At 44.9% G+C, this 144179-nt stretch overlaps 1 protein-coding gene across 4 annotated transcripts; it reads right to left on the bottom strand.

The window, feature by feature from the left end:
* Positions 1-85031: 85031 nt before the first annotated feature.
* On the bottom strand, positions 85032-133207 carry WT1 (WT1 transcription factor; the record flags this gene model as incomplete). 4 transcript variants are annotated; one of them, XM_084255589.1, is made up of 10 exons in its annotated part: positions 85032-85153; positions 87527-87610; positions 88212-88301; positions 90723-90873; positions 94049-94145; positions 114936-114986; positions 115927-116004; positions 126417-126519; positions 127247-127369; positions 132664-133207. In XM_084255589.1, 10 exons carry the CDS (start codon positions 133205-133207, stop codon positions 85032-85034), a joined length of 1443 nt encoding a protein of 480 aa, XP_084111715.1. The 4 variants fall into 4 exon arrangements, with proteins under 4 accessions (XP_084111715.1, XP_084111716.1, XP_084111717.1 ...); XM_084255590.1 differs by having other exon boundaries at positions 87518-87610; positions 132772-133207; XM_084255591.1 differs by having other exon boundaries at positions 132772-133207.
* Positions 133208-144179: the final 10972 nt, after the last annotated feature.

Below are 144179 nucleotides of genomic sequence, written 5' to 3'. Positions count from 1 at the left end.
CCTCCCCACTCCCTAGCCCTGCTGCGGAGCAACCCACATGGCCCGGCAGACCTCTCCTGTTGCACCCACTGCTCCCCTCAGCAGTGTATTTCAGTCAGTCTGCCTGTTCTGTTCCCCACTCTGTCTCTGGTGAATCCTCTCACCCTCCCGCGCATCTGGCCTGTACCCTGGTTTTTGTATAAATAAATCTTAAAAAAAAATTTAAAAAAATAAAATACTTCAGTCAGGTCTCCCCAGTGGCTCAGTGGGTTGAGCGCAGCGCTGTGTGCAAGTTCGATTCCCAGCCAGCCAGGGAGATACACACATGGTGCGGCAGACCTCTCCTGTCTCACCCTCTGCTCCCCTCAGCAGTGTGTTTCAGTCTGTCTGCCTGATCTGTTCCCACTCTGTCTCTGGTGAATCCTCCACCCTCCTGCCCCTCTGACCTGTACCCCAGTTCTTGTATAAACATAAATCTTTAAAAAATAATAATAAAATAAAATACCTCAGTCAGATATAAATGACTGATAAATTTAATTCATTCATTCATTATGTTCTAAAAAAAGTACTTCAGCCACAATAACTGTAACAGCAACAACACACAAGCACACAAGTACAAGTTTCTGCAGCACTGTACCGGAGTAGTCTCGGTTCTGATCCAACACACACTAGCTATATTACTGACAGCAGGTTACTCCATTTAGCCAGAGAACACAGGATCCTCCTCTGTTTACAAGCAGCAACAATCACATCTTCTTGGGTTATTGTGAGGATCAAAAAAGGTGAGCTCTGTAAAGTGCTCGGCACATGTTATTATAATTAGTTCATTATTATTCATCAGCATTATTAATAATCGCTAGTTATTTTTATTGGCCAGTATGTTCTCCACTCACCGAGGACCCCAAATCTCACCCACCAAGACACGTGACCCCCCCAGTCTCTCTTTCATCTTTCCAGGTCTTGATTTTTCCCAATTCCTCCCATGCTAACCCCGGTTTCCTTCTTTAGGATCTAGAATCCACAGTTTTAATGATGAATAAACTAATTTTCTTTCATTTTTAAGTGATTTTCTTTTTTAAAAACTTAATTAGGAAAACTCCAGGGTTTGTAACTTGAAACTAAAGAGAATATAGAATTAATTTTAGAAATAATTACACCCAGATAGGAACATAGAAATGAATCAAAGAAAAAGTAAAAGATATAAATGGAGGCATTCAGAATGATTTTCCTTCTACTTCGTGGTTTCTACTATTAGGCTCAAGCAAGCAATTTTTGAAAACTGAAAATTCCACAGAAATAAGGGGCCCTCGGCATGACTGACTAAATAGTGTGTGTGTGTTTTGATGGAGGAGGGTATGTTTGGCTCATATTGGCAAACCTAGAGTACAGAAATGAAATGGAAGGCAAGATGAGAAGAGTAATAGTAATAACTGACCCACTGACTCCACACAGGTCTGGCTCATGGAGATCATGGATGTGCGACGCTACAGTCATCACACAGCACCCTGTGCCTAGAAAGCCCCACCCTTGGGTTAATACTTTATCACCATCTTGAAATTCTTAATAATGTCAGAACAAGGGACTCCATAGTTTCATTTTGCACTGGGCCCCACAGTCCTGATTCCACTGCAGTGTCAGCAGGGAGGGATGCTGTCATTTTTCCGATATTAAAGATGAAGAGGCTGAGACTTTAAGAAGAGAAGGAACTTGCCTGAGGTCATGCAGTCAGCAATGGAGAGGATCTGAACATAAACTCTCTCCACATGAGAATATAGAAAGACTCGGAAAAGTCTTGGAAAAGGGAGACAGAGAAGCAGGAAAGGGAAAGCCAAAGGAAACCAAGGGAAGCAGAGAACTAGGAGATTATCCACCTGAAGGATAGTTCCTGGGCGATAATGCAAGAAAGGTCAGTAGCGACGGTTTAGTGTGAGCCTTAATGAATGCCATTCTAAGAGGAAGTCTATGTTATGGCCCCTGCCAGGTCCTATCCTCTCAATAGTGTCTGAGTAGAACATGGAAGGGGTGCAGGCAACCATCAGTCCTCTGGAAACATGATCTACAAGAAGGAAAGGGCAGAACTGTTCCCCCTTGTCAACCCTTTGTAGGCTACTGTGTTCCTAGGAGAACTAAAACTGTCAAGGATTAGGATAATCCTGTTACTAAAATAAAATGAAACTTTAAAAACTATGTTTCAACATCATGCTCCTTTAGTTTAGGCAGCACAGAAAATTGTGGGTCTTTCCATGTCCTAACAACCACTCCAGGAAGTCACATGGCTTCACAGGCATCGAAGGTCCAACAGGAAGAAATGCTGGACTTGATAATGACCCACTTTCTCCTTTAGATGCACCCTTGGGCTTCCTTTTGCCTGCCCTGGAACAACCCAGTCCAGGGAGGATTATCTTGACAGCATTAAGAAAAACACAGGGTCACTCCATGTCTGAAAGATTCTTTTCCAAAAGGCTTAGCAGCTATTCCTTTAAATGGATTGTTTGACTCAGAACACATTTCAAAAAAACAACTTAGAAATCACAAAACTAGGTCCCAGGTTAGCAATAAGAAAACAATCCTCTCAGCTTCCATCTGTAGTTTCACTTTGGGGAAAACTAAATGCATTATATTCTGTTGTGCTTATTTCATTAAGGCAAGAGCCCTACTTGAGAGGGGTATAGGGGTTCCTAATGACAATTAAGGGGTATGAGACAGCTTTTCAGATAAGAAGCCAGTCTTCAGGGCACAAATGGTAGGCAGAGAAGAAACTCCTATTCCTTTTTGGCATCGTCCCTGAGTGTGGATCTGCCTTCCCACCTGTGTTAGGGAAATACACTCTCCCCGCTAGAGGTAGCCACAAGCTGATGGCAGAGTGGTGCCCAGAAAGTCAGATGGCCTAATTCAGAGATTTCCAAATATGGCCTTGGATCATAATCCTCCAGCCCAGCCTTTTTTTTTTTTTTTTTTTTTTTTGTGGGACCCTTGCCGGTGGCCAGGGAACGAACCGGCGCTGCAGAGGCTGCGGGCAGACTTACAGCCCAGCGCTCAACCGCTGCGCCACCAGGGGAGGCCCAGCCCAGCTTTTTAATACGCAGATTCCATGGATCCTGCAGGAAAACATTTCATGAACTGAATTCAAATGGACAAAAATGCATCTCTTTCCCAACCAGCAACATCCCACTAGTTGAACAAGATCTGTGATGGCCTCTCCCAACATCCCACACCTGGAACCCCATCCCCAAGACTGCAGTAGCTACTAGCTTGCAATAAGGGAAATTGTCCCTGCAGTGGTCACAAAGGCTAGAGATTGTCCAGTGCATGGGACAGCAAAGGCATACAAATAACTTTGATTCTTATTTCAGGAAATTCCTTCCACCAGCCTCCTGGCGAAGTCAGTAAGTGCCCCAAAATAAAATGTCACAGGTTAAAAAGGACGTTACTGACCCACTGCCACTGAATTGTACCAGAGTATGTGCTTTGAATTTCTTTGAGGAGTTAGATAAAACAGAGATCTTTGAGAAATGGCCCCTTGTTCTCAGACTTATTACAATATTTCAAACAGACACAACCAAAAAAACCACTGTGGTAAAACTGCTAGATTCTTCACTTACCAGGCTTGTATTTCTCTGTTCCTTAAGCTCTACCTAAGGAGACCACACGTAACTGCTGAGTCTGTACAAGGAGTCTCAATTAAGACACTACTTATTAGCCTTAAAGGGAACACAGACTTCCCTTTACTAAAAAGATGGTGCTGACTAATGAGTGGAGTCAATGAAAAAAAAATGTTTTAATTCGGTCTGTCTTGTCTGAAAACAAATCAATCTTAAACATAACACAGCACATAGGTCTCAGAGGAAATAAGTTCATTTACCTCAGTCTCCACCACCAGCTGCATCAACAGCTCCAGTCTTGGGTAATGACCTGCAGCACTTTGAATGCTTGCCTCAGAGACTTGAAGAGCCTCAGCTGCAAAAGACTGAACTGGATTTGCTAAGACATATACAGAGGACTCACACTTTCTCATGTATTCAGGGTCAGAGTTGGAAGTCAAAGAGGTTTGAAGAGCCCTCCTAATTGTAGAGGACAATGCCTTGAGCATGCCAGTTAATTAAGAGCTTACCTCATGATTGGATTTGTAACACTTCATTCATTCTTCTATCCAACAAATAACAATGATAGCTAAGTACCACGCAGGTCCAAGGTCTCATTTGTAATCACCCCACACCTAAATTCCACCTTCCAAATATACAGAGCTGCTCACACTGCCCAGACTATGCTTGTTCCTTCAGACTTCTGTACATGCTGTTCCCTCTCCCTGGAATGTCCTTTCCTTTCTCCATAGAGAGTAAGTACATACACACACATCATTCCCTTTGTCTCACTTCTAATACAAACATCTCATGCAACCACAAATGCTAGAAAGGTCCTTTCTTTCAGAAAGTCCTCTCAACCCTCTTTGGTAATATTCACTGCTCTAGGCTTGTCTTACTGCCTAATGGGGCCTGTCTACATGTGCCTCTCTTCCAGTAGCTTTGGAAAGCAGGAACTGTGACACTGAGCAACTGCAGGGTAAGGTAAAAGTATCAGGCTTTTCTGCCCTCCCCCCCATTAGGACAGATGAGTGAGCCCTGCGGTCCTGAATGCATGCCTGATGGCGGGCACCTGGATTAGGGTGCGGGCATAGGTAGATGAGATTAACCTGAGCTAAGACTGAGCTTTTTAAGGATGGTGTGACGGGGACGCCAGCAGAAGCCAAGAACGAACAGAAGCCGAGAGAAGAGACCCCCAGAGAACGCCAGAGAGCCCAGATAGTGTGAGGACTGGCTGGGAGGACTGCCAGCCTCCTGGCCCCCCAGCACCCCTGCCTGCCATAAACCTCGTAAATCTAAATAAAAGACCTGCAAAAGCCACTGAGGACTCTGACCCCTCCTTTACCGGGTCTGCTGGATCAGAAAACCTGCTCAGTGGCCTGTCCTGCCCTTTACAGCCACAGTTACACAAGCCCTGAAACTAACATTCTGGACTCTAGTCCCAGATCCATCTCATAATCACTGAATAATTAGAAGCAATAAATTAATCTCTCTGGGCCTCAGTTTGCCTATCCTTAAAATGGGTACAACTCCTGTGTTTATCTCCTTATGATATTACATGTAAAGTGCTTCAAACATTACACTCAAGAAAAGCACTCACTAAACGTTTTTTTAAAAATTTCTCCTGTACAAAATAAGGAAACATTTCTATGTTTACTTCATCAAATTGTGAAAGGGCATTATATTGGAATGAATTATCTCTTTAAAAATATTCCAGGATAAAAGGTAAGGTGACAAAGATACAGAGAAATACTCAGAACCAAGTTAAAAGAAAAGTAAATACCAAGAGAGGACACATGCAAGGTAATTAACTGAGATAGGATCTGCTTCCAGAAAAGATTTATTAAGAAAACAAGAACAGAAAAATCTCCTATAAATGCATAAGAAAGGCAGAGACTAGTTTAAAAAAAAAGAGGCAAAGAATATTAATTATGAATAAGCACTTAACAGAAAAGGAAACCTGAATGACCTATATAACTACACAATGATGCTAAAGGATATGGAAATCCAAAATGAGACACCATTTAATACCAACTAGACAATGCCAGGTGTAGCCTCAGCTGTGGCAAAACAGACACTCTCAAGAGGGGCAGGTGGAGCTAAGCCAGTACTAGCATTTTGGAGAGTCTTTGACCCAGAACACTGAAGATGTGGAATTCTTCTTTCAGATGTCTGCCCCACAGAAGCTTGTGGGCATATGAACAAGGAGACATGTTTCTAGATGGTCCCTGTGGCATTATTCATAACAGCAAAAAAAAAAAACAAACCATCTCAACTGCCCATGAGTTAGATATACACATGTCAAAAATGAATAAATCTCCAAGAATAGAGTGAAGGACAAAAGCAAGTTGCAATAGCATACTTCAAGCCATAAAATCAAAATAATCCCAAATATTATTTTTAATACATGCAGAAATAGCATAAATGTGTAAAACTATGCAGAGGAAAGGAACATGGCCATGACATGTCATCTTTAAGCTACAGAAAGAAGTAAAAGAGAAGTAGGCCTTTGATGCTCATTGTTCTATTTTTTTCTTAAAAAAAAAAGAGAGAGAAACATGGAAAATTTGAAGCCAATAAGGCTCCATATGAAATCTGGAGTTGGTACCTGGATTGCTAGAAACTGTTTTGTTTTTTTTCCTAATTGTTTCACATATCCAGTAATTACTTTAAGTGTATTTAAAAATTAAATAGATATTAAAGAATTAATGTTTCCAGGTATATTTCAAGAAACTGGATATTCAGACCTTTCACAGATGCTCAATACTTTTTCTTACTCCACTAATGTTTGACTGGGTGAGTGGCAGAGGGAGGGAGAGAGAACTGGATAAACTGACATACAAAGAGATAAACAGAGAGAAATAAAGTAGCTGAAAAAAGTCAAAAGTTTTAATCAAGTTGTATAAAATGAAATGCTCAGGCTTTGGATTGAAACCTTAGCCCTGCCATCCTGATCCCTCCCCCATGCCCATCTTGGGCCTGCCACCATGTGAATGGCACACCAGAAGATGCCATTCACACAGACAACTATGTGTAAAAGCTCCCTCCCCCACCGAGTTGACAATATCCCAGCCCTGATGGATAAGTGTCTTAATCTCTCTGAGCCCTCATTTATTTATCTGTATAATGAGCCCAATCATACACACCCCTAGTCGTCAGGAAGACTAACTGAGATAATGCAAGTGAAGACCTCAGCCCAGAACCCAATATATAGTGAGTGGAAATTACCTTAATTATTATGCAGGTTGTATAAGGAAAATAGACACTAAGTCTAAGTTAATATGCAGCAGTAGCCCTAGGAGTTGTGTCCTTAGACCTTAAAAAGTCACTCACTTGCAATAGAAAAGTAACACATGCACTGTTCCATATACCTAGTAGGTTTGATTTGGCTGATATTGAGAACTGTAAATTTTCCAGCTGGCGTGGAGTGTGTTAAAGCACAGCTTTCCAATCCCCAGCCCTGGGGTTCACGGGAGTGGGGTTCGGTTGGGCTGCTAAGGCCCCAGATCCTCTCTGTTACCATGAGAACAGCTGGGCCCTTTTGGGTCCTCAGATGCAGGCCTCTCTAAGCTAAGGTGAGCCTTGGAAGACAAGGAACACAAAACTGACTTTATATAAGACTTTCCACAAAGCATCTGTAAAATGCTCGTGGTACATAAACATGCACCAAGCTCAGCCATATGCATGGAGGAGGGAGCAGGGAGGACGGGCAAGGGGAGGCAGCAATGGGGGCAGCCAGCATCTTCCCTCCCATGTTGACATTAGCATCATGCAGAACCCACTGCACAATTTAAAATGAGCTGACTTACAAACACACTCATGAAATAGACTTAACATAAGGTATTCCTGAAGGCCACTTCTTTCAATCGCCTATTTTTCGAATGGCTTAAAACTCAGTAGCTTAAAATCACAAGAATTGACTGTTTCTCCTGATTCTGCACTTTGTAGGCTGTTCCCATGGCATCCCTCATTCTGCTGCGATCAGCTGGTCATCTGGGCTGGAAGTTTGAAGATGCCGCCTTCAAGTGTCCAGCACTCAGTGCGGATGTTGGCTGGGTGACCTCAGTTCTCGCCCTGTCTCCTCTCCTCCTCAAGGGCCCAAGGGGACAGCAGTGAGAGCTGCAAGGCCTCGAGAAAGCAGGCTAGGACTTACACAGTATCCCTCCCACGGCATTCTGTGGGCCAAAAGAAGTCCGAAGGCCACCAGATTCAAGAGGGAGGAGAAAGAGATTCCATCTTTGGTGGGAGATGCAGAGGGCCTGGCAGGGTCAGTTGCAGCTCTCAGAAGTCCCAGGGCCTTTTGCTGTCAGGCACAGGCTAGGCTGGCTCCTGCCTATGACTTATTTTAAGAAAATACACACCTACTCTATACATACATGTACACACAAACATGCATACGTAAGTACATAAAGTCCACGGAAAAGTTTCAAAAAGGAAAAGTTTAAAAAACACTCCATTAGAGCAAAAAGATCAGAAAACACTGAAAATAAGATTAAAGAGCATGTTTTTCTCCTGAGAAAGTCTTCGTAGAGGGAACAACAGGGTAATTGGGAAGTGAGAGTTCTCCACTGACAGTGAGTCACATCGAGGTGGACTTGTCTACCCTGAAGATGGTGGACAAGTGACAGGGTGGGGGCTGGAGGAGGGGCCTGCACAGGAGAGCGGGTTCCAAGACTTGTCCTCATAGATGCTGGCGGCAGAGCCGGGATGCTGGATGGAGACGGGTCAGGCTGTGCCGTGAGAGAGAGGCGAGCGTGGCTAGACGGCTTGTTGTGGGTGGGAGGGAAGGGCACCGATGAAACAAACACAGACAGAAGCAGCAGCTGTTTGCATACAGGGGTGCCCTTCACCAAAGGGACAAAAGGCTGCAACGTGCCCCTCCAGAATGTTTCCCTTCATTGTTTGGAAAATGAGCAGTTATGCCTTGTCATAACATCAAAACCATATTAATATAATAACTGGACCCAAATAAATACAAAGAAAATCTATAATGCCCACGGGGGGGAAAAAAAAGAAAAGAGGACAAAGGGGAAAAGAATAAAGAGTAAAACTGAGATCTAGACAGTAACCAAGCCACGTCCCCTTGAGAAACACTTTCCAGGCCCTTCTGTGAGTGCAGGGACACACACAGTGGCAAATGTATATGTGGTTTATAATTGGTTTCATTTCAGTCCACAGTAAAACAGGTTAATAGTGCATCCATATTGTGACAACATTCTCCAGCAAATGTCCTAATTAGGAACCCTAACTAGCTTTCCATTATTTCAAAACTGTCCAAATCTGGGTAGACCCCAAAGACCATCTGGAACCTGGATTTTTGCCCGGGCAGCAGGGCCTTGTCCGTCAGGAGGTCTCCATGCCCCACCTATTTGAGAGACAGAAAGGGTGATAGAGGGGTACATGTGAAAACCATACTCCCTGCTCACACAGCTGTCTCAATGATTTTATCTTCTTTGCAACTGACCATGTTCATAAAATTTTAAAGGAAATTCTTTTGGTTTTTTTTGGCTATTGAAAATTAACTGAAATATCCAGCTATTAAAGTGTGCATTGATGTCTGCATATATATATATAGAACACTCATCCAAGACACAGCAGAAAGTACCATTATTCTTTATCTTCGAACTATTTTAGTTTGAAAGGAAAGAAGCTTTTTAAAAAATCAAGAATAACTTCAAATCCAGAGGGAGGAATTGCCAATAAAGTAAAACCATGCATTTTGATTTATCATTATGTTTCTGCAACCATTGCTTGCTTCAGTAGCTTGTCACGGTAGTGGGTGTGGAGGGGGGAAGTCATCTGGCTCTCCAGCATATAAAAGCTGGTATGGATTTTAAAATTCAATCATAAAGCTCCCCCAAGTGGATATTTTTTAAATTACACACACCCCGAAAAAATATCTATGATTGCAATCAAGGCTGGGGCCCAAATAACACTTCTGATGGGTAGCAGTGACATGGCTTATTCATCATTCTGTACATGATTTAATAAGATCAGCCTCTTGGGAAAGGAATTCTATAAATGTTAAAACAGAAACTGCAAAAATACTCTCCCTGGCTTCCTGGTAACTTAACTGGACCAAGAAGTTGCCTGTGGCTATGCTAGACTTTACCTAGACTCAAAGGATACAGTGATTTACAGCTGCTAAGGGGTGGAAATTCCCACTGTCGCCCCTCTGGAAAAGCCCCCTGGTCCATTTCATTGTGCTCCTTATTCCACTATCTGGGCTGATTATACTGAATTACTGGCACCCCTGTTAAGCCTGTCACTTAGATTCTAGAACAAATTAAGTTTGTTGAAGGCTTTGCTCTTTCTCACTATTAAAATATTCATATCTACTCTAACAACCTGATAAAAACTGGCAAAAACCTTGCTGGTATCCCCAACAGGGAGTGCCATTTTTAATGAACCCGCAAGCATTATAAATAAAAAATAACTGGTCTTAATAAAGAATTGATAGAGCAGCTCTGGCCCCAGATAGGTGTCAATGGGAAATTACACAGAGCCTTGGGAGACCCAAGGCAATAAATGAGTCTCCTAGAGCCTGAAGGATCCCAAACCACCCAGTAAACTCCAAACAAAGTCAGACTCAATGAACTTCCTGAATAACTTTCCATGCAATAGTTGAACCTAGGGGGTCTCAACGGGGTAGATGGTGAAGAGCGGCAAGGACGTTCTTCCAGGGGTGCTGTGGAGAGGGGCATGGGTAGTGAGAGTAAGTAGAGCTAGCATTTCTTGTTAGCTAGCTAGCGTTTGCTGTATGCCAGGCATTTTGCTCCCAACAACCCTACCAAATGGGTGATATTATCCTCTCCTCACAAATGAAGACAACATTCTTATAAACAGCCTGAGGTTACACAGCCAGGACAGACGGGCATGTATTCCAGCGAAGTCTGACCCTGAGCTGAGTCCCTAACCACTGCAGCCTTTATAAAAACGTCAGAAACACTGCTTTCACTTCTCATCTCAATTCCAATTATATTTTTGGCAAAAGGGGGTACACAAAGTCAGCAATCACAGCATTCACTTGGTGCGGGGGGTCACATATCTGGCTGGAATCCTGGCCTCCAGATCGCTCTCTGTGACCCCACCTCATGGCCCCACAAGAAAGCGTAGAACCTAGAATCTTAAGCTCCAGAAAATTAAACATATCCTCCCACAGCCTGAGGAACGGAGCAGAACCATAGCTTCAGCTCTGTCATGTGGCGACTGTGTTATACCAGACTGTGTTATACTCACCTCTCTGAGCCCGTTCCCACCCACCTTCTTCCAAGAGGGATTTAAGGCATTTCACAATACCTACTTCATTGAGTAGTATGAGAACAAAATATAATTTTTTAGCTACTCACCACAATAGCATTTGCTATGAAAAAATCTCCATTGAGGGCCCTGCATGGTGTCTGGCTCATGGTGGGCTGGCCACAAGCGTGTCTCCCACCAGTGGCGGCCTGGATCATTCACAACCCATACCATCCCCCACACCTTCTTACCCTACCCTGATCCTGCCACATTGCCTTCCCCAGAGTCCCCACCCCAGAGCCAGGGCTCCACTCTAAGGCCCCCATTGATTGGTTGTCTTCTCTCTCCCTGTGGCTCTGCATTCCTTGCCCAATATTGTACCTGGGATGGGAGTAGGATACAGAAGAAGAATGATCAAGAAAAAGGCCCTGGAAACAACCTTAGCTCCCCTGTCACTCCTCCAGGGCATGCACAGGAAAAGCACTGACTCAGCAAAAAAACCCAAGCCTAGTGTCACAGTGACGCCCTCTGCAGGAGACGTTTACCTCACATAATGCTAAATCTCCCTGCCAGGGCAGAGGTAGGTGGGGAGCAGGAGGCCTCACTTGAGGCAGACCAGTGCATGACATCCAAGAGAAAAGTGAGGAAAGGACCTTGAAGTGGAGGAGCAATACAAGCCGGCCATGTAACCAAAGCTTTCCTCTTCTGTCTGTGCTTTCCCTGTTCTGTCTAATTATTATTTTATTATTGGAGCTAAAATGTGCTTGCACACATCCTGGGACCTGGTTGGCAGTCAGAACGCCATTGCTGTTACAGGGGGGATATATTCTGGGATGGAAATCATGGGTTTATAATGAATTTTTGACAACTGGAGTTACTATGAACAAGAAAGTTACCATTCAACTTCTAATCAGTGATGACAAAGACTGCTTTCTTTACATCAAAAATGTAAAAAATGGGCCTCCCCGGTGGCGCAGCGGTTGAGCGCTGGGTTGCGAAGCTGCCTGCGGTCTCTGAGGCGCCGGTTCGATCCCCGGCTGCTCCCCAGCCACCAGAGGAGGGTCCCACATGGCGCGCAGACCTCTCCTGCCGCCCGCTGCTCCCCTCAGCAGTGTACTTCGGTCCTTCTGCCTGTTCTGCTTCCCACTCTGACTCTGGTGAATTCTCTCACCCTCCCGCGCTTCTGACTATACCCAGTGCTTGTATAAATAAATAAAAATAAATAAATAAATAAAAATAAATCTTAAAAAAATGTAAAAAATGCAAAAATGCAAAAATGATGGGGTCCATTATCAAAGTTGATTGCTCTAACATTCATGTTTGTTTTTATCCAGTGAACCTAATGTGGTCAATGTTTGTTTGTTTGTTTCAAATGTATGCCTCTCACAGCACCATGTCACAAGTTTCCAAAGCTCAGGTGTGAAAGGGCCTAGCCACCTCCAGCCATGCTCCCACCCCAAGGCCCTACTCAAAGTCAACGTGGCATCAGGGATCTTCATTCACTGACAGCTAACAGGAACATGGCTAAAACCTGGGTACATTTATCAGAGGACTGTAAGAGTCCTTTGCTAAACTCTGCAGTCCGTGCATGTAAGTTGCTATTGTTACTTCATTGCTTAGGGTTGGGAGAAGAGTGATCTTTACTCTCCCCCAAAATGTCTGCCATATATTAAAATAGCAGCTACTCATTGAACACTTACGAAGGGTATTGCAAGTTCTGACAGAAGGGAAAGGAAGTACAGAAATGTTCAGCCAGCTGCATAGGCCCCAGCTACTAAGCTGCAGAGCTACATTTTGAACTTCAGGCTGTCCAACAAGTCTATCAGACCAGCAGTCTTCTTTTGTTATTTTACCTCCCAGATATCAAGTACAAAGTTTAAAATGAATAGTGACAGAAGGCTATGTTTTAGAAGGGGGACATGGGCTCCTTTTTGCTACATTTCTAAGGAGCTCCGCGGTCACTCCAAGATGAGACATGACCAGCTTCTCTTTTTTCTCTCTGCAAAATGTATCTAATTCTTCCTTCAAGGTCTATGCCCACTTCTGACTGCCTGGCTCAGCATTCTCAAGTGGTCAAAGTGAGCCTTCAACAAATTGGCAATGGTTTATCCAGCTCTGCTTGATAGGAAGGAACGGGCTGCTCTTGTCGAAAATCATCAGAAGGAACAAGCAGCTTATCTCTAGAATAATACCTTACATGGTCTGAGCAAATTAGCTACAAAGTGAAAGATGTTTGCAAGAAGAAACAGGCCCGTGTTTTTTCATCCACAGAAATATGGATTGCTGTGGCTCATTCTCCCGAGATATGAGTAGCCTCCCTTATCGAAGGCAGAGTCCGCCTTAATCAGAAAAAAATAAAATGAAATAAAAAGTGATTTGTAAATCAGAATCTGATGCTGCAATGGGCACACATAACCTCTCTCCTACACCCCTCTTCCCCATTCCTGGCTAGGGGACAGGAGCTTTAATGATTACAGGTTCAAGAAGGTCTTGTTGGAGACAGAGAAGCCCACCCCTTTAAACAATGGCAAGCACACCCCAGAGCCTCCTTCTTCCCCACAGGTGCTCTGATCTCAAAGCTCTCTCAACCACCACTTCCCTCCAGTGGACAGTGGCTGGCTGGAAGTCCAAAATCCTCAGCAAGACACGGGACCATCCCCTGTGAGCAAAGACAAACCCTAAGGTTCCAAGAGAACCAGTTTTCAGTCCAATGTTCTTAAACTTCATTTACTTCATTGATATCATTATCTTAGTTTTGGTTATATTTAAACACTTTTTAATATTATTTCCTTATTGCTTTTCTTTAACTCACTTTTCTTCACTCACTTTTTTTTTAAAATGTTTGTTTTTATTTTTTTTTTATTTTTTTATTAAATAATAAATTTTATTTTTATATTCCCCCATACAACTGCACATGCCCCATTCTGACCCCAATCCCTCCCCTCCCGGCCCCCACCCCCAAAAAGTATCTCTGGTTCATAGTTTTTTGTTGATTTTAATTTTCACTTTCTTATAGTTATTCTTTTTCCTGGTCCCTTATTTAAGTTTTCTAGATTCCTGCTATGAGTGAGACCATCCGGTATTTTTCTTTTTCTTTCTGGCTTATTTCGCTGAGCATGATCCCTTCCAGCGCTGTCCATGTTGCTGCAAATTGCATGTGCTTATCTTTTTTGAATGCTGAGTAATATTCCATGGTATATATGTACCACATCTTGATCCAGTCATCTATTTTTGGGCATTTGGGCTGTTTCCAAAGCTTAGCTATTGTAAATAGTGCTGCTATAAACATAGGGGTGCAGGTGCTCTTTGGAATTGATGTTTCTGTGTCCTTTGGGTAAATATCTAGGAGTGGAATTGCTGGATCATATGGAAGCTCTATGTTTAGTAGGTCCAGAAATCTCCACACAGCTCTCCATAGTGGTTGGATGTTTTTATTTTTAAAGATTTATTTATTTATACAAGCACTGGGTACAGTCAGAAGCACGGGAGGGTGAGAGAATTCACCAGAGCCAGAGCGGGGAGCAGAGCAGGCAGAAGGACCGAAGTACACTGCTGAGGGGAGCAGTGGGCGGCAGGAGAGGTCTGCGCGCCATGTGGGACCCTCCTCCGGTGGCCGGGGAGCAGCCGGGGATCAAACCGGCGCTGCAGAGGCTGCGGGCAGCTTTGCAACCCAGTGCTCAACCGCTGCGCCACTGGGGAGGCCCTCTTCACTCACTTTTAAAAAAACATAAATTATCTAGTTTAACCTCAGCCAAAGCAAATAATAAATAATCCAAGAAATCATGGTTTTGGCATATTAAACTGTTTTCCCATCACATTAAAGTAGAATATGTAAATATTTTTTCAAATGTATTCATGGACCCCTTAAAATCAGTCTACATACACTACTGGCAAGCATATAACATTATAGGAAATTGTGCTTTTACTCTAGGGAGCAACTGATTCCCTCCAAAGTGAAAATATTTACTGGTATTCTCCATAATTTCTAGTCATCTTCCATATGCACCTATTTTATCTGAAATGCCAATCAGCAGTAGCACAAGCAGATCCCAAACTAAAGCTTATCTTTACACTAATAGCTTTTCTTATCAACCACTAGATCACTATGCCTTCCACACATTTGATCTGTCACTTTGTTTGAAATAATCCTTTACCCTAATGTTCTTCACCGACTATTAATAAATTACGAACAAACAGCAAAAATAATTACCCTTTCACCTAGGAAAACACTGGTGACTTCGACTTAATGGTCTACCAGTGACATACGGCTTTACCCAGCATAATGGATGCAAATGTGTAACAGGATATGGGTAAGTTATTTTCACACAAGCTGTCACTTGTCACACAAATTACATGGGTTTCTATTAGCTGTTTAATTCACAGATTTAAAAAAGAAAACAACACAAATTCCACTCACAATACCTGCATCATTCCTGGATCTCCAGGGGAAGGCAGAGTCAACCCACAAAACCCCAGAAGAATAAAGACTACAGGAACAGCAATTGTATGTATGTAGGAAAATTCTGCTGTGAGTGGTGGAAATAAAGTTCATCAGACTCATCCCAGGGTGCAAAAGTCTTGAGGGGAGACCTAAGATTTTGAGAGAAGCCCAAATCTGGATGGCGTATCACAACCAGTTGGCCAAGTAGTTAGGGTTGCCCAGACCGGGCAAGGTGAGACTATATGGGCGCTGCTGGCGCCATACAAAGGTGATGTTAAGGTCGGCTGCTTTGCATCATCAATCTAGACTGGACAGAGCCCTCAGAGTGGTGCCGTCCATGAACATTCCTGAGGAGCAATGACTGGGGACTGCAGGCTGAGGAGCCCGGTGGGGTGGGGGTGGGGGCCCTGAGGCCTGGAGCCTATTCACCCATCTTCAGTCTAGGGCTCTCTTACCACTTTAGGAAACAGCAGCGACTGATATTTTTGCAGACTGACCTGATTTTATTTGCAGTTTGTTCCTCTTAAGACTGGCATATTTTTAAGTTTTCTCTTCTTATAATAATCATCCAATTACTCCCCGATTTTCAAAAGTCCACTGCTTTAAAGCCTGCCTTAGTACCTGTTTTCACTAACTTAAAGAAATCCAGAGGAACTTTGCTCTGAAAATAAAAGATCAGCGTTTGTTTTGCAGCAATCATTCCAGAGGCAGTGCTTATCCTAAGCAGCAAGTCTGGCACCATCCAGCCTTCCCCAGGAACTACAGCATACAGATTGTGTCTTCATCATCACCCTCCTGCTTTGACAATATGTTGGTGTTATTTAGGTTTATGTGTTACTTGGTCTGATTTGGTGGGTTATTTGGGGGATCTGGGAACTCTCAAAATCATATAAGTTATGGTAATTGCTTCTTTGCTTAATGCCATTTCCACTAATAAAAGATCTCATAAGAATGTTGGACTTTCAGATAGTTGGGGGCATCTCTAATAGTAGCCAATATTGGTCCACAAACCAGGCACTGTCCTAGGAAGCTGCCATGTATTATTAACAGATGCAGAATATAGAAAGCTTGATCTGGAAGGAGCCTGGGCTGGTGTGGTGAAGGATTGCTGGATCTAGGTGGGGAACTTTGCCATCTATTACCTGTGCGATCTTAAGGAGCCTGCGTTTTCCAGACCTCACTTTTCTCATCTGTAAGGAGGTGAGACAGATGAGCGGTGATGAATATTCTCTGAACATCAACTCTGAGTCAACTGAGCTGTCTGGGCACATGTTGAATGGAATTCGGACCCCGTGTGGGAAAGCATCACAGCCCTTCCACAAAGTTCACACCATGGATATTGGAGCAGAAGTAGGCATGGCACCACCTTGCTGTCTTTGACTACAGCATCTAAGTCCTTTCCACTCAATTATTTGAATTCATGGTTCCAGTCCACTGTCTAATGAAGTATAGTCTCATTATTAATCAAAAAGAGAAAGGAAAGAATTAACTTTGAATCCTTGACCATCTCATTTTTGTCACTGAGTATGTAGCCTTTGACAAGCAATGCAATCTCAAGTCTCAGCTTATTCATCCACAAAGGACAGAAATATTTAACCAGCATAGTCCTTTTAATAATTAAATAACTATGTAAAGCATGTAGCATTGTGTCTGGCATACCACTGATGTTCAATTAAGTAGAAGCTACTACTGGTATTCTCATCATCACCGGCATTATTAGTCTGTCAACACAAAGCTGAATTTACAACACTTTCTGACCCATGATTTATAATAAAGAACATATACTCACAATGAAAACTGATCATCATCATTTTTCTTGAGGAATAAGCTGGAGCTTCTTCCCAAGGAAATATTTTAATTTTTATTATAGGGAATTCCAAAAATAAGGAATATTTGCATGAACATTAATGGATCCATCATTAACCTTTCAAGCACAATCAATTCAGAGCTAGTCTTATTTCATCTGTATCTCACCCAGTCACCCCTTTTCCAGACAACTGGGATTTTTTTAAGTTGATTCCAGAAAGCCTATCATTTCATCTGTCAGTATTTCAGTGTCTCTCTCTAAACAAAAAGAAATACTAATTATTTTGTGATTTTAAAAATATTTGGTTTTCAACGCAAAGGAACAGAAAAAAAAACCTTTAAAATCTGACTGTAGGACTGAGGTTACAAGAAAGCAGGGGGTGTTGGGTGGGAGTGGAGAGCAAAGGGAACAGAAAGCCCAATGGGCTTATATTCCTAAGACATAAACAGTATTGTCAGCCAATACAGCCTCAATAAAAATAATTTAATTATAAAAATATATTCTCTAACCTAAAAAAAATAAGAGCTAAAGACAAAAATTTTAGAAAGTATTTGTTCTTAATTGGATAAAGTGGCAACAGCAAAACATAACCAAGAAATTATTTCTTCACCTCTCTATTGCATTCCATGAAAGTCTCTAACAAGTGTATTATTAAAAAAAATAATAATAAGGGGCCTGGCGCAGAGGGCCACGTGGGGACTGCAGTACGCATGATTTATCCCAGCAACGCAAAGCGAGTTTTGTTCTTTAGATATTTATGACACCACTAAAACACTGAATACATCAACATCAGAATTAATCATGAATAATATTTAATTAGAGCTTGACAAGGATCAATTTGGCAACTCTTTTTGTTCTTTCTCTTTCTCCGGAATAGAAAAATAGCCATAAACTAAAGTGTTTTATTTTTTCCATCTGCTTCTGGTAAAGCACATCCCTGAATTGCTAACTTAGTTGAGCTCTCCTGAACTTTCATATACCCAGGTAATTAGACTCAGATGCTGTCCGGACTGGGATGATAAATCAAGCCTGTGTGTGGAAGCAGAAAGCAGACTGTGCACACCAAGAGTTGGTGTCGCTGCTTCTCACGGTCCTGCCTGTGAGCACACAGGCAGAGCAGAAAGCTGCTTTCATGTGGCTGCCATGCCTCTGAAGCCCTTCTCTCAACTCTACAATGCCCAGAAAGCACTGATAAGAAGCTGAGTTCTTTATTTACAAAAGAAAAAAGTCTGCCCAGAGCCACTTGAGGAGGTGAGCACATGGGAGGCACATAGCAAGGGCATCTTTCCGGGCAGATTTTCCAGTATCCAAAGCACTGGGTGCCCTAAAGGACTTTCCTGACGCTGTGACCCACTTCCCAATCAGGGAGTGCTGTTCCAGTGCTGGCTGATTAGGAGAACTTTCCACCCATTGTCTTGTAACAATAGGTGCATTCTTTTAATTTTAACAACACAGCAATATTTGTTTCGGTTTGTTTTTCAGAGTTGGGTTACTGACTCCTGAGTTTTTGAGGCTGTGTGAAAGGAAGTGTTAAATGATTGTTATTAATTTAGGAGGGGTGTCAATTTAAGGGACCCTTTTACCTCTGATGCACATCAAGTAAAACCAGGGTGAAACACTATTGAAGATAACACACACTGTGTTAGGGGCCTCAGGAGCAGGAAATTAGCTAAAATTTGTCAGGTTCTATGTGCCACATCCTGCTTCTAAGAGAAATTTCACAACGGCCTTGGGGTAGAGGGTTATGGCTAATCCTTTATGGTTGAGAATAAGAGATACAGGGGCTTCTATGAGGTTCGTTGAGCTAATACACATGTATATGAGGTAGGAGTCAGCACCTTTCTTTTTTTTTTTTTTTAAATTTTTTTTCTTAATTTTCTAGAGGCATGTCTTATTTATTTATTTATTTATTATTTGTTTGTTTGTTTGGTTTATACATGCACTGGGTACAGTCAGAAGCGCGGGAGGGTGAGAGAATTCACCAGAGCCAGAGTGGGGAGCAGAGCAGGCAGAAGGACCGAAGTACACTGCTGAGGGGAGCAGCGGGTGGCAGGAGAGGTCTGCGCGCCATGTGGGACCCTCCTCCGGTGGCCGGGGAGCAGCCGGGGATCGAACCGGCGCTGCAGAGGGCGCGGGCAGCTTCGCAACCCAGCGCTCAACCGCTGCGCCACCGGGGAGGCCCGGAGTCAGCACCTTTCTGACCCCACAGTCCAAGATCTTCCAACACCAGCCCTTCCCTATAATGGATCTTCCATCTTTATAATTATAATAACTAATACTAAGCACCATGTGTACAACTTCATTTAATCCTCGCCCTATATTCTTCTTTTGCCCATTTTACAATGAAATGCCCAGTACGACATGGGAAGGAGAAGTGACATGCCCGTGGCCACTCAGGGAAGTCACTTGGCCACAAGGCCCTCCCTCTCAAACACTCCCTGAAAGGCAGACTGGATTTTATGAGAGTTATGATGTTCTCACGTTCTCAGCTTCCATAGATTTGAAAATACTGCAGATTTCCCGGGTAGGTAGTCAAAGAATTTCACAAGGTGTAAGGGCACAAATAATTAGATTCGTAAGCTCTCCAGCAAAGAATGCTGGACACACACAGCTCATAAGGGCTCATGTAGAAATAGGTACAGACGACAGCTAAATTTTTTGAAGAGGGAGAGGAATGGTAAAATGGGTATTGGACAGAGTTTATCATAAAAGCTAAATATTTCTTAGAAGATACTACTGAAATAAAAATTCTGTCTGCTTTTACACTCATTGTGCCAAATGCTTAGCTTACCTCCCACCGTGGCTTGAGAGATGAGGTCAGTGGATCTTGTTTCTGCTCTACTGACTTGTCCACATGCAATCCGATAGCTTCTGGAAACAAACCAATGATTACAAGATCATTAAAGTATGTTATTTTAATTAAAAGAGGGTCTTACGTGGAGGGGGAGGGGTAGTGAGGCTATTAGTGACATACCCAAGTACCAAGTTAGAATCTACTCACCAAGCTCTCTGTCTCACCAATCCCTTCTGATTCTGCCTAAACATCTGACCTGACTGGGCCCAAGTCTGCTCTGAACTGGGCTAGCCCAGTTTGAACCAGCTAGAACCTCCCCCACCCCTGCCATGACATTACCCAGATATGCTGCAAGAAGTGAAAAGGTAGTGCACTACTGCAATAATCACCACAAAATCTGAGAGCAAGGCTTGCAACGTAAAAGGCTTTCAAAAAGATGAGAAAACAAAAAAAGAATGGAAGTCTTGACTGCCAAAAAAATTAATTGGCATTGTTGTAAAACTGTGTTGCATAGCGAGAATACAAATATTTTTCATGTGAAGGAAAGGGCTGACCTAAAATGTGATTTATAGGCACTTCAAATGCAGCACAGGAAGTAAACGGAAAAATTAGGGTGCGAGGTCACCGAGTAGGCAAGAGTCAACTTAAGGGTAAAGTTAAAAACTTTAGAAAGGGAGCACACAGTTCAGCTTGCCATATAAATTAAGAGCTGTCCTCACTTTGAAGACATAGAAAAAAATCAAATATTAAGATGTGTATGTTACCAAAGGTATTTTCTTCTCAACGTAGCAAAAACAGGAATACTTGCTAGAGGGTGGAAAATGCCAAAGGAACGTCGCAAAGAAAACAGAGGAGGTTGATGCAATTCTAGAATCTACTGTGTTACCAGTCAGTAATATAAACAAACAATGATTACCAGTTAAAGGGCTTTGAGGCACTGTGCCCAGCAAGAGCAAGGAGTCCAAATGGAATTTTGTTTAGGAGGTGCTACTTCACATTTTATTAAAATCGTTTTATCAAGTAGTCTAAATTGGTTTGGATTCTTCCCAACCTTATCAATGACCAAGAAGCACTGACTAAAGCAGAAAACAGTGTCCAGTTGGCACTCCAATGACTCAGCTTTCTGACCTGACCCTTCTGTTTAAAATACATTTAGCCTTCAGATTTTTTTTTAAGAGAATGTGAACGTTTTCCAAAAACCACCAGGGGACAGATCTTTGTGCTAGTCTGACATTAATAATTGCTAAACCAGCCCAGTTTCCTGGCTACCACCAAAATCAATCTATGATGAAACAGAAGTTTCCAGAAGGAAAGTCTGTAATTGTCTCCCTTGTGCCAAAGTCTACATAAAGCAAAAAACGGTTGAGACCCCTGATCTCAGCTATGATGCCCCCTACCTCCTTGAAGAGGTCAGTCACTGCCTGAGGCAGGGAACCCAGAAGGGGGCGCTCCATGTCCGAGGGGATAGAGACAGACACCTCTAAGCTGCCCCAGCTTCCTCCAGTTCTCTTAAATATACAAGGGAAGGGCTTGCCCACCACAAACTCCACTCACACCACTGCTTTTCACTGCAGTCCCCTTACCTTAAGCCCCTGAAGTTCATTTCTTTGTGATTCCATCTACATTGAAGAAGGTTGAGTGAGAAATGCCAGGAAATCAGGAAAATCAACTCCGAGTCTAATGCATCTCTTATCTTCACTGACCTCTGTTGGGCTGTCAGCCTGGAGCTGCTAAGGTCAACACTGGAGGCACTGTCCTAGGCTGCATGTAAGACTCCCAAAAAGCCAGTCCCTGTGGCCCCAAAGAGGCAGCCTCACGCTGGAAGACAAGCAAGGGTGTTCTTGGGACCCCGATAGCTTTCGCTGCTCCTGCCCCCTGAACACAGGGGCTACAACTGAATTTCCAGTCGTCATCATCCACCCTGCAGTAAGGGTCCTCACAAAACCATGTCCTCCCTGCGTGTCTGTCAGACAGAAATCTGAGTTCAGTGACGGGTATGAGAAGGGGCGACATGAATGACAGTCCCAGCCCAGGTATAATTACAAACTGCAAGCTGGCAGCCTCTGCTGGACTCTCTCAGCCTCAGTTTCCCACCCTGTTAAAAGGGGACCGTAGGATTAAGTACCGGGAGGCTGTAATGTGGTGATGAGGGGTCCTTGGTGCTGGTTCCTTCTCAGTCAGTCTACACTGGCAGACCCTGGGGAAGAGGAGCCTCCCCATCTGTGGCGGGAGGGGGGTGCAGAGGGGATGGCCCACTTCCCCACCATGGACTGGCAGGCAAAGAAGGGTGATGTTGGCATAAGCAAGTCTATTTCTGCCTATCACCTGAAAACAACTCCAAACTCATCTTGTGACCGCATCCAAGGACGCCTCGATTCTTCAACTGCAAAATAACAAGTGATCTTTTCAGTTCCTTATGGATCCCAGAACAACTCATGATTCAAAACTATGTCTGGGATCGTATCTGCCACTTTAGCAGCCATGCGCCATACATAAGCTTAAGCTTGTGGACACATAACACCTCCAGATCTTTTTCACATGGGTTACCCCTGAAGCAGCTTCCATCGCCTCTAACTGAATATTTGCCCTTAAAATAAAATTCTCCATTTTTTTTCTTTGAAGTTTCGGTCTAGGTTTCAGCCTGTTCAGCTCATTCTGCTTTTCCATTTGTCAATAGTGGAGTCAGCTGCCATCCCGGTTTTAAGTCACCTGTGTTACCAGGGAGTGGGTTATATCCAGGGCAAAGCCATATGCTCTTAACACACAATTTCCTGTATGGCCAAGTCACAATGGTGGGAAAGATATTTACATGAAAATAGAATAGGCTGAGTTACAAAGAGGCAGGCAGGGTAGGCTCTGTGAGCAGGGCCACTGCCAACATGCATGAGATAGTGTGTAAAATATTTCCTGCATGTATATTTTATGCTGCGTGTTTGTTACTAGTTATACTTGTAACTAGTACATTGCACTTGTAACCAGTAACACTTGTTACTAGTGTGCAGCTTGGTCAATTCAGGGCCTTTCGCCACCTCCTGTTCACCTTTTGTAACAGGGTGGTCCCCAGGAAAGGGGGAGGTTCCCTGCCCCACCCAAGGGAGGGTGCAGGAAGAGGAGAAGCTAAAGAAGAGACTAAGGAAGGAAGGAAGCAGGATGGAGCCAGGAGACCTGGAGGAGGTGCATGGAGCCTAGAGACATGTGAAGAAACTGCGCTTGTCTTTTGGTCGTGGACTGGGTGACACAGATGTGGGTGAGACCCATGGGGAGGTGACAATGGCAGCTTTTATCTTGATGTTGATTTTGCTGTTTTCCTTCCGGGCTTGTCTGGTTGTTTGTGACCCTTTTCTGTGGGTCCCCACTGGAAGGTGCTTTAGACTCATGGCAGGCTTTGGGACCTTGCTCTGGGCCAATCCCATTTGGATGGACTTTTATCCACGAGGGGACAGGTAACTCTGGATGCTTCACTTAGAAACTAGACTCTTTGCCTTTCCTGTATTGTTTCCAAATTGTATTAAAGTTCCTTCCCATTAAAGTCTCCTATGTTTTGTGTTGATGCGGCGGATGGCAGAACCCATTTAGAATAGGCAGGTTTGCGGGGTTTTGGGCTGCCCCTCTCCCTGTCCTATAACACTTTGAACACATGTTTACATCCAAACCCAAGTGTGGCACCTGGGATAAGCTGACTCGGAAGCCACGTGCCCTCAGATAAGGCACTGAATGTATTTCAGCCTCAATTTCCCCCTCCGTAACATGAGGAGAGTAAGAGTATATCTAGGACTGGTGTGATAGTCAAGTTAAAATGATATGTCTGCCTACGTGCCTAAAATAACAGGCTCTTGCTATATAAAAAATTATCTTTGTGAAAGCAGGTACTTAGGCGACTTGCTGATTGTCTCAGTAGAGGAAAGTGTGTGGTGTGAAGGCTACACTAGGGCAATGGAGTTATCAGTGGATTTCCAGTAATTCAGAGTGGGGCCCCATCCCCCTCCAACTGGCCCACCCCCCATATGCATTAGGGGAGCTGGGGAGAGGAGGTTAGGGGAGGGAGAAGGGAAATCCACCTTCTCTAAGAGTAAAGTCAGTCCTGAAATCCATCCGGTGCTGGCTATGATAGTTGCTATCTGCGACCTGGGCAAACCAGAGGGTCTCACTAGGGAGGTTGCAAAGATCAAATAGGTAAATATAAGAAGAAAATGACTTAAAAATTAAAAATTACCATTATATTATTCCCGACTGCACACACCAAGGCAGCCCCCAGGGAAAGAACATAATACAGAGTATTTTGTTACGTGACACAGCCTGGTGAGGAAATGGAAATATATTAGTCTCACAGAAATGAGAGTTGAATGAACACCAAAAGCCACCAAATCACGTCAGACCCCCCAATGACACACCGTTTTCCTCTTTGCTGCCTCCCGCAGGTATTACACCAAGGCCTTGGCTGACCCTGACTGGTTTTGTTGTTTGTGTTTTAGGCCAAGTTCTCTATTGGGATGCACCCAGAGCCAGGAAGCCCTGGCAGCTCCGTGTGTCATGGTCACCCATTAAGGGCTGGGTTCTGAAAGCTGAGAGCACACCCCACAGCAAGGACACGAGCGGGTTAGGTCCCCTAGGCCTGGAAGGTGGAGGTGTAGTCCTCAAATCTGATGGCTAGTGTTGAGCAAAGAGTCTTCAGAAAGAGTCCTGGGTAGTCACAGGTTTATTGAAAATTTCCTCCCAGTGCCATCTTTATGATAACCCGGACAGTGGTTTCTGTGAAAGCCAGATTAGATCATCCTGCCCTGCTTTTAGTAGTTTCCACAACAGATGGAGGGCCAGGGCTTTAGAAGGAAGCCTAGTTCACATCCGTCTGCATTCGTTATTGGCCCTGTTGGAAATGCTATATGTTATCTTGAGCCTGTTTGTTTTTATCTGTCAGAGTGGTTTATTGTTAGGGAAATGTGGTGTCAGCTGTCTCTTCCCCACCATCAAAGCCGCTTCATTAAAGTTAATAGTGTTTGACTTGCGGAGATCTCTTACCAGGGTAACCCAAGAAAGCCTGGGTTGCCTGTTATTTTTCCGGTAGTAAAGGCACCAAATGGACGCACTAACGGCACCATCTTTTAAGAAAAAAGAGGAAGAAGAAAACTGTTGCATGACTATATCTAGTAGCTGCTTTGTAAATGCACCTTGAACTCACGAGACTAACTCTACCCTTCTGTTTGGGGTAAAGTCCCAAGCTAAGTGACCGGGGTCCTGACTCTGCCACTCCAGACTCTGCAGCCTGTGGCTGGTCACTTCTCCACTTGGAACTTCAGTTTATTTATCTCAGAAATACAGATGATGGACTAAAAGGAAGCCTTCTCTCTTTTTTCCTAACTGAAGACTAACTCTATGAACAAAGTAATCTTACAAAGAAGCCTGACATATAAAGCAGATGAAAGAAAACATTTTTCTACATAAAGCAAGGAGACCAGAAGCCCCACCCGCTACGCTGCCCTCCTCCACTACCCCCTCCCCAAGATTCATCTTTACCCCTCCCCTGAGGAGTCCTGTGCAGCCTCTGAGGGCTGCTACCCAGGACTCCCTGGAACATCATTTGAAATCCGCCAACCTAGAAGGAATTATCTCTGTCTTTTTGGCTCCAGGTCTGGATTCTATGCCTAAGTAACTGGAGTGAAACAATAAGAGGACAGCTTCTAATTAGTGTAATAACTTTATAGAAGCGTCTCTGCTTGGTGCCATACAAAATGTGACAGTGTGGTTTTGCTTTGTTTTCTTGTCTCTTTATCTTCTGTTCGCTGCTTTCTAGTGTATGCTGTCAAATCTCTGTTCCCCACTGGAATAGTGGATCTCAAGCAAGTTCCCACCTCTGGGTCACTGTCACCTAGTGCGAGTTAGTTCCATGTAAAGTAACAACCTGGGGCCTCCCTGGTGGCGCAAGGGTTAAGACGCAACCTATGAAGCAATCCAAAGCCTTTGCAGCAAGAGTTCAATCCTGGGGCAGCCAGGGAGCAACCCACATGGCGCAGCAGACCTCTCCTGACTCACCTGCTGCTCCCCTTACCAGTGTACTTCAAGCAATCTGCCTGTTCTGTTCCCCACTCTGTCTCTGGTGAATCCTCTCACCCACACACACACACCTCTGGCCTGTACCCCAGCTCTTGCATGCATAAATAAATAAATATTTAAAAAAATAAAGTAATAACCTGATTCCATGAAATGTCATCACCTACAGGGCTGATAAGAGCCAGAAGTATGACTCTTTGGAATGCACCCAAGCCCAGTGGCCATCCCCTTGACTGGGAGAACCAGCAAGAGACCCATACCCAACAGCCCAGCAGTTCAGCATGCACTGGACCATAATAAGCCTGGGTGTCCCTGCCATATCAACTAGTGCTGTGCAGGCTACCCCATGCCTAGCCCCATTCAGCATCCTACCACCCTGCTTTTATCTTCTCTGCCCAGTAAGCAGGCGACAGAATTGCTTACCTGCTATGCAAGCAAGTGTCCAATAGGGAAACCTAAAGCCATTTTTCCCTTCTTGCAAGCAGGAAGTTTCTCCCCTCATTTACCCTGTTGAAGGAACTTTGCCCCCTAGCATCAATCCCTTCCTCAAGGAAAAGGGAGAACTCATGAACACAGTTTCTCCAAAAGGATAAACCAAGAAGACTCTCTCCCTCCCCAACTATCACCTCCATAGAAAGCCTTCAAGAGTGAGACAGGAGGCTGAGTCAATAACTAGAGGAAGGAGTAAGTAGGAGGCTCTACAGAGATCCAGAGAGGGGCTGAAAAAGGGGAGGGCTTCTTCCTCTCCCTCCCCAAACTTCATTGGCTTTCTTTATAATGTTGTATTTGCAACTAGAGGTCTAGCTGCAAAATCCAATACTATAGGAAAACCCCCACCAAACATCCCGTACATGTGTAATGCCAGGATGTCTACTGGTCTACACTTGTTTCTATGCACACAGGTCAGATTTGAATGGTTCCAAGCACAGTGCAAAACTCAAACACCCTTAGTTTCGTTTTTCTGGCCCAAGTCTCTGCAGCAGTAAATAAAACTAGAGAAAAGAGAACTCACTCAGCATTGTCTGTGAAGCCTGTTCTGACCACATGCAGCTCTAGCTACGTGAGTCAGGCAATGGCAAATAAAACATGTTTTCTCTCTGGCCAGGTTTATGCAAAACCACAGAAATAAGTCCATTTCTTTTCAAAAAACTTTTACACACAGTAGTCCATTGGGATCCTCACAATATCCATAAGGTAGTTAAAATTGCTGCTTTACCACAAATAACAGAAACAGGGCAAGGTTAAGGGACTTGTGAGCCCCACAGCTAGTGAAGTGTAGGACAGGGAGTAACAGTCAGGTCATCTGACTTCTGGTTCCCAGACTGTGTGTTTGACCAAACTCTAACCAAATGTATCCCCTGACTGCCCATTCCTGACTTTCAAAGATCCTTACCATTTCTGATATTCTGCTTCCTTATCTCCCCAATTTTCTTTGTCAGGCTACTTGGACCAGTTCTGAAAACACAGATATCGCACCAATTTTAGATTTGAAAAATATAGCTATCTCACAGGCTTTCTTTATTAGTTCAAGTGGACTGGAGATAGAGGTAGACTTGACAGTCTTCATACTATTCAACAGTCATAGTCTTTCAATCAAACCATCCTTTGGTGTAGAAAATTATTTCACTACACTCATTATTTAAGCTAGCCTGAGAACTACTCCGACGTTATTTTTATTAATCTCTTTTCTGTTTCAAACCTTTCCATCAGGCATTCTGAAGGGCCCCATATGCACACTTCCAGTTAGAAATGTGTTCCTTTTTGGTTCACTGGAATTCTTCAGAATGTCTGGCACTGAAACATATTGGCTTTAATTAAAAGGCTATGATTTCTGTGAATTCCCATTAAGCTAGTGAAAGAAATCTGCATTTCAAAAATACAGTTAACACATTAAGATACAGTTGTACTGAAAAATGGTTCATATTTTAAAAACTACTTAAGCAGATGAAACTAAGCTGCCTGCAATAAAAATATGCTCATTTTTAGTAAAATCCTTCACTTCTAACTAGAAGTCTTAGTTTAGTACATATGTGCCCAATTAGCCATAAAAACTCAACTAGACATGAACCATGCAGTCCACCAATCTGCCTGTTGACATTAAAACACAGATCCTATTAACAGGAATGTAATTTAAATGGTTAAAAAGTGATAAAGTACATAACTAAAATCTGATAGGGTTTGAAATATGATATTGCTGTACACCAATGACAAATCAGTTTTGAGTTATGACTCCAGCAAAGTTTGAAAGAGCTCAAGCATGTTAATTAGTGATCCACAAACTCAAGAACTGCATTAAATTATGTTATGTGTTATATTCAGTCACACCTCTTTGCCCTGCAGCAAAAACATACTGTCTAACATTCAGAGAAAAAAATAAATCCATGAATTCTAGAGCCTGGATGCTCTAGAAACATCTGATATAACTTTCTCCATTCAACTTACTCAGGATGCGAGTATAATTAGGATGTGATATAATTTAGGATGTGATATAATTCAAGACAGTTTCTCAAGGAACAATATTTAAGAAGATCCAGGAAGTGCAGAGACAGCCACTGCTTACTGGGGAAATACATAAAAAACAATGGACACAGTCACTTCTCTGTGTATCAGTGACCCTCAAACTCTGTCAGGGTCTGTTCATAGAAGCACAGGAAAGTTGGTGGTGATGAAGAACTGGGAGAAAAATATTGGGTTAATTTATTATTAGCTTTATTAAAGACAAAAATGGGCTTATGTACTTAGCTTTTCATTATAAAATAATAGCATATATATTTTGGGCATAGGTTTGGGCTCATCAAGAACATCAAACCTTGTTTTGAATATCACTGCTCCAGCTGCTTATGCAATTTTAAAGGCAGGATTTCCTTTATAAGCATTTGTAAATAAAATCAAATTTTGGTTGTTTAGAAGAGAAGCTGGATGCCAATTATCTCAATTCACTGTAGTAGCTCAATGGCTACAACTTCCTCGGAATCAACTCCTCAGATTTAATCCAAATCCTCTTGGCTCAGAATTGCTGGTTTTCTAATCATTGGAAAAGGAAACATACAGTAATCACATTCTCTACCAAACCAACACTGTCAACTTAGAGAACGACTAAAATTACCAGATTCAAGGCTGAATAATGTGGTCTGTCTGGAGTCCTTAAAATAACTATTTTCTTGGAAGAGAGAAATCAGCATGTAAACACTGGTGAATCAATGGGTTCACATGAAGACTAACACTGTGGGGGTGAAGACCGCTATTCAAAATCATCAAATGTTGCTGCAGCTGTATAAGAATAATAAAAATGTAAAGTTCAATCATGAGATCTTGCCATTGCTGGCTTTCTAACCAAGCTCAGATTCATCCCCTCCTCTGCATTTTCTGCTGCAGCTCTTCAGAACAGCACAAGCTCTTGCCTAGAACATTGCAGTAGCCTCCTAACTGGCCTTTCCACCATGAGTCTCTCATCTTTCACACAGCTGAAAGGTTAATCTCCCCAAAGTCCAATTTTGATCAGATTACTCCCCTGATCAGAGAACTTGAATCATTGGTTCCTATTACCTGTCAACAGAATTAAGGTCATAATCTTTAGCCTGAGATTCAAGACCCTTGCCTCTTTCTAATGTCATTTTCCAGTTCACTCCAAGGAGTCTTCAAGGCCTATTTCTCTCTGAAGACCTCTGCCTTCATTCCATCTCCTCCTCACCCTTCTCAGTTGAAATCCTGCCATGTTTAAAGGCCTCCACAAGAGAAATTTCATCTTTTCTATTAAAACACACACAGAGAGAGAAGTTCCTGGTTCATAAGACTCCATAAATGCTCTTTTATCATTGTTGTTGCTGTCATTTGCCAGGAAGTCATTAATCTCCACAGATAAAATAACCCCATCCTCCTATGGGATTTTAACTGTAGCTCTGTTATGACCCGTAATTACATTTTATTTCCTTTAATAGTTGTTTAAATATTCCTTTCATCTCCTCTTATAGACAGTGTGCTCCTAGAAAACAATATTTTTTCATTCACCTTTATCACCTCCATTTCAGGTATGATACAAGGCCTTATGCATGCACTCAAAGATATCCAAGAAAAATGTTAAATATCCCACCAAACCACATGGGGGCAGGGTTGAGCCATTCACATAATAGAGTCCTACAATCCGTAATAAAGGTTTTAGAACTGAGAAACTCCCTTGAAAGTGTATTTGTAAATCTATTTAAGAAAAATATAGATTTATTATGTATGACAACAAATCTATTCATGTTGACATGGAAATACAGCTGTAATATAATACATTTTTAAAAGTAATAACAGAATTGATACGATCCAATCTTTATAAAATATCTATTCTTAAATATACACAGAAAAAGATCTGGAACAATAACTACCAAAATGTTAGAAATTATCTCTGGGGTGGGAGGGGTGTTAAGAGTGGGAATATGGAGGTTTATACTTTCATTTTGCACCTTTCCAGACTTTTTAATAACCACTATATATTCATTTAATAATCAGAAAAAATAGAACTATTTATTTTAGCAAACTCTCAAAGCAAAATTATTTTATTTCTCCTGCCATATCATCTCCAATGCCACATTTGCTATATATAAACTTTGGGGATCATCTCATAGATTAAAGCAAAGATTCCCAAATTCTCTGGTCTCAGTGCCCTTAGTCTCAGTAGTAACACCCCTGAGGTGAAACACCTAACAGTTTCATTAATTAATTAGCCAGGTCCAAACAACCTAGTAGGTATTTATGTCCTCACACTTTGTACTACACTGAAAAAAACCATCATATCTAAATAAATCTAAAATATATATTCTTATTTTTTTAAAGATTTATTTTGTTTTTATACAAGAATTGGGTTATAGGCAAGAGGTGCAGGAGGGTGAGAGGATTCACCAAATACAGAGCAGGGAGCAGAACAGGCAGACGGACCAAAGTACACTGCTGAGGGGAGCAGCGGGAGAGACAGGAGAGGTCTGCCCCGCCATGTGGATATCTCCCCGGCTAGCTGGGAATGGAACCAGTGCTGCAGAGGTTGCAGACAGCTTCACAGTGCTGCGCTCAACCTGCTGTGCCACTGGGGAGGCCCCTAAAATATATATCCTTAAGAGGTCATAATTAATAAACTGTGCATCCCTATGGGACACTCTATTATGACTTCAACTTTGGAATCATATTGGATACTACTACCCACACTGATTTTTTATCAGGTGCTAAGTTTTTATCACAGCAACCATCATAAGCCCCACTTCACACATACACACACACATAAAAAGACATCACTATGAGGAAAGTAGTGAGAGCTAATGTTGAAACTATGAACACCTCCAGCTAGTAGTTCTTGGGCTCCTCATGGATGAAGAGTAGAGCTTGGCTTCCCTTAAATATTTAAAATATCTCACAGCAACCTGGACTTTAGTAGCACCCCAAGGCACTTTGTGCACAATTTGGGAACCAGTAGATTTAAGTGATTAAGCTGGTTCCCTGTGAGGCTGGCAAAAGACGGGGGTTACTCATTAAATTAAGCTTGTAATTATTCCAACCTGATAACTCAATCTAATAACTTTTGTTTTCTCTGAACTAAAGTCTACTGGAAAAGGAGGAAAGAATAGTGTGGGGATCTGGGCTTTGCTCTGATCTCTAGCATTTTGCAGGTCTCCCCGGCCCCCACCCTACCCCCAAAGTCTACTCTGTTCTCTACAATTCAAACCTAAGCACTAACAGCAGCCTCCAGAGTAGCACATTCCTGGGACAGTAAGTTCTTTTCCATGGTGTCTGGGCCTGAATTTCAACCAACCTACTCATGTTTCCACACCTCTACCCAAATGATTGAGGCCTTGCAAAGATCTAGGAAAGCGCTGGTTATAGGGGAATCCCCAATACTGAGCTGTTAACTGCAAGGTTGAGGTTAGCCCTGTATCTTCCCAAATTAAAAGACAAATTCTCCTGCCAGGAATCACTGGCTGTTAGCTTCTGGGATCAAGTCCTTCAATAAGTACAGAACTGCTACTATCCAAATCCACTTGAAATTGGGATTTAAGAGCATTTTTTTCTTTAAAGTTTGATGAGCCAAATTTCACAACTTGATTTAGTAAAATGGTTTGCAATTTTCTGTCACCAACTCAAATATAGTTAAAATAAGCCCAAAAGGCATTCCAGGGCCTCCCTGGAGGTGCAGCGATTGAGCGCTGGGTTGCAAAGCTGCCCACAGCCTCTGCAGCGCCGGTTCAATCCCTGGTTGGGGCGAGGGTCCCACATGGCACACAGACCTCTCCTGCCACCCGCTGCTCCCCTCAGCAGTGTATTTCATCAATCTGCCTGTTTTGTTCCCCGCTCTGGCTCTGGTGAATTCTCTCACCTTCCCGTGCTTCTGATTGTACCCAGTGCTTGTATAAATAAATAAATCCTTAAAAAAAAAAAAAAGGCATTGCAACTTATGTGGAGGAAACTCCAGGCAGGGATTTCTGAAAGAACTTATTTAGGACAGCTGGGAGATGGAAATAATGCAAATTTCCATGGACAGATGAATGGATAAACAAATGTACCTGTCTATGCAATGGAATAATACTCAGTCTTCAAAAGGAGGGCAATTTCGACACACACTATAACTTGGATGTACCGTAAAGACTTTACACTAAGTGAAATAAGCCAGACACCAAAAGGACAGATACCATATGTATAGTCCCACTTACATGCACTTCCCAGAGCGGCCAAATTCATAGACAGAAAGCAGAATGGTATTTGCTGGGGTGGGACTTGGGGAACGGGCAGTTACTGTTCAGTGGGGACAAGGATTCTGTCTGGGCTGTCTCAGAGTTCTGGAGGCAGATGGTGGTGATGGTTGATGTCCAACAATGTGAATAGACTTAACAGCACTGAACTGTCCACTGAACATGGTTAGAAATGACATGTTTTGTTATGAATATCTGGCCACAATTTTTTATAACAACAGGATGACTTTCTGTCAAGGGGAGTTTTTAACTGGAACCAATCCTTATGTCACTTGGAGAGCTGGCAGCAGGCTTAGTGAGGAATCAATCTGAACGATGTGGTGTGAGATAAAGCACATGATGTTTCAAAGCCCAAGGACACTGCTCTGTAGGAAACAATGTCTTAACAAGAGCACCGATTAGGGGCACCCATGGCCTTCAGATCTTCAGAAGGAAGACAGACATGCCCCCAAGAAAATTCCAAATTTTCCTACAGTTTTCCAAGCTTTCAGGCACAAGTGTGAAATCCAACTCTTCTTTTCAGAGTTGATATTGCACTTCCTACGTGCTAGAAATTCAAAACATGACGAAATAGGACTTAGAATAGCAACTAGAGGAGATGGGCAAATGCAGATTTAGCGAGCCCAGTGTCACGGGCAGGCAGGTGACTGAGCGGCTGCTTGCAGAAAGGGGCACTGCTAATATTAAAGGGGAGACCTTGCAGGTCCAGAATACTGGGCTTCCTCCTTACTTATATGTCGGGTCTGTTGGTATTTTTCAAAAGTTCTGAGGAATCTTTGGAGAGGAAGAGAGGGGGATTTCTGTGGCCAACCTGGAAAATGCTGTGTGACACATTCTCGGTAAAGGTCCCAAAGTCGATGGTGTAAAAATTGAAATCCCAGCTTCCTCAGATCCTCACTTCTTGGTCTTTTTTCTTAAAGCACCAAGCTCCTCCTACTCTTGGCTGCTCTACTTTGTCAGTGCCATCCAATCTCCAGTCTTGAGAGTGTTCTTTTATTTCTCCATTTGTCAACACATTCCATCAATATAAATATCACTATAATTCAGCTCCAGCCACACCTTTTCCATCAAACTCTCTTTTTCTATCTCCCCACATTAGTTTAAGTCCTTAAAACTGTGGCTCCTCACCAAGCCCATAACCTCCTCATCAGTCTTTAGATCTCAATTTTCTTCCCTCTGACATACAGAATAAAACACATATGAATGGCATTACATTTTATATGCATCTATTTTAGATGAAGATTTACTAAGTGAATGACTGAGAACAGTAGGCTGTTTCAATGACCATAAATTTGAAGTAAATGGTTAGGAATAGCAATTTACCATCAGTCATTTCTGTATCCAGCTTATTTCTGTATTTTGAGAATACTCTGATTCACACAGGTAATAACAGTGTACAATTTTATGTGAATGGACATGGCAGGACAATGAATTTCTTTTTCTAAGCTCAGATACAATCTGCTATATCAGTGATACATAAGAAAGCCATACATTGCAATTAAAACACATACTCTGAATTAAATCCTTGCTTCCCTATTGAGCAACTCAGAACACACCAAGATATTCAGCCTCAGTTTGCACATCTGGAAATTGGTGGGGGTGGGAATAATAATTCTTCCCTAATATTATTACCTGCATCTTACAGATGAGGAGTGTAGAACACTCAGGGAAATGTTTGTGAGTGGACCGGTCAGAACTGGAACCAAGGCAGGCACCCTCCCAAGTCCATATTAACTGAATCAAACACTTCTGCAGAACACACTTCACACACAGTTTGAAGGGCATTCTCATGCTTCATGATTGAATAAGCATTAATTAAACATCTACCATGTGCCAGGCACCGTGTTGGGCCCTGCAGCACTCAAGGAAAAGCTTCTTCTTTTCTGGCAACAGGCATTTCCCAAAACATCTGGTTCCTCGCAGTGTTGTCATCCCAAATCCACCCATTCAGCATGCAGCCTGTAAGACCCTGGGAGCCCTATGTGGCCTTGAGGAAAAGCAAGCTGGCCCAGGCACCCCACCTTGGTGCTGCCCTATGTGCTTCTCAACAACAATCAATCCCCAAGGAACCACGGGAAATTCCAAACTTTTCTGCCCCCACTCCCAGGCTCTTCCTCATCAACGCTTCCTCTGAGAACTGAACCACGTAGGAATCTGCAGGAATCCATGGCCTTTGCCAACAAGCAGGCCAATCGCAGCCTTGTGGCCCAGCCCACAAGGAAAGGCCTCAACTTTAGCAGCATGTCACTCCCCTAATTATCCCCCATGCCTGGAGTCCAACAATAACAGAGCATCTTTCACGAGCAGCTCCCACTGTGAACCCTGGAACCTCATGCATGCAGCCAAGCACTGGGAAGTGTTAAAGGGTCAGGGGGGTTGCAGCCAGCAGTCCCAGCCTAGGGGGGAGAATCCCAGTGCTTCTCTAGTCCAAAATCTGGACCCAAAAAAAACTGCTTGAGGCCCCAGCTGCCTCCAGGGCCTACTTCCCAGGGCTGGCCTGGGGCGCTGTGGGTGTGGCTGTAAGAAAGGCCTGCAGGTCAGACAGCAGCTGCCCCCAAGTCACCCAGGGAGAGGCACAGGTGACTACAGATCTTTCCTTGAAGGTCCGTGCTCCCAGGGATACACTCTACACTGCAAACTTTTTAAAAATTAAGTATTAGCTCTGACAGACACGAGGATTGAGACCTATGGTTTCAGAATATAACAGCAAGCAAAACATCAAGATTCCTTATATTAATGAGGTTGTAGGCAGGCAATAATCAAATCAATGATTTCATGAGGTGGTTATTGCTTTGGAGAAAATCATAGTTCCTTGCGGCATAGGAATGGGTGGGGAACAGGTATTTCAACAGAGATCTGTGTAAGGAAGAGCTAGCAAAGGCAAGGGAAAAGGAATCCAGGCAGAGGGAACAAGTGCAAAACCCTGAGGTCTCTGATCAAATGCTGAGTGGGGCTTTAAGAAATGCTTAATGGAAAATTAGCCCTCTCCAAATTCTATTAGGAGGTAGAATGACAGTTACCCTCTCAAGAGTGTAAAAATCAAAGTGCTCTGTAGTAAAGAAATCTGTCCTGGGCTTTAAAGGAAGAAACAAAATAAATGTGTGTGTGTGTATTTATGTATGTCTCACAAGGATTTTTTTTTTTAAATCCTTTCATGTCGGGCCTCCCTGGTGGCGCAGCGGTGAGCGCTGGGTTGCAAAGCTGCCCGCAGCCTCTGCAACGCAAGTTTGATCCCCGGGCCTGGTGAGGGTCCCACCTGGTGCCCAGACCTCTCCTGACACCCACTGCTCCCCTCAGCAGTGTACTTCGTCAGTCTGCCTGTTCTGCTCTCCATTCTGGCTCTGGTGAATTCTCTCACCCTCCTGTGCTTCTGACTGTACTCAGTGCTTGTATAAATAAATAAATAAATAAACAAACAAACAAACAAACAAACAAACAAACAAATAGATCTTTTAAAAAAAAGACTTTCATGTCCTTTATCCTTTAAAATTTTATAATATAGGTTGAAAGCATGATACAATCTCTAAATCCCAGCTCACGCATCCGGAGATCTTTTTCTCAGAGCTAATGAAGACTTCCGTTCTGTCGGGATGTAACTGACTCCCTTGTTCCAGAGAAATAAGAATTCCATCCCTAAATGCAACTATGTTTTTTTAAAAAAATGGGTGCATATGGATTAGGGCTGTGGGAGTGTAGGCAGGAGCCATGGTTGTTTTTCACTATTCCCTTTTTTTTGTTATTAAAAACGGGGACAAAACAAATACATTGTGCACAACTGTGCAATCTCCTTGTCCTCGATGTTAATAAATGTGTTTTTAACTGCTGTTTATATCCCATTTCTAACATCCCTACCACCTACATCCTCTCCAGGCTACAATTAAAGTTGAAAAGTGCAGGAGGTCTTTGCAAACCCTTGTCCAGGGAGTGCCTCTGCGCACGTACGCGCCATGTGCACCCTCCTTGTCTCCATGGACAGAATTTCTTAGGGATCCTTGAGGTTCCCCAGGCCATATTTCTCCCTTGGCTCTTATTAAAACCAGGTGCGCAGGAGGCGGGTGTTTGGGGGGACAGAAAAACCTCGGCTTGGCCCAAAGCTCCCCCTTCCGGTGTGTTTCTGGAGGGAGCTGGTGAGCTGCGCAAACGGAAAGCAGGCGGCGCGTCCCTGCGGGGCAGGCGGGGTGAACCTGCCCGCGGGCTCGCGGCCCGGCTGTGCAAAGGCAAAGTGCACAGGGGCCAGCAGTGAGGCTGGGGGAGGAAAGAGCTGGCGCGCGGGGACACCCCGCCCTCGGCCACGCAGCAGCGGTGCCCGTGCGCTTTTACGCGCCCCCCGAACCACGGCTCTCCCGGGCGGAAAGGGAGCGCGAGGAAGCCGCCAAGGCCGCGGAGTGGCTGAACTTGAAACTCCAGCGGGCTGGGGCCAGATGCCAGGGGCGAACGGAGGCACATTCCCCACCCCCTCCGCCCCTCAGCCCCCAGTCTCAGGGCGCGCGGGGCTCCGGAATGTCCTCGAGTGGCGCAGCGCTTACCCTGGGCGGCCAGAGTCGCTTGCGCCTTGGGGGCGGGCCTGTGGGGACCGGGCGGGTGACGTGGTGGCCTGGGACGCCCAGCGCCCTGCACACGCGCCCCGAGCGCCGCCGCCCGAACCCCAAGACGGGGTTGCGCAACCAGCGACCATTGGGTCCCAGAGACCAAGCGCCCCTGCTGCCGCGGGTGGCCTGAACTAGAAGGGTCCCCTGTGCAGCGAAGAAGGCACCCCCCTCTTCCAGCTTTCGGTAAAACCTGTGAGTTTACACCACTCAGCCAGAACTCCAGAGCCGGCCCAGCCTCTGGGTTACCCGATGGGTACTTGTCCGGATCAAAGATTTGGGTATTGGTTACTGGGGTCTTAAATCAGACTCTAGCAAAGCAGGGAGACAGGCCTCCAAATGAAGAGGAACATTGTTCAAACAACAACAACAACAACAACAAATCAAGGTGCAGAGAGGAGCTGAGGTCCCCAAAATTGTATGTCCAAATTTTAAGTGGCCATTTCCTGTTCTTCTTACCCAAAAGCAAGCTGAACTGTTTTGTCATTTTCGCTATTGTTTATTTTAAAGCCCATTACCAGGCTCTCTTTAACCTTACAGCCGATGCCTTTGCTTTCTGAAGAGTTTACAGGAATTTTCGATAACCCTAGGAAGGAGACAGTGGGACAAACAAGAAGGCTAGAAAGTTCTGCCATCTCATATGCTTGTCTGACACACTCCTCTCCATTAAAAACCACTCCAAAGTGGGTCAATTCCAAACATCCTTTGAACTTGGTGCTCTGTTTGATGGGGGGAAAAGTTAAACTTAACCCCAAGATTCTATGACAGATAACAAGGGAATTCCAGAGGAGTTAAAGATTCAAGCAATCCTAGTAATATCTGGCAAAATACTAAATGTGTTTCCCAAATTGTGGTCAGTGGGATTCTAGCAGGGCCCTGGTAATAGCTTCAGAATTTCTGGCCTACCATACAGCTGCTAAGTTAGATTTAAAGGAATTAGGCCCTGAAATCAGCATATTAACAAGCTTGCTGTGTGAGATTTCCACCTATTAAGTTTGAGAATTAGTAGACTTGGTATTTTGACTTTGCTGAATGTGCTTATTTTGTTTTATCTCAAGCCCTCCTCAAAATTCTCAACAGTGTTAATTTTTTCTTTTGTAAACTGTATCTTTTTCACACAATCTTAAGAATTATTTTTTCTGTGCTTTGCCAGATTGTATGCTTTGGGTATTTATATTCCACAAATGAATGAAACCATCCAATATGTCTTTCACTTTCTGACTTACTTCACTTAGTATAATCACCTCCAGATTCATCTATTTTTGTTCAAAAGCTACTATTTCATCTTTTTTTAATAGCTGAGTAGTATTTCATTGAGTAGCTAGTCCACAATTTATTTAGTTGTAAGAGGAGTGCCATGGTTCCTTGTTGAGTGGTGCAGTGGAGACAGCCAACTGGTATGCTGATCAGGTTTCCCGTACTGGTGGGATTTGGGTGTTGAAACCCACGCCTGTTTTGAAAAGGCACCAATCAGATTTGAAACTCACCCTGTTTGTTGGGACCTAGGGGAGGTTCCGAAGGAACCCTGAAAGCCATAAAAGGTGAGGGAGCAGACCCATTCAGACTGTCTCTCCTGGGACTCTCATCTGGAAGACCTTTACTTCTGACCTCTGACTCTCACTTCCAATCACTGATTACCACTCCTGCCTACGGCACAACCTCCTCACTGCTGGTACCAGATTCTTCAGCACCGCCACCTAACCAGTGCTGCAGGGAGCACTACAGCTGTCTGCTGCTGCTTGATCCTCGACATTGCCAGTTGGCCGGCGCTACTGGTCTGTGCCTGGCGTCTCTCAAGCTATCTCCAGTGGCTGCCTACATTGCTGTCCAGCTTGGCCTCCAGGTTGCTGCTGCTGGCTGCTGTGATGCTACCTCAGGAGCGACACCTGTGATTACCTCTAGCTGCCACCATGAGTTGGGTTCTGGTCCACTGCTTAGCAGAGTGCCACGGACTCCAGACTCTCATTGAACGTACGGCAATATCTTTCTCAAGCAGCTTTGGTTTGGACAACTGGGCACTGCAGACACTATCTGGGATAGGACAGATGGCCATTTGTAGCCTTAGGAACACTTTCTTTTCATGGTTCCCAATTTCCCTCCTTGTAACTACACCCTATTGTTTTTACACTCTGTGTTTAAGTTGTGTCTTAAAATTGTCAGTGCATAGATGAGGAGCCATGAACCACCACATTCCCCAAGTTTGCATGGTTTCATAGTCATCTGTCTTTGGGCATATGAATTGGTTCCATGACTTGGCTATTGTCAATAATGCTGCTATGTACATAGAGTTCATAAATCTTTTCATATTAGAATTTACCTGTTATTTGGGTAAATACCTAGCAATGGTATTGCTGGATCATAAGGGCATTTCTGTTTTTATTTCTTTGAAGAATCTCCATACTGTTTTTCCATAGTGGTAGCACCAAATTTCATTCCACCAGTAGTGAATGAATATACCTTTTTCTCCACCTCCTTGCTAATATTTGTTGTTTACAGTCTTTTTGATATAAGCCATTCTCATTGTGGTTTTGATGTGCTTTTCCCTTATAATACTTGAGATTAAACCTTTTTTAATATGCCTGTAGGTTATCTGAATATCTTCTTTGAAGAAGAGTCTATTCAGTCTTTTGTCCATTGTTTGACTGGGTTGGTTTGTTTTTTTTTAATGTAGATTTAAGAAGTTTGAATTTTAAACAAAATGTGCCTTATTTCAGACAGTCATTAATTTCTTAAACAAATTATGCCCAAAGCATTACTTCTCACTATTTGGAGCTCTGAAAACACCACAGTGATAAATGGATGGATAATGATGAATGCCTTCTATTAATGTTGGGCTCTTTGTCATTCTGGACCACACATACCCGTGTCTTGCAGTAGCAAGTTGGAGTGGCCCAATGCTGCTAAGCCCTACACCTTCAGGATGGCTGTGTGGCCTCTTGGGCCAGCAGCACAGTTTACCCTAGTGCTGCTTTTTCCAGTCATACCAAGGAGCCAAACTCCACCCCCTGAGATCCTGAGCTCAGGGGGTACTGGGAAGGGGGTGGAGCAGGGCACCCATGGAAGTTTGAAAGCTAAACACACAAACCATGTGGACTAGTCTTAGTGCTTGGCTGGAAAGAGGACTCTCACCAGATCCAAAACTGCCAGGGCTTTGCTCTTGGTTTTCCCAGCCTCCAGAATTGGGAGAAATACATTCCTGTTGTATATGTCATATAGTCTGTGGTATTCTGTTATAGCAACCCAAATGTATTAGAAGAGCTTCTGGTTTTAATTCTGCTTCATACAGGCCTTGAACAGCACAGCTTTCCTTGGGTAAAATGGAAGCTGAGTCTGTGATCATGGTAGTTTCTAAACTGAGCTATACAACAGAAATACCTGTGGGACTTTTCTAACTAGTCACCCACAGTCTCCACAATCCCAAACAGATTTGCTTGACAGAACATTTATTTCACAAAACATGTCATATGATTAATGAGCTATCAAAAGTGATACTGTCAGAAACAGCACTGACGTGAACTCAAGGAAATAGTTAAGGGTGTATATAGTAATTTCTGTAACCAAAAAAAATTTTTGTTTTAACATGGTATTGCTTATAATATATAGAATTTGGAAATAAACCAAAATTGTCCAGCAGTAGAATGCTGTTTAAATAAATTATGGTAATCTATATGACAGAATATAAGATAACAACTATATTTCAGAGAATATTTACTGACCTGGAAAACTGTTCTTGATGAGTAAAATGACAAGTGCAATATGAACAATTGCTCTGTTCTTGTTTTTTTAAAAAAAAAAAAAAAGTTTAGGGGCCTCCCCAGTGGCGCGGCGGTTGAGCACTGGGTTGCGAGGCTGCCCGCAGCCTCTGTGGCGCTGGTTCAATCCCTGGCTGCTCCCCCCGGAGGAGGGTCCTACATGGCGCGCAGAACTCTCCTGCCACCCGCTGCTCCCCTCAGCAGTATACTTCGGTCCTTCTGCCTGCTCTGCTCCCAGCTCTGGCTCTGGTGAATTCTCTCACCCTCCCGCGCTTCTGACTGTACCCAATGCTTGTATAAATAAATAAATAAATCTTTTAAAAATAAATAAATAAAACAATTTAAAAAGTTTAATGGTAATCCAGGAAAGCAAAATCTTAAACTGGTAATATTGAACACTAAAGAATCTTAACTTGCCCTGCAGAAGTGTAAAACAAAGCAGAAAATACAGTTCTAGTGTAAAGTCTATTGAAGAAACAATTAAACATTCACTTCAAGTCATTACAACTGGGTGATGGTCCCCTACTCTAGCAAAACACTAAAGATTTATTCGCTGAAGATGTTAAATGCATTAAAAGCAAGAGGATTAAATAAAAATTTAAATAGTGCCCAAGTCCTCTTCCCTAGCAGTTGGAAATCTGGTAAACATCTTCCAGAGAGGAGATTGCAAGGTTTGTCTCTGGTGACCCTGACCAGCCAGAGAGAAAAAAAAAGTTACTGGAAGGAGGGACTCCAGGATCTCTCTGTGGTGCAACCAATAGTGACAAATCATATCCACATGCATAGAGCTTCCAACTGACATCTTTCTTCCCCACTTGGCAGATACAAGAATCCCCAGATGTTAGAAAAAAGATTCTAATTTTAGAAGATTATGGTAAGAGCAAACAGAAAAAGCCAAGACTATGAAGGCATAAGAAAACCAGTTGGGTTTTTATTATTAAAATTCTCAGAGATCAAAGATCTGCATCCATGAAACAAGAACAGGCTGTTAAAAAGGGAAATGAAAACAAGATAGAACTCTTAAACATATAGGGGAAAAATGACTAAGGAATGAAAGATATGTATGAAAATAAAGGACAGATTAGATCAACTAAGTGACAGGGGTTCCAGGGAGAAAAGACAGGGGGGTAAAGGAGGTGGGAGACTATTATTAAATAGATAAGTTAATTAACTAATGAATAAGATTTTCCCAAACTGAAGAACATGAGTTTCCTGATTGAAAGGACCACCAAATGCCCAAAACAAATGTTGAGAGTAAACCTACTCTGTGTGGGGGAGGCTGGAAACTAGACTTTTGTTAGCGATCATAATGTACTATATTCAACTATTGAATTAGAATGTCATGCACCTGAAACCTGCAGTTTTTTAAACCAATAAAAATCACACACACACATATGCACGCACATGCGCAAACACACACACACACACATCTAAAATCATGTTACTCTCCTGGAAAACAAAAGAAAGCAACATGAAGGAACATCACTATGAAATTTTAAATATTGGTACAAAAAGTTTTTAACCACTTCCAAAGTGAAAGAAATGAGTAGTATAGAATGGATTCACAGTCATAACAGTTTCAGACTTCTCAACAGCAATACTAGAAGTTGGAAGTAAAGAGTGGCTAATATTTAAGGTAGACTTTGCTATGTCAAAGGTTAGTAATTCTTCCTCAAAGTAGCTCTCTGAAATGCATAAAGTTACTATCTTCCAATTTACAGATGACGATTCTAAGTTACCAAAAAAGCAAACTTTCCCAGTATGACACAGATAAAAAATGGTAGAACTGGGATTTGAACTAAACAGTCTAGTTCCATTCAGAGTCCTGAATGGAATGATCCTAATAGGTACATCACAATGAGTTAGTGCTTTAAATTAAAATTACAGGGCCTCCCTGGTGACGCAGGTGGTTGAATGCAGTGCTGTGAAGCTGGCTGCAGCCTCTGCAGTGCCGGTGAGATCCCCGCTGGCCTCAGAGCAACCCACATGGCCCAGCAGACCTCTGTCTCACCTGCTGTTCCCCTCAGCAGTGTATTTCATCAGTCTGCCTGTTCTGTTCCCCACTCTGTCTCTGGTGAATCCTCTCACCCTCCTGCACACCTGACCTATACTCTGGCTCTTGTATAAATAAAATAAATCTTTTAAAAATTTTTAATTAATTAATTAAAAGTACATCGAAACCTGAGTTATATATCTAGCCACATTATCAATAATTGAGAAAGTAAATACAGACATTTTTAGATGTACATACACTCCAAAAATATACTTCATACAACCTTTCTTAAGAAGTTACTAGAAAAAGGAAATTACTATAAGATTCTACTTAAATGAGGAACCTAGAAGAGTTAAATACAGAGAGAGAGAGCAGAGCAGTGGTTTCCAGGGTAAGGGAGGCGGCATGATGAGGGAGTTGTTTAGTGGGTGCAGAGTTTCCATTTGGGATGATGAAAACATTTTGAAGACGGATGGTGATGATGATTGCACAACAGCATGAATATACTTAATGCCACTGAACTGTACACTTAAAAATGGTTAAAATATTACATGTTGTGCTATGTTCCAAAAGGGGGAGGTGAGCAGCTATTAAAGGAGAAAGTACTCCTCCCAAATGAGGGAGTGCGTGAGAAAGAGGAAACTTGGTATTCAGGAAGCCAGAAATCTAGATGGGCAGATGGAGTCTAGAGGTGATGTTGAAAGGAGACCCCAGGATAGGAGCAGTGCAGGAAGCTCAGAGAACAATCACATCAGACTGATCAAAATTTAGGAGAGATGTCTCCAAAAAGACAAAATTGGTTAAAACACACACACACACACACACACACAATTTTTAACTGGCTGAGAAGGTATGTAGCCAACTGAGAGAGAATTTGAGGCTAAATAATTACATTAAAATTAAATCTAAGCTAGCAACAAAAAAAATAATTATTCATGGGAAAACTTAAAGTTCTAATAGAAAGGAAAAGTATTATTTTATATTATATCACCAGCAGTGATCTGCACAGATTTGATCATGATCTGATAATGAAGACAATATTCATCAAACCAAAATTATGATAGAACTGCATCAGGAAATGGGTCTGAGCGGTGGGTATGACAGTAGGTAAATGCAGATAAAAGCTAAATTCGTATATTTCTTAGTGGAAATCAATAGAAAATGCTTAAAAGAGAACACTCAAGAAATGGCTTAGACATGTGTGTTAAATACCAAATTAAACCATTAAAAGATTTTTAAAAAGTTGTGTCCATGATGCAAGAGAATTGAGGAGACAAAGTGCTTCAAGATTTGCAATTTCTTGTGTGATAAACATCATAGAACTATTTCATTCTTTAAACCATGTGGCTATATACATTTGGTAGACCTCTCCTGCCGCCCGCTGCTCCCCTCAGCAGTGTACTTCGGTCCTTCTGCCTGCTCTGCTCCCCGCTCTGGCTCTGGTGAATTCTCTCTCCCTCCCGTGCTTCTGACTGTACCCAGTGCTTGTATAAATAAATAAAATAAATCTTAAAAAAAAAAAATAAAATCAAAACTAATTTTTTAGAAAGGCCACAAGTCCAAAGTTCCTGTAGATAGTCCAGAATAGTCGTCTTCTACTTCCTTGTTTTTTCAAACCTAACATTTCTTCCCAAGAAGTGGTTTTCTGCATGACTCCTTGATTCTTCTCAGCCTCTGCACACACCTTTCCAAAAAAGGGGTTTTTGTTAGTTAACCAGGAAGCATAACCATTGCTTCCATTACATCTTTGGAGACTTGTATTTCAAGTTCTAGCCAATTTCAAAAAAAAAAAAAAACAAAAAACCTCTCAAAGCCTCCTGTTTATTAATTGATGACTGTATTGTCCATTCCCACAGACTTTATAATACAACTGGAAAGATATTTGAAAAGTGAGCAACTATGGCAATTGCATTCAACACTGTACCAACTGTTTGCTACAGTCAATGAGTCATGCGACAATTGGGAAAAAGAAGGTTCAGGAGGGAGAGCCATCCAGGAAGACCATGAAAGCATTCAGTTCATGCCCAGATAGATGGCAGCATGTAAAAATGGTAGTGTCAGTCAGAACTCTACACAAGTAAAGACACTCAACCCCAACTAGCTAAGCCAGAAATGGGATTTAGGTTCACCTAACAAGGACATCCTAAGGGATCTGGCTTGAGGCAAAGATTGATTCTGGGTTTAAATGTATGGCTAACTTCTCTCCATATCCATTGCTTTCTATAGCTTCACTCTTACATTCCAGCTTTGCAGTTTGGGGTGTGGATAGTACAAAGCAAAATCCCAGAAGAGGACCCAGATTGGTCCTCCATGGGTTCAGGTGAATGGGTACAGCCAGGCTTGAACTGGCTGCCAGAAAAGGGAAGTTGGGGAATAAACTGAACTGCCAAAAATAATACCTATTACATCCCATATATTTGTATATACAAAATATGCTCTAGTGGAGATTTATTAGAACCAGAGTCAATTGGCAGTGTAAGTAAAACTGCCTCATAAATGCTAAAACACCATGAAATGTTGGTTGTGAGTCCATACTAAATGTAAGTCTACATTGGCCCTGCCCAACCAAACTGCAATTACTCTTGGATGCTTAGTTCTCTGAATATTTTAAGTTTTTCTTTCCTCCTAGCAGATTCATTTTTCACAGTGTCCCGGGGTATTGGCCTCTTCATCTAAAAGAGTCCGCTTCCAACTACAATGAAAAATTTGCTCATGTCATTTTTCAAAGAAGTCAGGAGGAAAAAAAAATGTCTAAAGTTGGAATAGTTTGAAAACATAATGGATGTGTGTGCGTGTGTGTGTGTATGAGTAATCAGATTGTTCTCAGCATCTTTCACTCTACTGTTCCTCTAATCTATTGAGTCACTTTCTTGGCCTCTTTGTTCCAGCCCTCAAAGAAGCCAAAAATATTTTGCTGATACTAGCTGCAATTTATTGAGTGATAGGATATTTGTAATGTACTTTGTGACTGAACTTATAGCCCTGGAAATTAGGCAATTAACTAGTAGGGAAATATTTTGGCTATCTAGATAAAAACAAACTTCAGATGAGTTAACAGTCTATATTGGAATTTCAATTTTTAATAAGTCTACTTTAGACATCTGATTTTTCAGCTAAGTTTGATCTATTCTTATTGCTGATGATGTATAGTAGACTAATGACTAAATTTGGTTCTGACAAGTCTCTCACTGATGTCAACACTTGAATACCTAATGTTACATTGAATTTCGTATGGGAAGATAGTCTGGAAGAAAGCTAACTAACTGTGAAGCTGAACTCTGCACAAAAGGCCTTAAGGCAGATCCCATAATAATCTGTGTTTGACACTAACACAATCTTAGGACATGGCCTTCAATTCATTAGCACAAAATTACCAAAACAAAACATTATTGGATGACTGCAGCAAGTCATTATTAATCTACTTTTTTTTGCTGGCTTTCCAGTAGAGACTGAAAATTCCAGGTATTCACTTTCTCAGACTCCTCTGCAGCTAGCAATGACTATATGATCCAGTTCAGGCCAGTTGGATGGAAGAGAGAGATGGCTGAGGACTGGGTGAGAGATTTTCCTACTTAGTAGTACATGGCAAGAGAGCTTTTATGTTTCTTTCCTTCCTTTCAGGGTCACATTTAAGAATGTGATACTTAACAGCAATCTGAGACCATTGCTAAAACTTTGAGTACAACACAACAGAAAAAGTCCAGGTCACCGGGGACTTCACTGTGTCACCATACCGGCTGGAGTGATCTGCCCTCAACAGTCAGGTTAATTGAGATCAATATGTTCCTACATTTCAGCTGTTGGCCAGCCTATCATTCTTAACAAGAGATGTGCTTTATCTTTACATTATTAAAAGACAAGAATTATTTACCCAGAAACCATTCTATGATGCCCCCTTCCTGATTATACCCAAATTACCAATTTGGGAATCCAGTTTCCTGATTCCCACATAGATTCTGCCCCCATTTCTAGGGATGATCACTGACTGGCTTAAGTTAGTCAATAAATTCCACTAATTCCAATAAATTCCAAACCAATGGGGACTGGTTCAAGAGTTAGCTGCAATTTAAGTTGTCAAACCCTGGAGAATGGATTTTTTTTTTCTAATGTCAGAAAAGTATAGCTTATTACCTTCTCAACTTTTAGAAGGGTCTAAGTACTTAAAACACTACTGATTCTCACAATACATGAGAGGGGGTGAAGGATACCCCCTAAACCTTACCCACAGAGATCCAGAACTAGGCCTGTCCATGACAGCACCCCAGCCCAGCATGAGGATAAAGCCTACCCTGGGGAGTATTTGTTCTTGGCAATTGCCCACCTCACGTCAGCCCCCAGGAAAGAGCAGGATGAGTTGGTAAACCCGAGGGAAAAGGGGAACCCCAGAAACTGAGAAGCCGCCTCTGTCAACAGAATTCATAGAAAGTCTGCATGGGTGATTTCATCCTTGATCAAGGATGCCATGAAAAAAGAGAAATATTCAGTGATCACCATTTCATCTTCTGTGAAAGGCTTAGAATCAGGGTCCAGAGACTACATCAAATTAAAGAGCTTCTGCACAGCAAAAGCGACAATAACCAAAACAAAGAGAAACCCCACCGACTGGGAGAACATTTTTGCACACAACACTAATGATAAAGGACTGATCACAAAAATCTATAAAGAGCTGATGAAACTCAACAAAAACAAAGAAAATAATCCAGTCAAAAAATGGGCAGAAGAACTAAAAAGAAACTTCTCCGAAGAGGAAATGCAAATGGCCAACAGGCATATGAAAAAATGTTCAACATCACTTGTAATCAGAGAAATGCAAATCAAAACTACCATGAGATACCATCTTACACCAGTGAGAATGGCACATACTAAAAAAACTAGCAACAACAAATGTTGGCAAGGTTGTGGAGAAAAAGGAACTCTCCTGCACTGCTGGTGGGAGTGCAAACTGGTCCAACCACTATGGAGAGCTGTGTGGAGATTTCTTGTCCTACTAAACATAGAGCTTCCATACGATCCAGCAATTCCACTCCTAGGTATTTACCCAAAGGACACAGAATCAATCCCAAAGAGCACCTGCACCCCTATGTTTATAGCAGCACTATTTACAATAGCTAAGCTTTGGAAACAACCCAAATGCCCAAACATAGATGACTGGATCAAGAAGATGTGGTACATAGACACAATGGAATATTACTCAGCAATCAAAAAAATAAACACATGCAGTTTGCAGCAACATGGATGGAGCTAGAAGGGATCATGCTCAGCAAACTAAGTCAGAAAGAAAAATACCGGATGGTCTCACTCATAGCAGGAATTTAGAAAACCTAAATAAGGGACCAGGAAAAAGACTAATTAATACAAAGTAAAAATCAAAATCAACAAGCAACTATAAACACACTGCAGGGGGGAGGGGGGCGGGAAGTGGAGAGGAACGACTAGGGTCAAAATAAGGGGGGGTGCAATTGTATGGGGAATGTAACCAAAATGAAAATGCATACATTGTGCAAAAATGAAAAATGATGTAAGAATTATATAAAATATTAAATAAAAAAAAAAAAAGAATCAGGGCCCAGAAAGCTTGGGTTCCAGCAACATTCTACTTTGACAGGACCTTAAAATGCCTTCTGGAGTCAAGTCAGGAGAAAAATTCTTAAGGTAACTGAGTGCAACAAATAACTAACTATGAAGAATTTGCTCTAATTGCCAAAAAGGAATATGGCCAAGGCTCCTAAGGAAAGGAGAAAAAAAGTGAAAAAGAAAGCAGAAACATTATGATAAGAAGAGAAGGGATGTTCATTTTCAAACAGGAGATAAGATATGGATTAAAGTTCATCCTCAGAATAGTGTAGCAAGAAACTTTATAGCCAAACTGACTCCCAACCGGAAAGGTCCCTGTTTTCTTGCATCTCTTTTGAGTTATAGGGAAAACTAATTGGATCTTCATGTTTACCATGGAGGAAACCAAGTGTTACTTGGGATGTAAATCCTGGAGGTACTTTAAAAGGACAATGTTGACCTTTACAAGCCTCTAAACTTATAGATCTGTAAGGAGGAAAAAATTGATTTCCTGACCTTTGACTCATTCCTTGTCATTTTTTTTTTTTTTCTCGTCACAGGGGCCCCAAATTCCCTCGCCCTCTTCCTGGTGTTATTTTTCCGACTGTGCCCTCTGTCCCTGGACAGACCCAGGGGAAGGGAATAGGCCTGTTCTCCAATTAGGCCCCAGGAGAGATCATTCGTGGCTGAGATACGACATCACCACAGATGACTCTGGATGAGGCCTGCAGCCCCTCAGCCTGCCCTGCTGTCTGTAAACGCTGACCTGCCTCTTCAGCAGTCCCACAAGGATGAAACTATCTACCACACTGGGGCCCCTATTGTGTGTTGGGTATTGTGAAGATGTTTTCAGCCATTATCTGAATCAAGTCATCCTCACAACCACTCCATGAGTTTGGGCCTCTCTCAGGTTCACATCAAGATTCTCCTGTTCCCTCTGCATTTCCTTTCTCCTTCCTCATCCTTTCTTCAACCTGTGAGCAGAGAGTTGAGGTAAATGGAGGACAGAACCCTTTGAACTCAGCCTTTGCAGCACAAGTTCTATCCCCTGCCTGCCAGGGAGCTACCCACATGGCGCAGCAGACCTCTCCTGACTTGCCTGCTGCTCCCCTCAGCAGTGTATTCGGTCCTTCTGCCTGTTCTGCTCCCCACTCTGTCTCTGGTGAATCCTCTCACCCCCCACACCTCTGTCCTGTACCCCAGTTCTTGTATGCATAAATAAATAAATCTTTTTAAAAAAGAAAGAAAGAAAAGAAGGCAGAACCTGACCTTGAAGTTTATGGCAGGATTGGAGGTAGGAAGTGGGAAGTGAGGGACCAGATGGATGAAGGCAATGGTCACACCAGAGGTAGAATCATGGGACAGAGGATGGACAATACTGAGCGATAGATACATCAATGTGAATTTATCCCTAGTCCTCATGCAGAGACGACCCTTCTCAAGGCAGGCAAGGGGTAAGCAGTGTGATCTGAATAGGCCTACTTCGAGGGCATGTATAGAACCCCAAATCATTACTCTTTGACCCTTAGTGGTTTTCAGTTATGTCTCTTTTAAATTATCTGCTTACCATTATGAAGATTCTTGTAATATTTGTGGACCATCTGCACTATTATTTGCTTAACTGTTTAAACTTTTAAACCTTAAATAGATATCTTTCAGGGGAAACTTCATGCCAACAGTGTAAACTGAAAGTATCATTTGCCATAAATAGAAGCATAATAATAAATACAATGAAAACAAAACAGAGATATTAGATTCGAGCTGGCTGGTGGCCCTTCAGAGGCTCTGAGCCGCAGCTTTGTTCCTTTTGTTAAAAAGAGAGATTATCAAGTATGAAAGAGAGGGCCAAATGGAGATCATCTCCTTGACCTAAACTAGAAGGATTGACAGAGAAATTAAATACTATTGAACATCACCTAAATTATCTTTAGAACCATTAGTTGTCTTCATCCCAGATGTTGGGGAATTCTTTGGGCCCCTTTCCTGTTGTCTCAAGAAGCAACACGGTTGTACACAAGAAGGAACAATTCATGGAGAACCTATAATCCAGCACTGTGAGTTGGGTTAATTCATTCTCAGGGCCTCAATTTCCCTCATCTGCAAAATGGCAGTGTTAGGCCAGTTAATGTCTTGCAGTCCCTTCCAGATCTAGAAGCTGCTTCCTCCATCACCTCAGGAAACAAATGTCAGACCTGGCACCTCGGACAGCTTGGCTGGAACAAGCAACCAGACAGTAACTTGACAGGTGGTGGAGAAACAGCAGGCACTCTAAACCTTTGAGAAGGGATGGAGTGTGAAAGTATCACAAGTACAAGTCAGCTCTTTCTAGCCTCACCTCCATTAAAATAACATGTTCACCTCAAGAGTGCCCAAATGGCGAAAATGCAAAATTCTGATTTTTTTTTTCTTATCCAATAGTCAGATTTCAGAGCTAAACTAATTTGCAGTGGGGAAAGTAGACTTAATTATGCAAGGGGAGACAGGGGATAGCATATCTACTTTTTAATTTGAGGCTGTTTCTGCTGGATCAAGAGCTGGCTTAGGGCAGTGGTTAGGAACTTGGCCCAAATTCCATCATTTACTAAGGGGATGACTTGGACAAGTAAGTCCCATCTTAAAATGCAGGCTGATACCTACTTGTAAAAAAAAAAAAAAAAAGTATTACACTGTGGGGATTGGACGAGAAAATTCGTCTAAAGTGTTTAGCACAGTGTCTAGCAAATGGTAAATAAATACGAAAAGCATTAGCTGTTGATATTTCCCGAACATCGTAACCCTTCTCCTTGCTGTTAATTCTCTTTCTCTCTCATTACCTTTCTCATGCTCTGGCTGGTACCTCTCTCTATGCCTGTCTCCATACCCTTGCCAGACAGAGTCAGCACTCAATAAATCTGATAAGTCGTATAGAGGCCCCTCTGAAAATAGTGGAAGCTGCCTTTAGCTGAAAACAGGAAAGCGTTTACAGGAATCTTTCTACACTGCCCTCAGGCTGGCTGTTGGAAAATCTAAGTCCAAAGTGTGTTCTATATACGAATATCTGTGCACATAGGCAATCTTTATAGATCTTAGTTGAAACAATTCCTAGCTCGCTAAATTAAGATGGGGAAAAGAACATAATCTTCCACTTCTGTTTCATTTCACCCCAGGATAAGGAAGAGAAGAGGATACAAGTTTCCTAACTGTCCTGGTTTTCTTCTTGGATTCATCTAAGTGTGTTTACAAAATATACACAGTGGACTCCTTAGTAACACACACATGATTAGCCCCTTCTGATATCTGAAAGATATATGAATTGCTGAACTGCTGATGAGAAAGATCCATGAAGAGTCTTTTAATTGGTTTAGGAAGATTATTTCCAGTCAACAATTCCCTAGTTTAGTGGCAGGAGACAGATCTGTTTTCCATAAAAGTTAGATGCCAGACTTTTGAATCACTGCGAATAAAAAAAAAAACACTCCCTTAAAGAACCACTTGCTATCATTTGTTTTACAGCAAAAAATAAAAGTCAAGATAGAAACTATTATCACAGAATGGCATGCCGAAGAGGCGCTAGCAGTGATAAGAACACAAACAGCTTTTATCCCAGTACTAAATTTCCAACTACTGCATTAGGATACGCAGTGCTTGGTTAGAAACAAATAAACAAACATGAGCCAACTTGCCCTCATTTGTTTCCATCTGTTCAACAAAAACTGTAGTCTCCTACTTACAGAGCCTTTCAGCTTTGAAAATGCTTTCTTGTCTCCTTATTTCATCTTCAGAAGAACCCTGTGGTTCTTAGCCCTGGGGGCTAAGAGAGATAACAACAGAAATAACCCAAATGTCCATTAGCTGATGAATGGATAAATAAAATGGGGTGTTTTCGTGCTGTGGAATATTATAGTACCATGAAAAAGAACGAAGTACTGATACCTGCTGCAGTGTGGATAAATTTCCACCACCTATGCTAAGTATCAGTAATAGAAGCCAGTCATAAAGGACCCTGTTTTGTTTACATGAAATGCCCAGGACAGACAAATCTATAGAGACAAAAAGCAGACTAGTGGTTGCCTAAGGCTGAGAGGGTAGGTGGGGTTAGGGTAGGAGATAGCCAGAATGTACCTGGGTGGGGGTGAGGGTGTAGTAAACATGCTCTAAAATTGACTGTGGTGGTGGCTGCACACCCTGTGAAAACCCACAGTATTTTAAACATTACATGGGCAAATGGTGAAATGGTGTGACTTCTTAATCTCCATAAGGCTGTTTTTAAAGGGCGGGGGGAGCGTAAGGGGAGAGCATTGTAGAGCCCACCTTTGGCATTCATGTAGGTTCCAAACTCAGCTCTGCCAATTGGTGACTGTAGGACCGTAGCCACATTACCGAGGCTTTCTGAACCACAGCTGCCCCCGCCACCCCCGCCCCCCTCCCAAGCAGCAGTGCCTCCCCAACAGGGTGGTGCAGAGGATGCCAGCAGTGCCCACAGGGCTCCTGGAAAAGTGCTCCATGCGCCTTGCTGCTGTGAAAAGGCAGCTGTGATCAGCTGATGTGAGTGCCCTGGGGCCCAAGGACAAAAACCATAAGTGATGGATGGAAATGAGGCTGACTAGCCTGTGGACACAGAGCAGAAATCGGCTGCCTTCATATTTGAAGCAGAACAGAAAATTAGAAAGAATGTCAGATTTGGAAGCAGAACTGGGCTTTCATTCTCCGACGATTTATTAAGTCCCTATTGTGTGCTAGCTCTGTGCCAGTGATGAGGACAGAGCAGAGGGCCGTGTAGATGTGGTTCTGCCCAAAAGGAGGGCAAAAGAAAGCAACCAGAAGAATGAGCTCAGGAGCTGAGCTGCCCAGTTAGAATGAAGACACGACCAACAACTTGCTTCGTTTCATAATTCTCAGGCCAGTCATTACACTTTTCTAGGACTGAGTGTCTACAAGAGTCAGATGAGAATAATATGTAATTCAGACAACTGGTTGGTGCTTTAATCAGATTATCCTACAAGGCACTAAATACTAAATCCTATGCCTGACATATGACAAACACTTTAGTTGTTATTACTATTGTATTTAATATTATCATCTACAGTAATATTATAGCCCAGGACCCTGAGCAATATACTGTCAACTATTCAACTTTACTGAATTTGTTTCCTTATTTATGAATGAGATACTAACCATTATCTCTTACTTTTTATGTAAGCCAGATAAGAAAATTTGTATTAAAAGCATTTTTGGTACAGGATTATTATTTTCATTCCATGAAAGTAGCACCACTCAGAACCTTGAATGAACCAAAGTATTGTTTTGTTTTGCCTCAACTAGCAAACCCTTCTAAATTACAACCCTGGGAAATTAAGGTGATAGTAAATTATTCGGGCCATCCCCCAGCCTGGGGGACTTAGGGTTAGGGTTCAGGTAGTAAGTCCTACAGTGAGTGGACATGGAGCCAGGCTGCAGATTGATGAGCGCTAATAGGAGCCAGTTATTTGATCCCCAGGAAATGTTTCTGTGCTGGGGTCACTGTTGCTAGTTTTGAATCAATAGGCAGCACCTTTCAGACTAGAAAGTTCACTCCTATTTATCAAGTCAAGAAAAGTGAGAGAAGCAACAGGATAATGAACGCAGGGCAAAAACTGAGATGACAATCAGCTTCAATGTAAGAGGGAGACGTAGGCAGTGCATGTCCTGGTGGCCAGGGATTTCCAGTGTTTTTCACCCCCAGGTCTCCCTCCTTCTTCAAAAACTCCACCACTTTTCTAACCTCCCCTGAGAAACCTTCTGCAGACACCAATTCATTCCATACACTTCATTGACCATGGACCAGGAGCCAGACAGTATTCTAAGCACAAGGAATAGTCATTCATGTATTTGCTCAACAAATAACTATTGAGCACTTAATTTGTGCTCTGAGAGATGGAACAACAAATGAGACATGGCCTTTCACAGTGTTCTGAGTCCATCGCGAGAGAAGTAAATCAGCAATTACAGAAGGATGTACAGTGTGAGGAAAGACTACACATGTATATTGTAGGCAGAGGATGGACACCCAAATCAGTATGGAGGAATCCAGGATGGCTTCTCTGAGGAGGTGGTACTTTACACAGAAATTAAAGGCTGAGTAGAAGTTGGCCATATGAAAAGGAGGAGACTGCAAGCAGAAGTGATGGTCCAAAGGTCCAGGTGTGAAACCCATAATGTTTTTTGCAGAAAGGGAAATAGCTACATTTGACTGTAATAAAGAATGATGGTTGGCCAGAAACAACATTTAAAAGATTGGCTCAATCAGCTATCACCCACCTGCTCAAATTATTTCTGTGGTGATCCTGAACTAGCTGAAAGTTCCCAAGAATGCCAGCATGGGGGCTTGAGGAAAAAAGGCAAAGAAAGGCTTGTTTGAAATAGTAACAGTGCCTTGCCACGTGTGCCACCGTTTGGGCACTGAGAGATGGCAGAGCTTCCCTTATTAATTCCTACTGCTGGCCAGCTGCTCCCCGAAGCAAAGTCCTGACTTGGCTTATTTCAGTCTTTTAGGAAATGTGTGTGCACCCACACCTGGACGAGGCAACCTTCCAACTCTGGGTTCTCTTGGGGGCCCTATGTTCATCACTTGAAATCAAGACACCCCCTTCCACCCTCCCTACTCCCTTCTCCAACATGTTGGCCTTTGAAGTCACTAAGAACTGGCCGAATGGGGGAGACTTCCAGCGGAGGAAGCTGACCCCATACCAAGGAAATGAATCAAACTCACACTTGTATGTTACAGCATCCTATCCCTCCAAGTACTTTTCCCAGTTGCTGGTTATCTGGCACTCACGACTGTCCCTTGGTTCCCATCTAAAGGACTCCCTTGTCTTGCTTCCCATAAACCTCGAGTGAGATCTTCATGCAAGCAGCACTTGTCTTGTGTGTGTGGGGTCTGGGGCAGAAGAGAGGGATGCCCAGCAAGACAAGCACCACAGCAGCCGGGGACAGAGCAATGGTCAAAGAGAGGGACAGAGGAAAGACAGATGAGCTGGCTTAGAAGACTTTCCCTGGGAGCTATATACACGTATTTCTATGACAGCAGTCGACTGAACGTGGAGTGGTTTAGAGCAGCACTTTTCACACTTAATACTCACATGAATTACCTGGGGAATTTGCCAGAATTCGGCTTCTGATTCAGTCCATCTGGGGCAAGGCTTGAGGTCTAGTTTCTAAAAAGCTCCCAGATGACATGTATTAGTTATCTAATGTTGCAAAACAAATTACCCCCAGGGCTCCCTAAAAAAACAACAAATATTGGGCCTCCCCGGTGGCGCAGTGGTTGAGCGCTGGGTTGCAAAGCTGCCCGCGGCCTCTGCAGCGCCAATTCGATCCCTGGCTGCTCCCCGGCCACCGGAGGAGGGTCCCACATGGCGCGCAGACCTCTGCTGCCGCCCGCTGCTCCCCTCAGCAGTGTACTTCGGTCCTTCTGCCTGCTCTGCTCCCCGCTCTGGCTCGGTGAATTCTCTCACCCTCCCGCGCTTCTGACTGTACCCAGTGCTTATATAGATAAATAAATAAATCTAAAAAAAAAAAAAAAACCCAAATATTTATTATCTCACACGATTTCTGAGGGTCAGGAATCTGGGAGCAACTTAGCTAGATGTTTCCTTTTTTCTCTTTTTTGAAGGAAAAACAAAAACAAAAACAAAATACCACCATAGCCTCAGGGAGCAGCTGGCCTAAAATGGTCACCACCATCCCTCAGGCCCCCTTCAAGCTTCCTGCCATCCTCCACCCTCTTCAACCTGGTAACTTCAGTCCACTTGTCAATGTCCACTAGCTTCTTTTCACTTTGCCTTGTCAGTTCATCAGTTTTATTTCCTTATATTTCCCATATTGTAAAATGGTCCAATCTTTATCTTTCTAGTGGGTAACTTTGCTTAGACTATTTCCCTCAAGGTCCATTTTGCTGTAAATGGCAGAGTTTCATCATTCCTTATAGCTGAATAGTACTCCACTGTGTGTATGTCCAGATTACCTTTCTCCAGGCCTCTGTCAGTGGGCACTTCGGTTCCTTCCACGTCTCAGCCACTGTAAATTATGTCACCATTAACACCATGGTAAATGTTCCCGGGGTGGCTTTCTCAGAGACAGGCAAGCTCCGGTGGGCCTTGGGCTGCAATCTCTGCAGGGACTGGACCCTCCCATCCCAGGCTTGCTCAGTTGCTGTTGGGAGACATCAGTTCCTTCCCACCAGGCCTTCTGCAACGGAGTGTGCTCATGATATTGCTTCTCCTAAGAAGGAAGTCACAGTCTTTTACATGTAACCCCAGAAGTTACATGCCATCCACAGTGATACTTCTGCGGTTGGAAAGTCACTTAACTGCATCTGAAAAATGGGCGTAACAAAGGGGCTTATCGCAGAAGGTTGTCAATAATAACAGAAAACTCTCAGCATAACCCCTGGCGTGTCGAGGTGCTCATGCATGTTATTCATAATGTTTCCATTTGAGAAGCTGACCCACTTCCCAGGGGCAGGCCCAGGGGACCCCTGGCTCTGCCCCCTGTGTGCCTGGGTCCCAATCATGCTCAGTGCAGATAGCCTTCTGTCCCCTAAAGGAGGAAAGTATGTGTTGCCAGAATTCCAGAGACCGCGAAACTTCTCACCATTCTCCAGCCTCCTAGACGCAGCTTGGGTCAGGGGTAGAGGAGAATAAAAGCTAGCCGGCGTGAAACCAATGTTTGAAATGCAGAAAAGTCACCAAGTGGTTGATGGTGGATTTTAAGAGTCATCTTAGAATGAGACTCACTGAATCAGACTCTCCAGAGATAGAGCCGGATAATCTGCATTTATAACACACTCGCCAGAGTAATTCCCATGCATACTCAAATTGAGTAGCAATGCAGACAGATGCAAGAGATTTATTTATTCACCTACCTCCCCCATCACTTCCCAAAAGAACGGGAAGGCTTGACTTTGAGTTCCTGAGAACAATAATGAGCTGTCCTCCTGGGGCCCTGTCTGAGGCCAGAGCTGGACTGGCCCTGGGGTTGACCCGGTGCAGAACTTCTGTCCTGGTGACTAATGATTCAGCACGGCCCGGCCTGGCTGCGGTTTGTCTACAGGCCCCATGACAGGCCCATCCACCCAGATAACCGCAATCTTGCTTTGTGGGATCAAATACTGGCTCAGGATTTATGACTTCAAGAAACAACGTGACTATGCTAGAGAGGGGGCGGTGGAGGGTGGGCTGTAGTCTCTTCTCCCCTTGGAGCCTTGACTGCCTTACCTAGCTTCAGGCTGCGGGGCGGGACAGGATAGGCTGCTGACCGTTTTGGGTCGGAACAAGGTCAGGGTGCCAGTGAATTGCACAGCAGCTGTTTCATGTCTCCACTCAAGCCTTCCACTATGTCAGAGGGTGAAATCACTGCATGGTACACGCCGGTGCACTTTGTCACCCTACATCCAGAGACAGGCTAAAGATAAATACGCTGCCTTCTCCCATTGCATAACTGAGCAATGGAAAAGATGTTTGTCATTGTTATGGCCTCAAAACGGCAGTTACTGTGGTGCTGAGGGCTGAGATGCCTGAGGCCTGAGTTGTGACTTCCAAATAGGCATCTTTCTATCTTTGTTCTTCCTTTAGGAACTTGGGCCTGTGGCTCATACAGCTTGAGAAATAGAAAGCATGGGCAGACTCCAGCCCAAGCCTCCAAGTGTTCAGGTCTCACGGGACATAGCATAGCTGCATTCGTTCATGGATTCGTTACATGTTCATGCATTCATTCATGCATTTGTTATATGTTCCTTGAACTGATTTTGATGAGGTACCATTTGCCAGACACTTTTTTAGTCAACTGAGGATACAGCAACAACCAAGACCAAGACCAATGACAGAGATTACATTCTGGCAGTGTATATGTGTGTGCATGTGTGTGTATGTGTGTGTGTGCATGCGCGTGCACACTCATACCACTGACGACAAATAATAAGCAATGAAACTTGTGAATTCATGAGAAATTAATGAGCCAATTTCCAGTTGTGATGAAATAGGACTGGAGAGTTGTATTTTTTTTTTTTTTTAATAATCCTCAACCTGTGCTGGAGAACGCAAAGAATTAGAAGCTGAATTGCCATCTAAATTGTATTATTTTATCACTTCTCTTCTAAAATTGTTACCTGCTTAAGGGCGAATGTTTGAGCTTTTTTCACTTTCTATTTTGTTTGGCTGGAGCAGCATACAGCCTCACAGCACAGGGACCCCATTAATAGTCCACTTGTTACTACACAGATTTGTCCAGGTCAGATTTTATTGCTTTTGGCCCAAGGCTGCAGCAAAATTTACAGAGCAAACAGAGGTACCATGTGGTCCACTAAACAAGTGGCTGAGCTAGAGTGAGTTTCTACACTTGAAGATACTTAGCAATTTCATGAAGTCATCATTGGACTAATGTATCACAATGGCAATGGAGCAATGCTGTCTAAAAGCTTTACTGTGATTTTAGAGCAGCCAATACAAAAACAAAAAAGCACCTTGAACACAGGTTGGGGTGGGGGTTGTTTATACATTTTGGGGGTGAGAGCTGTGGAATGCCATGAACTCTGGAAATGCACACATGTGTATCCACATAAAATTTTAGGGTCTATGAACTCCTGAAGTCCATTCATAGGTCTCCCTGGGGATCCATGGACCCCAGTTTCCTGCTCTAAAATTTATTTCCATGGAAATATATCTAAGATACTTTTAAGTGGAAAAACAACCTGCAGACAGTATATACATGATTCCATTTTTTTCTTTTCAATATTACATGTAAGTGAACATTTGATCCTTGAGAGCAGGGAGAGCAAGTGAAAGGCTAACTTTCATCTTTTGTATACTTCATTCTGAACTTTTTTATACGGCAAACATAACTTTTGCATTAGTAATATGCTTAAAAATTAGACACTCTCACAAAGCAGAAATCATGACTGTGTCTGAGTCAGGCAGTGCCCTTACCATTACTGGACACTTGATCTTGACCAATAGCCAATACCTCCAGGAGACTCTGGTATGACCAGAATATGGGAGCTGAAAACAGGGTCACATGGAAGGTCTATCTCTTGTTTTAGGTTAAATCCAGCGGATTTATAAGAGCTCAAGTGGGTAGCCATGGGATAATGTGGAGATGTATTTCTGAAAGGATGTGTCTAAGAAAGAGCAAATTTGTAGAATGGTGTCCTCAGCTCACTTTAGGCTACATGGGTGAGGTCTACAAATAAGGCATTTTGATCAAAGGTGTCTGTTCTTATGGTGCCAGAAGCCCATGTTGCACCCTCATCAGAAAGGAACTGAGCTGAAACAAGAAATGGGGGCGATAAACTCTGCTTCCAAACCCGGCACAGTTCCCAGAGGTGGCTCACATTTGAGAGTTTGATCATGCACATGTGGATATATAGACCGAATATCTCATGTTTCAAATTTTGACTGTCTCCTTTCTATCTGACCCAACACTGCTCCCTGTAAGGTGGTGAGTAAAACACATAAAATACTACGAAGATACTTTGCATTCAGGAATCATTTACTGTTCTAAGGGTGGGTTTTTATAAAACCATAGTGTTTAGCACACATATCACACAGTATATTTACAGAGACTCAGCCATGCAAGGGAGAAAGAGTCTGGGCCCTCGCTGAACTAAGTCCTGGCCCCTCTTTGAATGTGAAACAATAGACTATTGAGAGCAGTGTCAGGCCCAACTTCTGCTGTTCCCCTGGATTTGGAGAATGGGGACCACTTACGTTTACTGGAGCTACATCATCCTCTGTGCCCTTGACCAGCCTCTTGAGCTGAAGCTGGATAGGAGTGAATCATCACACTTCACCACCTTCCCTGGAAGGCCAAAAAATGAAGTGATTATTAATGTACCTTTAGTGTTATGTATTGTTAATGTAATTTTAGTGATATAAACACAGGTATGCAAAGCAGTGACTAGCCCTACAAAGCTCTACCTGTTAGCATGGTTGAAGGTGGCTCTTCAGACCACCTTCACGGAGTAAAGCAGACTTGTTTTTACTTCCATTCCCCGTATCTCTTTAGGACCAAGGAGATTACTGGGGCAGCCCATGCCATCAGTAGCCCACATGGTTCAGCAGCAACTATATGTGCCACCATCTTGTATTCGAGCGCTTTCCAATCTGAGTACAGGCACAGCAGCAACAGCAGCAGCCTCTACCACGTGGTGTGCTGGGGGCAGGGGGCCTGTGGTGGATGTGACCAGTGGGCTATATATACACATCGCCGCTGATGACCACAGGACACCAGAGCAGAAATGGAGCAAATGGCAAACATGATATCAAGTGAGAGGATTGTGTTCCTGAGCACATAGGATACACCCCGTGGGACAAAGGGGTCAGCTGAGTGAGTGAGCATGAAGTTTAATGGATGAGAGTCATCAATGCTAGATTTCTGCCGGTGTAGGATAAAGCTGAGGTTTATTTGGGATGCACGGGTCAGGTGCACAAACACAAACCTAACATGGGTTTGGAGAGCTAGGGTCCATTTTTAATAGCCAAAGTACTTACCACTGTTATGCAGCTGTTACTCTGGTGAGTATTATTTGTGCTGTGACCAAAAATAAATCGTCCTTCATTCTACCTTTTGGTTGTCTCACTGGACACTGATACAAATGAAAAGTCTGTTACTGATTTTTTTAATCTTGAGCTTGACTCTATTTTATGGGTAAACACCAAACATTTTGCCCAGTTTAATATGCACTGAATTCTGCAGGAATGCATTTCCATACTCCAGCAAGGGGCCATTGTGCTTTGTAACATTTGCAACAGTTATTTACCATTTTGGAAGGGCCCAAAGCTGAGAGCAATGTGACCTCTGTAATCTTAGTTTCCCTACAATACAACTGCACCAATCTGAGTCCGTAGCTGTCACATTCACGGTATTCTAAATATTAGTGGGAGCACTGGACTGTTTCATGACACCCTAGGGTGTCATAATGCCTAAATATTTATATATTGGATTATAAATTTTTATATTATAAGGCACTTTGCTTTTATTTGTCTTTTATACAAAAGTGAAGTTAGAATTTTTGACAGTATTTTCCAGTCTACACAGCACAGCCACACAAATTAGTTTTCTAACCTGATCCTCATAAGACATCAGTGAGGCCCACTTGACAGATTAGGAAGCAGAGGCTTGGAGAGGAGAAGGAATATTCCTCAAGTCTGTTCATCTCATTAATGAAAGGAAACCAGACCTTCTGAATCTCTTACAGGGCAAGGAGAGGGGCACCCCAAAATCCCCAAACCTGCCTGCTCTAAATAGGTTCTGCCATCCGCCACACCAAGATAAAACATATAAGAACTTTAATGGGAAGGAACTTTAATACAATTAGAAAACAGTACAGAAAAGACAAAGAATATAGTTTCTAAATCAAGCATCTACAGATACCCATCTCCTCGTGGGTAAAAATCCACCCAAACGGTATGGGCCTAGAGCAAGGCCCGAAAGCCTGCCACACGTCTAAAGCACGTTTCGGTAGAGTCCCACAGAAAAGGATCAGAAACAAACAGACAAGTCTGAGAGGAAAAGAGCAAAATCAAAATCAAGATAAAGGCCACCATTGTTTACCTCCCCACAGGTCTCTCAGCCACGTCTGTTTCAACCAGTCCTGGACCAACAAGCAAGTGCAGCACAGGGGTAGGACTGACACAGAGCAGGTTTTCTGACCCAGCAGACCGGGTGAAGGAGGAGTCAGAGTCCTCATGGCTTTTGCGGGTCTTTTATTTAGATTTACCAGGCATGTGGCAGGCAGGGGTGCTGGGGGGCCGGGAGGCTGGCAGTCCTCCCAGGCCCCAGAAAATCCTCACTCTATCTGGGCTCTCTGGCCTTCTCTCTGCTTCTCTTCTTCTTCTCTCGGCTTCTGTTTGTTCTCGGCTTCTGTTTGTTCTTGGCTTCTGCTGGTATCCCCGTGACGCCGCCCTTATAAACTCAGTCTCTCAGCCCAGGTGAACCCACTCCAGGTGCCCGCCAGCAGGCATGCATTCAGGACCACAGGGTTCCCTCATCTATCCTAATGGCGGGAGGGCAGAAAAGCCTGATACTTTTTCCTTACCCTACAGCAGTTTCTTCACACGTCTCTCTGCTCCACGTGCCTCCTCCAGGTCTCCTTGCTCTCCATCCTGCTTCCTTCCTGCCTCAGTCTCTTCTCCAGCTTTTTCTTCTCTCTGCTCAGCTCCACCCTTCTTTGGGTGGGGCAGGGAACCTGGAACCTCCCCTTTTCCTAGGGACCATCCTGTTACAATCCCAGTGCATGGTTCTTTCCCTTCCATTAGGTGAGTCTAGGCAAGTGACCACAATCAAAGCACAGTCCAGCACCAAAAAAAAATTAGGCCTGGGCACCATCTCTGTGTGCCCTGCACCTATCAAAGGACATAAACAAAAGGTAATAATAGCTTAGCTCTTACTCTAAGTCAGACACTTTCCTAGATACTTCACAAATACTCTCTCCTGATTCTCCCCACCAGCCTACACAGGAGGTAACTGTGGGTCTGCTAATCCTAAGCGGCCTGTTCGGCCACCATTTTGTTACCTGCAGTTCTGCATTCCTATACAAGGTCAGAACTGCCAGGTCAATCAGTCAGACCCAAACCTTACAAGGTGCCTTTCAAATCAACCAAGAGCTTACAGCTTGATCACTCTGGGAAGAGTATGCATCATGAGGTATGCTTCATGACCGGGAACACCTGGGGGGCTGAGGACTAAGGATAACAAGGGACCACAGAAGCTGATCAGTGGAAAGCCTTGTTGATAAGATTGAAACCATGGCTGGGCATCTGGAGCTTGATCTCAATTACAATAGTGAGTCATCAAGCAGATGAGAAGTGCCTGGAGGGCAGACTCAATGACCCCTGACACTATAGATGACAGCACATTTTCTAGTTTCACCCCTCCCTTTCCTCTTTATCCTCCTTCCTCTCACAACTGATGCTGTATAATTCTTCTACCAGTAAAAAGGCCAGAATCTTTCTCTTCAGCAGCATCCTGCATTGCGTAGCCTGCTCCACGACTCCTGTTCCTTTATCAGTGTGATGCTGCCCGATGCAACAGGTAACATGATTCTTTTTATTTAAGAAAACACTGAAGCTCAGGGCCGTGGAATGACTGCCGCACAAGCACACACAAAAAAACGGTGGTGCCAGGATCTCACGCAGGACATGGACCAGCTTGGAACCACCACGCTTGCCTCCTGCCCCCGGGACTTGTTCTCCAGCCCATTTATCAAGCAACCCACCCCAGGGCCTGCCGCAGGACCTTCGCTTGGTAGCAGGTTAGTTGATTCAATCAGGCAGAATATGCTTCCACCTCATCTGTTCACAGCCCTTCAGCAACAGCGTATTAGGGGCCTAAGAGCCCTTAAACCAGCAACACAAAATCCCCTCTTTCTGCAAAATTGCTCTTTCAGATGGCGGTCAAACTCCGCGCGGACCCAGAGACAGATTTCTCAAACAGAGTCTCACTCGGCAGCATAATTAATAAATGTCCTGCAGAGGGTCAGGGAAAAGATTTGCTGCCGTTTTGCTGGGCATCTGGGGAGTGAAACATAAGCAATTCAAATGCATTTTTTATTTTCACTTATTGCCTTTGTCAAGAGCTTCCATATTCCATAGACCAGATGGAGGGGGTGTTTTTTTTTTTTTTAATAGTTTCATGTTTAAGTGAAGTAAGACTCCTCCCCTCCCACCTCTGCCAAATACAAAGAAAACCACATACAAAGAAAGAAAAGGAAGAAAGCAAGAACAAAAACCCTGAGGCCTTTGTTGCTGATAAATAACATGAAAGAACATTTTTTATCCAATAAATGCTTGTTCCTGTGTTTCAGCCACTTTTCCCCCAAAAGGAACTCCATGCAGAGTGAGTACAATTGGAGAGAGACATAAACTTGCAATGGATTGCCCCACAGGAATGTTCTGATAATGAAGGCGGGATTTAAGATTTTGGAGAAGGTTTGTGCCAAAAAGACAAAACAAACCCAGTTGCCTGTGACCTGGAAGTCTCAGCCTTCAAGTCCTGGAGTTCAGCTGCGGGTTTTGCTGTTCTCCTTGGAGACTCCGATTGATAGCTGGTGTCTCTGCAGATACAACTTGAACTAATTCCCAGGATAATGACCTGGCCTCCCATGATTTACTAACCTCACCGCTGTGCAGCCGCCCCACCAGGGCTGGCTAATCCTTTAATGGTCCCTGCAGTGTGTCCAGGGCTGCTCCAGAAATTCCACAGTCCCCCCTGGAACACTGAGGGGCATTGAATGCCCTCTCCCCCTCCCCTCCACACCCTCTACCCCCAATCCTTATCTTATCAGGTAGCTAATTCCCACAAATTATTGTGCGATTCAAACAGAAAAATGCAATTGCTCTCAAATCATAAATTTGTCACTTTCTGGACAGCTGCTAAAGTCAGGAAAATCTTGACAAGTGGGGCTTAGTCACCGTTCTGAACAATTAGGACCCGTAAGTGCATATGGTTCTCTCTCAAAGCAATGTTTATTGATGGGAGGGGAGAAAACAGTTTATATAGAGGTTTAGCTTGTTACTCCCTCTTAAGTGGAGCATAATCCTTCATTGGGGTGGGGAGGCGGGCAATGTGACTCCAACACACTATCCCAAGCAAAATATCTGTGGCACCCCATGCGCTATGGCCATCCTCCAGATCAGCATCCGCCTTGAGATGGGGAACAACAGGATTGCTAAATCTAGATCTACTCAGAACTGAGGGTCACTACGAGGGCTGTGGAAGCTACAGAGCATATGAGGTGCCTAGGGCACTCAGCCCCAGAGAAGGCACTGGAGAACTTTTAAATTATCTATCCAGAAATTGCTGACTATACAGCAACTCCACCACCAGCAGCCTTTCCGGCCACTATCATTTCTTACCTGGATTAGTGCAAGGAGCTTTGCCCTGATCTTCATTCTCACCCCACTCAGCCTAAGCCCCACACAGCAGCCTGAGGGGCCCTTTTAATTTTTTTGATTGAGATAAAATCTGCACAACAAAAACTAGATCTTTTAAAGTATGCAAGTCAGTGGCTTTTAGTGCATTCATCATATGGTGCAGTCATCAACTCTATTTCTTTCTGCCCTCGCCCTAGTCTCCCACAAAAATTAGTATCTGCTGTCTGTCTCTGAGCATTTACTCATGGTGGAATCATACACTACGTAACCTTACTTCATCCTCTTTACAGCTGAATAATATTCCACTAAGTGGATAGAACACATGTTGTTTTTTCATTCATCAGTTGATGGGCATTTGGTTATTTGCACCTTTGACTACCGTGCACAGTGCTGCATTGTAACAGGGTGGTCACCAGGAAAGGGGGAGGTTCCAGGTTTCCTGCCCCACCCAAGGGAGAGTGGAGCTGAGCAGAGAGAGAAGCTGCAGTGGAGACTGGGGAAGGAAGGTAGCAGGATGGAGCCAGAAGGAAACCTGGAGGAGTCACATGGAGCTGAGAGACACGTGAAGAAATTGAGCTTGCCTTTTGGTCGTGGACTGGGTGACACAGATGTGGGTGAGACCCCGTGGGGAAGTGACAATGGCGGTTTTTGTCTTGATTTTGATTTTGCTCTTTTCCCTCCAGACTTGTCTGGTTGTTTCTGACCCTTTTCTGTGGGTCCCCACTGGAAGATGCTTTAGACTTGTGGCAGGCTTTAGGGCCTTGCTCTGGGCCAATCCCATTTGGATGGATTTTTACCCACGAGGGGACGGGTAACTTTGAGTGCTTGATTTAGAAACTAGATTCTTTGCCTTTCCTGACTTGTTTCCTAGTTGTATTAAAGTTCCTTCCCATGAAAGTCTCATATGTTTTGTGTTGATGTGGCGGATGGCAGAACCCATATAGAGCAGGCAGGTTTGCGGGGTCGGGCTGCCCCTGTCCCTGCCCTGTAACACGATGAGCTTCTTGCACAAGTTTTTGTTTGAACAGCTGTGTTCAGTACTCTAGATCTACATCCAGAGTTGGAACTGCTGGGACATAGTTCTTTTAAATTTTAAGTCAGATCACTTTCTACTCACAGCCCTCCTGTGGCTAGAGGATGTATAAGAATTAGGGGTCTGGGAGAAATAGGAAGAGGTGCTCTAGATTGAGGGATTTTAAAGAAGCTTAGAACCTTAGAGGAATCGAGAATATAGATTTTTTTACAACTGCAAGTTGTTGAGCAAAGCTGTAAGGTGAGGGCCAGGTATTCCAAGATCTGGTAACTAGCTAGGGAGGTTTAGCTTTAACGAAAGGGCAGTGAGTGGTAAGGTGAGAAGACACATTATAGACCAATCTTTGGCTGCTATACCAAAAGAAGACTAATGAGGTTATTAGAATAATCCAGAAACAGATAATGGGGGTGGGAGGTTGGAGACAAGTGATGGCAGTGGAGAGACATTTAGATTTAGATTTAAATTTAGATTTAGATTTAGGACTGTCAGGGTTTAGTGACTCATTGGAAGCTGAGTGAAGGTTAAAAAAAAAAAGAGGGGCCTAGGTTTAACCCTAGATTTCTGGCCGGGACCACTGAGAGAGAAGAGGAGGGGAATGTGGGAAAAGAAGGTCACAGGTTCTGTTTGGAATATGTTTACTTGGTTCCCTTGGGGGATCCAAATGGCGATATGTAGGGAGAAGCTGGGATAGCAAGTTCTTTAGGTTCTTGTGAGCTTTAAATGAAATGATCCATGGAAAGCATTTAACTCTGGGACTGGCACACAGTAAGGACTTATAAATATGAGCTATTATTATTATTTATTATTTTTGTAATCAGGTCTGGGCTGTGTTTCAATAAACCATGCCTGTAAAAAAAAAAAAAAAAAAAAAACCATTTTGAAGGGGAAACTAAAAGGCATTTAAATGTGGGGAGAAAAATTGGAAAAGGGTCATTTGTATCTATGTGCTCTCACTCTGAGTGCCATGGATTAACAGGGCAAGGGTGGGCAGCTTGCAGGCTGAAGTGGGGCATCAACTGGCATTAACCAAATAGAAAAAACAAAACTACCCTGAATGCACTTGCTTTTCAGCAGTTCCAGCAAGGGTCAGGTGGCAGAGAATCCCCCAATATCCCCTGGAAGAGCAGGAAGGGAAGTGGGAGACACTGCTGTTAAGTCCAGCTGGTTTGTTTTTAAAGGTAAGCTGGATGGATGTGAGGGGTGGGGGTAGTTTCTTTGAACTTTAGCAATAATAGCAAAGAGTTAATTCTCCACTCTGATTTCAACCTAGCAGTGCCATTAAAGCGAGTTCTCCATCTACACATCTGGGCTCACAGCACTTGTAAGGAGACTAGGGCAGTTTCTCCTAGAAGTTTAATATTAGGACTTGCCCCTCCGAGAGAGAAATTAATTAGCACTTGCCCCTCAGAGACAGGAATTAATTTTCTTGGGCAAAAGTACCATTTGGAACAAGGGAAAGTTTGATGATTTATGAGGCACCGGAGGCAATTTATTGCCTTTATATATTATCATTATAAATGTAGCAACTTCATAAGAGAAAAATGGAATTCAAGGAACATTAACCTCTAAATAGTTACAGCATTTCAGATTCATGTCCAGTCTTCATGGTCAGTAGGATAACTTTGGAGGTTGTGAGTACAAGGTCAGACACTGCAATGAGAAATGTCCAGAATGCAGTTGGGTGTTGTTTTAATACCTTTTATGTGTTGTTGGACCCCAAGACTGGAAAATGTTGAAAGAATGCAGAATTCTACCAAGTTTAAAGGTCTTTAAAACCAAACCAGAGACTCTTAAATAGCTTAAGTGTCAAAGAAATACAAAATCCAGTGAAGTGAAGTAGCAGAGTTTGAGGTGTGCAGACTTCTGTGAGTGGAGAGAAGGGCAGGGAGTTGTATTGCTTGACTCTGGTGGAGACTGAGATACAGATCCATCAATAAAACTCAGTGAGTTCCATCTGTCTCCTGGGTATTTTTGTAGTCAGCCTCCAGTTTCAACCACACCAAAGATAACTCCAAAAGTGTTTGGGATCATTAAATTGTTTCTTCAGAAGGTTTCCTTACTTCCAAAACCCAGAGAATTTTTTATACATAAATATAGCAATGGTAAAATAATTATTTTTTTGCATTAAGACATCTGTACATACTTGGTATGTTAAGTCTAATATTTAAATTAATTTGGACAGGTCAGTGTTGCAATTCTGTTTTAGAAAGAAATGAGTAACTAAATGTTACTCATATGTGTGATATTTGAATCAAACTCTGATTATATTTTATTCCAAGTTTGAAGACAGCTTGAGAATCACCACACGTGTGGGTGTAATTTATTAGATTTAAAAAGAGTTATTTAGGTTTTTGGGAAGGTTTCCTTTGTTGAATCATACTGGTGTACTAATGGAAGTAAAGTCAAGTATGTTAAATGTATAAAGATACTTTCCAATGTTAAAAGGTGTCAGATCAAGTCTTTAAAGATCAAACATTAATCAGAGTTATACGTTTAATTTTGAAAATAAAGTAGTAAGAGGTATAAACAGGACTCATAAAGTCATGTAAGAACTAAGGCGTTGATTTTGTAACTTTACTGAATCGAGTATTAACTTTAAAAAAAAACAAACAATTAAAACTTGGAGAAACACTTTCGTGCCAAAATGCCCATGAGGCTATAAAAGAAGTAATAATCGCATTGGTAATTTGTAGTGTGGATGAACATTTCTCCATCTGCATAAACTGTTTACCGTTCCCTTCCATTTAACATTATTTTACATATATATGTGTATTCTATGTATATAGATAGGCTAATATTGAAAATTAAAATTCTACAAACTATGTGAGGACATGAAAGGCATGTGTGTATATACATTTTGGGTTGCTAAACTCATTTTCTCTCATTAATCTAAGATCAACTAGATACATAATTTTATAATTTACAAATCAGTAATATTTTGGATCTGTTTTCTCATATGTCTTTGATGATCAATTTTTGTATTTTGTATTATGCCGTTATAGTTTGCCTCTTGATCAACTTGAGCAGTTCGTCCTGTTATATGGCAGTGGTAGCAGGCGACATTTTCTTGTCTGCTTCCATTTGGAAGGAGACTGCTTTGGTTCTTTTACATTCAGAATGCTGTTGGGCCTTGCATTTGATTTTTTTTAAGTTTTTATTATGGAAATTTTCAATATGCATAAAAGTAGAAAGAAAATAAACCTGTATGCAATAGTCAGCCGCAACAAATTTTTAACATTTCTGCATTCTTGTTTTATCTACTAGCCCTTTTCCAAATACTTTTCCCCTTCTTTCTTCTCCTCCTTTTGTGGTTTGCATGGTGATGATAAGGCAGACCAGAGTATTTTTCTTAACTAAAGTAAAATCAACGATATGGATAGATGTTAAGTGTACGACTTGATTGCTTTTGATAAATGTACACACCCAACTAATCAACACCCCAATCAAGATATAGAACACTTCCCTCACCCTAGAAAATTCCCTTTTGTTCTCTTCCCATCAATCCCCACTCCCCTAAGCCGTCACTGTCCAGGTTTCTGTCCCTGTAGAGTTATTTTGCCTTTTCTTGAACTTCACATAAAAGAAACTTCACATAAAGCAATAATATAATATATACTCTCCTGTGGCTTCTTTCATTCAAACTGTCTTTGAGATTCACCCATGTTGCATTGATCATTTTTTATTGCTGCATAGTATTCTGTTCTATAAATTTGCCAAAACTTATTGTCATTCTCCTGTTAACGAACATTGTATGTTTCAATTTTTTAGTTAGTGAATATTTATATATTTAGTAAACATAGGTGATATAAGCACTTGTGTACAATTTTTATTGTGGGTGTACATTTTCATTCCTTTTGAGTAGACAATAGAAAGAAGAATTGTTTTGTGACAGGGTAGGTGTATATTTATACACAAGTTTTGCAAAATAACTACCACTTTACACTCTCATTAGCAATATAAGAGAATTCCAGGTAATCTATAGCTTCCCCAGTATTTGGCATTATCATTCTTTTTTCATTGTAGCCACTTATGTAAATGTGAAGTGGTACTTTATTTTAATTTGCAAGTGTAGGGGTGAGTGTGTGTATGTGTGTGTGAAGAAATTCTTCTTGTTCAATTTTTAAGCATTTAATCAAGAAAAAAAGTTTTTGTTAAGGTGTTTGTATTTAATAAGATAATTATTTTTCAGTTGTATAGGAATCACTTGCTACAAATTATATCTTCCATTCCTAGAATAATTTTTCTATTACCATAGTGGGCAATTTTTTAAATATGTATATGTTGTTTTGTTCTAATTGATACCATGTGATGTAGTTTTTGTACCTTTACCCAAGAAAGATTAAATTATTTGGTGGTGAGAGAAGCAGGGTAAAGGGAAGCAGTATCCTTGTTAGAGTTAAGGATTGAATTCAGTTCATATAGTAACCTCTGGTAAAAGGTCATTCCCCCCCCCACACACACACACGCACACACTAAATATTTGGAAGGATTTATGTAATAAAGGAATTATTTATAGTGCACTGTAAAGAGCATTGATTTAGAAGAGAGACAAAACTACTCCAAATATCAGTTTGCTTACACCTTGGCAAATTACTCCATCTCTCTGAGTTTCAGTACTTGCCACAGCACAGAGCAGACACACAGAAAGATGACAGACATCTGGTAAATCCCAATGGCAAGACTGACCATTTGAAATAAAATTTGCCTTGAAATGTGACGAGCAACTGTGAGTAGACTTTAGACACACTATCCCCTAGCACATAGTATCACTGTACATTCATCTTTGCACACCATTAAGTTTCCCATAACTGGCTTAAAACAACAGAACTGTATTCTTTCGTAGTTCTGAGGACCACGATTCTGAAAAACAACATGTTATCAGGATTGCATTCTTCTTGGGGGTTCACCCCTCTGTTCATCCCTCACCACCCCACCCCCTCTAACTTCTGGACTTGCCAGCAATCCTTGGCATCCCATGGCTTGTGATTCTGGTCTCTGCTTCTACTGTGATGTGCATTGTCTCCTGAATCTCTTCTCTTCTTATAAAGACACCAGTTGTACCAGATCAAGGACTACCCTGCTCCATTATGACCTTATTTTAACTAATTGCTTTTATAATGACCCTATTTCCTGAAAGTCACATTTTGAGCTTCCTGGGAAGAAACAAGTTTTGGGGGGATACTATCCGAAACAGTACACAGTTATCCTTGAAAACTCAATTCCAGATTCTGAATCACATATCTCATTTGTTGTAAGCCCTTTGCCAGACAGTGTGATGCACTTGGATGGCATCTAATCACTGTCCTGCCTGGAGCTCAGTGACCTTGGGCAATTCACATCACCTTTCTGGGCTTCATCTGAAAAATGAAGTTGGGACGGGTGACCTCCAAGTTCCCTTTCAATTTAGCTATTCACAAGATTTTGAGACCCAGCGAAACCTCTTTCATACAGAGAAATGTAAGAACGAGCTACCAGGAAACAATGCTGGAGGCTGGGAAGACAAAATAAATTGATACAAACAGGTGTTGCTGTTCAGGAGCATCTCAGCATCACTGTAAATAGTGGCAGACGTGGGGCAGGTCACTACAATCTAATTCTGAAGCAGTCCAGGCTGCATTTTCTCAGAAAGTGTCTCTAAAGGTGTTACCTGCTAATTATCACCATGTAAACCTCTGGCCTGTGGGACTGCCCTCAACTGGGACTATTACAAACTATTCTGACTGTCCTTCTGAGCTGGTTTTTCATTAAACCATGGAGTTTATACCCACATAAGTTAAAGACCTTAGTGCACATTTTGGAGAATGTGGATTGCTACCCCCAGCAGAAATCAGGAAAACAGATTCCAACTTTTGCAAATTGCCAGACTTTATGTTCAAGGCCCTACATGACCTCTTGTGTTTAATCCCTCAAGCAACTCTTTGGAGCCACATGCCAGTTAATGAATATATTGGCTCTCAGCTTCAGATTCACACTTCACTACTTGCTTTGCACAGATAGACCAGACTCTTGGAAGCATTTCTTCTTGTCATTGAGCATCACGGTGAGCTTTGTCAGCAGAGGGCAATGGAGAGACATTACGGAGGAAGAAGTTTCCCTGCTGGATTTGTTGTGTTATTTCCACTTCTGTTTGCTCTTGTAGCTCCACACATCTGCCCACACATGAGTGGGGGACATCCAGCAGCGCTCTACCCCATTCAGGGGTTCCAGGCCCTCAGCAGGCCCACAGCCCTACCTGGAGTTCAGTGACCACCTCACTGTCCCTTCTTGATGCAGATACTTCATTCCTCTGCATCACTCCCACACTCCCCAGTGCCCCCACTCACTAATCTCGCCTGCCCTGGAAGATTCTATCCCATGGTCTGGCCTTCCTAACATCAACAGCACAAATCCCAGGCCAAATGTCACCCCCAACCAGGAAGCTGACTCCAAAACCCAGCCCCTCTGCCCACCCACCTCGGCTCACCTGTACCTACAAGGATTGTTTACTCCTACTGCTGCCACCTGTGCACCAGCTGTGAGCCAAAGACCAGCACACTTCTGTGCCATGCAGTGGGCGAAAGCATGCTTTCTCCAACCAAGTCTGAACCCCCACCTCACCGCCTCCGCATCCCAAGTTTGTCCTGCCTTGATACTTAGCGGTGGGGTACCCTTTGGAATTCTCTTCTCACATTTAGTTACCCACCTGTCTGAGCTGAATACTTTTTAGATTAAACCACCATTGTTCAAATCACCGTGAGGTTTCTGTCTCCTTTGTGGGCCCAGATTGATACAGGGAAGTGTCATTATTATTTTCTTTTTAGAGAGGAGGGAAGGAGATTGAATGGGGCTAAATGACAATCATTTGAGGACTGAGGCAGAAGTAGACACAAATCTGAGACTGTAGAGCCTTTCACGCTTGCCCCTCATGCCATGCTAAGAACTAGCGTGAAGATGCCACATACGACAGAAGGATGGGCTAGCCTTTCCCTCCCCTCCTTCCTGCGCTTACATGTCCTGGGGATTTCAGATGAAAACAGGGACAAAAAAAAAAAAAAAAAAAAAAAAGACAAACCTGCAAAAGTGAGGCCAGCTCCTAGAGGAAGGTTTTCAAAAGTCAAGAATGTCAATAGTCATCTCAAAATAATGGCCAAAATAAACACACAGGAAAAGGAAAAAAAAAACAACATAAGCTCCACTTCCAAACACTTTACAGATGGTCAATATTATGCTCCAAATACATTCATTTTGAGGCTTATATTTGATTTTGGCCAATTCCCCCAGCTTTGTCTTATCTGTTAAAAGGCCTCATTTTGCTGAAGCAAAGACAGTTGAAGTCCCAGTTTTGGGTCTTGCCTGTATTTGCATTTGGCTCGGAGCAGCCAGCTTTCTGCATGATGTATGTCCCATCAGCTCTAAGGGACTCTGGTCCCCACTGGGGTTGTGCTCAGAGGCCACACGTAACGGCTTCCATATTCCTGGACACAAAGCCCCAGCCTCCTCTTACAGCTTATCCGCTGGGGAACAAAGCAATGTGAGCCCTAATTAGCCTCAAAATAACAATCCCCAATATTAATGATCTTCCTTGAGGGTCGTTCTGTCTTCCAACTTTGGTAGGAAAACAAAGTCTGGTACGAGGATTAACCGCTTCCTGCTGATTAGATGCCCAGAATGCTGGCCTGTGAGTAGGGATACCTGGGTTGCAGTCCCGGCTTTGCCACTCATTGTGTAACCCTTTTATCTCTTTGTAAACAAGAGGATTGGGTTCTCAGCTCCCTTCCAGTCCTGTGGTCCTCTGACTCTCAGGATCCTTTCAACTCCATTCGGTCACACCAGGTTAAATCATAGCAGCTCCCACCACTAAACGCTCGCTGTGTGTCAGGACAATTACTAAACACCTCATCTCATGTCTAATAGTTCTCGACACAAACCTGTGGGGTGAGCAGAGTCAGTGGCTCAGAGAGACTGGAGCATGGTGATGGTAAACCACCATTGCTAGGGTCACCGACTGTGGCTCTAACTTGACAAATATACTCCAAATGGGGTCCAGAAGAGGAAGTGTGGAAAGACCCTTCAATGATTTTTTTTCTTTAAAGAAATCAGCATCAACCTCCACCATCAATAAATGAGACTAAGGCAGAGAGGAGGGAAAAAGTATTAGCAAAGCCAGGCATTTACGGTCTTATTTAATCCTCACACAAACCTGCTGACGTGAGCTTGATGTTCCCATTATACAGATGAAGAAAATGAGGGTAGGACAGCTTGGCAACTTGTATACGTCTAGCCCCGCCAGTCAGCAGCACAGCCAGTCAGCAGCACAGCCAGTCAGCAGCACACAGTCTGACCCTTGCTCGACCCCTTCCATCACACTGCACTGGGGCAATTATTTGGGGTCAGAGATTTCACGGCCTGACTCAGGGGTTTATCAAGCCAAGGCTGTATTAACTGACAATGACCAAAGCTAGGCAATTCAGCAGAAAAGGATAAAAAATATTTCTTTGGAAATTCAGACCTTTCTTTTTTTTTTTTTTTTAAAGGATGTAGTCATCGTGTATTTTTGGATTTTTTTTTTTTTGTTTTTTTTTTTATTTATACAAGCACTGGGTGCAGTCAGAAGCGTGGGAGGGTGAGAGAATTCACCAGAGCCAGAGCGGGGAGCAGAGCAGGCAGAAGGACCGAAGTACACTGCTGAGGGGAGCAGCGGGAGGCAGGAGAGGTCTGCTCGCCATGTGGGACCCTCCTCTGGTGGCCGGGGATCGAACCGGCGCTGCAGAGGCTGCAGGCAGCTTCGCAACCCAGCGCTCAACCGCTGCGCCACCGGGGAGGCCCAATTCAGACCTTTCTTGACACTGGCTGAGCTGAGCTCTCCTGCCCATTGAGAGGAAATCAGGGCCTGGTTCTGCCTCAATGGAGACTGACATTTAGTTTGGGACATACAGTACAGGCACATGGGAGGAAGGTCAACAATATGGTGTGAGGCAGGCCTGAGACCTCCACAAAGCAAGGCATCTTCAAAACAGAAAGAATGAGATTTTTTTTCCCCCTCCATTTCTCTTTTGACCCCATCTTTGAAACCAGATGCTTACGAAGAGCCACACTATCCGGTCTTCCTGGCAGAAGGGAACAACTTACTCTAAATTAGCACTTGCCAATTTCTACAGTGTAAACACTCCCAATTCAAGTTATTAAGGCTTTTAACAACTGACTTGCAAAATCCCTACATATTTAGCAACTAATTCTTGCAAACCAGTGAAAGCCAGTTCTACATCCCACTGGGTAGTTGGTCCGAGGGTCCACCAGCTGGTCCAAGCAGTCTTCTCGGACAAGGGCCAGCGCTCTCCTTCCCCAAACCGAGGCATACAAGGTAGTCCCTGTCCTTTTACTTCTGGCAGTTCCTCCTGCCTAGACTATGCTTCCCCTTCCAGGAGACTCCTGTTCTAGACCAGGTGGAAAAATACTGTTAAACTTTCCTTGACTTCTTTAGGCAAAACTCATTTTTGATCTTTTGCTCCTGCCTGTGTTGACTGTTTAAATTTCTGCTTCTCCTACTAGACTGTGAGGTCCCTGGGGTAAGGGCCTTTCTTGCTTCATCTCTCAACAAGGGGCCAGATGCAGGGAAATCTCACAGTACATGTTTGCTAAATAAATGATGTTATAAACCTATCACTGCTTTCAAGTCAGGCAGTGAATAGCATGACTCCTTCACATGGTTTAAATGTCCATGTCTCCAGGAGGTCCTGAGGCTCTTCTTTTTTTTTTTTTAATAGAGGCATGTTTTATTTATTGTTTGTTTGTTTGTTTTGTTTATACAAGCACTGGGTACAGTCAGAAGTGCGGGAGGGTGAGAGAATTCACCAGAGCCAGAGCGGGGAGCAGAACATCCTGAGGCTCTTCTAATGGTAGTTATTGAGTAACAGTGTCTGGTAATGTACGTGTCTTCTCCAAGGATGGGCAGAACTGACCGCTGCAGGGGACAGAGCTCCTTCTAGTCAATCCCAGCTCTAAAGTGATGCTCTGGAAAGACCCCATAATTGTAATTGGCCTTAAACTTTTTGGTCACCAAACAAACTGGGGGAGGGTCTTCAAGGTCAGAACTTTTTCAAATTCCCCCTCAAACCTATGAGCCTTTTATAGAAGTGGACTGTGGGCAGAGAGAGGGTCCTCAAGGATGTTCCCTCAGTACCTGCCATGAGCACCTAAGCATCAGAGGGAAGGTCTACCTCTACTCTCTCTAACTGGGAATTTCCAACCTGCAAGAGAGGAATGGGGGGAAGCAATGGGAGAGGGAGACTGGAGTGAGAAAGGACAGAGAACAAGAATGACTGGAGAGAGTAATAACGTTCTTTATGTAAACAGGTGATAAAAGCTGATAATAGCAATGGCAAAATTCTTTAAAAGACAACACTGCTTTGACGATTGAAAGACCAGCGAATAGAGCTCAAGCCACAGTAACTGAGACTAATAAAAAGTAACAGGGCATCAGTCACATAAACACCCCTCCCCTCCGAAGCTTCCAGGTACCTTACAAGGAAGGTTTGTGACACCACATCATCCCTGAGGCCCGACCCCAGGAGTGGGGCCTGACTCCGGGGGGAGTTTGTGCAGGGTCGACGCTGGTGAGGAGCTTTTTCGAAAAGACAACTTATCCTTGACTGGATGCAGATGGCCCAGTGAAAAATGAAATCTGCCAGCAGAGGCTGCCTTTATCAGCTGTAGAAGTTCAGCAGGGACGCGACTACCCCATCCCTGGCCCGCCTGAACGAGCCTCCAGTTTCAGCACCCTATCACAGACCCTCCTAATTAATTCCTCTGACGGCTTGGAGCCTGCACATATCTGCTTCCAGGAGTGCATCCTGCAGACTGGGGCTTGGTACCGAACTCGCCTGAGTTTGCATTCCGTCTCACCGAGTTGGCAAAGAATGCTAGTGGCAGGGAGAGGGGAGTCTGACTCCCCAGGGCCGAAGACCCTGCCTAAGCCAGCCATCCTGCCCGATCCTGGGGTTCCTTTTCCTTATTGACTTCCAGCTGATGGAGCCGCCCAGGAAAAGCTAAGCGGACCCCTAGGGCGTGTCAAGCCAGTGAGTGTCCATGGTGTCAAAAACAAAATAAAACAAGCGCTGCTGTTATTAACGCCCTCCACGTGCCACGCAGCAGGCCTGGCACTCAGCCACATTTATCAACACAACTGTCCAATGAGGCCAGTGTTTTATTCCTAACTTAAAGATATGGAAACTGAGGGTTGGGTCAACCTGTCCCTGGACACGGGGCTGGTAAGTGGCAGATCTGAGCAATGAAACCGGGGTTTATCTATCCACAGAGCCTGTAACCCTGTAACCCTAAAAGGACAAGTGTGGAGGAAAATAAGCAAGATGAGATTAAATAGCTGGAGATTTGGCATTAGATGGACAAACTAGTAAGCATTTCAGGTATAAAGGCATCAAAGAAAGGACTGTACTTTGAGGGATGAATCTACTGCTTGCATTTTAAAAAGGGCACACTCAGGACCAGCACCAGCGACCTTTAATCACAGCCTCTTTTGGTTTGTGAGCCCCTGCTCTGGCTCATCTACCCAAGAGGTAGAGTCAGCAAATTAGGGGGCAAGGTGTCCCCCAAGCCTCAGATTGGCATGCAAATGGAGCCCCACAGATCTCCAGATTCCTTGATATTATCCCTCTTGCCAACACAGTTCACGTGAAAAAGATGTGCCTGTTTACCCCTCCAAAGATTATCTTCCTCTCATTCTGGAAATTGAATCCAGCTGGAGGAGTTTCGCTAGGCTCTGAGAGGAACTTTATAGGAAGGACACACGGGGCACCTGGGACATGGCCTGATATCAGTCCTGACAGCAGCCTCCTCTCTGAGGTGCCTGACAGGTGGGGAGGTACCTGACAGGTGGGAGGTACCTGGATGGTGGGGAGATATCTGACAGGCAGGGATTTGCCTGATATTTGGGGTGATGCCTGAGAGGTAGAGAAGTGCCTGACAGGCAGGGAGGTGGCTGACAGGTGGGATAGTGACCTTGTACCTCCAGCCCTTCATTCTCCTGACTTGGGCACAACAAACAAGGAAGAGAGTGACCAGTATTTAGAAAAAAGGGAGTCCGCAGTGACTGACTTCCCATTCCTGCCAGCTTCACCCAGTGCAGGCACCTCTCCTCTCTGCAGGAGGCAGAACCACAGCTTGTGGTGGGGGTTACCCAGGGCCAGGAGCAGGGATTCTGCCTCAATCCTTTTTGAATGGCTTTGCCCTGTTAGATACACAGCAAGACGCGTGATCTGTGACTGGGGGGGGTGTGGGCCCCCAGCGTGGGTGTGGATGACTGGAATTGCTTGTGCTTAGTTACGGTGTCATGCTGCTCACATAGTCCTGCCTCTGGGAGGAAATGTCCACTCCATGGCTCTTCCAGTAATCCTCACTAGTTCTGGTCCTTCCTAGGCTGTTCCTATGAGAGGCCAATGAAGACACTGGCCAGAAGCTGTTTCAGCAAACAACCATGTGTCTTACCATTTGTCAGATTATTACAGATTATGGAAAGGAGAGGTTTTCCAAAATTCATATCTCCTCAGCTGCTTCTCCCAGGTCTTAGAAGTTCCTAAAAATGGTGGCAGCTTGTCTTCACAGGCAGCATCAGAAATCCTCAGAACATGGTTGTGTTGCCCATGCAATGAGTGAATGCAAAGGCAAGACTATAAGAAGAGGTCAACTCTGCCTCACTCAGTCTGGGACCCGGATGAAGGCCCTGGCCTGTGTGGGAGGCCGGGGGCCAGGGGCCAGAGGCTAGTGTACATCCCCACCAGTCTCTTCCTCCACGGATCTCCATCAGTCCTGATGCCCCTCCACAGCGCCCTCATCTCTGCTAGGGGAAAGGTTGCTGGGATCAGAGCTGGAGGGCAGGCTGTGCCCCCAGTGAGTGGTAAAGGGTACTGACATGGGTGCTTGTATTTTTAGACCTCAGAAAAACTGGGACAGGAGACATCTGTGACTGTCTCCCTGGCTGCCTTTATTTGCATGGCAAGAGCTCAGAGATAGCTGAGAGATCTCAGAAAACCGGAGGCTGCCTGCTGAGAGGAGGCCGCAGTCCTATCCATGGGACTGATCTGTAAGACACCCCCACCCCACCATCACCACAGACCAACATCTTCCCCCTCAGCCTGCTCCCTCTGACATGGTGCTTCTTGGGAAAGCAGGATGCTGCTTTTTAAAAGTACTCATTAACCTTGAACTTTTAAATGTGTTTCTCCGTGTTTCCCTTTTTATCATTATCCGGCTGACATTATACCATGTCATTTCTTGAGTTCCGGCACTTAGTATAAAATGCTGAATGAAAACATTTCACAAACAGGCTCCACAACTGGATATGGGCAAAGGGAACTTTTTGCCATCCAGGCTTATTCTTTCCCTGTGTATTTGACAAATATTCCTGGTATCTAGGCAACCAAATGGGTAGGGCATCACTGCAGCCAACATGCCCCAGGATGGGGAGACAGAGCCGTCAAGCAGGGGTGGAAAACGGGACCAGTCAGAGTTGGTTCAAAACCTCCACCGTGTTTATCTGTAAAATGGGGATCATTCTCACTGGGAATGCATCTAAAAAATGGCACTGCCTGCACACAAAATCCAATAAAGGGCGCCCATACTCGTGATCAGAATGTTAACGCTTGAGTGTCTCTTATTTGGGAGCGCCAGTGTGCGCCTCACAGGGCTGGTGCAGGTTCATGTGGGGGTCAGACCCTGTCAGACAGAGGCCCCCTCTTCCTGCAGACCCCCTGACATCCGTATTCCATTCCTCATCTGTCTCATCTTTCTTCCCAGAGTTGTCTCCCTTTTGCCATCTCTCCTTCCTCTCCTGCAAGGCCTCCTCAGTGGCCCTCAGCATCCCCGCCGTGTCAGGCAATCCTTCTCACCCCGTGTCAACATCACCGATGCTCCTGGGACTCTCTGCGGGGGGAAAAGCTACTTGTTTCCACAACCCACTGTCTACATTTATCTCAGCCCCCTCCCCATGGACCATCCTTGCAATCCTCCCTGGCTCCATAAAAATATCTTGTTATCTCTTAAATCCACATTTGCTAATTTGGTCCACCTTAGCTGCTCACATCTGAGATTTCTGTCTGAGAGTCCCACTCAGTGCTGGAAGGTTTTCAGTCTGTCCTGAAAAAGGCACTAACTTTCCAGAATCTAAGTCCCCTCACCAGCCTCTGAACCCCGGTCTCATTTGGGAGGTTGTGACTGGGTATTGCTGTCCACTAGCTGGTCGGGTGAGTTTCAACCCTTTCTGTGTTCTCTGGCTCTCTTCCCTTCTCAAGGCCGTTCTGAGAACTCACAGAATCAGGATTTTGCTTGAACATTGGAGAAAAAGTCCTCCACTACAGTAGCTACTTTCTTGGCATAAGAAATTGAACCAGGTGTAGTCGTCATCATCACAATCATTTAAGTTTTGCACAGATTGCAATCACTTGATAAATAAAATGGTCACAAGGCACAAATAATTAAATGAAAAAGACCAAGGCCATATTTGCTTGGTGATTTTTTTCCCTTGCGATTCGTACACATTATGGAAAGACACTGTTATAAGCCACTCGGCCTGCTTTGAGGCTTTGGAGAAAAGTGCCCTCAGTTGAGAACTACTGTTACACACACACACACACCCTTTGCTGACACATCTCCTAGTCCAAGATCAGAGGTACAAAAGTGCCCTCAACTGAGAACTACTGTTACACACGCACACGCACACACCCCTTTGCTGACACATCTCCTAGTCCAAGATCAGAGGTGCAATGCCCCGCAGGAGGCCAGGGCTTTGAGAGCGATAGCCACTGCCCTCCAGTACCCACGAGAGCCAAACAAGCGGTTCCTAGTAGGGGAAGGATGTGAAAGCCTACCTGCCTTCAAGTCTTCTGGCTCACAGGAAATAAATCCTCTCCACAGTCACAAGATTATCATTTGTAGGTGCGACAAAACAGAACAGGAAGGTAGAGACCTGTTGTCAAATGGGAACTACAGGAGAGGCAAGAACTAGCTATGCAGGTGTGACTATGCACCACACCTGAGCTCACCTGGGGCAATCACCCAGCTAGTAGAAAGTCACTGACTCCTCAAGGGTGGTTCACCTGGGCTAACCCATGCAGTTCTTCCCACTGCGTTCAGGAGGAATATTCCGACCCAGAGTCCCAGGGACCCTCTCAGCAGAACCTGGGCCATCTTCACCGGCCACTCTGAAGGGGATAAAGGACTCAGGGCAGCCCCAGGACGGTCAAGTGCAAATCTCATCAGTCTCCTCTCAGCAAGTATTTATTAAGCTGATCCTTTAAGTCCTTGCTATGTAAAGTGCCTACAGCCCAGCAGGAGGGGAATCACCTGGGAAGTTGTTACAAAGGCAGAATCTTAGCTCCTGCCCCAGAACTTTCGTATCTGAATCAGCACTTTAACAAATTTCTCAGGTGAACAGACGTTAAAGGTTGCAAAGCCTAGATGTAAGTAACACAAGAAAGGGAGATATGATTCTTTCCTCTAGAAGCGCACACTTGGCTAAGAAGACAGGATTTACAGCTATGAAGCAATGGGACAGAGCGCAAGTGGACATCACCAAGCACAATTTGATAGGAAATGTGGATACAGAACACCAAGACCAAGCCCTGCTTCACCCACTCCCCTTCACTGAGTCTCAGAGGGGGCAGAAGTGGCCTTTTCAAAGACATCAAACCAGACACTGTAGCAAATCAAGATGAAAAAAAAAAAATGCACATTTGACAATTGCACTTCCTTGAGTATCCTGGGCTACAAGGCAGCCCCCACCCACCCATTTTCACTAACTCTGGTTTGGGGTAGAAGGAAATAGGTTTGTCTTTTTTGCAGAGCTGACCTGTGAAGAGGCTGGACCAAGCAAGAGGACGTCTGGGGGAGTGAGAGGAAAGGAAACCAGCAGTGCACGCCTACATGGTGCCTATTTAGCTCTTGCTATGTTCTACACGTCCTCATGCTTTCCTTGTTATCATTTAATCCAAGCCATGACCCTATCAGGCAGGGATTCTTGTGTCCCCACTTCAGAGATGAAGAAACTGGGGGTGGGGGGGGCGGTTTGGATTTGGACCCAGGTTAGTCTGTTTTCCAAAGCCCTTAACCTTAATGGCAGCTGAACTGCTAGGGTAATGGGAGAATCTGTTGTTTTCTTCATGCAACTGAAACAATGTGGCTTTGCTTTTGTTGTGAAACCTGGCTGCCTCTTACTCACTGACGTTTGCCATGCTTGTCCTGAGCTTCTCCAGAGAAATGCTGTCTTCTGGCAGGAAAAGATAAAAACGGCTGATACAAATGAGTCACCACACTCACTATAATTAACAGTGATCCAAGAGCCAGATGCAAACCAAGAGGGGCCTCAGGACCTGACTTTGAGCTGCTCTCCAAAGCAGAAAAGAGCCTCTGTGGTGGAGCTGCAGCCCACTCTGGATGTATTCTAAATGAAGAAGTGAAATCCGGAACGCATGCATGCACCATGGTAATGGAACTGGGAGGGTAGCACCACAGGAGTCTCCTTATTTACAACTGTGAAACTATGCACCAGAACCAGAAAATGAGTTGAGAGTTAATAATGCCTATCTTTGCTTTCACACTCAGCTGCCCCGGAAAAGACCAAGTTGTTTTCAACTAGCTGAGCTGATTTACAGCAACTACGGTAACTACGGCTGTAAATTCTGCTGTACGAGGTGTTCATCTTCCACTCTCCTGACCCCAGCTTGTACCTGTGACATTTTCAAGCAACACCAGTTAGCATTAGCATCTCCCCAGTCTCTTTTGGTGAGTTAGAATAAGAAGGGGTGGGGTGCAGGGCCAGATAAAAACAGATCCTAATGCACAATTCCCACCATGTCATCATCCACAGACCATCCAAACACAGCAGAGGACGATCCTTTATGATTAGACGTGAATCAGCACTGGCTGCATCTCGGCTGGATCATGGCCACCCGAAGAGGGACAGAGATATAAATAGAAGTCAGAACATGGAAAACTTGGGCCTCCCTGGTGGTGCAGGCGGTTGAGCACCACACTGTGAAGCTGTCCGCAGTCTCTGCAGGACGGGTTCGATCCCCGCAGGCCGGCGAGGGTCCCACGCGGCAGACCTCTCCTGTCTCGCTCTCTGCTCCCCTCAGCAGTGTGTTTCGTCAGTCTGTCTGTTCTGTTCCCCGCTCTATCTCTGGTGAATCCTCTCACCCTCCCACCAATCTGGCCTGTACCCTGGTTCTTGTATAAATAACTAAAATAAATCTTTAAAAAAAAAAAAAAAAGAACAAGGAAAACCTTGACCAGGCTGGCTATCAACATCAGTGGCATCTTCTTACCTGTTTAAAATTAGAGGTTCAATTAGTCCTCAAGATCTGAACAATACAGCTGATAGAATCTGGCCACTTTCCTTTTGAATAGATTTTAATTGAGAGCGAAGTGAAAAATGCCGGTTACATTTTTAGTGTTTTCATCAATACGTTGTAAGATCAACACCAAAACAGTGATGCATCTAAACATGTATACATTTCCTAATTTTAGTTGTCAAAGAGCAAATCATTGCCATATATATATATATTTACACAGTAACTTCAAGCAACAGTAAATAATAAACTCCCTCCCTTAAAAAAAAAAAAAAAAACACACACATACACACCCAACCACCTTTAAACAATGGATTTCCTCACAGTAATCAGTCTCATTTTTTTCACATATATTGTAGACCCAAAGTTACTTAAGAACAGTCTTATCAGTGGAAATCCTGGACCGGCCCCTTTTTTTATTTTCAGTCACTTTAATTTTTACAACTTGAAGCCATAGAACCAGCGGAGTCTGTATACCCAAGGACACCCCAGATGAACATGAGTTCTGCTCCCTTTGTGTGAGGGGAGAGGGACATCTCTGAAGATGCGTGTGATTACAACTCAGAAAGTCAAAAACATACACAAAAACAAAACCTCAGATCTGTCTTCAAGCACAGTTTCTTAAGAGCATGGTGCTAAGGTTAACGTGGCACTAGCTGAAGGGAAGATTCTGAGATTTCACTACAGAGGTACTGGTTAGTTCTGATTCTTTTTTCAGCTGCTTGAAACGCAAGGGTTTGAAAGGTTGCCTGCTTGTGCTACATCCTGCCTTCCAGGTTAGCAGCCTGCCTAACAGCCGGCGTGTCAGACGGGACTCACCCCCGTGCCTTGCTCTCTGATTTATTTCTTGCTGTTGCTGTTAGTAAATGGAGACCATGACGGAGTTTACATTAGCAGACACATACACATGCCCTGGCCTATAAATATTCTATGATGGAAAATGGGACGATGACTCCATTCCTAGTGAGAATGAGCGTAAGGGGGGGGGGGAGGGGAGGGGCACATTATCAACAGCTCTTCTTACAGTGGAAAATGCAGACCAAATGGCGATCGATGGGCTTTTAACTAACCGGACACTGTTAGCCATTCCCCCAGGGCCTTTGAATCAGCTCCTGCGGCAGACCTGGTAGGATCCAGTAGGACAGGCATCTTGTCTTGGAAATTGGGTAAAGAAGATCAACGGCCACATCCTCCTTAGAGAGGCAAGGGAGGAGGAATTTCAAAGTCCGGTCTGGAAGCAGCTTGCACGCTGCCGCTGGGACGCACAGCTGGCCCGGCTCGGAGCCCTCAGAGCGCCAGCTGCAGCTTGGTCATGTTTCTCTGGTGCATGTTGTGGTGGCGGACTAATTCGTCTGACCGGGCAAACTTCTTCTGACAACTGGGCCATCGGCAGCTGAAGGGTTTTTCACCTGTTGACACAATTGCAGGTCAGAGACACTGGAAGCAGAGAGCGCGGGCGCAAGTTTAACTAGCAAAGGCCCAAGTTAACTTAACACCAAACACCCGCTCCAGACCCCCTCAACTTCTTTCCCTACACTACAAACCAGGCTATTTTCACAGGGCAGTCTGGAAATGGCAGGGCCTTAAAGACTGACATATTGTAAAAATGATAAAATTAATTTTAAGTTCGAAAACTCAGGGCAATGAGAGAGGAATGGGTGGAGGGGAGGGAAATGCCTCCGTAATTTGTGTTTAGTTAGGAGAGAGGGAAAAGTTGTTTTAACTGCTGTGGTTAAGACTCTTCTGCCATCTGAGTTGAGCTTCACTAGGCTGTGAGGCCTCGGGTCACCACCCCGGTTTCTACGATGGCTGGATCCTCATCTGGGGCTAGAGCTGTGACTAGAGCTATAGTAGTTCTGCCTGTATAGATTTTCTTGAAGGGTTGGTATTTTTCAATAAATCACTGTTACCAGTTTATATGGTATTGGCTTCTTTTACCTTCAAATGTTTATCAGAACATAAGCCCTATTATACAGAAGATTCTAGTTGAGGCAAGCTTTTAATAAGCTTGCCAAAAGATGGAACAGCTCTCCAAAGTTCCTTCCAAGCCTCATTCTGTATAGGGAAGATAAATTAACATATATTAAATGTCTAATCTCAGTCAAGCCTTGTGCAGGGTGTTATCTAGATCACTCCTGGGAAATGATACTCCTGACAACAGCCATGTAAGGGAGGCAGCACATCCCCACTCTATAGCTGAGGCTGCACATGTGGTGAGTGGAAACCAGGCAGGATTCCAATCCAGGTCTAATTCCAAAGCCTGCACTTTGCACTATCCCACCTCTGGACCCAGCCATAATGGAAATACAGCTGTGGCTTTATCCTAAGTAAAAAAAGAAAAAAAAAATGACCAGCTGGGGCATCTTCTCAGGAAACTGCTGGCCCCACTCTGCCTTCTCTGAAAACTATTAGTTGAGACAAGCACTGAGAAATGCCCCAGAGGAGGTCAGATGTTGGGGTCAAGCAAATATAATGTAGCATTAGACAGTCTACCCGGGACACCGTTCATTTCATGAATATGCAGCTATGCACATTGTGGGGGTAGGGTACAAAGGACCTAACTTTCCCCACCAATTTATGAGTTCATTACTAAGGCATAGAAGCAACGCCAATGGCACCTGAGCAGGGGGAATAAGATGTCCATGCTGCCAACTCTGGGCCACAGGTGCCTTAGCTCTGTGAGTACAGCCTGTTTGGGCTGAGATGAGACTGCATGGGCTCATGAACTCATGATTTTCTTTACCCCCCCACTGCTGCTCCTCTGCTCTTCCCGATATGCACCTGCTCCCCCAGCCCCCACCTCCAGCCATGATGTCCAAGGACATTTCCTAATGGACAAACCCCAACCCTTTCTCTTGTCAAGCTTCATTCTTCTCAGTCACTCCATGGTTTTCAACTTTCCTGACTTGGCTCTGTTCTTGATTCTCTTTCCTCCCTGGGCTGCAAGGTGAAGCCATGCTTTTTCTCCAACACAGAAGGCAGTTGGGTATGGAGAGCTGGGAGCAGACAGAACTGGGTTTGCTACTTACTAGCTTTGGGACTTCAGATCAATCATTTTTTCATCACTACGTGCCTCGGTCTCCTCATCTGTAAAATGGGGATAAAACAAGCCTATCCTACTCTTCTCACAAGGATGTAGGAAAGATAAAAACGAGATAACCTAAACCCTGGTCCTTCCAACATTAGAAACTGCACAACCAAGGTGGTATTATTTTCATTAGGAATGACATCAGCCTGAGAACACATCTCCTATTCCCTTCCCTACACTAATATGAAGACATATTATCCACATGCTGAGAGGAGACTGGCAGAAACCTGCTCCTGGGACTTTAATTTCTAGCTGAGTAAGGATTCAAGTCTCTGAAAACAGTTTCATGAAATGTGAACTCTCAGAAGAATAACTGTTTGGCTTGCTGAAATTTCTGCTGTTTTTCTGAAAGGTTGATTATCATATCAAACTGAGTGATAAAAATGTGGTTCAACAATCTGGGAACAGGAGGGACCTAATTTATCGCTTCATTTTTCTTCTGGACACTCATGAAAAGAGTTCTTTTCACATCTCCTTCCTCTATAGTCCTACCACCCGGCCCCCATCCCTTCTAAACAATCTTATTATTTCAAGATAGCCATGCACCTGTTCTTTCTCTCAAATGAGTCTACCCCTGTTTAGAACTTTCACCGTAGCCTTTTCTAGCTCACTCATCACAAACAACCTCATTCAACAGTAGTTTAAAAAAATAATGAAAAATAAATGTGAAGAAAAGTTTACGCACTTGTTTTACCTGTATGAGTCCTGGTGTGGGTCTTCAGGTGGTCGGACCGGGAGAACTTTCGCTGACAAGTTTTACACTGGAATGGTTTCACACCTAAACGGACAGAGAAGGTCTCGCCGCAGCCCTAACAACCCGGGGGCGGAGCGAGGCCCACCAGGCCTGATTGTTGGTGGCTCGAGAGGCGGGCATTTCCAGCCAGGTCTGCAACATCTGCTTCTTCCCCAGATTTCCCCAGTACCCCAGGTCACCACAAACCACCTGATCCTGCAAGGAACCCTTAAAGATCTGCTTCGGTCTCAGGAACAATGATTCCTTAACCAGAAATGCCCAGGTTCTCACCAACATCTCAGCTGGGTCTGAGACTGAAAAATGGAATCACAGGCTACACATCAGATTTGCTCTCCACCACCCATATTCCTTTCTAACGCCTGGTGTTTCAACAGCAAATTGCTATCTGGATCTCACCGCTCTGGTTTGTAGGAGAAATGTAAACTATTTGCTTTTCGTTGCCCTCTCTCTTGTTCAAAGAGAACAAACTCCCCCAAGATGGAGGTGGGCAGGGAGGGAATTAAAGGGGAAAAAAAAGAAACAAATGGCTGACACTCACATCCACATTCAACTACAAAAGAGAATCCAAACCTCAAGTGTAACCCCAGGGGACATACTGCCAGCAATGAGAAGTTAGCCTACAAACCTGTGTGTCTCCTTTGGTGTCTTTTGAGCTGGTCTGAACGAGAAAACCTTCGCTCACAGTCCTTGAAGTCACACTGGTATGGTTTCTCACCTTGGGGAAGACACATATTCCATTTGAAAATGATACTAGAAGTGGGGATATCATTCAAGGAAACATCCCCTACAGAGACTGAAGGGCTCCCAAAAAGTATGAGGCACTTCGGCAAAGCTCGTTGGGTGTTGTGGCCATCACAGTTGAAGTTAAAGACGCACCTGCACATAGGCTCACGGACAGTGGGCATAGAATGGGGGGCTAAGTGTATGAGGATGATTCCTAAATTCCCAGTTAGGTTCTGCAGTCTGACACGAGGGTCACATGCAACTCTACCATTTAAAATTTGACGTGAGGGACACTTCCGTTACTGTGAAACAGGACAAATAAACTGACAACTTCCAAGGAATTAGGAAAAGATTAAACCAGACCCTCTACATCAAGGGCCTACTTATCCCAGTGTCTTGCACAAAATAAAACATTGGCAGAGGATATTTACACAAATAATAAGCCAAAGAAGTCAACCCAGCCTACGCTGAGTTGGAGGTGTAATTCTGGAATGAATGTGGCTTGGTGTCAACCCCATGAAGTAAGTGTGTTGTGTTTTGTGATTTAAAGGTTTGGTGTTCTCTGCTATGAACTTCTCACATTCCTGAGTCAAGCAAAAGCAGCCCCATGTTTATGAGATGCGTAAAATGAAACCGGAAGTCAAAGCATTTAAGAACTTTTCAGTATCCCTTTATCCAAGAGAAGTTTCAGCAGTGGGATTATACAACCTCCTTCCTCCCAATGGGGAAGCCCCACCCCTGTCCTCACTAGACAAAGTTCAGCCAAATGCTGGGAACTCAGCCCCATGACTACACTGTACTTCTAGAGCCTTCTCTCCTTCTGATGAGAATTCTGAGTCACAGCATTCTGGGATGGAGAGCAAGTCATCTGAGGAGCAGTCGGGTCCTTCTATGACAGGACAGTCCCTAGTTAACTTTGCAGACTCACAACTTCCTCTGTCCCTGGTTAATCTGAATTACTGCTATACCCGTGCTTACCATTCCCGAAGTCTGCCTTGCATTAGGCTCCCACCAAATGCCCTTTGTCCTTATGTCCACATTCTTACCAGTCAAAAAGTCTACTGTACATGCTTCACAAATTACACTTCTTTCGTGAAGTCTTCTTGGAAACTTCATGTTCAGATTTAAAGCCCTTCCTTCTCTCAACACAGACTTTATTGTAGAACCGCTAATATGATAGAGCTGTGACCAGGTCTGCCTTCTTCCATGAGCTGGAAAACCCTGAGGGCAGGAGCCTTTCCTGAACTTCCTATTTCTATCCAGTCCAGTGTCTTATGCTTCAATACTCCCTATTGGGTTTAATTATTTTTCACTGTCTTTCTACTTCTGCTTCTCCTCTACTTCCCCTGACCAACCTTACCAACCTTCTGATGGCTAACCCAAGCCATTCCTCCTCCAAGAAGCCTCCAGGGATGATCCCAATTCAATACTCTCTAACTGCTCTGGTCCTCCAGCCTCCAATCTTAGCTCTTTTTTCATTGTGTCTATCCAAACTCCAAAACAGACCATGAACTCTTGAAGAAGGGGGATTGTGACTTGGAATTAAAAGACCTGAATTTGAGTCCTGCTTCCACTGCATCCTACCCACCTGATAACTGCTTTATGTGTGGGGATTAAATAAAATAGTGCTTGCAGAGAATGTGGCACATAGGACGTATTTAATATGAAAGTATTTAATGTAATAGCCTAAATAAGGAAAGATAATACTCTTTGACTGTATTTCTTTCGTTGTATTCCCCTGCATTCTTCCAGACAGAATTAACCTTTTCCCGTATAATTTTAACAAATATTTTTCAAGTGATCCCAATTGGGCAAATATGCAAAAATGCACCATGCTACTAGTTCTCTCACCTTTCTCCCCAAAAGCATGTGATCTACTGATCGCAAACTCAGGTTTACACCAAAATGCAGCCTCTAGACACAGTGATGTAGCAAAGCCCAAGGGTCTAAAGAGATCTGATTTCTTCTTCAGTTTCCGCAAAGTGAAGTCAACAGCAACAATAAAGTAATAGTGGAATCATAACAATGACGTTATCCTTCTGTGGTAGAGAGAATAGCACCAGCACCCCTGTAGGAAAACCTGCTTCCCACTCCCAACTAGTACCCATGGGGTCAAAAAAGAAAAAAGCGAAATGGCTGTTAACATGCACGGTGACCAACAGGAAGACCAGGCCAATCTCTCTTTTCAAGAGTAGACCCTTAATTTGTTGGGAAATAGTTTTTGTTCTTTTTTTCTGGCACATCATTAAAAATTATCTCTTCTCTGAAAACAAAAATTAAACCTATACGTCATTTCTCCATATGGTTGGTTACCTGTCCCTAGGGGTGTAAGAGCCGGCCCAGGACCAGGAGCTCCTGACCCACCCCTGCCCAGAGGCTGCCAGCGCCGAGGCTGGCCCAGGGACACACTTACCAGTATGCTTCCGGCTGTGCATCTGTAAGTGGGACAGCTTAAAATATCTCTTATTGCAGCCCGGGTAAGCACACATGAAGGGGCGTTTCTCACTGGTCTCAGATGCTGACCGGACAAGAGTTGGGGCCACTCCCGGCACGCGCCGCACATCCTATAAACAGAGCAAGGAGAAATGCAGGCTACATGCCACCTTGGTCCTGGGGGACTGTGAATATTGGGCTACACCCCAAAGAGGGATGGCGGCCAGCTACAAGGCCTAGAACCACGCTCCTCCACGCTGATGCTCATGGCAGATAAAGAACAGGTGATGGGGCCTCCCCAGTGGCACAGCGGTTGAGCACTGGGTTGCGAATCTGCCCTCAGCCTCTGCGGCGCCGGTTCGATCCCCGGCTGCTCCCCGGCCACCAGAGGAGGGTCCCACATGGTGCGCAGACCTCTCCTGCCGCCCGCTGCTCCCCTCAGCAGTGTACTTCGGTCCTTCTGCCTGCTCTGCTCCCCGCTCTGGCTCTGGTGAATTCTCTCACCCTCCCGCGCTTCTGACTGTACCCAGTGCATGTATAAATAAACAAACAAACAAACAAACAAACAAATAAAAGAACAGGTGATAGGTCAGGGCACTTACAATGCAGTGCTCTAACGCCATCACTACTGACTCACCAGAACCAGCACTTGTGAGGAAGTCCCTCTGGGGTCGCTGACCCAGAGAATGTAGAAAAGAAATGTTGGTGTCCATCTCTCAGCAGTGAGCTGTGGTAGTCCAAAGCCCCAGATTCTATGCTGTTCCCTCCTACTTAGAGACATGGCCACAAGGCCCTGGGGCCAATCTACAATGGGTGGGGGCAAGTCCTTTCTACAAAAAGTGTCAAGATACTAAATGAGCCCCAAACTGACCAGACCATCCATGTGTGAGTAAATGAGAAGAAAGGAGCCGGAGATTTGGGGGTTCTCTCTATGAAGGATGCTGAAAACACCAGAGGCCCCCAGGATGGCCAGGGCAATCCTTAAATAACACCAGAAAACACTGCTTTTGTCTTCTGCCCACTTTACACGTCCCTCACACAGTATGCTGCCGGCCCTTCCCTTCATCTTATGGAAATGGCCATGTGTCTAGTCACTCAGTCCACCATGCCAAGGAGCTAGAGGAAAATAGCAAGACAAACTTCCCTTCTTGCTCTCAGGATGGATGAGTCTTAAGCGGGAGCAGTGGATGTGCCCATTGGGCCACTGAACTCCCTCCTTCTCTTACTGATGCGCCAGTGAAGGCCAAACAGTACATCCATGTTTTGTGTTGAGAACCAAATGCCACTTCTGAGTATTACCTGCTGCCTGCCCGGTGCGTTTTCCACACACCCTCGCCCTGTGCTTATGTGCCCGTTCCTGTTTCACACCCTGCACGGTGAGATCTTCCTTTTTGAAGAAAAAGTGTGACCGTGACATACAACTACTGTCCATAGGCACACTGTCTCAAAGCAAAGGCGGCACACATTGCAACGGGGGCCAGTGTGTCTGGAGTCCCCAGGAGGAAGTGAGTGGGTAGGGAACAACCCCTGCTGGGTGTGGAGTTTGAGGCCATGACAGTGAATCTGACAAACTGGACTCAATGGACAGGAGAGCAGGGGAAGCTTTTTTCATTTCCTTGAATCCATCCCAGATGCAGTGCACAACACAACAGGGTATAAAACCAAGCCGTGGATGTCAGTCAGGATCCTGGTCGGGGTTTCTAATGGGATTTGCTGGAGGAGAGACTGGGTAACTGTCTGCACCCCACCAGATCTCAGTCTCTTTATAATCTTTGTCTTCCCTTCTCACCAATGGAAAGTTTGGGCTGAGGGAGCACTGTGTTCTAGCCCCATGAAGTTTCTGGAAACATTAATCAGAACATCTCGCAACTACTTGGCCCACGCATCACGTGGGGGCCTTGCCCACATTCAGTTTATTTCTAGAATACTGAGTATTCTGGTCAAAGTATCACAGCTGTTACTCATGTTGCAGCCACTAAGTCATGTGCAAACACCAGCAAAGCAACCCCTGGTGGTTGCGTGGGGTCCTGGCTCTCCAGAGGTGGCTCTCCACAGGGTTCCCTGATTCTCCCAAGGGTTTGCCTTTTTGCTTTACTTTCTTCACTCTTCTTGGCGACTGCCCCCTCCCCAAGCTGTTCACAGCCACATTCTCCCTTAAGTGGTAGTATAACCGCGTAAGGTGCCGGTTAAAAACAATGTGTTACATCTCCACTCTACCTCTTATCAGCTATGTGATTTCAGGTGAATCACTCACCTTCTCTGGGCTTGCATTTCCTCCATAAAATATAGATGGTAACAGCACATACCCCAGAGAGGCAAACTGAGGGTTAAATGGAATGGGGGAGGGGGGGAGAGGAAGAGAAAATAGAGACATGGAAAAAGCTTAAATGCATGTTGCTAAGTGAAAGAAATCAGACAGCTGGGGCTACATCCTGATGACTCCAACTATATGACATTCCGGAAAAAGACCAAACCATGGAGATAGTGAAAAGATCTGTAGTTGTTGAGGGGGAAGGGGAAAAAAAGCAAGGGATGAATAAGTGAAGTACAGGGCATTTTTAGACAATGAAACTATTGTGTATGATATTGTAGTGGGAGACACAAAACCTACACAACTGCTTAACAGGAAAAATGAATCCTAATATAAGCTATGGACTTTAATTATAATAATGAATAGATGCTGCATATCAATTGTAACAAACGTACCCTACCAACAAGATGTCAATAGCAAGGGAGACTAGTAGGGGAGCAGTGGGAAGAAGCAGAATATGGGAACTCTGTACTTTTCAGTGTGATTTTTCTGTAAACTTAAAACTGTTCTAAAAAAAAAAAAAGGAGCGTATTTTCTAAAGCGCATGAAAAAAACTTAGCACATTTGGCATACAGAAAGTGTCCAGCCATAGGTGGTGCTGCTGTTACTGCTATGATTAGCAACATTCAGCAAGATAAGAATCTACCTTCGAGCACTTTACAATGCAAATCGAGTCTTCTTAGAAGTCAGGGATTAATTTGAGCCCAAAGAACACCAAAACAATTGCTGCACAGCCACCCTGGAGAAGGCAAATGAGCAGTAAAGAAAAGATGGAATTCTATAGCAAGCATCTTGGTCTAAATCTGGAAGTGGCCTCTGCAGAAGAGACCAGCCTACCTGCCCCGGTGGGGGGAGGGGTGATGCTGTCAAACAAACCTACAATCAGGGACAGACACATCAGTCAGCGCCAAATGGCCGTCAGCAAGCAGCTGAAAGGCTGTTGACAAAGGGAATTGGCAGTGAAGACCACTTCCCTCTGGGTCCTGAGTACTCACCTGAATGCCCCTGAAGACGCCATGGGTGTGTATTCTGTACTGGGCACCACAGAGGATGGGCGTTGTGTGGTTATCGCTCTCGTACCCCGTGCCGTGGCTGCAAATACAAAGAAGGGGGCACAGATTCAGCGTGGCTCACAGGCCCCATCTGGAAATGCACATCTGCAGCAGAAGCCATGTTTTTTAAAAGCTCACAGGACAGGCCAATAGTTGTTTGTTTCCTCCCTCCACTGGGGCGACTGGAAGAGGAATCTGTGAAGCATGGGGTTCCTCCATCCCCATTTCACCGGCCCTGCACGCAGCCCTCCCTCACACTCAGATTCTCTCAGGCACCTCTGGGTCTCTGCCTCTCCCAGAGCAGCAAAAAGGCAGCGTGGCAGGACTTCTTCCCCAGCGAGTTGTTTACGTCTCTGCAGCAGGGCTGACAGCTGCAAACATCTCAGGAATGAGCAGATGCCTCAAGTTTCACATTAAGTGCTCAGGATTTTTGTCAGCACCTCATGACTCAGTTTTTATCAGATAGCACCAAGGAAGTGATGACACTTACAAGAAGAGTTGTCACAGCCTCAGAAGTGGGGATTATACATCTGCAGCCCTGCTCCGCTTAGCCTACCTGTCACATCTCCAGATCAACTTAACTTTTTGCAGCCAACCCTTCCTATACATGGACACGGGGTAATCCTCATTTGGCTAAACACTGACTAATGCTCCAGAAGGTGTGGAAGTTAAGCTTGGACTAGAGTGAGAGCTGAGGGATGTGGGATGTTGGGAAGAAGAACCTGGAAGGGTGAATGTTTTCCTCTAAAATATACTGTCCTTCAGGTAAAAAAACTGATGTCTGTTCTGCGGCTATTTAACCTCCAATCGAGGCAGAGTGAGGATTCTTATCCATAGAGGCAGCATATTGTAATCCTATCTAGACTCACCATGGCAACGTTCATGAAACGCCTCCGTAAGATGGCACAGCTGCTTTGGAATGTGTGGCAGCTCCTCAAGAGGTTAGATATAAAGTTGCTACAAATTCCACTTCTAGGTGTATTCCCAAAAGAATGGAAAACATTCATCTACGCAAACATTTGTATAAAAAAAATTGTACACGTGATCAGTTAAAAGGAGTATTTGTGGTCCTCCCTGGTGACGCAAGGGATTAAGCACAGGACTATGAATCTATCCGCAGCCAGTGCAGCACGAGTTTGATCCCTGGCCAGGGAGCAACCCACATGGAGGAGCAGATCTCTCCCATCTCACCCACTGCTCCCTCCCCTCAACAGTGTATTTTAGTAGATCTTCACACCCTGTCTCTGGTGAATCCTCTAACTCCCCAACCCACATCTCTGGCCTATACCTCAATTCTTGGAGGCATAAATAAAATAAATCTTTTTTTTTTTTTTTAAAAAAGAGTAGTATTTTTAATAGCCAAAGGGCAGAATCAACCCAATGTCCCTCAGCTGATGGGTAAACAAACAGTATATTCATACAATGGAATATTAGTTGGTGAAAAAAAATAAAGCAACGTATTGAGACATGATGATGCAGACAAACCCTGGAAAAGTACACTAAGTGGAAGCAGTCAGCTGCAAAGGCCCGCCTATGGCGTGATTCCATTTATACACAATGTGCTGAACAGGAAGAGCTAGAGACAGAAGGTGGACTGGCCCCTGGCTGACCAGAGTGGGGCGCTGTAGAGGAATGGAGGGTGACTGCTGAAGATGTCTAGAACTGCGGTAAAGGTCACACAACCCTGTGACTGTGCTCAAAACCAGTAAACTGCACACTCTGAAGTGGGTGAACTGTATAGGAAAATATATGGACTCTATGGAAAAATATAAAGCTGTTTTTAAAATAAACACTTCTGGGGAGTGGGGCCCCTGCACCAGCGCTTTTTAAACGTCCAGGTGCAAATGAACTGGCTGTCAGGGCTGAGAATTCCACCCTCATCTCTGCTACTCTAGAGATTCCAGGGGTACGAGGAGGTGCAAGAGGCAGGCAGCTTGGCTCAGCTGCCCACTCCATCTGAAGGTGTGGGGAAAGCCTGGGGCTGGCTCAACTCTCAGTCACCCAACGGAGAGAATTCCTGGAAGGGAAGAGAGTCTGCCAGGATCACTAAAATGTCCACACACCCTGTGTCACAGCAGCTGTGGGGTTTCACATTTAGTTCTGGCTCCAAGCTTTTTAAAACAGAATTGCCTGACTCCCTTGTACAGAACAATCATGGCAGTTTGGGGTGATGGGTGGGGGTTCTGCTCCCCCTAACCTATGACAACCTGTCTCCATATCTTTGAAGTGATTTTTGACCTATCTGAGTTGGGGGTGGAGATTACCAAAGAGCTAAACCAGAGTCAAACAAACAAAAATTGGGAAGAAATATTAAACTCAGAGTGCATCTGCCCCACTGAACCTTACATTGCATTTGCCAAGAAAAAGAGGTTGTGTCTGCCTTCCTTGTAATTACACAGACAGCGGGGAAGTGAGACTTGATGACAATGGTGATGTGAGGAAGGAGGAGAGAACAAGAGTGGCGTTGCCAGAAAAGTTTGCTCAAAAGCTATGTAGAAAGGTTGCCTTTGCTTGGTGTTGCCATCTGCCTGCAGCCAAAACGTGACATCCATTTTCTAGGGCTGAAGGATTTTTAAGGACACGACAGAAATCGGAATTACTTAAAATTTATCCAAAAAAAGGAGAATTAGGAGTCTCCCTAATTTATCTTGGCAGGTAAGTTCTAGATGTTATTTTGGGTTCCTGGAGGCAGGAGGCATAGGAAATAGACTTTCCTTGGGACAATTGTCCCAGAAAATGAAGTGTTTTGCCCCTTAAAGAGGGTGGAGAATGATCCTCACAGCAAGATAGAAGCCAAGGAACAAAAGCAGCAGCCAGCAACAAGATTAAACCTGCCAAATATGCCACTAGATCGTTCTAGCAGTTCATGAATAAGAAAGATTGCTGCTCTGCCTGGCGGTTCTTGTATCTGCCTAAGACAAACACAATTGCACCCCAGAAATGTACAACTCAACCGCCCAGGACACTGAGTATAACCCTCAGCATTTAATATAGTGACTCTCTCTAGATAAGTAAAAGGAGACAAGTTAATAGGCTTGACTTTATGCACCAACAGAGGCAGAAAAGTCATCTACTCTAACTCCCATTCACAGTTCCCTCCATAAGTGGACAACATGACTAGCGGCTAGCTGTCAAGGCAGCCCCTGTCCATCTGAGGAGAGCTGTAATTGTTAGGAAAGGTCTTTCTAAACAGAGTTGACATCTACCTTCTCACTTGTGTCTTCTGAGAACCAGAGAGTATTCCTATCTCCTCTGTTATATGGTAAACTTGACCTTGAGAACAGAGGCCAACTTGCTCCCTTCCATACCACCTCAACTTATTGACTGACATAAGTGCATCGTCCATAAACATTCCCAAAATGGACTGAATCAAGTTCCTCTTCCACATGACAATCCTCCAAGCAGCACTCCAGACTACAGAGTTGTGGCACTCTCAACTACTGCATTGTGAACTGTCATCTAATTCCTACACTATCCAATCATGCTCTTATTGGTCCTTTTTAAGTCCCTTTCAAAATACAGGCATAGGCTGGATCCTAGAGTTCCCAGAGAGTGTTTTTATAAGGAAATAGGGTGTGAGGACCGCCTACAAACACTTAAGTATTTAAAACCAGGGAGGTAACATAAGTTCATAAGACTGGAGAGTGCATGCCTCACCCAAAGGGATGCCATTCCAAATTTGCAAAGTCTGTGCTAGTCAAATGCAACACAGTTCCTTATGCCCGCAGGCTGCCAGGGCATAATGCCTGGAAAGAAGATCCAAAGCTTCCCCTCTTGATCTGCACGGAAAACTACAAGTGACACTCCTGAGAATATATCACAGCCTGGCACTCGGGCACAGTGGTCTTCCTCAGTAAAATAAAGTATCCAACCTACAACCCCCACCCCAGTATGAACTGCAGTTAAGGCTGGTATCTCAACCTTGAGCTTGAAGACCTGATTTTTACGTGTATATCCTTCAAATTCCATTCTAGTTCTTTTAGCAAGTCATTCCCAGCTGCTGACATCTCTTTGACTCTTGATTTGGTTTCTTTTTTTTTTTTTTTAATTTTCTAGAGGCATGTCTTATTTATTTATTTATTTATTTATTTATTTATTTATTTATTTATTATTTGTTTGTTTGTTTGGTTTATACATGCACTGGGTACAGTCAGAAGCACGGGAGGGTGAGAGAATTCACCAGAGCCAGAGCGGGGAGCAGAGCAGGCAGAAGGACCGAAGTACACTGCTGAGGGGAGCAGCGGGCGGCAGGAGAGGTCTGCGCGCCATGTGGGACCCTCCTCTGGTGGCCGGGGAGCAGCCGGGGATCGAACCAGCGCCGCAGAGGCCGCGAGCAGCTTCGCAACCCAGCACTCAACCACTGCACCACTGGGGAGGCCCTTGATTTGGTTTCTAAAAACATTTGCTTTCCTTCACATTTCTTGTTATCTCTACATCTGAAAAGCACCTTTTCTCTGTATTCATAACCAGAAGGATCTTCTTCTATTGTTGGAAACTATTATAATCACAATGCATGTGATTGTTCTCTGGTATCAGGAAATGGCAGAATTCTAGAAGGCCTCTCCATGGTCAACCCGAGGGAAGCCATCACAGAGAATCAGTGATTTGAATGGGATTCAGTCCCATAGAGTGTAAGTCACCAGCAGGAGTCAATCTGAGACAGAAAGGCAGAGGAAGATGGTGGCTGTCATTGGGACAAGAGCCATTATTAAAACCCTGTTGCTAGACGGTCAAAAGAAACCAAGTTTTACCCCAAGAGAGACCAGTCTTAAAATCTTCCAGTGAACTACACTGTGGATTAACTAAATTAGAAGTGAGGGTGGGATTCCTAGAGATCTGGAGCCAGAAGGTATCCTAAAAAGAGCAAGGAGCTACCAGCTTAGGGAACAGATTTCTGGGAACAGAGATGCACCTTCCAAATAGAGAAATCACAGAGCCCTGAACAATTAATCACCGGCTTGATAAAGACTCTCAGGACAGCTCTTCTGGTTTTGTTGCTCAACTAGGCACAAATTATTTAAGTATTTAGCCCACAATTCTCTATATTGTCTACAAGGGCATCAAACACAACTATCAAATATCTTTTTGCAATAAAGCTTCACTATTGTAATGACCTTCTACCAGGTGCCTAGTAATTCTACCACAAAAAGAAACAGACGTTGGCATTGCCTTACATATGGTTATCACATCTTGCTTCCTGGTGATCTCCATTTTTCTTCCCTATGTGCTTCCAAAGATCAACTTAATAACTTTCTTAAGAACTCATGTTAACCTGACTGCTCTGTGGTTTCCAGAATCCCCTGTTTGTTTCTTTCCTACTGGAAAACTGAGACTAAAATCTTCTGAAACCTGTCTTATCATAAATTTACAGGTTACTGGCAAAAGGGTAATTATTTCATCTTTGCCAAACTGGTCAAAATATGTATTTGGTTCTTTTTCTTTAAGCAGAGCCACAAACTAAGATATACCTGTGGGGGCCCTTGAAAGCATGAAAGGATGCTACACCTGTATGCCAGGGGTGGTCAATGAGGCTGACACAAAACCCAGAATTCTTGTCCACAGGTGTGTTCCTCTACATTTCACTGCCCGCTTAAAAGCACTGAAGTCAAATATGTGCTACACAGTAAATTCAAGTGTATTAACAAATTAGCATAAAGTTGGTGGTTTAAAGCAACACAAATCGATTGTCTTAGAATAGTGGAGATAGAGAGTCCAAAATCAGTCTCACTGAGCTGAAGTCAAGATGCAGCAGGAAGCTGAGGGGACACTCTCTTGCCTTTCAGTTTCTAGATCTCAACATTCCTTGGTCCCTGCTTTCTACCTCTTGCTTCCTTTATGATCTCTCCTAATAGTCTTCCATAATCAAATCTCCCATCTACCTTCCACCTTTAAAGACTGTAATTTATATATTTAGGGCCCCGCTCAGATGATCCAGGATAATCCATCATCTTAAAATCCTTAATTGGGGCCTCCCTGGTGGCGCAGCGGTTGAGCGCTGGATTGCGAAGCTGCCCGCGGCCTCTGCGGCGCCGGTTCGATCCCCGGCTGCTCCCCGGCCACCGGAGGAGGGTCCCACATGGTGCGCAGACCTCTCCTCTCCTGCCGCCCGCTGCTCCCCTCAGCAGTGTACTTCGGTCCTTCTGCCTGCTCTGCTCCCCGCTCTGGCTCTGGTGAATTCTCTCACCCTCCCGTGCTTCTGACTGTACCCAGTGCATGTATAAACAAACAAACAAACAAACAAATAAATAAAAATACATGCCTCTTTAAAAAAATTTTTTAAAAATTAAAAAATTAAAAAATAAAATCCTTAATTACATCTGCAAAGCCCTTTTTGCCACATTCATAGGTTCCAGGGGCTAGTATCTGGATATCATTTGGGGATCATATTTAATCTACCATATCAAAGAAATTGGAGCTATTGGGTTTCTTACAGATACACTTGAAAGTGCTAAATAAATTTGATCTTCTATTTCTAGATTAATCAGAACATAGGTTCTTAATCCAAAGGTCCACTTCTGTCATTTGCTCTGTAGTCACTGATAGGTTATCTAAGCCTCTCTATAAATGAGATTCATCATCTTTAAAATAAAGCTATAATAAAACCTACCTTACAGTTTTGCTTAAAAGTCAAAGAGAGAATTACGTGGAACAAAGTTAAATACCACTCAGCAACCTTATCCCAACAAAATGTTTTGTAGCATTACTATGCGATAGGTAACCAATAAGGACAAACATCTCTTGTATATTTCTTATGACTTGGTGATTGACAACCACATATAAAATATGTGTGTGTGTACACAATTATATATATATATGTATATATATATATATAAACTATATGTAAAACATAGCTATTTTTATCCTTAGCACAACCCTAGGAGTCATTAAGGAAAAGCACCCTAAGTAAATGACTTAACCTCCTAGACCTTAGCTTCACATAAAATGAAAATAACCATACCTCCCCCTCCCCAATCAGACTTTTGTAGGGTCAAATGAGATTTAGTGATAAAGCCCAATGCCTGGTACATCCTCTGTATGTGTTAACTATAACTTAATAGTATTATCCCCATTTTATGGCGCAGGGCACTGAGGCTTAAGGAGAAATTGAGATCTTTGAGAAAAGTCAGACAGATGGCAAGAGTCCAGGTCCGTTCAGCTCATCTTCCTTCAGAACTAGCGGGACAATTCTGATGGTGTAACCACATTCTGGGTTCAGTTCTGTCATCAAGACACTTGAATGATTCCCAGCTCTTTTCTCCAGGAATGTGAATGAAATTAGCCATGTTGGAGACTTAAAAATCTAACAGGAGTGGGCCTTCCTGGTGGTGCAAGGGGTTAAGCACCACACTATGAAGCAGTCCGCAGCCTCTGCAGCATGAGTTTGATCCCCAGCCGGCCAGGCAGCAACCCACATGGTGCAGCAGATCTCTCCTGACTCGCCCACTGCTCCCCTCAGCAGTGTACTTCGGTCAGTCTGCCTGTTCTGTTCCCCACTCTGTCTCTGGTGAATCCTCTCACTGCCCACATCTCTGGCCTGTAACCCAGCTCTTGTATGCATAAATAAATCAATCTTTTTTTTAAAAAGATTGATTTATTTATTTATATAAGCACTGGGTATGGTCAGAAGCGCAGGAAGGTGAGAGAATTCACCACCAGAGTGGGGAACAGAACAGGCAAACAGACGGAGGACACTGCTGAGGGGACCAGCGGGCACAACAGGAGAGGTCTGTCGCACCATGTGTGACCCTCGCCGGAGGCCGGGGATCGAACCAGCGGTGCAGAGGCTGCGGGCAGCTTCACAGCCCAGCGCTCAACTGCTGCGCCACCAGGGGAGGTCCAATAAATAAATCTTAAAAAAAAAAGAAAAAAAAATCTAATAGGAGTGTTAGGACAAGAGAGTGGGGACAGTGAGGAGGAACAAATTCAAAGTCATCCCTCGTCAGCCCCCTTCGGCATCTGCTCTGAGGCACAATATGCATTTCAGTATAAGGAAGGTGCAAGGTGAACCAATGAAAGTGGCCAGCTTATAGGCAACTACATAGTCAAACCTAGCACAATTTTCTGGTTTTACTCTCTCACCGCCCTCCCCACCCCCCCAAAAAAACAACCTGCTTTCTACCTAACTGGAAAAATAAACTAAGCAGAAGTAGGTATTAGCAGAGCACACATCTCCTGACTTCATTTTTGGCGGTGGCTTGGGCTGCACATTCTCCTAAACAGCTTTAAAATGCATAAAAATGTATCCTGAGAAAGTCTGCTTTTCCTAGACAGCTTTAAAATACATAAACACGTGTCCTTAGGAAGTTTGCAAAAAGAGAAAAATGTCCCTCATATAACACAAATTATGAAGCCTCTTCATGCTAAAATCTTGTATACTGAGGTTTGGCCCAGAAAAACTTAATGTTTGAAGAGTAGCTTCTTTAGAAATGATTAATTTTGATATTCCACAGGCACAAGAAGATTAATAAAAAGGAATTGAGGTTTTACAGATGAGGAAAACCAGAGCTGGCCTGAAATCCCTTATCAACAGAAGAGGTAAAATAATAAAAGGTGGGGGGGACTTTTGAAGACAATTAGCATGGATGTAAATATCCAAAAAGAGAACCCTCAACCTGTGCTCTCTTTCCTACTTCGAGTTATTGGCCAGGTGGGCATCTCAACCTTCACTTCTGTCTTCTCACCTTTGCAGAGTTCATCAGAGCTAGGGAATGAAAAGGAGGCACCTTGAGAAAATGTCAAACTCCTCTGAATCCATAAAATGGAATTTACCCATTGAGTCCTCTTCTCTCTCCATCTTTGATTCACAGGCTAATACAGGAGCTGCTTAAGTGCCTGATTCTTCTTGGCATTGAAAATGGATCTTGCTGCAATCCTTGAGAACCATCACCCCTGTCTAGTGATGTTTTTAGGGAAAAAAAGATCAATAGAACTATATTAAGAAATTATGCTTCCTTTAAAAGTTAAGGCTTAACACACTATTGCTCAATTATTCTTGGGGGGGGGGCGGGGGGAAGGAATCTGAATCTATTCTAATCAAGCCTCCAGATCTAACTACCTGTTTATAGGAAATGCAGGGGATGGAGGACCAAAGGTAAAAGATGGTAAGAGGAATCCATCAGCTAAATCCAGGTTGTGGGCTCTTCTTCCAGCCAACTGACCTCCTATCTCCGACAAATCAACAGCATGAGGAAACAAGAGGGTCGTGGGTAAAAAGGACAGTTACAGTATAAAAGAGACTTAACAGAGAGGACAGCCAACAAAATAAAACAAAACCCAACACATTAAGTCTGTGCATAAATATTCACCACACACAAGGATGAACCAGAGAGAGCTGCGCTTGAACCAATTCAGTCCTAGGATTTCAGGCCAAAAGAACTAGGAACGTCCCCTCGAAGCCTCAGGGGTCAGACCAGAATGCTTAGGTTTAAAGCTTAACTGCATAAAAGTCTCATTTCCTTAAAGCCAGTGTAATTTCGAAATTCACTTTCATATCCACTTGTAAGATCTAACTTGGGAAAATGAATAGATATTGGATTTCATATTCTACCAAATGGTAGCAAACTTGCAAAGCTATTGAATGCTGTTTCATTCTTTGCTTGAATATTCCTAAAATGATGAGCTTGAGGGCAACATTTAAATAAAACTTTGCTTTACTACTATAAGCAATGTCATCTAGCCATTCCCTTTCCTTTGTATAATTTAATCTTTTAGAGTGGAGATATATCAATGGATATATTAAAAACTAAAGGCTTGTTCTGCTCCTGAGACTATAAGGGGAAAGGGTAGGAGATCTGCTAATCCACAGCCCAGGAAACAGAATCTGAAGATACAACCACCATGTCAAATTCGGTGAGTTTTAAAAAAAAAAAACCTCAGGAGTGTAAGGAAAGAATCACTTATTTTCTACCCTCAAGTGTTTGTTACAGTCCAGATCTCAAGACAAAGATGCATTTTTAACTTTTAACAAAAAGAGAATCGACTTTTAATTAAAAATTGCATTATGGTAATAATTCTAATTTATGTTTTTCAATAAACACTTTTCCCATGAGCATCTGAGAGACTCTCTCCTGCTACTCCACCCTTCATTGATTTTCTACCCAAGTCTCATGGGATCCAGTGCCACATCGCATTGTTAGGGGACGAGGACTTACCCCCTTCACCAATTCTGACTTTCAGTTCTCTGCTGAGTATCTCTTGCTTTGATGCCTCCACGTCAGTCCCCTTTCTCTGGGAACAGGGTCATCTTTTGATTTCAGGCAACCCCTCTCTAATCCTACGCTCAGTGCCCAGGTATGAGTATGTGCCTCTAAGCCATGGCCAATCAGACCACTGCTTTCTCTAGTCACATGACCCAATCCAGGCCAATCAGAGCTTTCTCTGCATCTTTTACTGGAACAGAACCAATAGAGAGACAGTCTCCTTATAAGGATTAGGTGCCCAAAACTGAAGCTATTTCAGTTTCTCCTACTACAGGAGAGAGAGCCTGCCCAAGAAGGGAGTCATCACAGAGGACAGCGGAGACAGGAGACCGTTATACAGTGTTCTGGTGATAATGTCAGTCCTTCAATCCAGATATGGAGTTTTAAAATACAATATAATAAGCTGCTAAGTTCCCAACTTGACTTATGCCAGTTATAACTGGGATTCTGTCATCCACTGTAGAGGCAAATTCCTGATTGACAGACCTATACTTAACCATTACCTAAAGATAACTGCGTTGTTTTTTTTTTTTCAACAAATATTAAAAACATGATAATTATAAAATGAGTACTGGACCTTTCAAAGAACCTTTGGAAGATTCTGGAAATTGCCCATGGTATTTTCACTAAAACCTGGTTTGTATTCCTTGTTTAGAAGCTTCTACAGTCACGGCTCACTTCCCATGCAGCTAATCATTAGATACTACTTCATAGGGGATGCAGACTGCGTGCTTAAATAGCCTGACAGCAACACCGTATAAATCAAGTCCTCCTGAACCAAGTTTTTCTCATCACTTGAAACGGTATACAGACCTCCTCTGACCTTTTCCCTCTCATTTCACACTCAGAGCAGAGCTAAGAGATACTTTAAATCTAGTTTCCCTTCAATAGTTTGGGGGAAAAGCAGTTCACAAAAACTGCATTTTCTAGCCCCTCCTGCTAGGAGGAACATGTCTAGGTGTGCCTTTTCTTCCTACATCCACCTATAATGATAAGAGGAACACATATTCTATGGACCACCTCATCTGATCATATACAAAAATATATGGATCTGGGGCCTCCCTGGTGGAGCAAGGGGTTAAGCACCACACTATGAAGCAATCCACAACCTCTGCAGCATGAATTCGATCCCCGGCCGGCCAGGGAGCAACCCACATGGTGCAGCAGACCTCTCCTGACTCACCCCTCGCTCCCCTCAACAGTATGTTTTGGTCAGTCTGCCTGTTCTGACAGTTCCCCATTCTGTCTCTGGTGAATCCTTCACCCCCCACATCTCTGGCCTGTACCCCAGCTCTTGTATGCATAAATAAATAAATTTTTAAAAAGTTTGATCCTTAAAAAAAAAGTTTGATCCACGGGTCTGATACTGGGTTCATCGGAAACCGTTTCATCTAACTCACTAGGTTTTATATTCTCTACATTCTGGTCTCTGGCCAGAAGATGTTGCTAGCTTCACTTCAAGAATAGCTATCCCAAACCCACGCTAGATGAACCAACATTTCACAGGAAAAATGGAGCAGGATCTTTTCAGCCTGTATTTCCAAAGACCACCCCCCCCCAAGCCTACTCACAACACACTCTTGAAGCTAAAAATGTTTACTTTACTTCAATTATATTAAAAAGTGTCCCCCTTAATGTTCCAGGATCAAGCACAGGGCTCTTAAGACTAAGATCTCTCCAGTTTCTTTAGTTGAATAGACTATGAGTTCTAAGTAGGGGGTATGTGAGCATAATCATCTCTTCCAAAGGCCCTACCCTCACAACTGAGGTTAGGAATGCACAACAAGGTGCCCCAAGGTGAAGAAACAAAGAAAAAATAAACCTGGTAATATATCCAAAGAAATCACATTCACACTCAAGAGGTTGTGAGGCCAGAGGCATTATTAAATATCTTAAAAAGGAGAAAATTAGAATTTCCTTAACAATATTATTATTTAGAAATAAGGATACCTGAAAGGAAACAAGACCTGGAGAATACTGCAAAATGCCATGGTTTTGAAGGGATTTAAAATGTTTTCAAAAATTATTCTTCTCCAAAATTCTTAATTTTTTAAAAGATATATTTTATTTATTTATACAAGAACTGGGGTACCAGACCAGAGGTGCAGGAGGGTGAGAGAATTCACTAGAGACAGAGTGGGGAGCAGAATAGGCAGATGGACTGAAAACACTGCTGAGGGGAGCAGCCAGCAAGACAGGAGAGGTCTGCCTCGCCTTGTGGGTAGCTCCCTGGCCGGCCAGGAATTGAACTGGCGCTGCAGAGGCTGCGGACAGCTTCACAGCGCTGTGTTCAATCTGCTCTGCCACACGGGGCGCGGGGGGGGGGGGGCAAAATTCTTAATTCTTAAACCTCTTGTAATCCATTCAAAAGTCTTAAACCTCATGCAATCCATTCAAAATTCCAATTATGAGTTTAAAAACAACTTGTTACTTTGGAGTGGTTTTAGAGTTACAGAAACAATTTTTAAGAAAATATAGGCTGTTCTCATCTACCCCACAATGTTTCCTCCATTATTAACATCTATACTAGCATGCTGCATTTGCCACAATTCATGAACCAAGACTGACCGACATTTTTGAAATTAACAAAGTTAATCTAAAACATAGCTTGAAGAATAAACAAGACATAATAGTTTTAAAAAGAAGTCCAGCACTAGGAAAATTTCCTATCAGGTAAGTAAACAGACTATAAAATTATTGCCAAAAAAAGCAGCCTGACACTTCGCAAAAAGAGACTGAAATGGTCCCAAGGAATTTTATAGGGTCCAAGGAGTGATAAAGATGGTATCTGAAATTAACAAGGAAAGAATGGATTATTCAAAATGGTTTATTGTTACCATGTAAAAAGAAATCAAAGTGGAATCCAGCTGCTAAATATATTGTCAATGAATTAAATGTTTAAATGTAAAAGATAGATTAAAAAATACTAATAAAGAGGGCCTCCCCGGTGGCGCAGCGGTTGAGCGCTGGGTTGCGAAGCTGCCCGCGGCCTCTGCAGCGCCGGTTCGTTCCCCGGCTGCTCCCCGGCCACCGGAGGAGGGTCCCACATGGCGCGCAGACCTCTCCTGCCGCCCGCTGCTCCCCTCAGCAGTGTCCTTCGGTCCTTCTGCCTGCTCTGCTCCCCGCTCTGGCTCTGGTGAATTCTCTCACCCTCCCGCGCTTCTGACTGTACCCAGTGCATGTATAAACAAAAAAACAAACAAACAAATAAAGAAAGAAAGAAAAACATGCCTCTATAAAAAAAATAAATAAATAAATAAATAAATAAATAAAAAAAAATACTAATAAAGAAGTTTTTAAAATTTTAGAAGGGGAAAAATCTTCTTAGGTATGCTTTAAAAGCAAAACAAAACTATTAAGTAAAAACTAATAAATATTACTATAAAACAAAAACTAATAAATTTCAAAATTTATGACATAAAAAATACAAACCAGAGAAAATATTTGTAGTGCATATGACAAAGAGTTAATAATGACATAAAGAACTCTTGTAATCAATGTTATTACTAGGTGAACTATCCCAGCTCCTAGTTAATTTCTTCTCTCTGAATTATTCTCCAAGTAATTCACCCCATTCCATCATCCATTTTCCCCCCTCTTCTTGATCATTCTCATCAGCATACAAACATGTGGGTACTTCTAACCAAATATAAGTTTTAAAAAATAAGAAAAACATTTAAAAAGCACCTTTTTCTGACTTTCATCCCCACTGGGTTAGAATCCCATCTCTCTACTTGCTTTTACAGCAAAATTCCATGAAAGTGTTGTCTTTGCACAATGTCTCCTATGATCTTTTTTTTTTTTTTATACAAGCACTGGGTACAGTCAGAAGCGTGGGAGGGTGAGAGAATTCACCAGAGCCAGAGCGGGGAGCAGAGCAGGCAGAAGGACCGAAGTACACTGCTGAGGGGAGCAGCGGGCGGCAGGAGAGGTCTGCGTGGCTGGGGGTTGAACCGGCGCTGCAGAGGCTGCGGGCAGGTTCGCAGCCCAGCGCTCAACCACTGCACCACCAGGGGAGGCCCTCCTATGATCTTTTATAGTCATTTCTATCAGGGATTTTTACCTTTCCCTCTCATCTTTCCAGTGGCAACTATAGTCAGTAGCTTCAATGAAGGCCTCTAGAATTTTTTCCCTGTAGATACCAATATACCCCAAAATGTTTAAAAAATAGCTGCTCCAGGTGGTGAACAGTGGATGACTTTCCTCCTTTATAATATTTTGGTAGTATCTGAATATTTTAAAAATAATCAACCCATGTTACACAATCAAGGGGGGGAAGGCTTATTCATTTTGTTTTTGTCTTAAATTTATAATAACACTACATCTGGGTTGAGCGCTGGGCTGCAAACCTGCCCGCAGCCTCTGCAGCGTCGGTTCGATCTCCGGCCACCAGGGAGGATCGCACATGGCGCGCAGACCTCTCCTGCCGCCCACTGCTCCCCTCAGCAGTGTACTTCTTTGGTCTGCCTGTTCTGCTCTCTGCTCCAGCTCTGGTAAATTTTCTCACCCTCCTGCACTTCTGACTATACCCCAGTGCTTGTATAAATAAATAAATAAATATTTTTTTGAAAAATTAAAAAAATAAAAACTCTACATCTGTGGGTTTTCTTTTTAAAAGAAGAATTAGAATAAAACAAGAATAAATGAACTTGTTCACTTATAAAAGGAAAAAGACCTATAAAATACTCAGTAGTCTTCATTTCAGAGGAATGACTTTTTATTGGTGTAGCTTTTATATCTATGTTTTTCTAGCTAGATTATGGTGTTTTTCTTGGGTAGATGACAGGGAGAAGGATGATGAATGATGAGCAGAGAAACTCAGAAGCACCAGACAGGATCACAGACAAGGAAGGTCCAAAATAGTTCTTGGATGCCTTCTGCTTATCCCATGTACCCACTGCTCCCCAACACACATATACACCTTTATCAACAGAGTGGAACCCTCCTTAACTCTGTTTACCTCACTGCCCTGAGTCCACCACGCTCCTTATTTACAGGGTGCCCACCACCCCCTTCACCACCACCCTTTCTATCTTTCTTGCTGGGTGCCTTTCTCCAAATCAGAACAAACTTGCTATTTTTCCCCCATTACAAGATGAAATTAATTCTTAGTTTTAAAATAAGGTAATTAGGGCTTCCCTCATGGCACAAGTTGTGAAGTTTCAGCACAATGAAGCTATTGGCAGCCACTGTAGCACAAGTTCAATCCCTGACCAGGAAGCTAACCCACATGGCACAGCAGACCTCTCCTGTCTGGCCCACTGCTCCCCTCAGCAGTGTATTTTGTCAGCCTGCCTGTTCTGCTCCCCACTTTGTCTCTGATGAATCCTCTCACAATCCCCACCTGCACCTCTGACCTACACACCAACTCTTGTATGCATAAATAAATAATCTTTTAAAAATAAATAAAAATAAGGTAGTTAGAAACAGTGTGGAGATGGTAAGTCTATAAAACCTAAAATGTATTTTTAAGAAGTTGAGAATATTTTCAAAAAGTCATGCTCTCAAAGGGTCAAAGTGCAGAATTTTGCAAAGGCCTGCAGATGTGTATTTCCTCGATTAACTCTAAACTCGCATGTTACAAAAAAGAAAGGACACACATGTCTATGCACACATAGGAAAATATCTGAAAGTGTATGCAAAATAATATTAGCCATAGTTTCATCTGTGCTATTGGGGAGAGTTTTAATTTCCTTCCCTATATACTTGTATTGTCTAACTGCTATATAATCTACACACACTACTTACATAATGAAAAACTTAAATATATGAGTTGACTATATGCCTAAGAGCATAAAGGGTGGGGGAAAAGGGGGCAGATAAGGAGAGGGAAGAAGTAACTGGGGGTGAGACAAGGCAAAAAACAAGTGAATGCAAAATGCAAACTAAAAGAGAGGAACAGGAGACCCAGCTTGAAGTGAAAGGGTCCATCTGCATCATGCACACCCAGGAGCCCCAAGTTTTGCTCTGGTCCAATGACTGCAGCCGAGTCCCAGGCAAGACAAGCGTGCTGGACATAAGCATAACCATTTAAAGGAGCTGTTAGGGCCTCCCTGGTGGCTCAAGGGGGTTAAGTCGCAGCACTATGAAGCCATCAGCAGCCACTGCAGCACTAGCTTGATACCAGCCAGGGAGGTGACCCACATGGTGCAGCAGACCTCTCCTGTTTTGCCCACTGCTCTCTCACACCCCTGCACCTCTGGTCTGTACCCCAGCTCTTGTACGCATAAATAGATGTCTTTAAAAAAATAAATTAAAGGAGCCGTTAGCAATGTTTTGCTGAGGGTGGGGGTAGGGCCGGCAGAGTACAGGCAGGGCTGCTGGTTTTCACCGAGTTGCTTCTCTCCACCTTGGTTTTGCATTTCTAGCTCCAGAAGCCATTTAAAAGCAGGCTATCTATTTTCAAGAAGTAAATCTCCTGGACGAGTACCTTATGTTCGCACTGGAGCAGGAAGGTGCTGGGCTGTGTAGCGGAACGCCCAGCCAGAGGACGGCTATCTCTCTTGGCACAGGTTCTCAGGGATGAGACCATGTCTAGCGGGGATTTTCTCCAGATTCGACAGCCTTGGCCCTACCAAAACGCATGGTTTTGTTTTCACCATACATCACTCATCGTGAGTCTTTCGTTTTTTCTTTCAAGCATCCACAGGTCAAATACTGTGTGTTCCCAACAGTCTGTGAACTTCTTGGACCAGCAAAGGGACATTCATTTTGCTCAGCACTCCTTTAACATTTCTATTGTGTTCAATTTCCCACTCCCCCTGCCCCAGTCCCCAGAGAATAACTTCTTCCTTGTTTTAATAACTTGGACCACAGTCAAGGTTGATGTGTTTCTCCATTTTGCAAGATATTTTCTTCAGAAGAGACAAAACAAAGGCTAACAGAGTAGCTGAGAGTTGTGACAGCCTAAGAGCATCGGCAGCCATTGTGAGCGCACAGACAACGCTTTTACAGAAATAAAAAGCAGACAGCGCCAGGCACCAAAAACAGAACTATTCATCTAGGTGGGTTAATGCTTAGAAAGATTCCTCAGTAATTTTCTCTCCCTGTGACCCATTTAAAAAAATCTAATTTCATTTGTTTCTGGGTGAGAGTCAGGGTTAAGAAAGTGGGTTCATAAAGTATCTCCTCTTGGGGGCCTCCCTGGTGGCGCGGAGGTTGAGCGCTGGGTTGCGAAGCTGCCCGCAGCCTCTGCAAATGCCGGTTCAATCCCCGGCTGCTCCCCAGCCACCAGAGGAGGGTCCCACCTAGCACGCAGACCTCTCCTGCCGCCCACTGCTCCTCTCAGCAGTGTACTTCAGTCCTTCTGCCTGTTCTGCTCCCCGCTCTGGCTCTGGTGAATTCTCTCACCCTCCTGTACTTCTGACTGTACCCAGTGCTTGTATAAATAAAATAAATAAATAAAAATAAATCTTTAAAAAAAAAAAGTATCTCCTCTTGGACTTAAATTGAAGTTCAACAGTCTTCTGTTTAGGGTCATAAAAGTGATTCTGGGGCCTCCCTGGTGACACAAGGGGTTAAGCACAGCACTGTGAAGCTATCTGCAGCCTCAGCAGCACGAGTTCGATCCCCCCAGCCAACCAGGGAGTAACCCACATGGCACAGCAGACCTCTCCTCAGCAGTGTATTTCAATCAGTCTGCTTGTTCTGTTCCCCAGTCTGTCTCTGGTGAACCCTCTCACCCTGCCTCCTGCCGTACCTCTGGCCTGTACCCCAGTTCTTGTATGCATACATAAATAAATCTTTTTTAAAAAGTGATTCTGATTCCTATGGACATGCAGAGATTAGAACATGAGTAGAGTAAGAGGAAGGAGTAAATGGGTGGCAAGCGCACCCCTGTGATATTATGTTTTCACCTTGATTTCTGAAAATCCTGTCCCACCCACGACAAAAGCACTGCTCCTTGATGCTTCATATGGCTTTTCTTTTTCAAAAAGTAACATCTTCAAGGAAAGATGACATCAACAAATGCTTTATGAGGGTTAGTCTGAAGTACACCGTCTTTTGCTGAAAAATTAAGAATGCCTTATTTTTATGAGTGATGTGGGAATTATTTCTTTTTTCTCTAAAACATGAATCAAGCCTCCGGTTTTCCTGTTACAGATCTACCTTGTCACCGCGGTTATTCTCACCATCAATTTCAAATAGTGTCAAGACACTGGTTATGGATTGAAGCAAAAAGAAAGTTATTTACCTTTCTTCATAGAGTGTCTTTTCTCAAATGGATTTTCTGTATTAATATGCCATGTGCTTTCTTTTAAAAAAAAGATTTATTTATTTATGCACACAAGAACTGGAGTACAGGCCAGAGGAGTACAGGCCAGTGGTGGGGGAGGGTGGTGAGAGGATTCACCAGAGACAGAGTGGGGAGCAGAACAGGCGGATCTACTGAAATACACTGCTGACGAGAGCAGCAGGCAAGACAGGAAAGGTCTGCAGCGCCATGTGAGTAGCTCCCTGGCCAGCCAGGGATAGAACTCCTGCTGCAGTGGCTGTGGATAGCTTCCTTTCTGTGCTTATTAACCCCTTGCATCACCAGGGAGGCCCTACATGCCATGTGTTTTCATGCAATGAGAAAAAATAGTAAATCCAGTAGCACAGAATAGGGCACCTCCCCAGACTGTGTCTCCCCTGGGGAAAAGCCAACATTTCTACTGGTGTTACAGATTCAGCTGAATCCAGCTCTCTGCTGTTCAGGAGCTTGGAGGAAAGAAGTAATAGGAGTCACTATTTTTAAGAGCTTAAAGAAAGGCAATCTGTGGGTAAAGACACATCAGCGGGCTGTAAAATGAACCCATACGTGACAACCAGCATTTCAAAAATGACATGGAATAGACTAGAAACCATCAGCACACACAGCAGCAGCAGCGGTAGGTAATGTTCTGTGCAAATTTGTGCATATGCATGTATGTGTGCGTGTGTGTGCAAAAGTGTGTATATTGGGTCTCAGTGTAAAAAACATTTCTAACTGTGGTCACAGCCTAGAAAGCTTAAGAATCTCTCATCGAGGGCTCAGATTCTAAAGTAAGAAGTGGATTCCAAGACAGCAGGGCCACTAACTGTGCAAACGTGAGTAGGTAGCTTCAAGATGGTCCTGATCATAGTATTGGAGATCATAGTATTGGAGAATCATAGTATTGTTTTAAGATCAGGAAAGGATACATACATAAAGCCCCGCTCCCAGGGCCCAGTAACAGCAATCAAACTTAGATAAATATTCCATCCACAACGGAAGCCTTTTAGTTAACTTACAGTATGTGCTAAAAGGGTACATCCACAATTATGATTTTTGATCTTCAAAGAGTTGCTCTTCTGTAAAAGTACTTATTGGGACTATTTGATTCTTTTTTTAAATACAGGTCTCTGAATAAAGTACTCAAAAACTTTATTTTTGACTGCAGAAATCTTTTTCGGAAATATAAGTCCCAGTAAAAACCCTTCTAATTTTTTTTTTTTCTTATACTGGGCAGAACAAAACAAATTATTCACATTTCATCCTTACAACAGAGCTACTGTCTCCCCAGCATGTGACTAATATTACATATCTAAAGACTTTTAAAGGTAACAAAATTATCTCGACTATAGAAAGACCCAGATTCAAATACATGCCAAGATTCCTCATCTGTAATTTTTGCAATCAAGCAAACCAACAAACCCTGTACTCCAGCATAAAACAAAATTAACACTATTGTGTTCGGGCTATTTGTCCCACTTAATTTGGGGAGAGTTACTGAATTCTGAGTAGAGGCAAGAGAAGAAAAGGGAAGGACTTGAAAAGAAAGAGTAGAACCAAGAAGCCAAGAAACGTAAGACAAGTTGAGAGCAAGTAGAAAGATAGAACACTGACAGAGATTTTCAGCAGCGCCCTGGACGGAGAGAAAATTCAGATCAACAGAAAGATTTCTACTTTCATGTTAAGAGAAAGGACATGACAATGTGGATAAAATAGGAGAAAAAGAACAACAGTTGTGGAGAGAAGGAGCTAACAGTAAATCTCGGGAGATGGAAAACTGCTCTGGTGGTCACTTAAGGGTAGTCAAAAAATCAGGACTGAGCCAAGACAAGAAAGAAGGAAGATAAGAGGGACTGGTCCTAGGGTTTAAGTAGAGAAAACAAAAACAAAATAAACAGCTATAGAAACGTCCCAGGGCGTGGGCCCAAAGTTGGGGAAGGTACAGATGGTTAGGAATGAAAGTCTTTGCAAAAAATATGGCCATAGACTTGAGGCAAAAATTAAGTTCCCTCTGAGAGATTTCAAGGTAAACTGAGAAAAGGCAAGTTAAATATGACTGAAATATTTGACTGATCCAATGTAAACATATGCCAACCACAGAGTTGGTATTTTGTGAAACATTCACGAGGAAATGAGCAGAGTTCCCACCACAATATTGTAAAAATTACTCATGTCTATGAGAATTTTGACCACCTCCCATTTCCACTCACAGTGCATCAATGAAAAATGAGAAAAGTTAGAGAGGTAAAAGAGAGAGAGGAGAGAGAGGTTCTTCCCACCCCAGGGCACCAACTGCTACCCTGACGACCCACTGTCACTCCTAACTCCTGGATGGCCCCAGGCACCAGTCAACCAGGCCTACGTCATCTGCTTTGCCATCAGCGCATTGTCCACTCACTTGCTCTGCCCTTCTGTCCATTTCACTGAGCTGGAGCTCCCAGTAGCAACTCTAGAAGAGAAGAAGAGGTGGGAATGGGGAGCATGCATGGCTCTAGCAAGCCACCCCAATCCCAGAATCCAATGAGAAGCCACTAAATACACAGAGACGTGAAGTTAGTTGCCTAGTCAAGAGTGATGGACTAAGTCCCCAATTCCAGTGAGGTGATGACAGGTTGGAAGGCCATGTGGAGGCTGGAGAGAGCTGGGACCTTGGAATCAGATCTGGACTAGGAATCCCAGCTCTACCACTGAATACAATGTGAACTTGGGAAGTTACTTAATGTTCTGAGCCTGATTTACTTATCTGTAAGATGGGGTAGAGCAAGGCATAGGTATCAAGAGGTTGTTAGGAAAACTAGACAAGGTGACTTCTGAAGGTGAGTTCTTTTACTAAACGTTGAAAGCAGGTCTCATTTGCTTTCCTTTTTTTTCATACTCAGATGCAAAGAATCGCCTCTACCTATATTTGATTGCTGTGTTCTCCCTATTGTGCCTGTAAATCAAGTGTGAAGAAAACCTGGTGTGAGCAGGTCTTACTCTGGATCATGCAAATTATCACCCACTCAAATATGAATTTGGATCCTGGACTTTGTAAACTTGGAAGCATTTCTTGATAAGATAATGTAATGGCTAACATCTGTGATATCACTAGCAAGACACAAACATTGAATGAGGCTGAATGGACACAATTCTAAAGAAATCTGAAACATTCAAGAAAGGCAATATCCCCAACTCCCCCTGTTCCATACAAAACACCCCCTATTTATAGCCTTGAAAATGCAATACTGACCACAACCCACCCAATGGAGGAAGGAAGAAAACATCTTAATTCTGAGTGACATGCCTATTCTTCTAAAACCATGTTCTCTTCATAAGTTGCAAGCACCTTTAAAATGGTTCCAACAGGTGTGAGTTACTGTTTAAGGGCAACGTAATAAAGAAGACCTTACCCTTTTAATGTGGCTCCCAAGTTCATCTGATTCCAGGTCATGCATTCAAGCTGGGAGGTCATTTGGTATAAATTGTCACTGTTAGAAAAACACCCAGAGTTAGAAACACATAACTACAAAACAACAACAAAAAATGCAACTGTTTTTCCAAAAAGCAATGGAGTATTAGCTTTTTTTTTTTTTTACAGTGAAGCTTTCACATTTTTCAGAATGACAGAATATGTGAGTCTGAAAGGATTTTCATTTCATCCCACTGATCTGCAGTTCTTCACTTCACACACAGCAGAAAGGATGTGAGAGTAATTTGGAAGCCTGAAAAAAAAACCTTAGTATAGCAAACATTGAAATTTCTAAAGAGGTATTAAACCTTTGAGGGGAAGAGGCTAAAGGGAGTGAAACTTTGAAAGGCAACACAGGCTGGATAACTCAACATTAAAGTTAAAAGCCTGGAGCTGAAAGTAAAAAGACAGCAGATTAATTATTCGTGAAAAGGCCATTAAGTTGTTTTAATCAAAAGGATAAGTATCATGTGGATTATGAGGGCCTGAAAAGTCAAAGAGTGATGGGTGATGGATGATCTAATACTCAAGGATGTGACAAGCCAAAGAAAGAGGAGGGTAAACTCTGTGCACAACTGAGGAATCATTCTCTCTGTTCTAATCCTGGTACAAGTTAAATGCAGGGTTTTTTTTTAAGCCCCCACCCAGTTCTATAAAATTCTATGAAGGACAACAGTGGCCGATTATTCACATTAAGACTCCAAAGAAGAAAATACACTGTGCTGTAAACCAACAAAAGGCTGTTCTGTCCCCTTTATATTTATCTCATTCCTAGAAAGCTAGCACATAAATCAATTACTAGAAATCTCCTACATTATCAAGCTCCATTAGGAATAGATTTCGGCCTGAACTGAAATGGTTAATTTGGAAATTTGAGACCCCAGAGATTAATGGTTTGTCTGGAAACCCTTGATCTAAACATACTACAGAAGAACATTTTCGCTCTACGTTCACGGCAGAAGTGAAAAAGGTAAGGTACTTTCAATATCTCACGTGCAGTATCAGATCACAAATCCTGGACAATCTCCATCTCGCCCTGGCATTCCTTAAGGCTGTTTCATCCATCGGGCAGAGGTAACCCCAAAGTTTAATTAAGAAGGCTTTGTCAGGCCAACTAAACCAGGACCTTTGGGGAGGGGTGAGGGAAATTATGGCTACTCGGAATAAATGAACGCTGTGCTCTCTCCCGGCAGAGCTTGATAAATCATAGTCGAGTCCATCTGCCTCTCATATAATCACTCTGAAAATTATTTGGAACCCCTTAGTGGCGGGTACACAGGATAAGGAGGAAATCAGATTCCAAGAGGGAATTTTACATATGAAATGTGAAGTGACTTCAAACTCCAAGTATGTGTAGTTTCATTAGTCAGCGTGGATCTGGACCCCATCATTCATGCCCATGTCTGACTGGCTATTATGCTACTACAATATCCTACATATCAATGGGGAAAAAAAATGATTAGTTTCTCCTGCAGCTACCCGGTTTGCAGCAGCAGTTCGTGCTGGTCTGTGCCACTACTTTTCGCAATTCCATGAATTCTTGCTGTAAGGCTGGTGTAATTAATTCCTGAAGGACCCCAATTTTTATTAGAAGTGCCAGCCTACTGCATTTAACATGGGAGAGTTTCTTGAACTTTCTTTGGGCTGACAGTTCATTAATAAGCGGCCTCCTCCACAATCTACTGGTTTTTGTTCTCTTGCGCCTTTTCATCAAGCAATCCATTTATTAATCTTGCCATCAATCTCAGCCACCAGGCATTGTATTCCCCAGGCAGCTCTGTATTTTTGTCACTAATTTTTAAAAAATTGTTCACTGACGAAAATCACTCAGCCCCAGTTGACAATCTTCTTGGGCCCTGTTGGGATGTGGAATCTTTCTGAAATTATTTCATCCTTGCGTAAGACTAAGAAAGCCATAATTTTCAAGAAGGCTGAGAAACAAGATGAATGACAGAAGTTTACACACGTGGGTTAATGAATCCCAAATATCTAACTTGTATGATTTAGGAATCTTCTCACAGACGTAAAGAGTAAGTCCAGTAGGCCTAAGGGTTTTAAGTACAGGCATTTTCTCAGCCTGCTAAAAGCAAAATCCCTTATATACAGGGTTGCTCTCTATTTATTTATATACATACATACATACATACACACATAGATATATATATCTTCCTACTTGTACTTAATAAATACATTGCACCATCTAATAACTGTCCAATAACCACTGGTTGCCACAGGTCAGATGTGTTTTGAGCCCCCCAAATATAACTAATGCCACACGCTGAAATAAGATTTTAGTTATACAGGGTCAAATAGATTATTTTAAGATTAATTTCCTTATTTCTTTTTCTTTAATGGGGCACCTAACAAATTTCATTTATATATAAGGCTTGATTTTGCAGGACAGCACAGCGTTACTCTAAGCTTTAGGACCTTGAGCAAATCAATCCAGCTCTCTGCACCTCAGTTTTCTCAACTGTCAAATGGGGACAGTAACCTCAAGCAGGCCTACTTTACAAGGATGTTGTGAAGCTTTAACAACGGCTCTTCAGGGGCACCACAGATCATATATGTGAAGTTTTTTCAAATAACTCACACATCATGCCTCACAGCCACTTAATGAGGCAGGTGAAATTATGATCCACAGTGATCAGAGAACTGGGTTTGGGGAGAGTGCCTAGTGCTGGCTTGCGTGACACCCCCATTCCTATCTTGCCACACCCCTTTGAAGGTTCCCTGGCATTACGTGGCCTCTGAACCTCACCCTCTCTCTCACCACCATTTATTTTATTATTTTTTTATATTCCCCATACAATTGTACCCCCCTTATTCTGGCCCCAATCCCTCCTTTCCCCACCCCACCCTCATGTGTCTCTCGTTTATAGTTATTTGTTGATTTTGATTTTTTCTTTCTTATAGTTATTCTTTCTCACCACCATTTAAGTAACAGCAATGGCATTAATGATACAGACAAGAGTCTGGAGGTGAAAGGGAACTCATCAAGGAAGCACCGTGACCTGCTCTGTCTCCAGAGAGTTATGAGATACAAGATGCCCAGCATGTCCTCGCGACTAACTGAGAGGCCAGTGTGCAAAGACCCCTGTAGGAACAGCCCTCCTGGATGCTGGTGCTCCTGACAGTTTGCACATTCTCAGAAGGGGAAGAGAGGGTGATCGAGCAAGGGAGGGAGGATTTTCAGAAAATCTCCAAGCTACTAGTAGGTTTCCTGAGGCCAGCGATAGGATCAGTGCACAATTCTAACCACATCCTGACTTCTGCTGGGTGGGGCTCCTTGGTGTCTCAGTTGACTTGGCTGGCACAACCTTTCAACTGGAAGGCAATGACAGCAGTGACAGTGACTGCTGCTGGGGAGAGAACAAGATGGAAACTCGAGCTAAAAATACTGGGCCCAACATGCTCACGTTCTCATCTGTTTGGGCAATCGGTCAACACCCAGCCTCACTGAGAAAGCCCACGGAAAGAGACAGCACGCTCAAGGAATATATGGCCTCTGGCAAATAAAGCACCTAATTATGAAATAACCACCGAAGGTGTTAACTACCTCATTCCCAGAAGAGATCAGATAAGCAGGTAGTTCAGCTCACAGTGACCAGAGTGATCATGTAAGCATTTCAGCCCCAACCACTTAATTCTGTGCATTTGGAAATGAACTTTGAAATTACAAGCTGTCAAAATATATTCCAAAAGTCACGGTGTCCTTTCTACTTTAAAAAAAAAAAAACAACAAAACACTCGTTTCCTATATAAGAAATGTTTGAAGTAGGAGGCAAGAGAGCGAGGAAAGAAACTTCTATAACTGGGATTAATGCAAGTTGGAGTAAAATAAAAGGAAGTCAGTCCCAGCAAAAAGGGGAACTTGAAAGGAAATCAGTAGAAGATCATATAGAGTTTGTTTTGGCCTGGACTGTGGTATTACTGAGTTCTCGACCTCTACACAAAAGAAAGGAAGAAAAAAAAAAAAACTTCAGCTATTATCTGGACCAGACCTCCCCCACTCTTCAAATGCATGTGTAATTCAAGTACATTTTCAAGTGTGCTTTCTACATTCAGGCAGAAGAGTTCATGTCATCACTGAATGGAACCATCAAACCTAGTTGAGACTGGGGTAACCTCTGCCAGATGGTTGCCGGCTGGAAAGGCAGCATCAAAATGGGAGAAAAGAGTTTCCCCACATGATAAAAAAAAAGGGGGGGTGGAGAGAAAAAGGAAGAAACAAGAAAAAATGCAGATATAACTGGCATCTATGGTCAAACTGAAGATGCGTCCAGCTTTGCTGTAACAGCTCTGTCCCGCAGCAACACAGAGCACTCTGGATCTACCTCTACCTGATAATCAGGGCTCAGGCACAGAGGCTGCAACCAGACTTCCACGCAGCCCTTTTCCTTGTTCTCCCCTCTGAGGCGCCTTGGAGGCTGCCTGTTGAGAAATTTCTGCCCAGCAGGCCATGGTAAATAATTATTTTACAGTCAATCTCTTGGTATTGTAATTTCTCTCAAGCTCACCAGTTAACCGAAGAAAAACCCACTAGGGATTCAACTTCTATTAATAAACACTTGGTCAGCACAAAAGTTGCAGGAATATTTGAAACTAGATTTTTCCCCCTCCCTGGAGACAAGTCAATTCAAGCCTGTGGCTTTGATAACACTACCCACCACCCTGGAAACCATTTCAGACTTTCTGCCTTCATACCCATCTATGTGGGAGACATTCGTATTGTCTTGAGTGAAGCTTGTATACCATGCAAAGTGTAAAGAGGCATTATTAATTAGGATTTTACTTCCTTGGGCATGACCTGTCCTCTGATTTATGTCTAAGTTGCAGATCCAGGTGGATCATATACTGCGTATGGATCCGAATTTCCCCAGGAACTATGGCTGCTAAAAAAAGTTTTTCTCATGGGAGAGACAGTCTAGTGGTAACAGGCTCCACTGTCAATCTCTTTTTTTTTTTTAGATTTATTTATTTATTTATACAAGCACTGAGTATAGTCAGAAGCGCAGGAGGGTGAGAGAATTCACCAGAGCCAGAACAGGGAGCAGAACAGGCAGACTGATGAAGTACACTGCGGCAAGTCAGGAGAGGTCTGCGCACCATGTGGGACCCTGCCGGGGATCGAACAGGCGCTGCAGAGGCTGCGGGCAGCTTCGCAGCCCAGCGCTCAACCGCTGCGCCACCGGGGAGGCCCTCCACTGTCAATCTTACCATTTGTAAATCATCAACATTCAATTAAAAATATGCAAGTTGGGCTTCCCCTGGGTTGCGAAGCTGCCCACAGCCTCTGCAGCGCAGGTTCAATCCCAGGCCGCAGGGCGAGAGTCCCACATGGCGCGCAGACCTCTCCTGCCGCCCGCTGCTCCCCTTAGCAGTGTACTTCGGTCCTTTTGCCTGTTCTGCTCCCCGCTCTGGCTCTGGTGAATTCTCTCACCTTCCGTGCTTCTGACTTTACCCAGTGCTTGTATAAATAAATAAATCTTTAGAAAAAAAATGCAAGTTGGTAATTGTGGCTTTGAAAATTAGAGTAGTTATACCAGCTCAAGGGCAAAAGGAAATAATCCTCTATAAGCTGGCAACACAGTTCCTGAAGAAGGATGTGCAAATTTAATAAAAGCAAAAAGAAACCACTAGAATGTCTGGGAGGGCAGGGAATTAGGACACATGGGGATATTTTTCAAACACAATGCACAGAACTCCATTTCAAAGTAGCTTTGAGAGTCAACCCATGAAATGGGCGCAATCAGGGACCTTCATGGAGGTTAGCAGGCCGAGTAGACAGAGAAGCTCATCAAAGGTTACTCCAGAGAAGTGCAGAGAAGCCCCAGCTTGCTGCCTGTTCAAGTGAGAAGTCAGGGGAGAAACTGTGCTTGGTGAGGGTGGACCTCACAACTCTCCCCTGGAAGGAGAGCATGGGATTTGGCACTCCCTGGAACCTTGCGACACAGACCAAGGTGACCCCAGAAGCACTCCTTTCTCTTGGGTCTGGATAGACCAGGTTTCTGTTCTGGCATTCTTTTAGGTGTCCAGGCTGAAGTTCACCCCAATAGTTCATGGCCAGGGGAGAAGGCAAAGCTAGAGGAATCTAAAGACAGAGCACTTTGCAAGCTAGGACTTGAGGAGGAAGTTCAAGTTGGCTCTAACACTACCAGGGGAAATACTGCCCCATTCCACTAAGGGCTTATATTTGAAGGCTATGGGTAAAACTAATGATAATGGAATTTCTTTCACAACCATGAGAAATAAAGATCTCTCTCTATCAAGCCCTAGGACAGAGGCAACCTTTGCAGAGAGTGGCGCTTACTCCTCAGGAGAGGCAACAGGGTACAGTGGGTAGGAAGATGGACTTTGGAGCCTCTACCTGAATCTGGACGCCAGCTTTGTCCTATACTGTGTCATGCTGGGCAATTTCACTCCTCAGGGCATCAGTTTCTACCTCTGTAAAATGGAGGTGATCACCTACTGCCTACCTCAGACTCTTCATGTGAATTAAATAACATCAATATTCGTAAATACTTAGAATTATGCCTGGTATATAATAAGTCTACATATGCATTTGCTCTTATTTATTACATATTAACAAAAGTGTTGACATGGACTATATAAGGAGAATATTCTAGATAGAAGACAATGAGTAACCCAGAATACAATAGGGCTTTGAAGTCAGAGACTTGTGATCAAATCCTGGTTCTGATTCTCACTGTGTGACTTGAGCAAATCATTCTGAGTGTCTGAACCTATTTCTTCAGAAAAGTGGAGAACAGAGTACCTACCTCACAGACTAGTCAGAAGGATTAAATGGGTGAACTGAAACATTTTGCGCAGGGCCCAGCAGCACATCAGCAGCATGCACTAAGTCCTAATTACAATGTTACAGCGACTCAAGCTTTCAAACAGCCATGATCCTAGGGTCTTGTACAGGCTGACATCTATTGTGACTGTACACAACTCTACTCCCCCTACAGTAAGTGGGGGACAAAGAGGATAGGAGAAACCATCTCCTATCACTTCCCCAAAGCTGACTGAGGAGATTTTCGATTCTCTACAGTCCACATCAACACACAAACGTGCACAGCTGCAACTCCTCAGTATTGTTACCTGAGAAAGAGAAGAGACTTGTGCAATTCTCTTAGTGAGGAGAGAATCTTGAGAATTTCCTCAATGCAAATGCACATCATGCACTGCTTACTCAATGTCAGCACATGTACCAACCATCACCTTTGGGGAGGGAGATTAGATTCAAGACTGCAGGGGGGTCTCCCAAGTGGTGCAGCATGGCGCGCAGACCTCTCCTGCCGCCCGCTGCTCCCCTCAGCAGTGTACTTTGGTCCTTCTGCCTGCTCTGCTCTCCCCTCTGGCTCTGGTGAATTCTCTCACCCTCCCACGCTTCTGACTGTACCCAGTGCTTGTATAAACAAAACAAACAAACAAATAAATAAAAAAGACTGCAGGGATCCAAGATTTGGAGGGCTGAGGGAAAGAAGCTGGGCAGGCTGATTCAGGGGGCTCAAATGCAACAAGACAAAACAAAAGCATGCCTTTCCCAAGAAATTTAAATTTTAGACAGAAAAGGGAATAGAGAGCTAGGAGCCAACAGAAGTACAACTGAAGAGCTAAAATTCAAAAGTTAAGCCACTAAGCAATTAAAAGTTGGCTCTATTTCCTATGTGTTTTTTTTTTTTTTTTAACACTGCAGTCACAAAAGCATTTAAACACCCATTCAACTTTTTTAGGATTAGGAAAGAAGGAAATGACATAACCAGTAATGCCGAGATTCAGACCCAATTTAAAAATATCCTGCACCTGTCCATTCACCAACATTTCAGGGCCTCTTTGGAAAGTGATTAGAAATGTGAGTTTAGGGTGGATGGAATGTCAAAACTCAGAAAGTTTAAATTTCAAAGGAACAAATTTTTCCTACAAAGATCACAAAAAAATTTTTTAAAGAGATGTTACAGCTCAGGAAATTTTCAGTTACAGGAGAAAACAGCATTTTTATGCCTTTCATATAACAAGGACCCAAAAAGTTCAAATTCCACACAAATAAAAAACGGCATAAGCAAAGAGTTCTGAAAGAAGAACCTGACAAAACTACTATATACAATGGCCAGTTAGAAGTTGGATTAGAAAAATATAAAATTTTATATATAAAAATACACTTCAAGTGGTATTTTTTCCTGCTTCCATAGCAAACACAAATTCAACCCTTAAGTCATAAGCCACTACAGGGCCTCTGTTTTGAGAATTGTTATTACCAGTAGTGATAATCACTTTGTGCCCAACTCCTCTTTTTTCCAGGCTGCTCAGTCTCTCTGAGCCCCGATATCTGGTGTCCCACAAGGTGGGTTCAGCGGAGGGCGAGAAATGGACGTAGCTGTGTGTCACTGCTCAACTGGACCCCTATACTTGCAACACCCTAACTCCAAGGTGGTGTCTGGGTGCATTTAAACAGCATCCTCTCTGGTCAAGGCCTTCCTTTCCATCTGGGTGAGTCCCAGGAGCCAAGGAGGGAAGAGTAGGCCAAGGTCAACTCATGGGATGGGATCATTCCACCCGCACCCCCAGTAACTACTAGAAAAACAGAATAGCTCCTCCTGAAGGTTGGCAATGGACCAGCTGCCACTGTTTTGCTAGGAGAGGCGGTTCATACCAGAAGATATTTCCAGGTTCCAAAGGCCTGATCAAAAAGGAGAGGCGCGGAGGTGGGGGGCTTGGAACAGAACACTGGACTGAATTCTGGCCGGGGATGGAGAAGAGGATGCGCAGCCATGACCCCACTCTCTATGCAACCTGCGTACATGCCTTTGCTCTCACCCTCAAAAACAAACAAAAATCAACCCCGATGGACATGGCGGATTTTCTGATCATTAAATTTCCAGAGTTTGCACGCGCACCTCAGGCACACGCAAGCAGAAGGGGAGCGACCCTGCTCCCTCCCGGGGAAGTGCTCCCGACGGGAAAAGCAGACCAGGGAGCAAGCCCAGACTCTCCGGAGCGCAGCCCGGACAAAGGGATGCGCTTCAGCGCACTCAAGAGTGAAGACTTCACCCCCTCCTCCAAGGGAGGGGAGGGGGGGCTGGAGGCCCCCCAGGCGCGTCCATTCCCCCAATCTCCCAGGGCAGGCGCTTTTCCTTCCTTCATGACCTCACTACCTCCTTCCCTTGACGTCAGCCGCCGGGTCCACCAGCCGAGGGGAAGGAGGATGGAGATGAGTTTGGGGGCTGGCGGTATCAGGATCCCCGCAGCACCGGGGGCTGGGGGGGGGGGGCTATGAGGTAATGCGCGCCCAATCCTGGGCCTGGAAGGGCGAGATCCACCGCTTCCCGCCCCCGCCCCACCTTCCAGGCCGGCGCCGGCCGGTGTGCGCACAAGTTACTAAGCAACCCTATCGGAGACGCGGGATGTCGGCCAAGTTCACCCAAAGTTGAAGAATAAATTTGGGGGAGAGAAGGTGGAGAGTGGAGCGTGATCCCAGGGAAGGCAGAAGGGACGGGGGAAAAGCTGGGAAGGAAAGGGTGATCTTCCGCCTCCCGGGAACAGGACCCAGGGCCCGGCGGGTGGGCGGCAGCACTCCCACAGGACCCCGCTGCGCCCCGATCACGCCCCGCCCCGGTGAGTGGCTGGGCTGGGCGCCCACAAAGCGCTACTGCATTCGGGAGCGGGATAGAGTAGGGGTGGGGAAGAGGTGGCCCGGAGCACGCGCCCTCCCTCGAAGCTGCTCCTGAGAAGCCTGGCTCCTGCGGCCAGAGGGACATGGGGTGGGTCTGAGGAGTGAGAAGAACACAGTGGGTGTAGACTTGGTATCTAAGCTTTAGTCTCCAGAAAGCAAACGTTCTCCCGGCAGAGTCCTTAAACAAAAACTTCACAAAGTGCCAGGCATTCTTCTACAGCTCCAAACAGTAGTCGCTCTTTTATATTCAAAATAATAACATCAGGGGGCCTCCCTGGAGGCGCAAGGGTTAAGAGGCAACCTATGAAGCAATCCGCAGCCTCTGCAGCACGAGTTCGATTCCCGGCCAGGCAAGAAGCAACCCACATGGCGAGGCAGACCTCTCCTGACTCCCCCCGCTGCTCCCCTCAGCAGTGTATTTTAGTAGATCTGCCTGTTCTGTTCCCCACTCTGTCTCTGGTGAATCCTCTCACCCCTCACACCTCTGGCCTGTACCCCAGGTCTTGCATGGATGCATAAATAAATCTTTTTTAAAAATAATAACATCAGGAGTCGGGGAAGGCGGGGGAACCTACTTTCTCCAAATCAGAGCTGAAAAGGAGAGACCTTATTTAATTTGCTTTTAAGTAGCCCTGTAGCCTAATGGTGTCTTTTGCCTCCAGGACTCTGCACACCCGCCACCCTGCGCCCTCCGACTAGCACATTCCCCACCCAGCCCGGGGAAACAGTCACGGTGCTAAGAGCCTTCCTACCTGCTGTAGGGTGTCCTCAGCAGCAGGGCCTGGCTGCCGGTGCAGCTGTCGGTGGGGGTGTGGCAGCCATAGACCGGGGGCGGCACTGAGTACTGCTGCTCGCCTGCGGAGAGCCGAGAGAAGAGTGAGCGGCGCCCCACGGGCTCCAGGGCTCGAGACGGCGGCCTGGGAGTGGGGGAGACAGCCTCCAGAGCTGGGTTCCGGGGTTGAACTGGGAGCAATGGGATCTGGTTGGGGGGAGGGAGAGGGGGATGTACAAAAAAAGGATCCCGATCTTTGGGAGCTAAACTTCTCACTACATTCCCTTAGCAGTCACTGCCTAAGGACACAGAAAAGACCCTCGGGGTATCAGCCGATTTGGCTGAGTTGAGAAGTCCCTGGGCCTGGGTGTAGGGGTGAGAGGGAGACGCTCCATCTTTCAAAATAAGTGAGAATGGGCGATTTTTTTCTAAAATTTCTTTAGACGTGGGCCTCCCTGGTGCCGCAGCGGTTGAGCGCTGGGTTGCGAAGCTGCCCGCAGCCTCTGCAGCGCCGGTTCGATCCCCGGCTGCCGGGTGAGGGTCCCACATGGTACGCAGACCTCTCCTGCCCCGCCCGCTGCTCCCCTCAGCAGTGTACTTCGGTCCTTCTGCCTGTTCTGCTCCCCGCTCTGGCCCTGGTGAATTCTCTCACCCTCCCGCGCTTCTGACTGTACCCAGTGCTTGTATAAATAAATAAATAAATCTTTAAAATTTCTTTAGACATAGTCCCTCAGTTTACTATGGATCAGAAATTCCTGGGGAAGGTGGAGTGAGTTTGGAAGAGGAATTCACTCGGCTCCCGCGACTTACCCAGCGGGCCCTGCTGGCCCATGGGGTCCTCGTGCTTGAAGGAGTGGTTGGGGAACTGCGCTGCGTGGTGCGAAGGCGTGTGGCCATAGCTGGGCGTCCCGTCGAAGGTGACCGTGCTGTACCCTGCGGGCGGGCAGAGAAAGGCACGTCAGGGAGGAGACGCGGACGGCGGGTCTGAATCGCAACCCCAGGGGAGCAGGGCCGGGCCCCTGAATTTGGGTCCCCAGCGGCGGGTTATCCAACCCGACCCGTCTTTTCCCACATACACCCCCGTCTCACCCATTTACTTAGGACTCCCGTCTTGCACAAAGGGCGCCGCTTCTGCACCGCACCTCCAGCAAGTAAGGTATAAAACAAAACAAAAGAGAACAAAACACCCACTGCTCGTGGAAGAAAGTTGTGCTCCCCCAAAAAACAAACACGGTTGTCTCCCGCAGGGGCAGCGCGGGCGCGCAAAATGAATCTGCTCGGCTGACCCCGCGCTGACTCGGAGCCGTAAATCAAAGGCGCAGCGCACCGACTTCCATTAATTACGCAGTCAGTTATCCGGCCGGGGCTTTGCAGGGGGACAGCAATGACCGAGTATAACGTTATCTGAGGCTGCTTGACCCAAAACCACTGCACGCAGCCCCAGCGGAGAGCCGGCGAGAGGAAAGAAGCGGCCTCTCCGATGGGGTCCCCCGGCCTCAGCCCTGCGCTCCCCTCCCTGGCGGCTCCGACCCTCCTCGCCCCTGGCACATCCAACCCGGAGCACCATTTGCCAGGGGACCACGCCCTCGGGTCGCAGGTCGGGTCCCGTTTCTTTTAGAGTGTGACCGACGCTGCCTCCGAGTCTCATCCTGACGGTACTGGGGTGCTCGGCCGGGAAACCGAGGGCAGAGCCGAGAAACCGCGTTTTCCCCTAATCTCCAAAGGTGGGAAACTAGTGTCTCGGTTGCTAACGTTGTCTGTGATTATTAAAATGCTTTAAATACACACCCCCACCAACTTCTGGAAAACTGCTGCAGCCCTTAGGGGAAAAGCTTCCTGCAACAAGATAAGGATCAGTACTGGGCCCCTGAACCCAAAGATGGGGGGCGGGGGGTTCCTCCTACGCACAGGCATTAGCGTCTGGCCTGACAGTCCAGCTAGTGCTGAAGGAGATCTGCCCAGACCGTCCTGAGATCGGTCCTAGCTCCCTTTAAGGCCATAAAACCAATCCTACTCCCCCCTTCTCTCGCCTCCCACCAGACTCCTACACCCATCCCGGACCCGTCCACCCGCTGCCCTGGGTCTCTGAATTGAGTTTCACACTCAATTCTGGGGTGTGAAATAAGTCAAATGGTGGCCATCCCCCCAACTCTTTCCACAGGTGTCAAGGCTCTGCAAGTGTCCAGCAGCAAGACTTAGTCGGGCAGATCCATGAGGCTACTTACCCCAATATTTGAAACACCCTCCCAAACAGACACACAAACCCAGATTCCACCGTCCCTGTGGAGTGTGGTGCGTCCTGTCTCAATGACCAGATTAGACCAGGCAGGTCAAGTCTCCTGCACCTATTGGTGCCACAGGTTGACAACTTAAGCCAGCGGCTCTTAGAATGTGCACCACCCCAGCGGCCTCCGCTTTCTCGCCTGCTAAGTGAGCAAAGATAGCCTCCCGCCTGCTGAGCTGTCAGGAGCCGGCGAGCACGCCTGGGCTTCAGACACTTCCTTTCGGGACCAGAGGCTCTGCCCCTGTTTGAGGCCTACCGATCAGTGGACAAAGGAAATGTGGCCTCGAACACCCAATTTTGCAAAAGGAAGGCCGAATTTTGAAAGAACTTAAAAAAAAAAAATAGAAGCGACACATTGGTCTCTAGACGAACCCTTCTCCATTCCTGAGCCGATGCGTGGCCCGGGCCACCGTGCAGTCCCCAGGAGCAGGCTGCGGAACTGTGGGTGCGCACCGACGCCGCGGATGTCGAGCTGCAGCTCCCGCGCGGACCCGGGTGTCTCCGCGCCCCGCGAGGCGCCCAAGCCCCCTCCCAAATCAGGACCTGCAGTCCCTGGCAAGCCGGAGCCGGCCTGCAACCCCCTCCCGCGGCTCCCCCGTCCCCCGGGAGGGCCGCTGGTGAAAGCGCCAGCAGAGACGAGAGAGGCTCTTTTCATTAGCAGCTTATCGGGCGCGGGGCTGATTAGAACGCGGGGTCCCGGGCCTGCTCCGAGCCCCGCGGGGAGCGCGCTGGGGCGGTGGGCGGGGGAGGCACAGCTGCGGGCAAAAAGGGGCAGCGTGTTCAAAGGCTCCTTGTGCAGCCTCAGTGGGAGCGGCTCTAGCTGCCAAGGTAGCGCTTTTCCCACGGCGAGGCCCCGCAAGGGAGGGAGGGCAACCTTGACCGCCCCGGAGGCCATACACGCTCGGCGGCTCCCTCCTCCGCCCGCGGAAGCGAAGCCGGGGAGCCGCCAGGCCCCGCCAAGTTCCCAGGGAGCTAAGGGGTAGGGTGGACAGCAGCCTGGGACAGGAAGGGGGTCAGGAGGCTGAAAATGATGACTCCACAGCTTGGGCAGGATCCCCAACGACATTCCGGGTCAGTGCCACCCAAGGACACGGACCTTGCACCTACGTGGCCTCCCACAGGACCTCAGAGTGGGCTGGGGATGCCATGGCCTCTTCCTGTGGGGGCCAGGGTGGGGCTAGGGGAGTCAAGGGATAGATAAGCAATCTTTTCCTCCACTCTCTAAACCTCATATTTAGGCTGGGGCTACCCAAGTCCTCACGCCTCTTCTGCTCTGACAAACCCTCGGGCCTCCAGATCTCAGTGGGTTGAGCGCTCATATCCAGTCCCGCAGAGGAAGTCTATCTCAGCAGTGACACAACATCCCTGGTAAAGGAGGTAGAAAGAACCTAGAATGGTTTGGGTTTGAACCCCAACTCTGTCACCAACTGAGAAACCTCACGCATAGCTAATCTCTTAAACCCAGATTTCCCTCCTCTGATGTCAGACTGTGAGCTCCTTGCAAAAGCTGAGGTGCCATAACTGTCTTACCATTCAATCCCCAGAGCCTGGCACAGAGCAAGTGACCAAAAAATGCTAATGAGTGTTTAGAAGTAACAGGGAGAGCAGGAAGCTTAGGGCACCTCATATAATATTTGAGAAATGGAGGAGAGACAATGAATGAAGTGTGACGCCTTGCGGGTGAAGGGAGAGGATGCGAGCAACTGTCCTCTCCCTGGCTAAGGTGCCTTGCCTGGGGACAGGGATCCACACAGTCCTGATTCCTTGTCTCTGGACTTTGGCCTAAGTATTCCCAAACTTTGAGGAAAGAGCTGACACTTTGCTTCCTCTAGCCCAAGTCTGGGGGAGCCACAGGAACCCTGGAAATCAAGAGAATAAATTTGAAACATCAAGGGCCAAGGCTAAGGCTGCAGCAGCTTCTGCTATCCCAACCCAGCTCCCAAGGGCTCCCGAGAGTTGGGCTCAACCCATACATATTTTTATTTTAATTGTGAGAAACGCAGCAGACAGGAACAGCTTACAGGTTGTGACTTGGATCTTGGCTGCTAAAGGGGAACCATTCACCTGTTAGTCCTGGTTCTAGTTCACAAGTTCTATTTTTCTTTGGCAACCTTGCCTGTCTACTCAAAAGGAATTCAGAGTTTCCCCTTAAATGCAATGCCCATTGACCACCAAGATCAGTGTCCTGACTTGCCAGGCTGAGTTAGTGGGTGGTAGGCATCACACCTGCCCTGTAGAATGCTGGACGGTGACCCAAACAAAACTAGAGCCGAGCTTCCAAATATCCCCAAGGAATCCATAGGGACTCAAAGAAACGTTAATGCCGTGGTAGTATTTTTTGCCCAGGAGTTGAGATCAAATGGCTTTCAGGTCTCTCCAGAGACCTCCACACAGACTCACATCACAGGCCGTGGAGTTAGGTAGATTGGGGCCTTCTGCATTTAGAATCCAAAGCCAGGGAACGAGGACTTCTGTTTCTCTGGCACAGAACTGTTACCCAGATCCAACCTCTAGGATGCCCATCTCAGCCTCCTCATCCCACAGATGGGGAAGCTGAGAACCTGAGATTTGCCAAAGGTAACACACAAGCCTGCTAATCAGAGGTAGCACAATCAGAGAGGTGATACAGGCCTCTGCCGGCACACCAAGCTGCCCCAACACCCTTCAAGTGAAAAATGCTAATTTCATTTACGAAGACATAAAGCAAAGAGATTCTTGCGTGGGACGCGGATCCGGACTCCCGGATGAGGAGGGTTGGCAGTTTCGGTTTCGCCCAAGGTCCTGATGGATCAGGTGCTCTAGGCTGAGCTACTGCAGGAAAGGCCTGGAGATAAACTTCAGGCCCAACAGGAGAGACGGGAATAACACGGCCTTTCTTTCGCGTCTTGGGAGCCCCCCCCCCCAACCCCTGCAAACGCTGCACACTCTGCTTCTCCCATCCCACGCATTCCAGAAGCATCCCAGTCCCTAGGTCGGCTTGAATTTTGTTACAGGAAAAGCACCCGCCATGGCGTTGGCAAGCATGTCCGAAACTACCTAACCAAACCGAATTAGTTAGGTTCTCCACCACACCTAAGCTCAATGAGGATAAACTTCAAAACCCCACAAAAGAAGTGCGGCTTGCTTGGTTCCGCGCTGGTCCGGGAAAAAGAGGTGCGCGAGCGCCAGAGGCGGAGAGAAAATCACCGGCTGTGCCCTCGATGCGCACGGGCTGAACATGGCCAGCCCGTCCTTGTTCGGACCCCCGGCGCTGGCAAATTCGTGCCCCAGCTGAGCCCCCTGCTTAACGCGTTTAACGAGGCCCCCAAGGTGCGCTGCCAAGAAGGCGGTTGCTCGCGCCTCTCCATCTCCGGCAGGACATGGTCCCCACATGGCTCGGAACCCGATAAACCGGGTCTCCGCCACGCGTGGCGGCAGACCGAATGGGAACCCAAAACTCGGGAGCCACACGCTGACACTGCCAGGATTCCAGAGAATTCGCTGTTTAATTGCGAACCTGATTCGTTGTCACGCCAGCGCTGCAGGTTGCTCGCTGTGCCCGCGCCCCGCAGCCCATCGAGGACGGAGCAGCAGCCGCGGGCCGCTCTGGCGCGGGAGGGGCGGCGCGGGCTGCCCGCACGGCGCCGGCCTAACTCCGAATCCAGCTTAAATGTCCAAGAAAGTTCAACGCCTGCTGGCAGTTTGCTGGGGGTGGGGGGAAGGGGTTGAGCGGGAAGGGGGAAAAAGAAACCAACGCTTCCCAGTGCAGAGCCAGGCACCCCGCGGGTTCCCGCTCCCAGCCCTACCCGGACCCGCAGTCCCCGAATCTCATCTGGGGTCTGGGGTCCTGGAGCCCCCCGGTGACCTCCCGGCTCCTGCGAACTACCAGGCGCTCGGCTCTGCGGGATGGCGAGGGCGGGGGTCCCGCTCCTGAAGCTCCTCTCGCAGCTGCCCCTTCCGTCACCCTCACAGATCTCGGGGAGACGGCGGCTGAGATCTGGGGTCGGGGCAGGAGAGGCGCGAGCGGGGACAGCGCGGGGCGCGCGCAGGGGGCGCCCCCCGGCTGGCTTACCCTGGTTCCGAATGGCGGGCTGGCTCTCGAGGCAACTGGGCAGGTAGGGCGCGTTGGGGAACATCCTGGCCTGGCCGGAGGGCGCCTGGCTGGGCGGCGGCGGGCCGAAGGGCCCGTAGCGACAAGCCCCGGCGGTGCCGGTGAACTGGCCGGAGAAGTGGACGGTGAAGGCGCTCAGGCACTGCTCCTCGTGCGGCTCCGCGCCGCCCCAACTCGGCTCCTGCTTGATGAAGGAGTGGGGGGGCGGCGGGGCCGGCGGGGCCGGCGGCGGGGCGGGCGCGCCCAGGGACCCGTAAGCCGAGGCGCCGGGGGGCGCAAAGTCTAGCACCGGCGCCCACTGCGCTGCGCCGCTCACGGGCAGCGCGCAGCCGGCGCCGCCGCCCAGCGAAGGGACCGCGGGCAGCAGGGCGTTCAGGTCCCGCACGTCGGAGCCCATTTGTGGCAACTCGGGCGCAGACGCCCCGCGGCTCCTCCGGCCTGGAAGACGCTCGGCGCTCGCCTCGGTGGCGCCCAACTTGGTCCAGAGGCCTCCCGAGCCGCGGCCCCCCGGCTGCTCGGGCTGCTGGAGGCACCCGGGCGCGGAGCGGAGCGCGTGCGGAGGCGCCGGCTCCCGGGCGCACGTGGAAGCCGGCTCCGGCGGCGGGAGGAAGTCCAGGGTCGCGGCGAGGCTGCGCGCCCGGGTCTGGGTGGGTGGGTGAGTGGGAGGGTGGGCGGGAAAGGAGGAGCAGAGTGGCGATCCGATTGCGGAGAGTCCACGAGTGTGGGCGCTGCCTTGAACTCCTTACCCCAGCTGCCAGGCGGCCCCCAGCTTCCCCAAGCTCAAATACGAGGGGCCGGCGGCGAGCGAGGAGGAGGAGCCAGGAGTCTCGGCCGCTCCATTCACACCGCCGCCCCAGCCCGGCCGGGCGTCGCGCGCGGCTCCAGGGGGGCGCCCTCGCGGCGGAGGTTGGGGGGCGGGCCTGAGGGAGCGTCCCTCTCGGAGACACCCTCCCAGTCCACCCGCCACGCGCTCTCCGCGGGCCCGGGGGAGACGACCCTTCCCCCACCTCGCGGTCTCGGCTGGCGCGGGCGTGGGCGCCTCGGGGCTCCGCCGAGTTTCGCGTTTCTGCAGGTGAGCAGTGAGTGTCCCCTCTGCCGCGCGTGTGCGGGGGTCGGGAGGGGGTGCTGGTCGAGAGGGCGGGTTGGAAGGAGGGGCAGGTGGACGCCACCGGGGCGGGAACTTGAGGAAAGAGCAGGAAACTTGCCCGGACTCCAAACACGCGAATCCCGTCTCCGAGCCCGCAATCCCGCCTCTTGCTTCTAAAGCTGTCTGGCCCAAGTGGGGGGTCATACTCTTGGGGTCAGTGGGGAGAGGGGTAGCCCCTTGTGGATTGTGGAGGTCAGATGCAAGGCGAACGTGGGAGACGTGCAGGGGTTGCATCCGTAGCGATTAGCCAAGTGTTTCGATCGTCTCGTAGTGCGTAACTTGGCGAGGTTTGCGCCCAGGGAGGGCGGGGGCCGCACACCTAAAGCCCGAATCTGGGGCAACTCAGCCCCTTCTTCTGGAGAGAAGTATCTGACGCTCTTACGGCGAAGCCGGGAAAACTAGGGCTGCTCGGGGAGGGACAAAAAACCTTTCGGGAAACGCCCAGAGACTGTATATATTCCTGGAGTCCAGTTTGGGGGAGAAGCGGCGGGGAGGGCTTGGAAATGAAGTCCGAGGGGAGAGGGCTCCCTCGAAGTCCAGGGAAGAGCATCCTGGAGCCGCTCCTTCCAAACCCCCTACTTTCGCTCATGATAGGGGACAATATTGTGGGTTCCCAGTGACCAGGAGGCGCCAGGCAGCCCACGGCCCAACGCGGGCTCCCCACCGTTGGCAGCTCGGACACTTGGCACCGCCACATCAGACTCTTCTCTCTACCTAGTCGCGCTTTGGGAGCGCACTGCCCCACAGCAGGTGTTTTGAGGTTCTATTTGGTTTTTGCTTTTTCCAAAGTAGTTAGAACTGTTAAGAAACGGACACTAGGCAAGGAGAAGCGGCGGGAACCCTCGATGGCGTGCGTTTCGGGGGCGCGTGGAAACGCCCAGCATAGGCAGGGGGCAGCGGCGACGGCGCAGCCTGGAACCGCCAGGAGCGCGCGGCAGGAAGCTACAGGTTGCCGCCAGGGCCCCTGCACCCGGCTGGCGGGAGATGGGGGCTCGCAGCTTTCCAGCCTCGCCCGTGGGAAGCAACAACCAACGTAGTTGCAGTTTTACAACGAAACCGAGTGTTTTAAAAGCCTTGACTTACTCTGCATTTCTTACGCTTTGCTTTTAGTCTATTTGCACTGAGTACACGAAGTTCACTGAGTTCCCACAGCGGATCCACCGCCGGATCAGAACCAACACGCAAAGTGCAGTTTTCTCCTCTTGGGGTCTCTCATCTTGGAGGCGCAGAACACCACAAGACAAAATGCAAAAGCTACCTGCTCGCTCCCCAGACCACCTTCACGTTCGCGGTCGTGGACACTCGCTGAACTTCTTGAGGCGCCTGACTTTTACTTCGTCTCCACTCAGAACCCTTTTTTTTTTTTTTTTTTTTTTTTTTAATGAAAAGGTTTCAGAGAAGCCTGCACCTTCCTTCTCTAGATTCTTCACTGGCGACCCACCCTTCTCCCTCGAGTGGCATCTCTGAACCTGCAGTGGGGCTGGAGAGCTAGGCAGAGAGCATATGCATTTTGTCTTTTTTGGTGGGAAAAGCCCCGCGAGACAAAACTTCTCAGACCAAGTTGTCCGTAGAATAACTCAAACCCTGTCTCAGATTCACTGCATCTTTTTGAAGTCAGTTTTCTTAAGTGGGACCCACTCGAGCGCTAGGCGGGAAGGAGAGCCCTTCATGAAAGCCAGGCTTTTCCATTTTCAAACGAAAAGGTGGAGATTATTTGCGAGGTTTTTTGGGGGGAGGAGTTGGGGATTGAAGGGTGTCTCGAAGTGAGTTTTTGTGGTTTTGAATCTCGGGGCACAGTTGCTTAACTTTCTGCTTTCACGTTTTTTGGGGGGTTTTGCCAGGGCTGGGGTGATGTGCGAGCTAAGAGGAGTAGCTATTGAAGACTCCTCTCTCCTGCGCCTTGGGTTGCCTGCTGTGGGACAATCCATAAGACAGGGAAAAGTAGTGTCGCGACCCTCATTTCAACTTGGGGTGCCCCCTCTTTAAGACCTCTTCGTCCAGAGCGGCGGAAGCTGTGCCCTGCAACCCCGGGGGAAGCAGACGCGCCGTGATTCTGGAGTGCGCGCTGTCAGGTCTCCAGCGCCCTCGCCAACGCGCTGCGCGGCAGCCCACCCTCCCCTGAGCCAATGCTGGGGAAGCCTCCAAGTTCTGCGGTCTCAGGGTGCCCCACTTTCCCCTCCGCCGGGTAAAGTTCTCTGTGGGAACTCTGCGTTGACCTAGGTGGACTCTTCCACTACTCAGGCTGGGGCCAGCGCCCTAAGGTGGGCGGAGGGGCAGGCTGTCAGGCATGGAGGAAGGTCCGCCCTCGGCCCGCGGGGGTGGGTAGGCCTCTTCTGCACCTCTGGTAGCTCGAGGCCCTCCGAGGGCCCACGGGAATAAGGGCTTCAGAGACCAGACTGCCCCCTTTTCTCACCCACCTTCCCAGCCTTGTCAGCGCTGCGACCTGTGGCAAAAACAGCCAGGTCCGAGTCAGATTGGCTGAGCTGTAAATTCCGCTCCTGGTCTACAGAGGGGAAACTAAGGCCCACATAGAGGGAAGAAAGGCATCTGTGGAGCGCAGTGGTTAAGAGCAAGGACTGGCGACCGGAGAAAGGAATCTGCTCCACCAGGTAAAACCCACAGCTATGACCCTACACGACATCGTGGCCTTGCGCAGCCTGTTTCCTTATAGGTGAAACGGAATGAGGACTTTAGCGCCCATCTGGAGCGCTGACGAATGGGCAGGAGGACGTGCTGAACTGTTCTCGCAGGAACGTTACACACTTTGTTACTATTACTGTTCAAGCACACGCATGTTAGTAGCAAAGCCGAGCTGAAACCCAGGTGTTCCCAACGCCCATTTGGGGGCTTCACCAACCACCCCTCTGCCTCTGTAGAGCTGCTGGGGTGACGAGTAAAGAAAGAACTGGCTGGGAACCGATGCGCTTCGGGGTAGAGGTACTTCATTATCGTAAAATCAAAATATCGAGGCTGAGCGGGGCGGGGCATGAGAACCTCTGGCCCCCTCCCGCTCCCCAATTTGACCCTGGCGCTGGCAAATGCATTTAACCCAGCGGGGATCCCCGCAGCAGTCGCAGCCCTAGGGACCCGTGCATACTTTTGTGCCGCTTCCGGCGTCACCCCGAGGCTACCGACAATTTAATAAACACCGACAGGCTGTGATCTGTCCAGGGATGGGAGCTGCTGCCTGCGCCTGGGGTCGCAGATACGAAGAGTGGCCGGACTCCGGGAGGGGCTGGCGCGCACCGCGGAACCGCGGGGCGAGCGCGCAGGGCTCCGCACGCTGGGTCAGAAGCCTGGTGCCCGCCCCGCCGGCTCCAACTCGTGAATGTGCCTACCCGGGGCTGCAGAGCAGGCTTAGCTAAGGCTGGCTTCTCGCTCCGTGCAGACCGTAGAAATCCCAGCTTCATTTCTTTAAGTGAAAAACTATAAGAAGAAGGGGCTTTGTTAATAGTCGACCCACGGCTTCCTCTCTGCATTTTAAAAATAACTTTTTGGCCAATCCCCCATCTGTGGTTCAAACTCAATTCTCTAACCGGGTTTGGATTCCGAGGGCCGGTGCGCGCTGCCGCGTGCGCGAGGCAAAAATCTCCCCGCTCCCCCCAGCACACAGGGCCTGGAACCGCTAGGATTACCCGTCTGTTCTGATGCCACCGCGAGATGGTCCCACAGAGTCCCCAATGAAAGGATTCCGCAGCGCTGCCTGTATTATTATACCGTAAATCTTTTTAAATTCTGGAACTAATTATATAGAGGATATGTCTCAATTTGTTCTGCATTAATGCCACAGTGGGGATGGAGGCCGGGCCGTGGCCAGAGCAGATACGTAGGCCCATGAAATTGATGAACTGAGAGTTGCTTCCAGTCCTGAGCGCACCATCTGGAATTCCAGTCTGAGGTTACAATTAGAACTCCTGACCCCAGATTCAACTTTGCAAACAACAGGGGAAAAAATGGGAAAAAAAAAAAAAAAAAAAAAAACCAAGAGGGAAAAAAAACCCTCAACTTATTCTGCACCTGTAAAAAAAAAAAAAAAAAAGACAATCTTAAAATCATTATATCTTAGAAGGCTCCCTCCAAGTATTTGTGTGTGTGTGTTTTAAACCTATAAAAGATAATGGAATGTATTTTATAAACTGGATTTTATCTTATCTCCTCTCCCTCTCCTGAGTGCACTCACTTTAATAGTTGTCAGGTTTTCCTCAGTGTTGGGTTTAATTATATCAAACCCAAATATTTCCCTGTAAATTAGCTTCCTCAGTCAATTAGTAAATATTCTGTCACTTTTGTGATTCCCACCTTTGAGAAATAGCTTACGTTCAGAAATCTATCTGGAACTAGGAATTTTTCTTTATTTGACTTCCAGTTTAACTGTAATATGAGATTTTGTGTTGTAATTTTATTTGTATTCTGAATCAGCTGGGCCAATTTCTTCCTTCTTTCTTTAGTAACACACAGCTTTATTTTCCTCTCACTTTGACCCTCTGACTAAAATGAAGGACCAGGCAGTACTGGGGAATCTGTTAAATTTATTGGCATAAATGCTTAGACCAAATGAGATATAAATCATTCAGATGTATTAAGCCATAAAGTATCCCAAAGAAGTCAGTCCTTTGCCAGGGTCCTGGTGTATAAATGTTCGTATAAAACAAGGTATCAGTATTATCTTTCAAACAGAATATATGTTGTAAAAATATCCAAACTTTGTGTTACAGCATGAGAGCGACGGCAGGGCAGGAAGGGGATACTCTTCAGAGGAGCCTGTTAGCATTGGGGTGGCTCAAAAAGTAGGACAGAAAGGAAAGATCTCGAGAGTTTGCATTTGCAATATTCAGTAGACAATATTTTTTAAAGGAAGTTAAAGAAAGAAGACATGAAAAGAAAAGGCATTGCTTTCTGTAGCTTGCATCTTTTTTTTTCCAAAGGTCAATTTAGCTTTAAAAAAAAAAAAATCTACTCCAGAAAAGGCACTGGCTCTTCATACACATAACGGATAAGCCATTAGCGAAGAGCCACCTGGGCTGTCTGTGAACCGGGATATGCAGCTGGTCTGCAGAAGGATGTGTATTCACCAGAGGTGGAGAGCGAGAAAAGGGGGGGGGGGGTGAGGAAAGGGAATTGCCAGAATTCCTAGCAGAGGTTTACCAATACAGATATCAGACAAAATGTTTCCAGAACAATGCCTAGCAAAGCTCATAGTCACAGCTCTCTGTAAATTTTGGCAAATCAGGGCAGTCTTTGCCTTGTGATCCTTCTGAAGATTTTTTTTCTTTTTTAAAAGTCTTACTTATTTTTGCATGCAAGAGCTGGGGTACAGGCCACAGATAGGGGCGGGTGAGAGGGTTCACCATAGACAGTGGGGGACAGAACAGGCAGACTGACTGAAATACACTGCTGAGGGGAGCAGTGGACAAATCAGGAGAGGTCTGCTGGGCCATGTGGGTTTCTCCCTGGCCAGCCAGGGATCAAACTTGTGCTGCAAAAGGCTGCGGGTTGCTTCATAGTGCGGTGCTTAACCCCTTGAGCCACCATGGAGGCCCCGAAGATTCTCTTTTTATAATCCAGGAATATACCAAAGAAAAGGAACAGCCCTCCACCCCACCTTCTCCATCAGTGACTTCCTTATGCTTCAGTTCCATTCATTCATTCACCATGCAGCAACCATGTATTGGTGCTTCCTAGTGCCAGGCATGGTGGCAGGAAATGGAAATAGAGCAGCATCAAGGACAGGCTCTGCCCTGCTGCTGTGGAGTTTGCATTGCAGTAAGAATGGCAGATATTACCAGCAAACAAGTCAGATACTTTCAGAGAGTGTTATAAAGTAACAAGGAAACCTGCTAGACCAGAGAACAACCAAAGGCGAGCTGGGGAAGGGAGCAAAATACAGCCTTCACTTCTTCCCATCTTCTGCCTGCACTGCCACTTTTTACCTGTTTACTAAGTATCCTTCCCTGCCACTGAAAGGCAGGAAGGGTTTGAAAGATTGAAAGCTGAATAAACCTCTGCCAGCAAGGCAGCTGGGCTTTACAGAATCAGCAGAGCAGCTGTTTTGATAGAACTGGGTTAGCCTTGCCATCACTGGCTGAAAGAGTATGAAAGTTACTTAACCTCTAAAAATCTTTTTCTCCTTTTTAAGAAAAAAGTAAAAACAGCCCCTGTTCCTGTCCTAGATGAAGTAAGGCATGCACATTTCTTAGCCCTGTATACTTAATAATAGCTATGAACTACACAGATATAGATTCTGGTTTTCTGTTTAAGATTTTATTTATTCATACAAGAGCTGGGGTACAGGCCAGAGATGGGGGGTGGTGGAGTGTGAGAGAGAGAGAGAGAGAGAGAGAGAGAGAGAGAGAGAGAAAGGACTCACCAGAGTCAGAGTGGGGAGCAGAACAGGCAGACTGACTGAAATACACTGCTGAGGGGAGCATTGGGTGAGTCAGGAGAGGTCTGCTGCGCCATGTGGGTTGCTCCCTGGCCTGCAGAGCATCGAACTTGTGCTGCAGAGGCTGCGGATTGCTTCATAGCATGGTGCTCAACCCCTTGCGCCACCAGGGAGGCCCTGGTTTCTGTTTCTAATTATTATGTTCAAGACATGTATGGCTGTTGGTGTGAGTTGGGAAAATGTCTTTGTTCTTGTTGGATCAGACAGATGGGCAGGAAAGGAAGTTATTTGCCTGCAAATCTGTCCTCAAGCAAGTTTGTTGCCATCTTGAAGTAAATTGATTTTGCCCTCCACCTGGCGACTGAGAAAGAAAATATGTGGCTTTTGTTTCGAAATCACCCATAGATTCTTTCCTCTCACTGCAGAAGGCTATGGTTAATATCAGTTCGAAAAGTTTTGAATTGTATTGCTTCTAACAGCCACATTTCAGGTGTGCAGCCTGGTGGAGAATAAAGCATCCCAGGCTTTGTGGGTTCAAATCCTGTCTCTTCCAATGACCATGACTGGATAACTGACTTGAGATACTGACTTTCCAGAAGCGGTCTCTGTAATATGAAGATGATAATAAATATGAAGTAAGGCATACAAAGTGATCTGAAAAAAGTGCCGGGCAATGCAGAAAATCATCAGGTCGATCTAGAACATGGAAATGAAATACTGGGAAGAAATGGGAAGAAATACCATGGGAAGAAATACTGTTGGGGGCCAGGGTACCTCACTTGCTCTCATGTTTCTTCATTTGTAAAGTGGTGGTATTTTTCTTGGGCTTTTGTGAGAATCAAATGAGATACATGTATACTTCAGAGTAATACTTGACATAGTGGGCAGTATCAGAGTTGCTGTAATGGGGCCTCCCTGAGTGCAAAGGGTTAAGGTGCAGAACTGTGAAGGTGTCTGCAGCCACTGCAACATGAGTTCAAACCTCCCCGGCCAGGGAAGTGACCCACTCTAACCTGGCCAGGGAGATATCCACACGGCACAGCAGACCTCTCCTGTCACGCCCATTGCAGTGTATTTCAGTAGATCTGTCTACTCTGCTCCTCGCTTTGTCTCTGGTGAATCCTCTCATCTCCCCCAACCCCTGCACCTCTGGCCTACACCCCAGTTCTTGTATGCATAAATAAATAAATCTTAAAAAAAAAAAAAAAGAATTGCTGTAACTGCTATTATTCACCTCTCGACACCTTCCTGGGCCCAGAGCCAATCCTTTTCACACTGCTAGTGTTTTACCATGGAAGTACAGGGTAGTACATGGTATTTAGTAGGACAGAACAGTAAAAGTGTTTAAATTCTCCTCTGCTACTTACTTTCTGTATGATTTTGGGTGACCTTATTCCCTCTTTAATTTTTTTTTTTTTTTTTTTTTTTTGGTGGGACTCTCGCTGGCGGCCGGGGGTCGAACTTGCGCAGCAGAGGCTGCCGGCAGGGCAGCCTCGCAACCCAGCGCTCAACCGCTGCGCCACCAGGGGAGCCCCCTCCCTCTTTAATTTTTATACCTATAAAATGAAACTTATAGTTTCACCTCAGAAATGTTTTAAGAAGAAACTAACAGCCTATATAAAGTGCCTCATGGTGCCTGGCATGCAGTAGGACATCAATAAGTGGTGGTTATTAAATTTCCAATTAACCTAATCAGAACATTAATTGACTTTAAAAAAAAATCTGTCTGAAAGAACTTGAATTAGGGCATGATTCTGAGCTGCCAGTCATGAATTTCCATTTTTTAAACTCACCAGACCACGCTGAAATCTCACTCACTCATATTCTCATGTGAAAGACTGCAACCAAGGAATTGACAATGAGTTTTCCTTTTTGACAATGAGCCCTTTGGGTTAAAAGCTTGAATACCAGTTATTTTCGCTGTTTCTTTGCAGAATATCCAGCATCTATCAAAATCTTTGCTGATCTATGTTTTTCCAAATAAGTAGGAAACTTTCAACCAATGAAAAGAAAAAGCAGTTTGACTCTCTTCCTGGAGTTGCCACATAGCGTTTATTAATAGCTCTGTAAACTGCTTGACATAGTATCAGCTTGCTGTTCAAGATACTACAAAAGTTTATGAGAAGTTGCTTAGGAAAAACAAGATCGAGTCATTAGAAATCTGATACTATTCAACAGTGCATTTATTCTAAGTCTCCATAAATCACAAACAAATGAAACTTCTATTGTGGTCACTGTTCCAGATCTAAATACCCTCTCCGTTCCCTTTGGTGGAAATTAAAAACACTTAGGAGAGCCCAAGATTTTTTTTTCTCTACAGATACATAGGCTAATTACAAAATTTCCCAAGAGATAATAAATATTAAACTCTAATCAACAGATGTGACATCAATAAATAAGAGGCACATAACTTTGGTTCTCTATTTAGCGCACATGTTTGTCTTTAATTATCCCCAACCTGGGAATGGATAAATGTTGTATTTGTTTATTTCTACAGTGACACCACATTTTACCCAGGACAGTCTCTGTTTAAACTGTGGTTTAATTATTAGTTGCTCTTCTTTTACTCCCAAAATTATCCTGGTTTTGATAGTAAATAAGGAATCCACTTGCTTAAATTTTTGTCATAGAAAAAAAGACCGGTTTACAGTCATTAGAACAAAGATGAAAGACAAGAGTTAAGTGGAGCCAGTGAGAAGAAACTATTGGGTTAATATTAGAAATCAAAAGATGAGGATAGTTACTATAATAGTGCCCAAAATTTAGTTCTGAGCTTCCTGACAGCCAAGTCAAAAAGAGAAAATAAAGCTAGTTACATTTCTCTCATGCAATAAAAGAAGCACAGTTTTTCAGAAAAGACAGTTTTTTTTCCCAGTTTCTTCTAAAAAGGAACATATTTCCCTGACCTTTCTATAAGACTCTAATCAACAGATGTGACATTAATAAATAGGAAGCACATAAATTTGGTTCTCTATTTGGGTCAATCAACAGATGATGATTAGTGATTTTTTTTTTTTTTTTTTTTGGTGGGACCCTTGTGGGTGGCCAGGGAACGAACCAGCGCTGTAGAGGCTGCGGGCAGCCTCGCAGCCCAGCTCTCAACCGCTGCACCACTAGGGGAGGCCCGTTGATGATTAGTGATTTTAACAATAATGTTTCACAAGATGCAAAGACATTGATTAGTGGTTTCTCACTTTAGTCTGATGGTGCAGTGTTAAAATTACAGTTCTATAAAGCTTTTTTTCTAAAGAGGAGAAAGGCAATAATATAGTCCCTTCTATATTTTTTCTGGAGGTCTTACCGGACTCAACCCAATTTTCAGAAACTCCCAATTGAAAATTTAAAAAAAATCTTTTATTCATTTATCAACAAATAACTTTTTTTAAGATTATTTATGCCTACAAGAACTGGGGTACAGGTCAGAGGTGCAGGAAGTGAGAGGATTCACCAGAGACAGAGTGAGGAGCAGAACCAGCAGACTGACTGAAATATACTGCTAAGGGGAGCAGCAGGCAAGACAGGAAAGGTCTGCTGCGCCATGTGGATCACCGTCCTGGCCAGCCAGGGATCGAACTTGTGCTGCAGAGGCTGAGGATAGCTTTGTGATGCTCTGCTTAACCCCTCACGCCACCAGGGAGGCCCTCAACCAGTAACTTTGAACATGAACCAAAGCACTACTAAGGGCCTGACCCTTGTTCTCTGGAATCTGTGATCCCATTTGGGGTGAGCCCTAAGGCAGCTGTTCATACTGAGGTGATTTGTGCCTCCTCCCCACCCTTGCTCGGAAGACACCTGGCAATGTATAGAGTCAACTGTGATTGATACAACTCAGTAGGGTAA

Source organism: Talpa europaea (assembly GCF_964194135.1).
Source record: "Talpa europaea genome assembly, chromosome: 1".
NCBI classification, from domain to species: domain Eukaryota; kingdom Metazoa; phylum Chordata; class Mammalia; order Eulipotyphla; family Talpidae; genus Talpa; species Talpa europaea.
This window is presented reverse-complemented; position numbering and strand designations above follow the sequence as displayed.